Source organism: Vigna unguiculata, chromosome 2 (assembly GCF_037176805.1).
Source record: "Vigna unguiculata cultivar grain cowpea cultivar isolate G323 ecotype 2 chromosome 2, ASM3717680v1, whole genome shotgun sequence".
Lineage (NCBI taxonomy): Eukaryota > Viridiplantae > Streptophyta > Magnoliopsida > Fabales > Fabaceae > Vigna > Vigna unguiculata.
The window spans coordinates 37338609-37480169 of record NC_140793.1 but is presented as its reverse complement, the minus strand read 5'-3'; the positions used below and the strand labels follow the sequence as shown (position 1 = coordinate 37480169).

At 38.0% G+C, this 141561-nt stretch overlaps 10 protein-coding genes across 13 annotated transcripts in view; 8 read left to right on the top strand and 2 right to left on the bottom strand.

Annotated features, from left to right (window-relative positions):
• The first annotated feature begins 27963 nt into the window (after window positions 1-27963).
• LOC114173773 (chaperone protein dnaJ 10) lies at window positions 27964-38480 on the top strand. The gene is made up of 10 exons (XM_028058362.2): window positions 27964-28167; window positions 28602-28661; window positions 29166-29248; window positions 29408-29567; window positions 33447-33576; window positions 33871-34029; window positions 37248-37426; window positions 37516-37596; window positions 37683-37841; window positions 38003-38480. Exons 1-10 carry the CDS (start codon window positions 28081-28083, stop codon window positions 38111-38113), a joined length of 1209 nt encoding a protein of 402 aa, XP_027914163.1. The 5' UTR covers window positions 27964-28080; the 3' UTR covers window positions 38114-38480.
• Window positions 38481-44716: 6236 nt separating this feature from the next.
• LOC114173567 (Nucleotide-sugar transporter family protein) lies at window positions 44717-50566 on the top strand. The gene is made up of 5 exons (XM_085669180.1): window positions 44717-45201; window positions 45633-45817; window positions 47211-47411; window positions 49611-49772; window positions 49887-50566. Exons 1-5 carry the CDS (start codon window positions 45075-45077, stop codon window positions 50247-50249), a joined length of 1038 nt encoding a protein of 345 aa, XP_085525306.1. The 5' UTR covers window positions 44717-45074; the 3' UTR covers window positions 50250-50566.
• Window positions 50567-53616: 3050 nt separating this feature from the next.
• LOC114173518 (neurofilament light protein) lies at window positions 53617-57059 on the top strand. Its single transcript, XM_028057974.2, has 3 exons — window positions 53617-54872; window positions 55213-55899; window positions 56182-57059. The coding sequence occupies exons 1-3, from the start codon at window positions 53724-53726 to the stop codon at window positions 56764-56766; spliced, it is 2421 nt and encodes an 806-aa protein (XP_027913775.1). The 5' UTR covers window positions 53617-53723; the 3' UTR covers window positions 56767-57059.
• Window positions 57060-59611: 2552 nt separating this feature from the next.
• Window positions 59612-70281, bottom strand: LOC114173654 (histone deacetylase 19-like). The gene is made up of 8 exons (XM_028058159.2): window positions 70109-70281; window positions 68939-69474; window positions 62040-62480; window positions 61330-61560; window positions 60634-60704; window positions 60504-60558; window positions 60028-60099; window positions 59612-59947 (listed from the first exon to the last, which is right to left on the bottom strand). Exons 2-8 carry the CDS (start codon window positions 69464-69466, stop codon window positions 59855-59857), a joined length of 1491 nt encoding a protein of 496 aa, XP_027913960.1. The 5' UTR covers window positions 69467-69474; window positions 70109-70281; the 3' UTR covers window positions 59612-59854.
• A 7557-nt stretch (window positions 70282-77838) lies between these two features.
• LOC114173022 (Tetratricopeptide repeat (TPR)-like superfamily protein) lies at window positions 77839-93701 on the top strand. Of its 4 annotated transcripts, none has more exons than XM_028057214.2 (22): window positions 77839-77995; window positions 78086-78166; window positions 78248-78451; window positions 78576-78698; window positions 78959-79042; window positions 79162-79212; window positions 79296-79388; window positions 80086-80226; window positions 80334-80414; window positions 80579-80826; window positions 80896-81067; window positions 82556-82671; window positions 82795-82852; window positions 83106-83171; window positions 83270-83482; window positions 83564-83615; window positions 83979-84352; window positions 84447-84538; window positions 89328-89570; window positions 89853-90496; window positions 90916-91119; window positions 93168-93701. In XM_028057214.2, the coding sequence occupies exons 1-22, from the start codon at window positions 77966-77968 to the stop codon at window positions 93347-93349; spliced, it is 3552 nt and encodes a 1183-aa protein (XP_027913015.1). In that variant the 5' UTR covers window positions 77839-77965; the 3' UTR covers window positions 93350-93701. The 4 variants fall into 4 exon arrangements, with proteins under 4 accessions (XP_027913015.1, XP_027913014.1, XP_085525290.1 ...); XM_028057213.2 differs by having other exon boundaries at window positions 82792-82852; XM_085669164.1 differs by lacking the exon at window positions 79296-79388 and having other exon boundaries at window positions 82792-82852.
• A 5082-nt stretch (window positions 93702-98783) lies between these two features.
• On the top strand, window positions 98784-100969 carry LOC114174654 (pentatricopeptide repeat-containing protein At2g13600-like). The gene has a single exon (XM_028059482.2). The coding sequence runs from the start codon at window positions 99113-99115 to the stop codon at window positions 100862-100864; it is 1752 nt and encodes a 583-aa protein (XP_027915283.1). The 5' UTR covers window positions 98784-99112; the 3' UTR covers window positions 100865-100969.
• Window positions 100970-101543: 574 nt separating this feature from the next.
• Window positions 101544-117263, top strand: LOC114173433 (presequence protease 1, chloroplastic/mitochondrial-like). The gene is made up of 19 exons (XM_028057835.2): window positions 101544-101879; window positions 101958-102141; window positions 102247-102421; window positions 102530-102662; window positions 102776-102846; window positions 103189-103272; window positions 103523-103613; window positions 109496-110016; window positions 110256-110420; window positions 110519-110737; window positions 110823-110950; window positions 111993-112182; window positions 112280-112363; window positions 112448-112545; window positions 115197-115461; window positions 115606-115768; window positions 116008-116188; window positions 116411-116482; window positions 116928-117263. Exons 1-19 carry the CDS (start codon window positions 101618-101620, stop codon window positions 117067-117069), a joined length of 3228 nt encoding a protein of 1075 aa, XP_027913636.1. The 5' UTR covers window positions 101544-101617; the 3' UTR covers window positions 117070-117263.
• Window positions 117264-119588: 2325 nt separating this feature from the next.
• RAD54 (DNA repair/recombination protein) lies at window positions 119589-130136 on the bottom strand. The gene is made up of 21 exons (XM_028056439.2): window positions 129913-130136; window positions 129432-129845; window positions 129255-129341; window positions 128923-129163; window positions 128715-128840; window positions 128577-128633; window positions 128388-128474; window positions 128031-128126; window positions 127773-127823; window positions 127025-127099; window positions 126818-126904; window positions 126081-126172; window positions 125870-126002; window positions 122519-122638; window positions 122311-122424; window positions 122117-122200; window positions 121912-121989; window positions 121759-121817; window positions 120979-121150; window positions 120140-120238; window positions 119589-120019 (listed from the first exon to the last, which is right to left on the bottom strand). The coding sequence occupies exons 1-21, from the start codon at window positions 130017-130019 to the stop codon at window positions 119738-119740; spliced, it is 2661 nt and encodes an 886-aa protein (XP_027912240.1). The 5' UTR covers window positions 130020-130136; the 3' UTR covers window positions 119589-119737.
• A 6579-nt stretch (window positions 130137-136715) lies between these two features.
• LOC114168162 (wax ester synthase/diacylglycerol acyltransferase 11-like) lies at window positions 136716-140623 on the top strand. The gene is made up of 6 exons (XM_028052902.2): window positions 136716-137591; window positions 139411-139483; window positions 139603-139670; window positions 139771-139986; window positions 140095-140232; window positions 140339-140623. Exons 1-6 carry the CDS (start codon window positions 136866-136868, stop codon window positions 140486-140488), a joined length of 1371 nt encoding a protein of 456 aa, XP_027908703.1. The 5' UTR covers window positions 136716-136865; the 3' UTR covers window positions 140489-140623.
• Window positions 140624-141272: 649 nt separating this feature from the next.
• The window catches only part of LOC114168153 (scopoletin glucosyltransferase-like), a 1919-nt gene continuing 1630 nt past the window's right edge, over window positions 141273-141561 (top strand). Inside the window, exon 1 of the mRNA XM_028052891.2 lies at window positions 141273-141561. This exon is cut by the window's right edge and continues 1630 nt beyond it. Coding sequence (XP_027908692.1) covers window positions 141477-141561 — 85 coding nt within the window. The 5' untranslated portion in view covers window positions 141273-141476.

Below are 141561 nucleotides of genomic sequence, written 5' to 3'. Positions count from 1 at the left end.
TGTGCGTGCATGCGTGCGTGCATGCGTGCGAGTGTGCGTGTACGAGCATGCATGTTTCTGCGTGTGTGCGTGCGTATGTGAGTGCGTGTGTGCATTCATGCGTGCGTGTGTTCATATCTTCGTGTGTAGGTGCGTGCGTGTGTGTGTGCGTGGGTGCGTGTGTGTGTGCATGTGTGCATGTGTTCGTGTGTACGTGTGTGCGTGTGTGCGTGTGTGTGCGTGGGTCTGTGGGTATGTGCGTGCGTTCGTGTGTGATTGTGCGCGTGCGTGTGTGCGTGCATGCGTGTGTGGGTGTGTGTGAGTGTTAGTGTCTGTGTGTGTGCGTGCGTGTGTCCGTTTGTTTATGCATGTATGCGTGTGTGTGTGCATGCGTGTGTGTGTGTGCGTGTGTGCATGCGTGCATGTATGCGTGCGTGCGAGCGTGCGTGAATGCGTGGGTGCGTGGTTGCGTGCGTGCGTGCGTGTCTGTGTGTGCGTGTGTGTGTGTGAGTGCGTGCATGTGTGCGTGCGTGTGTGCGTGCGTGTGTGTGTGCGTGTGTGCGTGGGTGTGTGCGTGTTTGCATGTGTGCGTGCATGCGTGTTTGCGTATGTGTGTGCGTGCGTGCGGGTGTTCGTGGGTTCTTGTGTATGTGCGTACGTGTGCGTGTGTGTGTGTGTGTGCGTGGCTACGTGCGTGTGTGGGTGTGTCTGCGTGTGTGCGTGGGTGTGTGGGTGTGTGTGTGCATGTGCGCGTGTGTGCGTGTGTGCGTGCGTGCGTGTGTGCATGCGTACGTGTGTGCGTGGGTGCATGCGTGTGCGCATTCATCTGTGCGTGTGTGCGTCTGTGCTTGCGTGTGTGCGTGTTTGCATGAGTGTGTGTGTGTGTGTGTGTGTGTGTGTGCGTGTGTACGTGCGTGCGTGTGTGCGTATGTGCGTGTGTGCCTGCGTGTGTGTGCATGTGCGTGTGTGTGTGAGTGTGTATGTATTTGTATTTGTATGTGTGTGTGCGTGTGCGCGTGTGTGCGTGCGTGTGTGTGTGTGTGTGTGCGTGAGTGTGTGTGTGCGTGTGAGTGTGTGTGTGTGTGTCCGTGCGTTCGTGCGTGTGTGTGTGTGTGGTGTATGTGCGTGCGTGTGTTCGTGCGTGCGTGTGTGCATGCGTGTGTGCGTGCGAGAGTGCGTGGGTGGGTGCGTGTGCGCATGCGAGCGTACGTGTGTGTGTGCGTGTGCGTGTGTGCGTGTGTCCGTGTCTTCGTGTGTACGTGCGTGTGTTCGTGTGTGTGTGTCTGCGTGCATGTGTGCGTGTGTGCGTGTGTGTCTGCGTGCATGTGTGCGTGCGTGTGTGTGTGAGTGCGTGTGTGTGTGCCTGACTGTGTGCGTCTCAGCGTGTGTGTGTGTGTGAGTGCGTATATGCATGTGTGCGTGTGTGCGTGTCTGTGTGTGTGTGCGTGTGTGCGAGTGTGCGTGCATGCATGTGTGCGTGCGTCCTTGTGTGCGTGCGTGTGTGTGTGCGTGTGTGACTATGTGTGAGTGCCTGCGTGTGTTCATGAGTGCGTGCTTCCGTGTGCGTGTGTGTGTGTTTGTGCATGTGTGTGTGAGTGCGTGTATGTGTGCGTGTGTGTGTGCGTGTGTGCGTAAGTGCGTGCCTGGGTGTGCGCGTGCATGCGTGCGCGTGTGCGTGTGTGCTTGCGAGCGTGTGTGTCTTTCTGCGTGTGTGTGTGTGTGTGCATGAGTACGTGCGTTCGTGGGTACGTGTGTGCGTGATTACATGTGTTCGTGTGTGCGTATGTTTCTGCGTGTAGGCGTGTGTGCGTACGTGCGTGTGTGCGTGGGTGCGTGTGTGCGTATGTGTGTGCGTGCGTGTTGCGTGTCTACATGTGTTTGTGCTTACGTGCGTGTGTGCATACGTGCATGTGTGCATGCGTGTGTGGGTGCGTGGGTTTGTGTACGTGTGTGCGTGTGTGCGTGTGCTCGTGTGTGCGTGTGTGCGTGCGTGTGTACGTGTCTGCGTATATGCATGTGTGCGTGCATGCGTGTGTGTGTATGTGCGTGCGTGCGTGGGTGCGTGGATGTGTGTGTGCATGTGTGCGTGTGTGCGTGCGTGCGTGAGTACTTGCGAGCGTGTGTGCATGTGTGCGTGCGTGTGTGTGTGCAAGTGTGTGTGCGTGCGCGTGTGTGTGTGTGTGTGTGAGTGCTTGTGTGCGTGCGTGAGTGCGTGCGTGCGTGTGCGCGTGTATGTGTGGGTGTGCATGTGTGTGAGTGCATGCATACGTGCGTGCGTGAGTGCGTTTGTGTGTGCGTGTGTGCGTGCATGCGTGCGTGTGTGCGTGTGTGCGTGCGTGACTGTGTGCGTGTCAGCGTGTGTGTGTGAGTGCGTATGTGCATGTGTGCGTGTGTGTGTGCGTGCGTACGTGTGTGCGTGTGTGCGTGCGTGCGTGTGTGCGTGCGTGGGTGTGTGTGTGCATGTGTGCGTGTGTGGATGCGTGCGTGAGTACGTGCGAGCGTGTGTGCATGTGTGCGTGCGTGTGTGTGCATGTGTGTGTGTGTGAGTGCTTGTGTGCGTGTGCGCGTGTATGTGTGGGTGTGCGTGTGTGTGAGTGCGTGTGTGTGTGCGTGCATGCGTGCGTGTGTGCGTGCGTGACTGTGTGCGTGTCAGCGTGTGTGTGTGAGTGCGTATATGCATGTGTGCGTGTGCGTGTGTGTGTGCGTGCGTACGTGTGTGCGTGCGATCATGCGTGTGTGCGTGCGATCATGCGTGTGTTTGGTCGTGTCTGTGTGTGTGCGTGCGTGTGTGCATGTGTGCGTCTGTGTGTGAGTGTGTGAGTGTGTGTTTGCGAGCGTGCTGGTGTGTGCGTGTGTACATGTGTGCGTGCGTGCATGTGTGCGTGTGTGCGTCCTTGCGTGTGCGTGTGTGTGTGCGTCTGTGCGTCAGTTCGTGCGTGCGCGTGTGCGTCTGTGTGTGTGTGTGTGCGTGCGTGTGTGCGTGTGTGTGTACGTGCGTCCGTTCGTGTGTGCGTGTGTGCATGTGTACGTGTGTGCGTGCGGGCGTGCGTGTGTGCGTGTCTGCGTGCGTTTGTGTGCGTGTGTGTACATGTGTGCGTGTGTGCGTGTGTGGGTGTGTGCGTGAGTGCGTGTGTGCGCGTGCGTGTGTGGGTGTGTGCGTACGTGCGTGTGTGCACGTGTGCGTGTGTTTATGTGTGCGTTTGTGCGTGCGTGCGGAAGTGTATGCGTGCGAGAGTGCGTGTGTGCGTGCATGTGTGTGTGCGAGTGTGTGTATGTGGGTGTGTACGTGTGTACGTGTGTGCGTGCGTCCGTGTGTGCGTGCGTGCGTATGTGCGTGCGGGCGTGGGTGTGTGTGCATGTGTGCGTGTGCGTGCGTGCGTGGGTGAGTACGTGCGAGCGTGTGTGTGTGCGTGCGTGTGTGTGTGCATGTGTGTGTGCGTCTGTGTGTGCGTGTGTGTGTGAGTGCTTGTGTGCGTGCGTGAGTGCGTGCGTGCGTGTGCGCGTGAGTGTGTGTGGGTGTGTGTGTGTCTGTGAGTGCGTGCGTGCGTGTGTGCGTGCATGTGTGCGTGGGTGTGTGCGTGCATGCGTGTGTTTGTGTGTGTGCGTGTGTGACTCTGTGCGTGTTAGTGTGTGTGTGTGAGTGCGTGGGTGTGTGCGCGTGTGCGTGTGTGGGTGTGTGTATCTGTATGTGTGTGTGCGTGTGCACGTGTGTGCGTGCTTGCGTGCGTGTGTGTGTGCGTGCGTGGATGCGTGCGTGTGTGTGTGTGTGTGTTTTCGTGCGTGTGTGTGTGTGGTGTGCGTGCGTGCGTGTGTGCGTGCGAAAGTGCGTGGGTGCGTGCATGTGTGCATGCCAGCGTGCGTGTGTATGCGTGTGCGTGTGTGTGGGTGTGTGTCTGTATGTGTGTGTGTGTGTGCGCGTGTGTGCGTGCTAGCGTGCGTGGGTGCGTATGTGTGGGTGTGTGTGTGTGTCCGTGCGTGCGTGTGTGTGTGTGTGGTGTGTGTGCGTGCGTGCGTGTGTGCGTGTGTGCATGTGTGCGTGTGTGCGTGCGTGCGTGTGTGCGTGTGCGCGTGTGTGCGTGGGTTCGTGCATGCGTGTGAGCGAGTGTCCTTGCGTGTGTGCGTATGTGCGTGTGTTTATGCGTGTGTGCGTGGGTGCGTGCTGTGTGTGTGTCTGTGCGTGTGTGTGCATGCGTGTGTGCGTGTGTGAGTTTTAGTGATTGTGTGCGTGCGTGCGTGCGTGTGTGTGTGTGTGTGCATGCGTGTGTGCGTGCGTGCGTGCGTTCGTGTGTGTGTGTGTGCGTGTGTTTGCGTGCGTGTGTGCATGCGAGCGTGTGTGTGTGTGTGTGTTTGTACGTGCGTGCGGAAGTGTACACATGCTAGAGTGCGTGTGTGCGTGCATGTGTGCATGCGAGCGTGCGTGTTTGTGCGTGTGCGAGTATGTGTATGTGGGTGTGTGTCTGTCTGTTTGTGTGTGTGCGTGTGCGCATGCTCGTGTGCGTGGGTGCGTGCATGTGTGCCTGCATGTGTGTAAGCATGCGTGTGTTTATGCGTGTCTGCGTGTGTGCGAGCGTGTGTGCGTGTGTGCGCAGGTGTGTGAGTGTGTGATTTTGTGCGTGCGTGCGTGCGTGCGTGCGATATGTGTGTGTGTGCGTGTGTACCTGTGTGTGTGTGTGCGTGCGTGCGTGTGTGCGTGTGTGCGTGGGTGTTTGCGTGTAAGTGTGTGTGTGTGTGTGTGTCCGTGCGTTCGCGCGCGTGTATGTGTGTGGTGTGTGTGCGTGTGTGCGTGTGTGCAGGTGTGCGTCTGTGCGTGCGTGCGTGTGTGCGTGTGTGCGTGTGTGCGTGTTCGTGTGTGCGTGGGTTCGTGCGTGCGTGTGAGCGAGTGTCCATGCGTGTGTGTGTGGGTTCATGCGAGTGTACATGCGTGTGTGCGTATGTGCGTGTGTTTATGCGTGTGTGGGTGTGTGCGTGGGTGCGTGCTGTGTGCGTGCATGCGTGTGTGCGTGTGTGTGCATGCGTGTGTGCTTGTGTGAGTTTTAGTGACTGTGTGTGTGCGTGCGTGCGTGTGTGAGTTTGTACGTGTGTGCGTGTATGCATGCGTGTGTGCGTGCGTGCGTGCGTTCGTGTGTGTGTGCGTGTGTGCGTGCGTGCGTGTGTGCATGCGAGCGTGTGTGTATGTCTGCGTTTGTGCCTGCGTGCAGAAGTGTACACGTGCGACAGTGCGTATGTTCGTGCATGTATGCGAGCGAGCGTGCGTGTCTATGCGTGTGCGAGTGTGTGTATGTGGGTGTGTGTCTGTCTGTCTATGTGTGTGCGTGTGTGCGTGCGTGTGTGCCTGCATTTGTGTAAGCATGTGTGTGTGCGTGTGTGCGAGCGTGTGTGCGTGTGTGAGTGTGTGAGTGTGTGCGTGCGTGGTGCGAATGTGTGTGTGTGCGTGTGTACGTGTGTACCTCTATGTGTGTGTGCGTGCGTGTGTGTGTGTGTGCGTGCTTGTGTGCGTCGGTTCGTGCGTGCGTGTGTGCGTCTGTGCGTGTGTGTGCATACGTGTGTGCGTGTGTGTGTACGTGCGTCCGTGCGTGTGTACGTGTGTACGTGTGTGCGTTCGTGCGTGTGTGCGAGCGTGTGTGCGTGTGTGAGTGTATGTGTGTGCGTGTGTGCGTTCAAGAGTGCATATGTGCGTGAGAGCGTGCGTCTGTTTCTGCGTGTGTGCATATGTACGTGTGTGCGTGCATGTGTGTGTGTGTGTGCGTGTGTGCAAGCGTGCGTGTGTACGTGTGTGCGAGAGTGCGTGCGTGTGTGTGTGAGTGCATGCATGCGTGCATGTGTGCCCGTGTTTGTGTGCGTGGTGTGTGCGTGTGCCTGTATGTGTGTGTGTGCGTGTGTGTGTGAGTGCGTGTGAGTGTGTGTGTGTGTGTGTTCATGCGTTCGTGTGTGTGTGTGTGCGGTGTGTGCGAGCGTGCGTGTATACGTGTGTGCGTGCGTGCGTGCGTGGGTGTGTGAGTGCGAGTGCGTGCGTGTGTGCCTGTTTGTGTGCGTGGGTGTGCGCGTGCATGCGTGCGCATGTGCGTGTGTGCGTACGTGTGTGCGTGTGTGCGTATGTAAGTGTGTGTGTGCGTGTGTTCATGTCTTCGTGTGTAGGTGCGTGCTTGTGTGCATGCATGCGTGCGTGTGTTCGTGTCTTCGTGTGTACGTGCGTGCATGTGTGCGTGTGTGTGCGCGTGGGTGCGTAGGTATGTGCGTGCATGTGTGCGTCTGTATATGTGTGATTGCATGTGTGTGTGCGTGCGTGGGTGCGTGTGTGGGTGTGTACGCGTGTGCGTGGGTGCGTGTGTGCGTGCGTGCGTGTGTGCGTGCGTGCGTCGTGCAAGCGTTAGTGTGTGCGTGGTTGTGTGCGTGTAGGCGTGCGAGTGTGCGTGCGAGCGTGCGTGTGTGCGTGTGTGCGTGCCTGCTTGCGTGTGTGCGTATGTGTGTGCGTGTGTGTGTGTGTGTGCGTGGCTACGTGGGTGGGTAGGTGTGTGCATGCGTGTGTGCGTGTGTATGTGCGTGTGTGTGTGTGTGTGTGTGTGTGCGTGTGTGTGTGCGTGAGTGTGTGTGTGTGTGTGTGTGCGTGTGTGTGTGCGTGAGTGTGTGTGTGCGTATGTGAGTGCGTGTGTGCGTGTGTGCGTGCATGCGTGTGTGTGTTCACGTCTTCGTGTGTAGGTGCATGCGTGTGTGCGTGTGTGTGTGTGTGGGTGCGGGTGTGCGTGCATGCGTGCGTGAGTTCGTGTCTTCGTGTGTACGTGCGTGCATGTGTGCGTGTGGGTGTGTGTGTGTGGGTGCGAGGGTATGTGCGTGCGTGCGTGTGTGATTGTGTGTGTGCGTGTGTGCGTGCATGCGTGTGTGGGTGTGTGTGTACGTGTGTGCGAGCGTGCGTGTGTACGTGTGTGCGAGCGTGCGTGCCTGTGTGTGTGAGTGCGTGCGTGCATGCGTGTGTGCGTGTGTTTTTGTGCTTGGGTGTGTGCGTGCATGCGTGCGTGCATGCGTGCGAGTGTGCGTGTACGAGCGTGCGTGTTTCTGCGTGTGTGCGTGCGTATGTGAGTGCGTGTGTGCATTCATGCGTGCGTGTGTTCATATCTTCGTGTGTAGGTGCGTGCGTGTGTGTGTGCGTGGGTGCGTGTGTGTGTGCATGTGTGCATGTGTTCGTGTGTACGTGTGTGCGTGTGTGCGTGTGTGTGCGTGGGTCTGTGGGTATGTGCGTGCGTTCGTGTGTGATTGTGCGCGTGCGTGTGTGCGTGCATGCGTGTGTGGGTGTGTGTGAGTGTTAGTGTCTGTGTGTGTGCGTGCGTGTGTCCGTTTGTTTATGCATGTATGCGTGTGTGTGTGCATGCGTGTGTGTGTGTGCGTGTGTGCATGCGTGCATGTATGCGTGCGTGCGAGCGTGCGTGAATGCGTGGGTGCGTGGTTGCGTGCGTGCGAGCGTGTGTGAGTGCGTGCGTGCGTGTCTGTGTGTGCGTGTGTGTGTGTGAGTGCGTGCATGTGTGCGTGCGTGTGTGCGTGGGTGTGTGTGTGCGTGTGTGCGTGGGTGTGTGCGTGTTTGCATGTGTGCGTGCATGCGTGTTTGCGTATGTGTGTGCGTGCGTGCGGGTGTTCGTGGGTTCTTGTGTATGTGCGTACGTGTGCGTGTGTGTGTGTGTGCGTGGCTACGTGCGTGTGTGGGTGTGTCTGCGTGTGTGCGTGGGTGTGTGGGTGTGTGTGTGCATGTGCGCGTGTGTGCGTGTGTGCGTGCGTGCGTGTGTGCGTGGGTGCATGCGTGTGCGCATTCATCTGTGCGTGTGTGCGTCTGTGCTTGCGTGCGTGCGTGTTTGCATGAGTGTGTGTGTGTGTGTGCGTGTGTACGTGCGTGCGTGTGTGCGTATGTGCGTGTGTGTGCGTGCGTGCGTGTGTGTGCATGTGCGTGTGTGTGTGAGTGTGTATGTATTTGTATTTGTATGTGTGTGTGCGTGTGCGCGTGTGTGCGTGTGTGTGTGTGTGTGTGTGTGCGTGAGTGTGTGTGTGCGTGTGAGTGTGTGTGTGTGTCCGTGCGTTCGTGCGTGTGTGTGTGTGTGGTGTATGTGCGTGCGTGTGTTCGTGCGTGCGTGTGTGCATGCGTGTGTGCGTGCGAGAGTGCGTGGGTGGGTGCGTGTGCGCATGCGAGCGTACGTGTGTGTGTGCGTGTGCGTGTGTGCGTGTGTCCGTGTCTTCGTGTGTACGTGCGTGTGTTCGTGTGTGTGTGTGTGTCTGCGTGCATGTGTGCGTGTGTGCGTGTGTGTCTGCGTGCATGTGTGCGTGCGTGTGTGTGTGAGTGCGTGTGTGTGTGCCTGACTGTGTGCGTCTCAGCGTGTGTGTGTGTGAGTGCGTATATGCATGTGTGTGTGTGTGTGTGTGTGTGTGCGTGTGTGCGAGTGTGCGTGCATGCATGTGTGCGTGCGTCCTTGTGTGCGTGCGTGTGTGTGTGCGTGTGTGACTGTGTGTGAGTGCCTGCGTGTGTTCGTGAGTGCGTGCTTGCGTGTGCGTGTGTGTGTGTTTGTGCATGTGTGTGTGAGTGCGTGTATGTGTGCGTGTGTGTGTGCGTGTGTGCGTAAGTGCGTGCCTGGGTGTGTGCGTGCATGCGTGCGCGTGTGCGTGTGTGCTTGCGAGCGTGTGTGTCTTTCTGCGTGTGTGTGTGTGTGCATGAGTACGTGCGTTCGTGGGTGCGTGTGTGCGTGATTACATGTGTTCGTGTGTGCGTATGTTTCTGCGTGTAGGCGTGTGTGCGTACGTGCGTGTGTGCGTGGGTGCGTGTGTGCGTATGTGTGTGCGTGCGTGTTGCGTGTCTACATGTGTTTGTGCTTACGTGCGTGTGTGCATACGTGCATGTGTGCATGCGTGTGTGGGTGCGTGGGTTTGTGTACGTGTGTGCGTGTGCACGAGGGTGCGTGTGTGCGTGTGCTCGTGTGTGCGTGTGTGCGTGCGTGTGTACGTGTCTGCGTATATGCATGTGTGCGTGCATGCGTGTGTGTGTATGTGCGTGCGTGCGTGGGTGCGTGGATGTGTGTGTGCATGTGTGCGTGTGTGCGTGCGTGCGTGAGTACTTGCGAGCGTGTGTGCATGTGTGCGTGCGTGTGTGTGTGCAAGTGTGTGTGCGTGCGCGTGTGTGTGTGTGTGTGAGTGCTTGTGTGCGTGCGTGAGTGCGTGCGTTCGTGTGCGCGTGTATGTGTGGGTGTGCATGTGTGTGAGTGCATGCATGCGTGCGTGCGTGAGTGCGTTTGTGTGTGCGTGCATGCGTGCGTGTGTGTGTGTGCGTGCGTGACTGTGTGCGTGTCAGCGTGTGTGTGTGAGTGCGTATGTGCATGTGTGCGTGTGTGTGTGCGTGCGTACGTGTGTGCGTGTGTGCGTGCGTGCGTGTGTGCGTGCGTGGGTGTGTGTGTGCATGTGTGCGTGTGTGGATGCGTGCGTGAGTACGTGCGAGCGTGTGTGCATGTGTGCGTGCGTGTGTGTGCATGTGTGTGTGTGTGAGTGCTTGTGTGCGTGTGCGCGTGTATGTGTGGGTGTGCGTGTGTGTGAGTGCGTGTGTGTGTGCGTGCATGCGTGCGTGTGTGCGTGCGTGACTGTGTGCGTGTCAGCGTGTGTGTGTGTGAGTGTGTATATGCATGTGTGCGTGTGCGTGTGTGTGTGCGTGCGTACGTGTGTGCGTGCGATCATGCGTGTGTTTGGTCGTGTCTGTGTGTGTGCGTGCGTGTGTGCATGTGTGCGTCTGTGTGTGAGTGTGTGAGTGTGTGAGTGCGAGCGTGCTGGTGTGTGCGTGTGTACATGTGTGCGTGCGTGCATGTGTGCGTGTGTGCGTCCTTGCGTGTGCGTGTGTGTGTGCGTCTGTGCGTCAGTTCGTGCGTGCGCGTGTGCGTCTGTGTGTGTGTGTGTGCGTGCGTGTGTGCGTGTGTGTGTGTACGTGCGTCCGTTCGTGTGTGCGTGTGTGCATGTGTACGTGTGTGCGTGCGGGCGTGCGTGTGTGCGTGTCTGCGTGCGTTTGTGTGCGTGTGTGTACATGTGTGCGTGTGTGCGTGCGTGCGTGTGTGGGTGTGTGCGTGAGTGCGTGTGTGCGCGTGCGTGTGTGGGTGTGTGCGTACGTGCGTGTGTGCGCGTGTGCGTGTGTTTATGTGTGCGTTTGTGCGTGCGTGCGGAAGTGTATGCGTGCGAGAGTGCGTGTGTGCGTGCATGTGTGTGTGCGAGTGTGTGTATGTGGGTGTGTACGTGTGTACGTGTGTGCGTGCGTCCGTGTGTGCGTGCGTGCGTATGTGCGTGCGGGCGTGGGTGTGTGTGCATGTGTGCGTGTGCATGCGTGCGTGGGTGAGTACGTGCGAGCGTGTGTGTGTGCGTGCGTGTGTGTGTGCATGTGTGTGTGCGTCTGTGTGTGCGTGTGTGTGTGAGTGCTTGTGTGCGTGCGTGAGTGCGTGCGTGCGTGTGCGCGTGTGTGTGTGGGTGTGTGTGTGTCTGTGAGTGCGTGCGTGCGTGTGTGCGTGCATGTGTGCGTGGGTGTGTGCGTGCATGCGTGTGTTTGTGTGTGTGCGTGTGTGACTCTGTGCGTGTTAGTGTGTGTGTGTGTGTGTGTGAGTGCGTGGGTGTGTGCGCGTGTGCGTGTGTGGGTGTGTGTATCTGTATGTGTGTGTGCGTGTGCACGTGTGTGCGTGCTTGCGTGCGTGTGTGTGTGCGTGCGTGGATGCGTGCGTGTGTGTGTGTGTGTGTTTTCGTGCGTGTGTGTGTGTGGTGTGCGTGCGTGCGTGTGTGCGTGCGAAAGTGCGTGGGTGCGTGCATGTGTGCATGCCAGCGTGCGTGTGTATGCGTGTGCGTGTGTGTGGGTGTGTGTCTGTATGTGTGTGTGTGTGTGCGCGTGTGTGCGTGCTAGCGTGCGTGGGTGCGTATGTGTGGGTGTGTGTGTGTGTCCGTGCGTGCGTGTGTGTGTGTGTGGTGTGTGTGCGTGCGTGCGTGTGTGCGTGTGTGCATGTGTGCGTGTGTGCGTGCGTGCGTGTGTGCGTGTGCGCGTGTGTACGTGTGTGCGTGGGTTCGTGCATGCGTGTGAGCGAGTGTCCTTGCGTGTGTGCGTATGTGCGTGTGTTTATGCGTGTGTGCGTGGGTGCGTGCTGTGTGTGTGTCTGTGCGTGTGTGTGCATGCGTGTGTGCGTGTGTGAGTTTTAGTGATTGTGTGCGTGCGTGCGTGCGTGTGTGTGTGTGTGTGCATGCGTGTGTGCGTGCGTGCGTGCGTTCGTGTGTGTGTGTGTGCGTGTGTTTGCGTGCGTGTGTGCATGCGAGCGTGTGTGTGTGTGTGTGTTTGTACGTGCGTGCGGAAGTGTACACATGCTAGAGTGCGTGTGTGCGTGCATGTGTGCATGCGAGCGTGCGTGTTTGTGCGTGTGCGAGTATGTGTATGTGGGTGTGTGTCTGTCTGTTTGTGTGTGTGCGTGTGCGCATGCTCGTGTGCGTGGGTGCGTGCATGTGTGCCTGCATGTGTGTAAGCATGCGTGTGTTTATGCGTGTCTGCGTGTGTGCGAGCGTGTGTGCGTGTGTGCGCAGGTGTGTGAGTGTGTGATTTTGTGCGTGCGTGCGTGCGTGCGTGCGATATGTGTGTGTGTGCGTGTGTACCTGTGTGTGTGTGTGCGTGCGTGCGTGTGTGCGTGTGTGCGTGGGTGTTTGCGTGTAAGTGTGTGTGTGTGTGTGTGTCCGTGCGTTCGCGCGCGTGTATGTGTGTGGTGTGTGTGCGTGTGTGCGTGTGTGCAGGTGTGCGTCTGTGCGTGCGTGCGTGTGTGCGTGTGTGCGTGTGTGCGTGTTCGTGTGTGCGTGGGTTCGTGCGTGCGTGTGAGCGAGTGTCCATGCGTGTGTGTGTGGGTTCATGCGAGTGTACATGCGTGTGTGCGTATGTGCGTGTGTTTATGCGTGTGTGGGTGTGTGCGTGGGTGCGTGCTGTGTGCGTGCATGCGTGTGTGCGTGTGTGTGCATGCGTGTGTGCTTGTGTGAGTTTTAGTGACTGTGTGTGTGCGTGCGTGCGTGTGTGAGTTTGTACGTGTGTGCGTGTATGCATGCGTGTGTGCGTGCGTGCGTGCGTTCGTGTGTGTGTGCGTGTGTGCGTGCGTGCGTGTGTGCATGCGAGCGTGTGTGTATGTCTGCGTTTGTGCCTGCGTGCAGAAGTGTACACGTGCGACAGTGCGTATGTTCGTGCATGTATGCGAGCGAGCGTGCGTGTCTATGCGTGTGCGAGTGTGTGTATGTGGGTGTGTGTCTGTCTGTCTATGTGTGTGCGTGTGTGCGTGCGTGTGTGCCTGCATTTGTGTAAGCATGTGTGTGTGCGTGTGTGCGAGCGTGTGTGCGTGTGTGAGTGTGTGAGTGTGTGCGTGCGTGGTGCGAATGTGTGTGTGTGCGTGTGTACGTGTGTACCTCTATGTGTGTGTGCGTGCGTGTGTGTGTGTGTGCGTGCTTGTGTGCGTCGGTTCGTGCGTGCGTGTGTGCGTCTGTGCGTGTGTGTGCATACGTGTGTGCGTGTGTGTGTGTACGTGCGTCGGTGCGTGTGTACGTGTGTACGTGTGTGCGTTCGTGCGTGTGTGCGAGCGTGTGTGCGTGTGTGAGTGTATGTGTGTGCGTGTGTGCGTTCAAGAGTGCATATGTGCGTGAGAGCGTGCGTCTGTTTCTGCGTGTGTGCATATGTACGTGTGTGCGTGCATGTGTGTGTGTGTGTGCGTGTGTGCAAGCGTGCGTGTGTACGTGTGTGCGAGAGTGCGTGCGTGTGTGTGTGAGTGCATGCATGCGTGCATGTGTGCCCGTGTTTGTGTGCGTGGTGTGTGCGTGTGCCTGTATGTGTGTGTGTGCGTGTGTGTGTGAGTGCGTGTGAGTGTGTGTGTGTGTGTGTTCATGCGTTCGTGTGTGTGTGTGTGCGGTGTGTGCGAGCGTGCGTGTATACGTGTGTGCGTGCGTGCGTGCGTGGGTGTGTGAGTGCGAGTGCGTGCGTGTGTGCCTGTTTGTGTGCGTGGGTGTGCGCGTGCATGCGTGCGCATGTGCGTGTGTGCGTACGTGTGTGCGTGTGTGCGTATGTAAGTGTGTGTGTGCGTGTGTTCATGTCTTCGTGTGTAGGTGCGTGCTTGTGTGCATGCATGCGTGCGTGTGTTTGTGTCTTCGTGTGTACGTGCGTGCATGTGTGCGTGTGTGTGCGCGTGGGTGCGTAGGTATGTGCGTGCATGTGTGCGTCTGTATATGTGTGATTGCATGTGTGTGTGCGTGCGTGGGTGCGTGTGTGGGTGTGTACGCGTGTGCGTGGGTGCGTGTGTGCGTGCGTGCGTGTGTGCGTGCGTGCGTCGTGCAAGCGTTAGTGTGTGCGTGGTTGTGTGCGTGTAGGCGTGCGAGTGTGCGTGCGAGCGTGCGTGTGTGCGTGTGTGCGTGCCTGCTTGCGTGTGTGCGTATGTGTGTGCGTGTGTGTGTGTGTGCGTGGCTACGTGGGTGGGTAGGTGTGTGCATGCGTGTGTGCGTGTGTATGTGCGTGTGTGTGTGTGTGTGTGTGTGCGTGTGTGTGTGCGTGAGTGTGTGTGTGTGTGTGTGTGTGCGTGTGTGTGTGCGTGAGTGTGTGTGTGCGTATGTGAGTGCGTGTGTGCGTGTGTGCGTGCATGCGTGTGTGTGTTCACGTCTTCGTGTGTAGGTGCATGCGTGTGTGCGTGTGTGTGTGTGTGGGTGCGGGTGTGCGTGCATGCGTGCGTGAGTTCGTGTCTTCGTGTGTACGTGCGTGCATGTGTGCGTGTGGGTGTGTGTGTGTGGGTGCGAGGGTATGTGTGTGCGTGCGTGTGTGATTGTGTGTGTGCGTGTGTGCGTGCATGCGTGTGTGGGTGTGTGTGTACGTGTGTGCGAGCGTGCGTGTGTACGTGTGTGCGAGCGTGCGTGCCTGTGTGTGTGAGTGCGTGCGTGCATGCGTGTGTGCGTGTGTTTTTGTGCTTGGGTGTGTGCGTGCATGCGTGCGTGCATGCGTGCGAGTGTGCGTGTACGAGCGTGCGTGTTTCTGCGTGTGTGCGTGCGTATGTGAGTGCGTGTGTGCATTCATGCGTGCGTGTGTTCATATCTTCGTGTGTAGGTGCGTGCGTGTGTGTGTGCGTGGGTGCGTGTGTGTGTGCATGTGTGCATGTGTTCGTGTGTACGTGTGTGCGTGTGTGCGTGTGTGTGCGTGGGTCTGTGGGTATGTGCGTGCGTTCGTGTGTGATTGTGCGCGTGCGTGTGTGCGTGCATGCGTGTGTGGGTGTGTGTGAGTGTTAGTGTCTGTGTGTGTGCGTGCGTGTGTCCGTTTGTTTATGCATGTATGCGTGTGTGTGTGCATGCGTGTGTGTGTGTGCGTGTGTGCATGCGTGCATGTATGCGTGCGTGCGAGCGTGCGTGAATGCGTGGGTGCGTGGTTGCGTGCGTGCGAGCATGTGTGAGTGCGTGCGTGCGTGTCTGTGTGTGCGTGTGTGTGTGTGAGTGCGTGCATGTGTGCGTGCGTGTGTGCGTGGGTGTGTGTGTGCGTGTGTGCGTGGGTGTGTGCGTGTTTGCATGTGTGCGTGCATGCGTGTTTGCGTATGTGTGTGCGTGCGTGCGGGTGTTCGTGGGTTCTTGTGTATGTGGGTGCGTGTGCGCATGCGAGCGTACGTGTGTGTGTGCGTGTGCGTGTGTGCGTGTGTCCGTGTGTACGTGCGTGTGTTCGTGTGTGTGTGTGTGTCTGCGTGCATGTGTGCGTGTGTGCGTGTGTGTCTGCGTGCATGTGTGCGTGCGTGTGTGTGTGAGTGCGTGTGTGTGTGCCTGACTGTGTGCGTCTCAGCGTGTGTGTGTGTGAGTGCGTATATGCATGTGTGTGTGTGTGTGTGTGTGTGTGTGTGTGTGTGTGTGCGTGTGTGCGAGTGTGCGTGCATGCATGTGTGCGTGCGTCCTTGTGTGCGTGCGTGTGTGTGTGCGTGTGTGACTGTGTGTGAGTGCCTGCGTGTGTTCGTGAGTGCGTGCTTGCGTGTGCGTGTGTGTGTGTTTGTGCATGTGTGTGTGAGTGCGTGTATGTGTGCGTGTGTGTGTGCGTGTGTGCGTAAGTGCGTGCCTGGGTGTGTGCGTGCATGCGTGCGCGTGTGCGTGTGTGCTTGCGAGCGTGTGTGTCTTTCTGCGTGTGTGTGTGTGTGCATGAGTACGTGCGTTCGTGGGTGCGTGTGTGCGTGATTACATGTGTTCGTGTGTGCGTATGTTTCTGCGTGTAGGCGTGTGTGCGTACGTGCGTGTGTGCGTGGGTGCGTGTGTGCGTATGTGTGTGCGTGCGTGTTGCGTGTCTACATGTGTTTGTGCTTACGTGCGTGTGTGCATACGTGCATGTGTGCATGCGTGTGTGGGTGCGTGGGTTTGTGTACGTGTGTGCGTGTGCACGAGGGTGCGTGTGTGCGTGTGCTCGTGTGTGCGTGTGTGCGTGCGTGTGTACGTGTCTGCGTATATGCATGTGTGCGTGCATGCGTGTGTGTGTATGTGCGTGCGTGCGTGGGTGCGTGGATGTGTGTGTGCATGTGTGCGTGTGTGCGTGCGTGCGTGAGTACTTGCGAGCGTGTGTGCATGTGTGCGTGCGTGTGTGTGTGCAAGTGTGTGTGCGTGCGCGTGTGTGTGTGTGTGTGTGAGTGCTTGTGTGCGTGCGTGAGTGCGTGCGTGCGTGTGCGCGTGTATGTGTGGGTGTGCATGTGTGTGAGTGCATGCATGCGTGCGTGCGTGAGTGCATTTGTGTGTGCGTGTGTGCGTGCATGCGTGCGTGTGTGCGTGTGTGCGTGCGTGACTGTGTGCGTGTCAGCGTGTGTGTGTGAGTGCGTATGTGCATGTGTGCGTGTGTGTGTGCGTGCGTACGTGTGTGCGTGTGTGCGTGCGTGCGTGTGTGCGTGCGTGGGTGTGTGTGTGCATGTGTGCGTGTGTGGATGCGTGCGTGAGTACGTGCGAGCGTGTGTGCATGTGTGCGTGCGTGTGTGTGCATGTGTGTGTGTGTGTGAGTGCTTGTGTGCGTGTGCGCGTGTATGTGTGGGTGTGCGTGTGTGTGAGTGCGTGTGTGTGTGCGTGCATGCGTGCGTGTGTGCGTGCGTGACTGTGTGCGTGTCAGCGTGTGTGTGTGTGAGTGTGTATATGCATGTGTGCGTGTGCGTGTGTGTGTGCGTGCGTACGTGTGTGCGTGCGATCATGCGTGTGTTTGGTCGTGTCTGTGTGTGTGCGTGCGTGTGTGCATGTGTGCGTCTGTGTGTGAGTGTGTGAGTGTGTGTTTGCGAGCGTGCTGGTGTGTGCGTGTGTACATGTGTGCGTGCGTGCATGTGTGCGTGTGTGCGTCCTTGCGTGTGCGTGTGTGTGTGCGTCTGTGCGTCAGTTCGTGCGTGCGCGTGTGCGTCTGTGTGTGTGTGTGTGCGTGCGTGTGTGCGTGTGTGTGTGTACGTGCGTCCGTTCGTGTGTGCGTGTGTGCATGTGTACGTGTGTGCGTGCGGGCGTGCGTGTGTGCGTGTCTGCGTGCGTTTGTGTGCGTGTGTGTACATGTGTGCGTGTGTGCGTGCGTGCGTGTGTGGGTGTGTGCGTGAGTGCGTGTGTGCGCGTGCGTGTGTGGGTGTGTGCGTACGTGCGTGTGTGCGCGTGTGCGTGTGTTTATGTGTGCGTTTGTGCGTGCGTGCGGAAGTGTATGCGTGCGAGAGTGCGTGTGTGCGTGCATGTGTGTGTGCGAGTGTGTGTATGTGGGTGTGTACGTGTGTACGTGTGTGCGTGCGTCCGTGTGTGCGTGCGTGCGTATGTGCGTGCGGGCGTGGGTGTGTGTGCATGTGTGCGTGTGCGTGCGTGCGTGGGTGAGTACGTGCGAGCGTGTGTGTGTGCGTGCGTGTGTGTGTGCATGTGTGTGTGCGTCTGTGTGTGCGTGTGTGTGTGAGTGCTTGTGTGAGTGCTTGTGTGCGTGCGTGAGTGCGTGCGTGCGTGTGCGCGTGTGTGTGTGTGGGTGTGTGTGTGTCTGTGAGTGCGTGCGTGCGTGTGTGCGTGCATGTGTGCGTGGGTGTGTGCGTGCATGCGTGTGTTTGTGTGTGTGCGTGTGTGACTCTGTGCGTGTTAGTGTGTGTGTGTGTGTGTGAGTGCGTGGGTGTGTGCGCGTGTGCGTGTGTGGGTGTGTGTATCTGTATGTGTGTGTGCGTGTGCACGTGTGTGCGTGTGCACGTGTGTGCGTGCTTGCGTGGATGCGTGCGTGTGTGTGTGTGTGTGTTTTCGTGCGTGTGTGTGTGTGGTGTGCGTGCGTGCGTGTGTGCGTGCGAAAGTGCGTGGGTGCGTGCATGTGTGCATGCCAGCGTGCGTGTGTATGCGTGTGCGTGTGTGTGGGTGTGTGTCTGTATGTGTGTGTGTGTGCGCGTGTGTGCGTGCTAGCGTGCGTGGGTGCGTATGTGTGGGTGTGTGTGTGTGTCCGTGCGTGCGTGTGTGTGTGTGTGGTGTGTGTGCGTGCGTGCGTGTGTGCGTGTGTGCATGTGTGCGTGTGTGCGTGCGAGCGTGTGTGCGTGTGCGCGTGTGTACGTGTGTGCGTGGGTTCGTGCATGCGTGTGAGCGAGTGTCCTTGCGTGTGTGCGTATGTGCGTGTGTTTATGCGTGTGTGCGTGGGTGCGTGCTGTGTGTGTGTCTGTGCGTGTGTGTGCATGCGTGTGTGCGTGTGTGAGTTTTAGTGATTGTGTGCGTGCGTGCGTGCGTGTGTGTGTGTGTGTGCATGCGTGTGTGCGTGCGTGCGTGCGTTCGTGTGTGTGTGTGTGCGTGTGTTTGCGTGCGTGTGTGCATGCGAGCGTGTGTGTGTGTGTGTTTGTACGTGCGTGCGGAAGTGTACACATGCTAGAGTGCGTGTGTGCGTGCATGTGTGCATGCGAGCGTGCGTGTTTGTGCGTGTGCGAGTATGTGTATGTGGGTGTGTGTCTGTCTGTTTGTGTGTGTGCGTGTGCGCATGCTCGTGTGCGTGGGTGCGTGCATGTGTGCCTGCATGTGTGTAAGCATGCGTGTGTTTATGCGTGTCTGCGTGTGTGCGAGCGTGTGTGCGTGTGTGCGCAGGTGTGTGAGTGTGTGATTTTGTGCGTGCGTGCGTGCGATATGTGTGTGTGTGCGTGTGTACCTGTGTTTGTGTGTGCGTGCGTGCGTGTGTGCGTGTGTGCGTGGGTGTTTGCGTGTAAGTGTGTGTGTGTGTGTGTGTGTCCGTGCGTTCGCGCGCGTGTATGTGTGTGGTGTGTGTGCGTGCGTGCGTGTGTGCGTGTGTGCAGGTGTGCGTCTGTGCGTGCGTGCGTGTGTGCGTGTGTGCGTGTGTGCGTGTGCGTGTGTGCGTGGGTTCGTGCGTGCGTGTGAGCGAGTGTCCATGCGTGTGTGCGTGGGTTCATGCGAGTGTACATGCGTGTGTGCGTATGTGCGTGTGTTTATGCGTGTGTGGGTGTGTGCGTGGGTGCGTGCTGTGTGCGTGCATGCGTGTGTGCGTGTGTGGTTGTGTGAGTTTTAGTGACTGTGTGCGTGCGTGCGTGCGTGTGTGAGTTTGTACGTGTGTGCGTGTATGCATGCGTGTGTGCGTGCGTGCGTGCGTTCGTGTGTGTGTGCGTGTGTGCGTGCGTGCGTGTGTGCATGCGAGCGTGTGTGTATGTCTGCGTTTGTGCCTGCGTGCAGAAGTGTACACGTGCGACAGTGCGTATGTTCGTGCATGTATGCGAGCGAGCGTGCGTGTCTATGCGTGTGCGAGTGTGTGTATGTGGGTGTGTGTCTGTCTGTCTATGTGTGTGCGTGTGTGCGTGCGTGTGTGCCTGCATTTGTGTAAGCATGTGTGTGTGCGTGTGTGCGAGCGTGTGTGCGTGTGTGAGTGTGTGAGTGTGTGCGTGCGTGGTGCGAATGTGTGTGTGTGCGTGTGTACGTGTGTACCTCTATGTGTGTGTGCGTGCGTGTGTGTGTGTGCGTGCGTGCTTGTGTGCGTCGGTTCGTGCGTGCGTGTGTGCGTCTGTGCGTGTGTGTGCATACGTGTGTGCGTGTGTGTGTGTACGTGCGTCCGTGCGTGTGTACTTGTGTACGTGTGTGCGTTCGTGCGTGTGTGCGAGCGTGTGTGAGTGTATGTGTCTGTGTGTGTGCGTGTGTGGGTGTGTGTGAGTGTTAGTGTCTGTGTGTGTGCGTGCGTGTGTCCGTTTGTTTATACGTGTATGCGTGTGTGCGTGCGTGTGTGCGTGTGTGTGTTTAGGTGTGCGTGTGTGCAAGCGTGCGTCTGCGCGTGGGTGTGTGTGTGCGTGCGTGTGTACGTGTGTGCGTGTGTGTGTGCGTATGTGCGTGCGTGCGTCAGGCGTGCGTGTGTACGAGGGTGCGTGCGTGCGTATATGCGTAGGTGCGTGTGTGCGTGTATGCGTGCGTGTGTGTGCGCGTGTGCGTATGTGTGTGTTTGAGTGAGTGCGTGCGTGCGTATGAGCGTGTGTGCATGCGTGCGTGTGTGCGTGGGTGGGTGGGTGTGTTAGTGTGTGCGTGCATGTGTGCATGTGTGCGTGCATATGTGTGTGATTGAGTGCGTGCGTGCGTGTGCGCGTGTGTGCGTGCGTGCGTGAGTGTGTGCATGCGTGTGTGTGTGCGTGTGTGCATGCGTGCATGTATGCGTGCGTGCGAGCGTGCGTGAATGCGTGGGTGCGTGGTTGCGTGCGTGCGTGCGTGCGAGCGTGTGTGAGTGTGTGCGTGCGTGTCTGTGTGTGCGTGTGTGTGTGTGTGAGTGCGTGCATGTGTGCGTGCATGCGTGTGTGCGTGGGTGTGTGTGCGTGTGTGCGTGGGTGTGTGCGTGTTTGCATGTGTGCGTGCATGCGTGTTTGCGTATGTGTGTGCGTGCGTGCGGGTGTTCGTGGGTTCTTGTGTATGTGCGTACGTGTGCGTGTGTGGGTGTGTGTGTGCGTGGCTACGTGCGTGTGTGGGTGTGTCTGCGTGTGTGCGTGGGTGTGTGGGTGTGTGTGTGCATGTGCGCGTGTGTGCGTGTGTGTGTGCGTGCGTGTGTGCATGCGTACGTGTGTGCGTGGGTGCATGCGTGTGCGCATTCATCTGTGCGTGTGTGCGTCTATGCTTGCGTGCGTGCGTGTTTGCATGAGTGTGTGTGTGTGTGTGCGTGTGTACGTGCGTGCGTGTGTGCGTATGTGCGTGTGTGTGCGTGCGTGTGTGTGCATGTGCGTGTGTGTGTGTGGGTGTGTATGTATTTGTTTGTGTGTGTGCGTGTGCGCGTGTGTGCGTGCTTGCGTGCGTGTGTGTGTGTGTGTGTGCGTGCGTGTGTGTGTGCGTGTGAGTGTGTGTGTGTGTGTCCGTGCGTTCGTGCGTGTGTGTGTGTGGTGTATGTGCGTGCGTGCGTCTGTGCGTGTGTTCGTGCGTGCGTGTGTTCGTGCGTGCGTGTGTGCATCCGTGTGTGCGTGCGAGAGTGCGTGGGTGGGTGCGTGTGCGCATGCGAGCGTACGTGTGTGTGTGTGCGTGTGCGTGTGTGCGTGTGTTCGTGTCTTCGTGTGTACGTGCGTGTGTTCGTGTCTTCGTGTGTTCGTTCGTGCGTGCGTGCGTGTGTGCGTGGGTGAGTGCGTGCATGAGTGCGCGTGTGCGTGCGATCGTGCATGTGTTTCTGCGTGTGTGCATGTGTGCGTGCGTGTGTGCGTGTGTCTGCGTGGGTGTTTGCACGCGTGTGTGTGTGCGTGCGTGTGTGTGTGCGTGTGTGTGTGCGTGTCGGTGTTTGTGTGCGAGTACGTGCGTGCGTGTGTGCGCGGGTGTGTGTGCATGTTTGCGTGGAAGCGTGCGTGTGTGTCTGCGTGTGTGGGTGTGTGCGTGCGTGTGTGCGTGCACCCGTGAGTGTGTGGGTGTGTGTGTGCATGTGTGCGTTTGTACGTGCGTACGTGTGTGCTTGTATGCATGCGTGTGTGCGTGGGTGTGAGCGTGCGTGCGTGTGTGCGTGTGTGCCTGCGTACGTGCGTGTGTGCGTGTGTGTGTGTGTGAGTGCGTGCGTGTGCGTGGGCGCGTGTGTGTGTGCGTGTGTGCGTTCGAGAGTGCGTATGTGCGTACGAGCGTGCGTGTGTTTCTGCGTGTGTGCATGTGTACGTGTGTGCGTGCATGTGTGTGTGTGTGTGTGTGTGTGTGCGTGTGTGTGTGTGCGTGTGTGCGTGCGAGTGTGCATGTGTGCCTTCGAGCGTCCGTGAGTGCGTGTGTGCCTTCGTGCGTGCGTGTGTGCGTGTGAGTGCGTGCGTGCGTGTGTGCATGCGTGTGTGCGTGGGTGTGAGCGTGCGTGCGTGTGTGCGTGTGTGCCTGCGTACGTGTGTGTGTGCGTGTGTGTGTGTGTGTGAGTGCGTGCGTGCGTGGGTGTGTGCGTGGGCGCGTGTGTGTGTGCGTGCTAGGGTGCGTGTGTGTGCGAGCGTGCGTGTGTTTCTGTGTGTGTACATGTGTGCGTGTATGTGTGCGTGTGTGCGTGTGTGTCTGCATGGGTGTGTGGGTGCGTGCGTGTGTGCGTGTGTGCGTGCGAGCGTGCTTGTGTTTCTGCGTATGTGCGTGTGTGCGTGCGAGTGTGCGTGCGAGCATGCGTGTATGTGAGGGTGCTTGTTTTTCTGCGTGTGTGCATGTGTGCGTGTGTGTGTGTGTGCATGTGTGCGTGTGTGTGTGTGTGCACGTGTGTGCGTGCTTGCGTGGGTCTGTGCGTGCGTGCATGCGTGTGTGCGTTTGTGCGTTCGTGTGTGAGTGTGTGCGTGGGTGCGTGTGTGGGTGTGTACGCGTGTGCGTGGGTGCGTGCGTGCGTCGTGCATGCGTTAGTGTGTGCGTGGTTGTGTGCCTGTAGGCGTGCGAGTGTGCGTGTGTTTTTGTGTGTGTGCGTGCCTGCGTGTGTGTGTGCGTGTGTGTGTGCGTGTGTGTGTGTGTGCGTGGCTACGTGGGTGCGTAGGTGTGTGCATGCGTGTGTGCGTGCGTGTGTGCATGTGTATGTGCGTGCGTGTGTGTGTGCGTGTGTGTGCGTGAGTGTGCGTGTGTGTGTGTGTGTGTGTGTGCGTGAGTGTGTGTGCGTGCGTGCGTGCTTGTGTGTGTGCGTGCGTGTGTGCGTGCGCGTGTACGTGTGTACGTATATGCATGTGTGCGTGTGTGCGTGTGTTTGTACGTGTGTGTGCGTGTGCGTGCGTGTGTTTTTGCGTGTGTGCGTGCGTGAGTGCGTGTGTGCGTATGTGGGTGCGTGTGCGTTTACGTGTGGGCGTGTGGGCAAGCGTGCGTGTGTACGTGTATGCGAGCGTGCGTACGTGTGTGTGTGTGAGTGCGTGCATACGTGCGTGTGTGCACGTTTTTGTGTGCGTGGTGTTTGCGTGCATGCGTGTGCGTGTGCGTGTGCGTGTGTGTGTGCATGTGTGTGTGTGTGCGGGTGTGTGCTAGCGTGCGTGTGTACGTGTGTGCGAGCGTGCGTGCGTGTGTGTGTGAGTGCGTGCATGCGTGCGTGTGTGCACGTGTTTGTGTGCGTGGTGTGTGTGTGCATGCGTGTGCGTGTGCGTGTGTGTGCGTGTGTGTGTGAGTGCGTGTGAGTGTGTGTGTGTGTCCGTGCGTTCGTGTATGTGTGTGTGTGCGGTGTGTGTGCGAGCGTGCGTGTATACGTGTGTGCGTGCGTGCGTGGGTGTGTGAGTGCGAGTGCGTGCGTGTGTGCATGTTTGTGTGCATGGGTGTGCGCGTGCATGCGTGCGCGTGTGCGTGTGTGCGTACGTGCGTGCGTGTGAGCGTATGTAAGTGTGTGTGTGCGTGTGTTCATGTCTTCGTGTGTAGGTGCGTGCGTGCGTGTGTGTGCGTGGGTGCGTGTGTGCGTGCGTGTCTTCGTGTCTTCGTGTGTACGTGCGTGCGTGTGTGCGTGTGTGTGTGCGTGGGTGCGTGGGTATGTGCGTGCATGTGTGCGTGTGTATGTGTGTGATTGCGTGTGTGCGTGTGTGCGTGTGTGCGTGTGTGCGTGCGTGCGTGAGTGTGTGCGTGTGTGTGTGTGTGCGTGTGTGCATGCGTGCGTGTACGCGGGCGTGCGAGCGTGCGTGAATGCGTGGGTGCGTGCGTGCGTGCGTCCGAGCGTGCGTGAGTGCGTGCGTGCGTGCGTGCGTGTCTGTGTATGCGTGTTTGTGAGTGTGTGCGTGCGTCTGTGCGTGGGTGTGTGTGTGCGTGTGTGCGTGGGTGTGTTCGTGTTTGCATGTGTGCGTGCGTGCGTGTGTGCGTATGTGTGTGCGTGTGTGCGTGCGTGCGGGTGTTCGTGTGTTCTTGTGTACGTGTGTGCGTGTGTGCGTGTGTGTGTGTGGCTACGTGGGTGTGTGGGTGTGTGTGTGCGTGTGCGCGTGGGTGCGTGTGTGCATGTGTGCGTGTTTACGTGTGTGCGTGTGTGCGTGCGTGTGTGTGTACATGTGTGCGTATATGCATGTGTGCGTGCGTGTGTGCGTGCTTGCGTGGGTGCGTGGGTGTGTGTGTGCGTGTGTGCGTGAGTACGTGCGTGCGTTTGTGCATGTGTGTGTGCGTGCGTGAGTGCGTGCATGTATGTGCGCGTGTGTGTGTGTGTGTGTGTGCATGTGTGTGTGTGTGAGTGCGTGTGAGTGTGTGTGTGTGTGTCCGTGCGTTCGTGTGTGTGTGTGGTGTGTGTGCGAGCGTGCGTGTATGCGTGTGTGCGAGCGTGCGTGCGTGTGTGTGTGAGTGCGAGTGCGTGCGTGTGTGCGTGTTTGTGTGCGTGGGTGTGTGCGTGCATGCATGCGCGTGTGCTTGTGTGCGTACGAGCGTGCGTGTGCGCGTGTGTGCATATGTGCGTGTGTGCGTGCGTGCGTGTGTGAGTGCGTGTGTGTGTGCATGCGTGTGTGTGTTCATGTCTTCGTGTGTAGGTGCGTGCGTGTGTGCGTGTGTGTGTGTGTGCGTGGGTGCGGGTGTGCGTGTGTGTGTTCGTGTCTTCGTGTGTACGTGCGTGCATGTGTGCGTGTGTGTGTGTGTGGGTATGTGCGTGTGTGCGTGTGTGATTGTGTGCGTGTGTGTGTGAGTGCGTGCGTGCGTGCGTGTGTGCGTGTGTTTGTGTGCTTGGGTGTGTGCGTGCATGCGTGCGCGTGTGCGTGTGTGTGTACGAGCGTGCGTGTGTTTCTGCGTGTGTGTGTGTGCATGTGTGCGTATGTGCGTGTGTGCGTGCGTGCGTGCGTATGTGAGGGCGTGTGTGCATTCATGCGTGCGTGTGTTCATGTCTTCGTGTGTAGGTGCGTGCGTGTGTGTGTGCGTGGGTGCGTGGGTGCGTGTGTGTGTGCGTGGGTGCGTGGGTGCGTGGGTGCGTGGGTGCGTGTGTGTGTGCATGCGTGTGTGTGTGTACGTGCGTGCGTGCGTGTGTGCCTGTGTGTGTGTGTGGGTGCGTGGGTATGTGCGTGCGTTCGTGTGTGATTGTGCGCGTGCGTGTGTGGGTGTGTGTGAGTGTTAGTGTCTGTGTGTGTGCGTGCGTGTGTCCGTTTTTTATGTGTGTATGTGTGTGTGCGTGCGTGTGTGCGTGTGTGTGTGTTTAGGTGTGCGTGTGTGCAAGCGTGCGTCTGCGCGTGGCTGCGTGTGTGCGTGTGTACGTGTGTGCGTGCGTGTGTACGTGTGTGCATGTGTGCGTGTGTGCGTGCGTGCGTGTGTGCGTGCGTGTGTACGAGGGTGCGTGCGTGCGTATGTGCGTAGGTGCGTGTGTGCGTGTATGCGTGCGTGAGTGTGCGCGTGTGCGTATGTGTGTGTTTGAGTGAGTGCGTGCGTGCGTATGAGCGTGTGTGCATGCGTGCGTGGGTGGGTGTGTTAGTGTGTGCGTTCATGTGTGCATGTGTGCGTGCGTATGTGTGTGATTGAGTACGTGCGTGTGTGCGTGTGTGCGTGCGTGTGTGTGCGTGTGTGCATGCGTGCGTGTATGCGTGCGTGCGAGCGTGCGTGAATGTGTGCGTGCGTGGGTGCGTGCGAGCGTGTGTGAGTGCGTGCGTGCGTTGCCTTGAGGAAAAATATAGGCCAAACAAGATAGATAAATAACTCGACACCAATGAAAAAAATATGTGGAGAGTTGCATGTTACTTTTCGTACAATTTTTAAAAAATTAGTAATCAATTTTTTTTCCATCTAATAGGATGTACTTCTTATGTACCACCACTTTTGTTATAAGTTAGACAAATCAAACCTTGTTGCTTACACTGGTTTTTTCTTGTCATCCAATGAGATGTACTTCTTATGTACCATAAATTTTAATATATATGTACAAAAATACAACCTTTATTTCTTGCATAAGGTGGCTAACTTGAATAAAAAAATAGTCCAATAAATGCGGCTCAATAAAAAAATAAATGGGGAGCTTTGTATTACTTCTTGTACAATTTTTTAAAATTTACTAATCAATCTTTTTTTGTTACGTAACGGATGTACCTCCTCTTATGTACCATGAATTTTAATATATGTCAAAAAATTCAACCCTTATTTCTTGCACTAGGTGGCTAACATAAGGGAAAAAAAAAGGCCAAACAAGGTAGGCAAATAAGTGGACGTCAATAAAAAAAAAAACTGGGGAGTTGCGTCTTACTTTTCGTACAATTTTTTAAAATTTAGTAATCAATTTTTTTATTCATCCAATGTGATGTACTTCTTATGTTCCACTAATTTTTTTATAAGTTAGACAAATCAACCGTTGTTACTTGCATTAGGTGGCTGAATTGAAGAAAAAAATAGGTCAATAAATAGAGCACAATAAGTAAGTAAGGAGGTGTATATTATTTCTCGTACAATTTTTTTAAAATTTACTAATCAATCTTTTTTTGTTATCCAATGTAGCTCTTATGTATACGAATTTTAATATATGTCAAAAAATTCAACCTTTATTTCTTGAACTAGGGGCTGATTTGAAAAAAAAAGTGAATAAATGGGACTGAATAAGAAAATAAGTGGGGAGCTGTTTATTACTTCTTGTACAATTTTTTAAAATTTACTAATCAATCTTTTTTTTTTGTTATGCAATGGATATTTGTCTTATGTACCATCAATTTAGTTTAATTATAAGTTACAAAAAGTAACCCTTATTGCTTACACCAGACTGATTTGAAAAAGAAATATAGGTCAAACAAGATAGACAAATAACTCGACTTCAATGAAAAAAATACAAACAGGTGGCACAGTTTGTATTCCATTGTACTGTGGGGTGTATTACATGTACTGTACAATTCTCCGTTACTGATTTAAACGGCGTCACATAAAAAAACTAAATTAAACACAAATTGAAAAATAAGGACCATTTTAAACATTTAGTAAAAATGAGGATCATCCGCAACAAACACTACTAACATGAAGACAAAAAAGATATTTAAGTCTTTATTTTCTTATTTTCTGAATAGCTCTGCACACTTCTGCACTGCATGGGTGGGTAGCAGTTGTGATTAATTTGAATAATAAATTTAAAAGTATTACAAAAATTTATAATATTAATAAATTTTGTTTCAAACTCTAAATTTTGTTTCAAACTAAAATAGTTCAGTTTTAGTTTTTTTTTAAATAGTAAATTTGTAACACATGGATATAAGAAGATTTACTGGATAAAGATAACATAAATTGAAAATAATAACCAATATCAGTTTCTTTAATACTTTCCTTTATTTTTGTTTTAATTTTGAGAAATAGTTAAAATTAGGTTTAAATATATATTTGGTCCCTATTTTTGTTGATTTTATTCAATTTGGTCCATATTTTCGTTTTATGTTTAATTAGGTCCTCATTTTCGTCAAATTGTGATCAATTTGGTCCTTTTCATTAACGGTGTTTAAATAGTTAACGTTTTTGAACAGTACATGTCACGTGTCAGCTCTTGGTTTTTTTGATTTTTTTTTAATTTTTTTAATTTTTTTTTAATTTTTTAATTTTTTTTTAATTTTTTTTTTAATTTCAAAAAAAGTGTCCATGTGTCAAGTCACAATTGTGCCACGTGTCAATGCTAGTGTCACGTATGGTAATATTATTTTTTTTGTTCAATTTAGTTCCTATATTCGTTATTTTTGTTCAATTCAGTCCCTATATTCGTTATTTTTATTTAATTTAGTCCCAAATTTTGTTAAAATAGAACCATTTAATTTTTAAAATTGACATTATTATTACTTATTTTTTAAATTTAATTATAAATTATAATATTTAATTATTAATTGAATATAGTTCTTAGATTCAATTGTTAAATAAAATATAATTATTTAAATATTATTAAAATTTAAAAAATATATATTAACATTTGTAAAATTTATATTTAAATTTAAAATGCATTTTAGATATTAAAATATAAAATATTTTATATGTAAATGTTAATTTTACAAATATTAGTTTATTTTTTTAAAATATTTTTATATATCAATTTTAAAAATATTTTAGAATATAAATATTAGAAAAAAAATTAATAATTATATTTTTATAATATTTTAAATAATTATATTCTATTTAGAAATTAAATATAAGAATTTATTCTATTTATAATTAAATTTAATAATTTATAATTGAATTTAAAAAATAATAATTGTAAAGGTCAACTTTAGAAAAGATATTAATATAATTTGTATAAAAGATATTAAATTTAGTGTCAATTTGAAGAGGACAAAATTAATTTATTTTAATAAAAATTGGGACTAAATGGAACAAAAATAATGAATATAGAGACTAAATTGAACAAAAAAAATAATACTACTACAAACTGACACATGACACTTATATTGACACGTGGCACAACTGTGACTTGATACGTGGACCATTTTTTTTGAAATTAAAAAATTTAAAAATAAATTAAAAAATTAAAAAAAAATTAAAAAAACCAGAAACTAACACATGACATATACCGTTCAAAAACGTTAACTATTTAAACATCGTTAATAAAAAAGATCAAATTAACTATAATTTGACGAAAATAAAGACCTAATTCAACATAAAATAAAAATCGGAACCAAATTAAATAAAATCAACAAAAATAAAAACTAAATATATATTTAAGTCTTAAAATTAATCTAGGAAAGGCCATTTTGGTTTTGTCATGGAATAATATTTCATAGCTCATTTGTCCTCTTCTCGGCTCCCAGTTTAGGGAAAATCTAACAATTCCAGGGTTTTTCTCATTGGAAGATCAATCAACTGGGCTTCGAGATGGTGAAGGAGACCGAATACTATGACGTGCTGGGAGTCATCCCCACGGCATCCGAAGCCGAGATTAAGAAAGCCTATTACATGAAGGTAACCGTGTAATTCTGCTATCTTTGTTCTTATTTGGGTATTTCTTCTCTCTCGTGCCCATAACTATTTTGCTCTGAGCTACATAACTATTTTGCTTTGCAAGCTATCTTAAACCTCAACAGATCCGTGTAATCCCATTTTGCAGTTTAAATAGAAAGAAATTAGCAGATGCCTAGTCGTATGGCTGGATCTGTCCATTTTGTTGAATTCAAAATGAGATGTTAACTCGCGATGATGGTTTGCTCTATATAATGCTAGCTAAACCTATATACGATGAAGTTGAAATGCTTGTACATCCAATAGCAATCTAACTTTGGAAATCTGAATATAAATTCAGACTGTTTTAATGGTTGTCTTCTATTACCAAGATTTAAAACAAAACCAAGTGGTTTGATTATGTTATTTATACCTTCTCTTCAATACTTGATGTGCAGGCAAGGCAGGTGCATCCAGATAAAAATCCAAATAACCCTCTTGCTGCACAAAATTTTCAGGCAAGAATGTTGTATTTCAGTTTAGGGCTATTTAAATTTTAAGGGCACTGAATGTCATCCTACCTGGACTTGGACTGTCTAGTTAATTGATGAAAAGAACTTTCCTCTGTATAATTATTTTATGATCTAAATATAATTGTTGAATATTAAATCAACAACCACATTCTCGAGACAGTGTGTTAGACATCACATAACTTGCATTCTGCCATTCTATTACCAGTCAACCTACAAGTCATATCTTGGTTCACCTATTGGAATTTGTCTTGTTGAATATCATATGCACCACGAAATGCTTATAATTTTTATGGAGTTTTATATTATTCTGCTTTCTCTTATTGTCAATTTTCCCATTGCATGTGTCAAACTGTCTTCAACAAAACAAGTAATATCATGATGCAAATATCATTATTCTTAGTTCTACTGTTTTTTACTATATATCATGTAGAGCTATAATTTTAACCATGTTAAGTAGTTATCCCTATATGTTTGATACTCTGGTTTTAGGTTTTAGGTGAAGCTTACCAAGTTCTGAGTGACCCAGCTCAAAGGCAAGCTTATGATGCTCACGGAAAATCGGGAATTTCAACGTTAGTTCCCTTTTTAAAATTAAGATTTTACATAGTAGTTGAATATCAAGCATGATAGGATGTGGAAAGTTGTAATCTCTTATTGATTTTTAGAGCATTTTTTTTTTATATAAAATCAATCTCTTGTGCTGGTTTATGTCTTTTATTCATTATTTTCAGGGAAGCAATTATTGATCCTGCAGCGATCTTTGCAATGCTTTTTGGTAGTGAGCTTTTTGAGGAGTATATAGGCCAGTTAGCCATGGCATCAATGGCTTCAATGGACTTTTTTACTGAAGGAGAACAATTTGATACTAAAAAGTTGCAAGAGAAAATGAGGGTATAATAATATGGTCTTCTAACTGTATTCTCTTCTGACTACTTCTTTTACATATTTATAACATATATAAAAGCTGCATTTCCTTATGACACTTATATATCGATATGTATACATATAACCTCTCACTAGTTATTATAGGAGTCTTTATGTGACCATACCTCATAGGATTCTTAATGTGACCATACCTGTTTTAACTAGTTACCCACTCACTAATAGTCTAGTCTTACCTAATTGTTTTTTTTGTTTTTGTTTTTGACAATGGTTCTTATGAGGATAATTACCAACCAGTTGCTACTGATATGCAAACTTCACAAAGTAATCTCTCCCAATTTCTATGTCTAAGTTTTTGTATCACCAGCATTGCTAGGGAGATTAACTCTACTATTAAAAAAAAAGAATAGGAAGTACCAACTCTACTGTTAGATATTAGGACTTGTACCTAATAACACAAAATAATCTGGTAACTATTTTAACATTTCAAGTTAGAGCGTAGATATTAGCTAGTAACGATCTTCTACTTTTTTTTTAGTATTTGGTGAAGATGGGCACAAGTTGTTGTTTTGCATATATCCAGTAACAAAAAATCCCTGTTGAATTCTCGTGCAGAAAATGACAATCAGCCTTCATACGCTTCTTTGGTCAGAATTAGGATTAGAGGCACTATGAATAGCAGTTTGGTGTGTTGTACTGCCAACCATTACCATCCACTATTTGTACATAAATACCGCTACCATTTCTGTTGTGGTGCTTGCCATGGACATGGCATCGTAGTGGTTTATGGCACCCATGGTGAAAAAGTGTTTTTTTTTAAATGACTTTTTGGGCTGTAGTTTGGCCATTTTAAAACAACCCAAAAGCCAAAATACCCTCAACTCTTTGCTCTACCTTAAAACTGCCATCAATACTAAACTTGAGAGAACCATAGTGCAGCTTTCTCCTTCTCAAAGTTTATTTTGTTAACTGCACTGGCAACCAGAATCACACCGATGATTTGCCAGTTTCCAGAAGAATGCAGGCTACATGAACTGTTGCCACTTTTTCCAACGACCTTTTAACCTGATTATTTTTTCTTCCTGTTTGTTTGTTTTTATTCTTTAGTCCATTTCTTTTTTCTTTCCCTCTTTTCTTCTACTTTTTGTACATTCTTCATAGTGTGCTCTGTTTTTTATTCTTGCGGTACTCCCTTATCACAATTCATAACTGTACACCCACATAGACTTGCACCCCTGCAAAAATGACAATTTCTCATCTGATTCCAAAACTTAGGTCTAGCCTTGGTGTTATTAAAATGTGGCAAATTATACTTACATTTGGTTTTTCAACATGGTATATTACAAGGATGTAATAGTGGTTGTCTAGAAAGTATTCCTTGTTGAGAAGTAATAGCTTATTTCTGATTGTTTGTCCGAAGCCCTTTATTTTGTGGGCATCGTTTCTCCTTCACAACAGTGGGTTCTTGTGATGTTGGGTTCACGATTGATGTGGGGTTTGAAATCATTATAATGACAAAAGAAGGATGTCTAGTTATTGATGGTTTGATACAATTGAGCTTCCACTCGTTTGCAGAAGACAATTGGTGTGGATTTGATCAATTTGTGTAATTGATATAAGCCGTATTAGTTGACTTTTGAAATGGTGTACCAACAGAATAAAACACTATTGCCATGGTTGATTGAGGGTGGGATTACATTTGATTTTAGACCGGTTGAATTGCTTCTTGATTCAAAGTTTATACAAGTTGGCAAGAGCACAAAAAAGAGTTTGACGAGTCAACTCAAATTTTCTCCCTTAAAGCATAAACTCTTTGGAGTTCACTTGTGAGCTTGACAATACTATTTTAATTTGTGCATTGAACAAGATAGATGTTTATTTTTATTTAATATAAAAATGTATTTGAATATATACTTTATATTATAGATCTGCAGTGAACAGTGCAAATTGTTATGAGGTTATTCTTAATAATTCGTCAAATTCTTTTAATTGACGTAGAGATAGAAGACAGTGGTAGATTGAAAATTATAAGTGATTAAGAAAATCAAGCGCACAATGATTAAAGGCTGGTAGTTTATGATGAGAGAAATTTTGATTAGTTAAATTGACTAGTTGTGACGATAGTTTGTTAAATGCACATCTAAATGATAGAAAAAAAATGTTATAAATGTCTAATTTAGCGATCAGGAATGTGTTTAATTTCTACTTTCATTAACTGTTCTTAGTTTTTAAAATCGTTAATAAATCTCTTCAAAATCATGCAACCGATGCCTTACCACCCACACTCTTGCACTAGGACCAGAAATAAAGAAGAGAATGAGAGAAAATCTTCTAGCTGTTTATGGTTTCTGGTTTTTGAAACACTTGTTTTGGAAAGATTTTGCAGAAGTTACTAGATTTTGGAAACACTTGTTGAGTGGGTGAATTTATTTAGAAAACAATTTTTAAACCTAAAAGAAAGAAAGAAATCAAACATGGCTTAAGAATTTCGCTCTCCAAGGTTTATATTCTAATTTATAAGAGTGTATTGTTTAGTTTGTATTTAATATTCAAAATAGCAGCCTTCTCCCACAATACTATATTTTTTAGCAACAAACTAATGCAGGCACTGCTTGCATGTCACCATCAAGAAAGGCTAACAATGTCGTACTTATCAGCCAAACAGGTTTGAGTGGAATGCTAAATTATTAAGGGTGATGCTAATAGTTCTCTGTTTTATTGTCATTCTCCCCAAGGTTGAATCTATTGCATTGTATATGTGGATGACATTGTTATTATAATAAGCAATAAGTAGGGTATTGTACAACTAAAACAATATCTTCCTCAAAAGTTCCAAACAAAAGATCTTAGACGCTTGAGTTATTTCCTTGATATAAAAGTGGGCACAATCCAAGGATGTCTTGGTCATATACCAAAGAAAATATGCTCTCAACATTCCAGAAGAAACATGGATGATAAATGTTAAGCTTGTGAACATACCGATGGATTCAAGTGTCAAACTTATTCCCGAGCAAGGAGAACCATATCCTGATCATTGGAGATAAGAAGATTAGTTGGCAAACTAAATTACCTTGTCCTGGCCGCATTTGTAGTGAGCGTTGTTAGTCAATTTTCAAACTTCCCTTATCAAACCATTGGGATGTAGTTGTGCGGATCCTAAAGTATATTAAGAAGACTCCTGGAAAAGGCCTCATTTATGAGGATAAGTGAAATACTCAAATTGTTGGGTATCATGATGCTGACTGGGTAGGCTAACTAACCAAGCGATAGACACTCCATTTCATTGTAGGCAATTTAATATCATGGAAAAGTGGGAAACAAAATGTTGTTGCATGATCAATTGCAACAGCAAAATACAGGGCAATGACATTAGTCACTTATGAGCGCATATGGCTAAAGCAACTCCTTGAAGAGCTAAAATTTGTAGAATAAAATCCCAAATGCACCTTGTATGTGACAACCAGTCAACATCGCACATTTTTAATTCTATCTTGCATGAGAAGACCAGACATATTGAAGTGGATTATCATTTCATAATAGAAAAACTAGAGTATGGAGACATCACTAGATTTGTCAACTCTAGTTAGTAGTTGCCTAACATACTCACCATGTCTCTAAGATGACCATGGATTGATTATATTTGTAACAAGTTAAGCACATTCGACTTATGTGTTCCAGCTTGAGGGGAGTGTTTCGGATACCCATTTTCTACATCTCTTGCACTTAATTTAATTTTCTCTTTCAACAACTTTTTATGTGAGAAATAGCTATTCCATCTTTGTTTCATTTCCAAAAGTTTGACATGGTCATCTTGAAGGAATTAAATTATCCTGTTTTAGGTGCAATTTTTTTGTGATTGCTGTTTTGACAGATTTGTTCTTCCTATAGGTTGTTCAGAAGGAAAGAGAAGAAAAGCTTGCAGAGATATTGAAAAATAGACTCAACCAATATCTCCAAGGAAACAAAGAGGAGTTTCTTAATCATGCAGAAGCTGAAGTAGCCCGGCTATCCAATGCAGGTACCGTTACCAAATAATAATTTCAGACATGCAGACATGAGGATGAAAACATTGTATAGATGCAAAATTACATTATCAATTTCATGGTTACATCTCATTTTGGTGCTTTTTTGGTCACATCAATCTGTGGCTGTAAAAGTTATTGAAATAAATTGCTTTATTGTTTACCCATCATGATATGGTTAAAAGATTGACTTAACATCATTTTTCTAATCTCGAGTATTTGAATATCAAAATAACATTACCAGGACTGTCACGGTGCTTTTTCTGAATTATTCAGTTGTCATTATACAGCTTATGGGATTGATATGTTGAATACCATTGGCTACATATACGCAAGGCAGGCAGCAAAAGAGCTAGGGAAGAAAGCAATTTATTTGGGTGTGCCTTTTATTGCTGAATGGTTTAGAAACAAAGGGCATTCTATTAAATCTCAAGTTACAGCAGCAACAGGTGAACAACTTTTACTTGAAAGCCTCTCCAGGCTGTGTGATACAGTACAATTCATTTAAAAAATGAAAAACAGTATTCTGGATGTGCTTGTGTGAGTTTTATCTTTATTTTACTCCCTTATTTTGGATGTTGGGTGTTTCTTTGGGCTTGGTGAATTGAATTGACCACCCATAAAGGCTTTAGTAAAACGGTGAACCTATGCTTGTGGCAAAGTACAATTCATGTAAAAAATGAAAAACTGTATTATGATGTGCTTGTGTGAGTGTTATCAAACCAATAGATGATCTATTTATATTACTTTTCACAACCAACATGGACAAGTCTTCTCGGTTTGTTGGACTTCCACCTGATCTTGCTGCAAATCAAAATCAGATGTATCGTGACCTACTGCTCCAACCTGTGACAGTCCAAAAGCAGTTGTTTCATCTCTTAACTGTACATGCTTTTGAATCATCTTCCACTTCTAGTAGGGATTCTTGCCCTTGTCTCACAATTATACCATTGTGGAGGATGTGGTGGTCGTGGACGTGGTCTCTATTGCAACTTCTCTAAGAATAGGAGACATGTTTAAGCAAAGTATCAAATCAAAGCTAGGGAGCAATCCGGTTCAGTCAGTGTGGCACAAGTCACTGCTCAGTCTTAGATATTGCTATCTCTACCACTAAATATCATGAGCTTCTCTAGCTTTGCTCAACCAATGAGGTTGCCTCACTTGTTATTGGTATGGCACAGTCTATTAATTGCCACAACATTTTTGGGGGATGTCATGCCTACTACCTGCCAGTTGATTAATTGCATGCCCTACTTGTTTCTAAATAATCACATTTCTAATTCTATATTGGATATTAAATAGGACCTTCATCCTATTCCCTTATGAGTCTTTAAGAATACATGTTTTTTTCATGATTTCACTCAAGGTAGAAATAAACCATCTACAAAATCTTTGTAATATATTGTTCTTGGTTAATCTGGTATCCAGGAGAGCTACAAATGTTTCTCTCTGTAATGATATCTGCTCTATGACTTTCCTTGAAAATACTATTTTCTGTTCTTCTAGCATTGAAGATGTTCTTGAGGTTTGACCTGAACTTCCAACTCCACTTGTTGCTCCTGTTCAAACGTCTCTTGCTATTCCTCCACCTCCTACACTACTCACATGACAAACACATGCTCAATTGACACCACCCAACAGACTCTCCAACATCATTACTTGCTCCAAATGTCCTTCCACCATTGTTGCGTGCACCTGAACTTCCTTTAGTATGTCACAAAGGTATTTGGTCCACTTGTAATTGTAATCCCAAATACGCTCTAAATCTCATTTGTAACAACGTATCTCCATCCTATTACTCCTTTGTCCCATTTTGGATTATGTGCCTATTCCCAAGTCTAAGGGGATACCATGATTAACACCAATTGGCAACAAGTGATGCTAGTAGAAATTGTTTTGTTGGAAGCCAACATCACGTGGGAGCATGTCCCCAAGTCTGCTAATAAATTCACAATTGGGTGTCGAGTGTCTATACAGTCAAGATAGCACTAGATGCCACTTTTTTCGCTAATGGCCAAAATCACCTGTCTTTTTCTTACTATAGTTGTCATTTGTCATTGTCATCTTCATCACTCGGACATAAAAAGGGCATCCTTCCTGGTAAGTTACAGAAAAATGTGTATATTAATCAACTACCCAATTATATAATCTCATTTGACTCACATCTTATTTGTAGGCTTCGTTGCTCCCTATATGATTTAAAGTAATCTCTTGTGGCATGGTTTCATTGTTTAACCTCTGCCCTACTTGAATTTATGTCTGGTAGTGAAGCTGATCACTCAATCTTTCACCTCCATACTCCATCTAGACTCTACATCTATCTTGTTATATATTTTGGTAATATCATTATCACTGATGAATATTTTGATGGGATCCTTCGTCTAAGGTCTCATCTTCATGGTCAATTTGAATGTAAGGGGACTTTGTCCTTTCTTTGTAGAAATATGCCTTAGAAAGCATCGTTGTATCTACATGCTTGATTGTCACCTTAGTGACTCTTGTGGTCTAATGTGAAGTTTCTTTCAATGCAAAGGGAAAGACCCTGAAAGATATCATCTATTAAGAAGACTTGATCACTTCACTATCATGAGGCAGGCATCACATTTGCAGTTAGGGTGGTTAGTCAATTCTTCAAGGAACCATGTGATAGTCATTGAAAAGTTGCCACTCCGTCAATACCTCAAAAATGCACCAAGCCATGGATTAATACATGAGGACAAAGGCAATTGCAAATTTGACGCTGATTGGGTAGGATCACCATAAAATAGGAAGTCCGCTTCTAGATATTGTGTTCTCATTAGAGGAAACTTGATCCCCTTGAGGAGCAAGAAGCAAAAAACAGTTTCTAGTTCCAGTTGTAAAGCTGAGTACCGCACAATGCAATAGCTGCTTCTGAGATTACATCTTAGGCAACTCCTCTACCAATTAAAATTTGAAGGCACTCAAGAAACTTGTATGCAACAGTCAAGCTTCTATTCACATAGCATAAAATCCAGACTTTCTGTGAATGGACCTAACATAGACATTGTCTGTCATTTTGGTAGAAAGAATGTGCTTTCAAGAGAAATCATCACTATCTTTGTCAACTTGCAGACATGTTAACTAAATCCCTTAAGGGCTACGGTGTTGGTATTAAGTTTGACAAAAATGATATTTGCTCCAGCCTAATTGAGACTGTTAAAGATGTAAATTGGCTAGATTAAGTAGAGAGATATGGTATGATTTGATAAGGAAATATCTTACCAAATACTTCTCTTTATTAGGTATTGATTTTGTTGTTTATTATTATATCTTTTCTTCATTATAAATAAGAGTACTCGTGTGTACAAAACACATAAACAAGCAAGCCTGTCTATAGTATCTATGTTAGAAATTAGTAATCTCTTTCGTAACTCTTCCTTCTGATCCTGGTAGCTGGACGTTATATTCTTCCACTTCTTTTAACTAGAGATTCTTTTTTTTTTTTTTTCAATTGTACTGGTATATTTTCTCTTCCCCAATAAGCCCCATATCAAGTCTTTTATTTGGTCTGTGATAACTGAATGATTGGTATTTGTTTCTAACTAATCTATTTTGTTTTGGCTCTCGGGCTTGCAAACATGAATTGCTAATGTGAAAACATTGTGCCGGAGGTTAATCATTTTTTTTTTCTTTGTTGTGGTTGTAGGGGCAATTGCTTTAATCCAATTGCAGGAGGATATGAAAAAGCAACTTAGTTCAGAAGGGGACTATACTGAAGAAGAGCTTGAAGAATACATGCAATCTCACAAGAAAGTGATGATTGACTCTTTGTGGAAGCTTAATGTGGCGGACATTGAAGCCACTCTTTCCCGTGTTTGTCAAATGGTTGTCTTTTCTAGGCCAATGACACTTAATTGCATGAAGTAGATTTAAGGGCTGGCTATGTTTAATTTATCGTGTGTGCTTCGCTTTAGGTACTTCAAGACAACAGTGTCAAGAAAGAGGAACTCCGTGCACGAGCTAAAGGGTTGAAAACCCTTGGTAAAATCTTCCAGGTGGTATTTCTTTCCCTTCTTCATATAATTTTAGCAATATTGTATACTGATTATAAAATGATTTTGAATTCACGATTCCAATTTAGAGGGTTAAGTCAGCCAATGGAAACGAGAATGAATGTGTACCAAGTAAGGCAGTGCACAAGTTGAATGGAAGTGAAACTAGCAATGATGCTTGTTCTCCTTGTACATCACCCAAATCTTCAAATCCTGATTTTTCTAGTGATACTTCATTTGCATCCCAGGTGCAACTTTTCACGCTGGTCCTTTAATTTTTTCTTTTCATTTGGCTAGATTACTGTCATTGCATTTACTTCTATCCAATTTAGGCTAAATTTTTTCTATTTCATTTATTTGAATGTAAATATTTATAGTGACATGTTATATTTGTTTTGATTCAATGTAGAGCCCCTACGTGGAGGCCCCGCACTTCGCTGGCATGCAATTTGATTATAACTTTCCGAGGCCGACCGCCCCACCGGGTGCCCAGAGACCTACTCCAACCAGCAAGGATTGAATTTGATATGCCGTGTGCAGTTTTTTTTTGGAGGAGGAGAGGGGGTGGGGAGGGTATGTATGTCTCCTGTCGAATGTGCCTGTATCGGGGTGTGTTATTGTATGTATCACTCTTGTAGAATGTGCCTTTATGTGCTGGAGATCGTATCTTTTCGGCGGGGACCGCGCATTGTGCAGTGTGGTTTTGCATGTCTAATAATTCTATACATAGATGAGAGAAAGATAATTTAAAGTAGTGTTATCACTACCAACTGGCCGTGATTGGCTGCCATGTACTTTGAATAGTGTATTTTGTCGGGGTGCCAGCACTTAGGTTACATTAAGTTTCTTTTTTCATAAGAGGTAATGTTAGTCCATTTTAGAGGGGATTCCTGTGTAAAACTGAATTCATATATATATATATATATATATATATATATATATATATATATATATATATGTGTGTGTGTGTGTGTGTGTGTGTGTGTGTGTGTGTGTGTGTGTGTGTGTGTGTGTGTGTTTGGGTTGTAGTTTTACTCATACCGGCTCCTGTACCCCTCCAATGCTCTATTGCGAAGTATGATTTTTGTTTTGACTAATATTGTGTACGAGATCTTCGGTAGTAAACTTGCTTACAGATTTTTATTTTTTTTTCAAAAAAGTAGCTACTGAATCTGTATAGAGATGGCTGCGGTTGGGAGGGCATATAATCTCCCACCGCGGGGAAAGCTTATTGTTTGTTAGGGTAAATAATTTATAAACTAATGGCTTACGTTACCGGGAATATATTCTCTGTCGCTATATTTGAGGATGAAGCTTTAGAAAATTTACATGGTTAGAGCAAATTATAATGCATTAAATAATATTTAATATACTTCATAAGTTGACTATTTTTATAAGATAACGCAAATTATTTATCTCGTTTTAGTTATTAGGCTATTTTTGACTTCGAACAGCAGATTAACTTGTGGTAAAGAATATGTTTTTTTTTTCTTACTTTCTGTTCATAGAGAACAGAAAACAAGTTATTTGGAGTAATTTTCATGAAATCTTCCCTCAGACGGTTTCTTCCAACGTGTTACAAGCTAGAATATATAGATAACAAGCGCATGGGATCATGATTTGTAGAAAACATTATTCGAATACACCATCAGATTTGTGTAAATAGAGTTGTGTTTAGTAAAGATAATCCTGTCAGAATTAATTTCCTTACAATGTAAGTATGAGAAACTCCTATGCTCAAAATGGACAATCTAATATGAGAATAGATGACACAAAGGAGGCTGATTCTTGCTGCACCTCTGTTTTTTCTTCCTGCACTCGCATAAAATTTAAAATTCTCATTTTACCTTTCTCTCTTCAAAACTCTTTCTCCCCTAACTATTTCTCACTTGATCTCTCACATCAGTAGAGACTGTATGGAGACTTTGGCACTGAGAGAGAACTACAATCATGTGTCGCTAGTTCCTTTGGTCCGTTTCTCTACGTCCCTTGACACCGATTGAAAACCATTAAAAAAAATTATAATAGGAATGTAAAAATGGGGTGCATGTATTTTGGATTCACTATTTTGGAGAAGATTTATGTTTCAGAATCAAAGTTTTGGAAGCCATTTCAGAATTTAGAAGTGACTTTAAAATCTATTTCAGAAGTCATTTTTGATTTGAAAATGACTTCCGAAATATTCATTCTAATTTTCTTTTTTATATTTGGAAATAACTATTATAGAAGGTATTCTCAGATTTGAAAATCCATTTCAGACTCAAAAATACATCTGTAATACAAAAAAAAATTCTGGAATGGGTGAAAGTTATTTCTGGATTCGAAAATGACTTTCGAAATACATCATTACGGATTTTTCTTTTGCTTTCCGAAATGACTATTCTAAAATATATTTTCATATTCGAAAATATTTTTGAAACGCTCGATGCGAAATATATTTTTCATAGTTCTCAATTGATTGTCTCAATAGGTATTTTTCGGATTCAAAAATACCTTCTGGAACATCCAATCTAGAAAGCATAAAAAAAATTAAATATATTTTTGGTCCCTTAATTTGTTGTGAAAATTGAAATTAAATTATCCTCAAAACTTTGATCCAATTAGTCCTCCGACTTTAGAAATGTGTGAATTTAATCATTTTAACCAAATTTTGTTAAGTTTATTTGACGTTTTATGATAGTATTTGAGTTAACATTGAAACGAAAATTTGTCAAACGGTGTAAACAACTCAAATATGTTTGAAAAATTTGATTAAAATGACTAAATTCACGTATTTCTAAAGACGATAAACTAAATTGGTCCAAAATTTTGAAGAGGAACTCGTTCCAATTTTTATTAAAAGTTAAGGATCCAAAAAGCATATTTAACCTAAAAAAGATAAAATGTAAGGATTTTTATCATAATTTTAATAAGGGATATTTTTGGGGTTACAACTTTTGTGGGGTGCATGAAGAAAAAAAAAAGGATGCAGGAAGAAAGACCCCACCAAGGTGGCATTTTCTTCTATCTTTTCAAACAACTAATTTTGAATCATGCATTAGATTATGTTTAAAGTCATGATGTATTCATCTATTATTGTGCATGTTTAAAGTGTGAGTGCATTAATTTACATGAGTTTTTTAAGTATCGAAATTAAAGACTCTTAAGTGACAAAGGACCCTTTTGCTTTTGCTTGAATAATATACTTTTCTTGAATTTCACTCATTCCATTTATTAATTTTTCCATGGAGAGACAAAAGAGTTCATCAAGTATTTTGATTCCCTTTTTTTTGGTAGTTTAATCTCCATTTCAACATTGTTCATACAAATCTTCACATCTAAAGGAAATGTAAGAACTTAGAGATGTCAACGGGGTAGGTAGGGTACGGATAATAGCTCCCACGTATTGGATAAATATTTGTCTCGTACCCGTATCCATATCTGTCGGGTATCCGTTATGTGGATACCCGCCTATTTTTTTCATATCCGCGGGTATCCACGGGTACCCGCGGGTAATTACAAAATTATTTAAAAAAAATATTTAATCATAAATTCAAATAAAATAAAATAAAATACATCACTGTCATAAATTTTAAATAAAGTTCAAACAAACTTAAGTTCATACAAGTCTAAATAATTATAAAAAATAAATAGAAAATGACGTTCAATACAATGAAAATTCTTTAATTAGTGCTTTGATCAACAAGTCCACTTTCTCCGATTGATTCCTGACAAATAATCAACATTTGCAACATTTGCAACATTTGCAAGACACAAATAATAGTATAGAAAAAAGGAAAGAAACCATCCTTAGAGAGGGACGATCTTGTCTCTTCAACCATAACTTTGCAACCTTCCGAAACAACAATTTTGGGCTCATAAGAAGATTTGTGTGTGATGATAGAGTTACATAGAAATAGTTTCTAAATACAACATCCACACCCATTCCGCCACCAAGATTGAGCAACCAGGGTGACCTTACTCTATGAACCCTTACATTGTGTCTTTGTCACACATCAAATGATGTCACACAACATGCCCATGCCTTTCTTGTCCAAATTGTGCAAACGGTTCAATCCAACAAATTTGCAATTTCAAATAGAGCGACGTCATCATCCTTATCCATGCACACCGTTGGGCGCAACCACAACCTAGTCATAAGCCTATTTGCACTTTTTCTTCCACTCACGTGAAAGGCAATGGTTTCAAATCATTTGAGCTTTACTTACTAATGGTTATGGTGGTAACCGTCACAAACCTAAAGGGAGTAAGTAAGGTTGTTGCCATCGGTGCCCTCCTAACAACCATGCATTCACAAATGGATATGGAAAGAAGGAATCATGAAAGCGGAGCAGCTGGTGGCATTGTAGATGCACGTGGTTCCAATGTCAACATACCTTTTTTGAAACGTCATCATAATAGGTGGCGACTTTTGTAATAGAACCTCCACCAGCATCAGCATTAGTGGAATAACAGGGAAAAGGATGAACTCTAGTTCAAAATGGTTGATAGGTGGATCAATGAAATTCTTAAAATTTGTGTAAGCCATATAGCCGACTATGCATGAGCGAAGCCAAATAAGTTGAGCCGTAATGGATGAAATCTAACAAAAGTAACAGTTAGGAATGACAGAAGTTGCTCACCTAGCAAAGGTAGCAATAAGAAACGAGATCAAAAACAAAATTACCAAATCATGGGATCGTTAAAACAATGTCCAATCTCATAGGAGAGAAAGGCATCAATAGAAACATATTAAACATGTTCACCGACGATTATCCTAGAAACTCCTAGTGACCCTTGTAGCTTCTCAACCTCCACACCGAGAACGTAGAGGCTCAATGTCTTTAGCCCAGCCTGCCTTAGATGAAGGCAAATGGTAAATCTTATCCTCCAGAGAATGAAGGTCACAAATGTATCCGAAGAAAGTAATGTTAAGGACTTAAAAAATGGAAACGAGAAAGTAGGAAAAATAAGGAGGGTAAATAATCTTGAACAGCTTCATGTGGTACATAAACAACATTATCAACAATGTTTGTAAGACCCGAGACTGACAACCTATTCATACCCAAACCAAACCTAGTTCAAACTCCACATAACAACATTCTTAGCCAAAACTGAAGGGCTAGCAATGAAATCTCACTTTCTAGAAAGAGCCCAATAATTCAAATGTTGGGGAATGACCAAATTGCTCTAGCAACCATAAAAATTGGGAAGAATCTTGATATCTAAACCATGGTAGGAGTCTCAGAGGTTGAAGAGAGATCACATTTCACCTCACTGACATAAAATGATGGTTAAGTCCCATGCCCCTTCAAGAACGAAGATGTCAAACAAGTCTCTTTGGATCTTGCCACTTGAAAACAAACTCAAAAACACAAAGTTTTTACATTTTAGGATTGAATGTTTCAAGTTGGATATTGAATTTGAAGAAAAAGAAGAAATGGTTTTAAAATATTTACATTTTTTAAATAAAAATTACAATTATATTATTTGGATAATATGAAGATAATTTTTTAACTATAACATCTTCTTTTTGGCCTAAAATCCTAGCCTACTTTCACACACTACTATAGCAACATCTATTAACGATGGCTATTGAAAGTCTATGAAGACGACTTCCAAACCGTCATTGTTAACATCGTCGTTAAAAGTAACTCATAATAATGACGGTCTAAAAATAATGTCGTCAATATGACAGTATTCCACGACGTTTCAAAAGCTGCCGTTGAAATTGCTTTTTCTTCTAACTAGAATCAGATCTTCCTGCCAATAACGATGACGGTTTTTGTTTTACCCGCAGAAAAGACAAACACTAGGTCAAAATGTTTTGACTTTGGGTAAGGAACATCATGGACTTAAAGCCCATTATTATATAGTCACTAATACCCACCCATTAGGCCCCTTAGATTATCTTAGGTGATGTGAGACTTCTCAAGACGTGTTATTTTCATCAACCCAACAATTTGTTATCAAATTTGCCTACTCAAATTTTGATGAAAAGGCTAGAATTTGTCTTTATTGCTAATGTGGAGTATGGAAAATTGTCTCTATTTTCTTCAATTGAAAAATGATTGGTCATGATATGTAATCGACTGTTACAACATGATGTCAATACTATCTCTGGTCGAGAGAAAATAATTGGCGCAAAATACAACAATATTGTCCGAAGGTGGTTGATGTACATGATGACAGTAATGACTTTTTAGCTCAAGTGGTGGAGTTTATGGTCTAGTGTTTTATGGATTGTGGTTTTCTGTGGAACAGCGTGAGACAATGCTCGTTAATCATGGTAATATTTATGTTGTGAATGAATCTTCTCTTATTAGGAGTCTTGATGGTAATGTGCCAGTGCAATCTGACTTCTTGGTTGATATGTCTTCTTTGGAGGATATTACTCTCATTGTCAATAGTTTGCAGGATTTACAATAATTATATTCAATTCACAATAGTTCAGCGTCAGCGTCCAATTCTTTGACGTCAAAGGAGACTCGTTTTGCAAAGGAATTAGAAATAACTTCTAGATGGGTAACATGCTTAATGGGAGAGAATATTCTAATATTAAAGAGGATTATAAACATGTTCAAACTAAAAAAAATATGTTAGAAACATATTAGGATACATCCCATAAAGTTAATTTTAAATCTTCAAAAACAAAAACTTCTAACAATGGAAAAGAATTTGTTAGTGGTAATTTTTTTAATACGTTGAAGAATTTGTTTTCTTTTTTTAGTATATGTAGTTGAAAGAATTAAATGATTTTGATGGAAGAAATTATGAATAAATTATTTTTTTCTATGTGTAATTCTATCATGGGTATGGTCCTTCATTTATTTTTATATTTTTAATAAAAATTTTATTAACATTAACTTATTTAAAAATAAATAAATATAAAAATTTATTTTTATGAATATTTTAGTATTACATTTACATAACATAAGTATTTATGATTTTCATGTTGATTTTATTTTTAAGAATAAAATAATAATTCACATTATTAATTGATTGATATAAATCAAAAATCAATAAATTGTGATATGATGATTCCGTGCATGTGCTTACATGTGTTAAAAAATTAAAAAAATTGCGTTTAAAAAGGAAATTATTTACTTAATTTTCAAATTTAGTTAGGAGGTATTAGGAGACAATCATGTGAAAGAGAGGAGGCAGGAAGGAAGTGTTGAGGGAGGAGAGAGACATAAGCGCAGGCAGAGCTGCAATTGCCAGAGTGGAAGCGCCAAACGGTCCTCCCCGGCTTTCCTTTTTTTTATTATTCTGATATAGTTTCAGTTCAACCCAGTGGCGCACGATTAAAGCGAGGTTGAGATTGAGTTTAAAGTCGGAAAAGGGAACTTGTGTCACTGTATATTTACAGATCTTGTAATACTGTATTTCCTCAGATCTAGTGGCGGTTACCATTTCACCACTCAATACTCTTCTGTTTCTCATATATGCGTAGAGATTGTGTTGATTGAAATTGCTTTTGGTGCCCTCTGAAATAGAAGATGGAAAGCGAAAAGAAATCGCCGATATCCGATGTGGGAGCATGGGCCATGAACGTTATCAGCTCCGTTGGGATTATTATGGCTAACAAACAGCTTATGTCCAACAATGGCTATGCTTTCAGCTTTGGTCAGCCTCTCTCTTCTTTACTGTTATTTCTACATGTTTGGATCTGAGACTGAGACTAATAGATCTCTCACTTCTTCCATGTTATTTGTTATCTCTTTAGTTTTCTGTTTCCACTTCTACGATACGCTCATTTTTATGGTTCTCTATCTCCTCTGTTGGTCACGATCCAAATATCCATGATATTTTCTGATTTTTTTTCAATATTTCCTTTTTTAGAAAATCTAGTTGATACTTGATACCGACTGTTGTTTATTTTTTACTGGAGCTTATTACTGTTAGTTTCATTGTTAATATTAATATGGGAGATTTCTGACATGACTATTATATTTCATAAGTATTATGTGCAAACTTTTAATATTATTCATACCGAAGTTTCTGCTTGTGACTGGTTGAGATCCTGTCCTCTAATTTTGTTTCTTAATTTTCTTCAGCCAGTTCGTTAACTGGGTTCCATTTTGCCGTAACTGCTCTCGTCGGTCTCGTGTCAAATGCTACTGGTTACTCAGCGTCAAAGCATGTTCCCATGTGGGAGCTCATTTGGTTCTCACTGGTTGCTAATATGTCTATCACGGGGATGAACTTTAGCCTTATGCTCAACTCCGTTGGATTCTACCAAGTATGGTTTTATGACTATCTTTTCTGCGAATAGTGATATCATATGTTCATGGTTTGGATATTTAAACTTTAACTTTCTTTCTTGTCAACAATTTCACCCCATCGTCATTTAAAAACCCCATCATTCTTCCTTGTTAACATAAGTAATGCATGCATAAAACTCAGACCATCATCCATCACAGTCATTACCTTTTTTCCAAGCATGCACCAGGACAATTAATTATTTGAAGCCTTTCATTCTAGAAGGCGTGATGCCTAATAATCTGTGGTTCAGTCAGATGTTCGCAATGGTGAATTGAATATGTGTAATATATTGGGAAAGTAAGGAGCTTTTGATGAGTAAAATGGAAAACTAAATACAACTACATTGGGTTCATGAATCCATTCTTAAAACCCGACCTAAAGAATCTGAGTCTGTGAATTGAAGCATATAATTTCTAGTAGAGTTGGTATGTTTTGAATTTTTATTGCCTGCATGGTTAATTGAAAAGTTATAATGAGGAATTCCACCTTTACCTGATGGTCGTTGGTTTTACATATTCATGATTTAACTAACTGCAGCTGTGAATACTAATGTTAACCCTAGAAGTATTAGTATCTAACGAGATACTTACTGTTACGTTTAGTAATGAAAGTTTTGCAAGACAAAAGTTATGATGTTCTGAACATAAATTTAAGTCTTTGAGTGCTCTTTTAGATGTAGGCCTGCTATGTTTAGGCATTCCTGGGATCTGCAAAGAAGAGATGGGCAATTAACTATCAGGCCCCACTCCAATGCTTAAGTTAACATCGAGAATAATAAAGATAATGCTCAGAGTAGGAGTGGATAAATGATGCTTTCTCTGGAAGGACTTTCTTATTGGACTTCCAGCCTATAGTACAATACCTATGATATAAAGCTTATCTACGGTATTTGCTACAGTATGGTGTCAGGTTGATCATTTTAGTTAGATTATTTTAGGATGAGAGGGAAAGGGAGGCTAAGATATGCTACTTATTTTTATAAGCTATTTATTTAGATTTTTATTTTAAAACTCTACTCTCCACCTTTTTTTTATAAAAATAAACTCCTTAAAATTTAAGAGGTTTTCTCTTTATATTTGGTCCAACTTCTCTTTATAAGGGGAAGAAAAACGTAGAAAAAGTTTGGCCGGACACCTTAGATTGTACTCAACTGGTCATTTTAGAGAAGCAAGTTTGGGTTAGTATAATTACATCTCAATTCTTGTATATTAGGAGGTGTTGTGTCGCGTTGTTTTCAGACTCATATACCCATATTGTCATGACTCGCCTTTGATTTATCATGAATCATAGCCACCTTGTCATTCTCACGTTTTCACTGAATTTTCACCACTGCTTTTTAGTTAATTTTCTCGTGTTATGTGTGGTCACAGATATCAAAACTGAGCATGATTCCTGTGGTTTGCGTGATGGAATGGATACTTCACAATAAGCACTACTCAAGGGAAGTGAAAATGTCAGTGGTGGTTGTGGTTATTGGTGTTGGTGTTTGCACTGTAACTGATGTAAAAGTTAACTTGAAAGGCTTCATATGTGCCTGTTTAGCAGTTCTGTCAACATCTTTACAGCAAATTGTAAGTATTATTCAATGTTTCTTCTCTAATATGCTGGCAATACAAAATTGACTGCTACTCCTATTTTGATTTCCTTTTCACCTATCATTTTAGTTATTATGAACTGGTGCAATTTTAGGTGAGTTCTGGACAACTTCATTAGATTTAAGTGATATGTTTCTTAAGATGATTTTACTTGAAATGATAATAAAAATTTATTTGTGTTTAATTTCTTAATAAGAACAAAACATGGATAAGATTCTCTAGGAAGCTTATTGCTGAACCCGAATTTAATCCTAATGAATTATCTAAGTGCGGAGGTTTATTTCCAAGAGAGGAAAGGATAGAAACACAAGACATGAATGAATATCATGAATGGTGGAATTAAACAAGATAGAAGACAAGAACAATATCTAGAGACAATTAAAAGCACAAGATATGAAAAGACAAAGGTGGAGGAGACCTAAGAAATGAAAAGAAGAGCCCCACTTGAAGATGGAGATGTCTTCATCTTCATGATAAGCTCAAGGAAGAATAGTCACTTGCCTCCTAGGAACTCAAGATCCAAGTAGGTAATCACTCACACGAGAGTATTCTCACTGTGAAAATTGGTTCAATAAAATCTTGTTAAGAATCCTAATTGTCTGATCGCTCAAGATCGTCTGGCTGCACTAGACCGTTAGTTTCTTCTAAGACTAGTATCAACTGGAAAGACTGTCTAAGTGACGTTTCAAGCCCAATAGTAGGAAGTATTGTTCATGTACCTTTCTGCTACTTTAGGTATGTTTTATGAAAGTTAGTTACAATAATTATGTAGGAAGAATAGTCACTTGCCTCCTAGGAACTCAAGATCCAAGTAGGTAATCACTCACACAAGAGTATTCTCACTGTGAAAATTGGTTCAATAAAATCTTGTTAAGAATCCTAATTGTCTGATGATGGCTCAAGATCGTCTGGCTGCACTAGACCGTTAGTTTCTTCTAAGACTAGTATCAACTGGAAAGACTGTCTAAGTGACGTTTCAAGCCCAATAGTAGGAAGTATTGTTCATGTACCTTTCTGCTACTTTAGGTATGTTTTATGAAAGTTAGTTACAATAATTATGTCGTATAAATAAGAACCTCTATTGTTAATTGAGAGTTGCTATTGAACTGATAAGTGTGAATTGAGTGAGAGTTCACTAAGAAAGGAACTTTGAGTTGTAATCTCTGGTTACAGGGAATCTTGTTGTAGATGTAGATTGAAGTTTGTAAAATAGTTTAATTGAATCACGTTACTTCTGTGTGTGACTCTTTCTTGTTCTTCTATCCTTTACCTTTTACCTATTTTGTTTGTGGATTATCTGATATCAACGTGCTATTTGTGTGGTAGAAGCTTCTGCAGTGAATTTGATTTGAGTTATTCCACAACACTCACAATATCATATATTCCAAATTAAAGTTACATGTGTGAGTGATGGCTATTTATGGCCTTGAGTTCCGAATTTGCTATGCCTAATGGCACTCAAGTGTGTCTTCAATTACATGTAAGTGAGGGATCTAAGACCCACTCATGCCTAGATGAAAATTTCAAAACAAAAGGAGGGAAAATTTGAAATTAACAAAAAAAAAATGGAACAGGAATTTTCGTGTTGGCCGAATTAGGAGTCACACTTCTCTTGCTTACTCATGATTCTCATACTCCTTTGGTCATGTTTTCGTTAACTTATGTTGAGCTAGCTCTTGATGTTTCCTTCTTGCACTTCTTATTTTAATCTTGGTCATCCTTCTTTTATTTTCTTGGGCTTTGAGAAATGTTACTTTTAGTATTTATACCTCTATAATTGAGAAATAAAATCCTACATTTAACAAGTCCAAGAAACACACAAGGGAGAGACAGACAGAGGGGGGATATTTTTGTGAGCAAAAATAACTTGTCTAGTCATGTTTCTTGTGATTCTTCTAGGGACAATGTGTTCTTGCTCATTTTCTTCTTGTCTATTCATGAACTCGTCATTAAGTGTCATGACTAAGCACCGTTCTCCCTTCTAATGGCTTATCTCTCACCCGTAAATGGTCAAGTATTAGATCAGATTAGTGTTATAGTTAAATGATGAGTACAACAGAAGAGAACGCAGTTTGTGCTACTAAAGTCACTTGTGGTAGATGCTATTATTTATGCGTGATGTTTGTGGGATTTATTCATTTTATAACTGATTTTTTTTCACCTTTTCTGTAACAGTCAATAGGCTCTCTTCAAAAGAAATATTCAATTGGATCGTTTGAATTGCTAAGTAAAACTGCTCCCATTCAAGCGCTTTTTCTTCTTATTCTTGGTCCGTTTGTTGATTACTATCTTAGTGGCAAATTGATAACAAACTATAAGATGTCTTCTGGTGCCATTGTAAGTTCCTTTTCCCCTATTGACACCAATCTATCATATTATGTATGTATTTTATCTTCAAATATTCAAATACTGTTGGATTATTCTCTTAAATTTTTTCTTTAACTTCTGCAGTTATGCATTATTCTTTCATGCTCGCTAGCTGTATTTTGCAATGTGAGTCAGTACCTCTGCATCGGACGCTTTTCAGCCGTTTCCTTCCAGGTTTTAGGCCACATGAAAACAGTATGTGTTCTGACGTTGGGATGGCTGCTATTTGATTCGGAGCTAACTTTCAAGAATATCATGGGAATGATTATCGCAGTCCTTGGCATGGTAATTTACAGTTGGGCTGTAGAGGCTGAAAAGCAATCAAATCCAAAGACATTACCTCATCATGCGAAAAACAGCATGACAGAAGAAGAAATTAGACTATTGAAGGATGGATTAGAAAAGATTCCTCTGAAAGATGTTGAACTTGGTGAGGCTGAAGGATAGATTGACTCGGATTTGGTGGTGAATTGTTGATAAATGATGCAGGCATATGTGTTGTGTATTTCTTTAATCTGCTTTGTGCCTTTTGTCTAGTCCACTTAGTAGTAAAACCTCGTTTCTATTTGCTTACACTGGCACGGATCCAGTTCATCAGTAATGTTTCTTTATTAGTTTTATTTGTTACTTTCGTTATGTTGAGGTTATTTATTTGGTGTGCCAAGAAATTGCTAGATGAACAATATGATGGCACCATTAAGATGTATAATTTGTACGCTAATGAAAAGCGATATCAATCCCCTCTAGCACTTTTTTGTTTGTTATGAGCTCAATTCGTGTCATCTTTTATGCTCTGTTCATTTGTACTGTACAAAGAGAATAGAGACATAATTTAAGGGTGAAACATGCGTTTACTTTGTGGTGTGATACTTGAGAGAACGATAGGAATACTAAGATTATATGATTTTTTCATCTTTTTTTTCTTCGGGTTTGAGGGTGATCGATGGGAAAATACCCTTCATAATTATCATAATAAGTAAAATTGACTTTTAAAATTATGCTTTACAACAACAATTAATATTTCAAATTTCTAAGTTGTTTATAAAAAAATTTAATAGATAAGTGTATTATATTTTTATTATAATTTTATTAAAATAATTATTTTTTTCCAATTTATTCATTTAAGTATAATTTTCGATTACTTTCAATATTATAGACAATTTGACAATTTTGATTTTCTTTCTATTAAATTTTATTTTTAATATATAAATCATTCACATATTATTTATAGAGAATATAAAACAAGATATGATTTGAAGATGAAAAATGTGATTTTTTTATTTCCCCTCCACTCCTCCATTGTGTCCAATTGAAAGTAATTGATGGTAAAAGACCTTATACCATCAATTAAATGATGATGTGAAAATATAAGTTTTAAAATTATGTTTTTCAACAATAATTAATACCCTAAATTTTTAAATTATTTGTCAAAAAAAACATTTCAATTTGTAAATATATTGTATTTTATTATTTTTTATTAAAATAATTTTTTTCAATATATTCATTTAAATAATTTTCTTAAATAAATTTAACTTTTTAAATATAATTTTAGATTACTTTCAACATTAAAGACAGTTCGATAATCTTAATTTTTTTTAATTAAATTTTAATTTTAATTTATTGCATTAATTAAATCCTTTAGAAATTTTTTCAAACTTTCCTTTTAAATCTACTTACTCTCGTCTCCAATCTTTCAAAAGTAATAATACAAACCATTCCAATTATCTTTTTCTCTTCCAAATTAACTTTCACAACTAAAATACCCTTAATCTCTCCCATTTACTGGTGTGGTTGGAGATCCCTTGATCTGTGACAATGGAAAATAGAAAAATTAAGAGGTGTAACAAATTTTTCTACAACAGTAATAAAAAAAAGTAAGAAAATTTTACATAATCGATTATAACAATATGTAATTGGTTATTGTATGTTTTTACTTTTTTTTTTCTCATTTAAAATAGTACGTAATTTATTCTTTAATGGCTGACTATTCTCATCTCTTTTGTTTCAAATATTTTGTATGCTTAATTAAGTTTTAGATTATGATAAGTTTGGATATATATATATATATATAAAGTTTTTAATAAATTTTTATGTTGTATTAAATATTTTATGATTTTATAAGTTTATAAGTTTATGATTTTATGATTTATTAATATGATTTGATGATTCTATTTTTTTATAGTATTTTAATTTTATGATTTTATAATTTTATATCATTTGAAGTCTTTTATGATGACATTGTGCTGAACTTTCCATCTAAATTTTAGTTTGAATTAATCAATCCCTTCTACAACTAGTTCAGTGAAGGACCATCAGGCTCGACGAGAATGGTATGTAGTATTTGTGATTGAACTACAAATACAATCAATGAATCCTACTTTCGACTATTGCAAATGGTTCTCCTGTGGTGCACACCTTACCGGATAGGATTGTGTTCTTCCCACTACTGGAGCCATGTTGAAAATTCATGTGCTTTTGCTTTTGTAAAACCATTTTTAGGTTTCATTCTCGCCAATGTGTTGCACGTACAAAGTGCGAACCTCAGGTTCAATACTTTCTAACTCTTGGGTGCACCTACGAAATATTTCAGGTTCACTTCTTTCAAACTTTAAGGTGAGGAATGTGACCAGGGATGTTAACGGGACGGGTAGGGTACAGGTAGTAGCTCTCCCATATCTTATTTGCTGGATAAATATTCGTCCCGTACCCGTATTCATATCCGTCAGATATCCGTTATGTGGGTACCCGTCTATTTTTTTCATATTCGCGGGTATCCACGGGTATTTACAAAATTATTTGAAAAAGTAAATATTTAATAATAAATTCAAATAAAATAAAATAAAATACATCACTATCATAAATTTTAAATAAAGTTCAAACAAACTCAAGTCCATAAGTCTAAATAATTATAAAAATAAATATAAAATAATTTTTAATACAATGAAAATTCTTTAATTAGTTAATTAGTGTTTTGATCAACAAGCATATTTTCTCCAATTGATTCCTAAAAAAAAAATCAAATAATAAATTCCAACTGCCATGTATCAGGTATTCTTATTTTGATTCCATCATTTGACAATAAGGAGTGTCTTTGATGTATATGTCCAATTTCAAGGAAGGGAAAGACAAGAATGTCAAAGGGTGTATTTGGAGGAAGACAACGTACCAATACTTGAAACTAGAATAATGAAGACCAAAGAAGATAAGATGTGCAACTTAGAAAATATTAGATCAAAATGTTTTTTTACTAATATATATATATAAGGGTATTTTTGTGAATTAAAGTTTAACGGGTACGGGTATCCACGGATACGGATATTATGATACCCGTACCCGTCCCATTAACATGTGGATATCAAAAATACCCGTATTCGCGGGTACGGATATTTTTGACATCCACCTCGTATCTAACTCTTTTAAAAATTATTTTAGTGATTCTTTACTTTTGGAGAGGAGATAGAAAATTTTTAAGTCTAAAAATTATAAACATGTCAAGGATTTATTAATAATGTATTATAATAAAAAAAATTGTTGTAATTGAAATTGATGATAGAAAATTATAACAAATAATAATTTAATTAAAAAATCATAAAATTTTATATAAATTCAATTAAAAAATTTAAAATTTAGTACTAGTCAATATATAACAGTTAATTTAATGGAAATTGAAATGAAAAAGACTCACCTTTACTATGAAATTAAAATTTAATTAAGCTTAGCTTAAGATAAAAAAACACTTGGAAATTTTATTTATCCTTCATCTATTTTCTATTCATCCTATTTTTCCTAAAAAAAAAAGAACAGAAAGCCGATGATGTTTTTCACGCATACAGAATGGGGGTAGAGCTAAGAATATAAAGGGAGTTAATTTAGGAAGATTGTGCAATCCGAGGCGAGGAGATTGGGGAAGTAAGAAGTGGGATGATGGCTTCAGATGGGAAGAAAAGCGATGATATGGATTCGCTGTTTGAAGGAATGGTACTGTTTAACCCTGCTGCCGATATTGAAATTGGAGTTGAAGCAGAGGTCCGACAAGACAATTACAATGGTAGTGATGCGCTCACAACATCGCAGCCCCTTGACGAGAATCTCTTCTCCGACCTCACGCTTGTGGTGGATCCCCTCCAAAACTCACTAGCAGCTGAAGCCGACCACGATCTCCAATCTCAACAACAGCTATCTGTATCTGCTACCGCCCCAACTTCTTCTTCTTCCTCTACACAGGGTCAGGTCCAGGGTCAGCCCCCTCGAAGGAGAAAACGATCTGGCTTGAGGATAGGATATGGTAGAGATGCCCTTCATTTCAACGACATGCCTCACACTCTTTCTCCGCTCCCCCAACCAATTTCTGACAGTGATAGCCTGGGCGCTGGTCATACTGTTCGGCTCCCAGAGACCTTTCCCTCCATTGTCACTGCCACTGCTGATGCTGATGCTGATGCTGATGGTGTTACTCTTTCCCAACCGTCTACTGTATCTTCCTCCAAATCAGAGAATGAGAATCGGGAATATCAACATTCCTCAGCTTTTTCTGAGGAAGAACCATCTGCTGAATCTTCCTCCAAATCAGAGAATGAGAATCGGAAACAACACCTTGTTTCAGCTTTTTCTGAGGAAGAACCATCTGCTGAATCTTCCTCCAAATCGGGGAATGAGAATTTGAATCAACAACATGCATCAGCTTTTCCTGAGGCAGAGTTTGAGCAAATCAAGGTCACCATACGTGAGAAGCTTAACCTTGCCAGTCAACTGGTAAAAAATGCTTCTTCTGCTCGAAAGGATTCCATCAGAAATAGAAGAAAAATCGTTGAGAATGCCAATCTTGCTTCGCTCAAATACATGGAACTCGAAAAGCAATTGGAAGAAGCCTGTGAAGCTGAAGATTTCGAAAGGGCCGAAAAGGTTAGCGAAAAGCTTTCTGATGCCGAGAAGGAGAAACTGAGTTACATCAATTCTTTGAGAGAAGCCGATGCCGTTGTCGACGCTTTAGATTTAAAATTGCAGCATGCCCTTGAATCTCAGTTAGTTGCCGAGGAACAATGCGCTATCCTGCTCGACCATTATGCAAAGGTTAGTTAAACATACATCCTTTACTAGTTTACTCTTTTTAACACATACTGCAGTTGCATAACTGTCATTTCTTTCCTCACATCTTTTCTTCCCCTACATCGTTTATATAATAAGTTCAGGCGGAATGTTGACCAAGCGTAGGTGAAATGAAATTTGTCTAGTTTACAGTTTTTTGCATTTCCTTGTAACTTAATACAAATCCATCGATCAAATCAAATGTTACAAATTCTAAAGTTTCGTCCTCTGCTAACACGAGAAAATTGATTACTCATTCGTTGACATCCCCTTACAAATCGATTATGGTTAACATTTCTGATGTGACTGTATTCCTTTTTTCTAGAACGCTTTAAATAATGCAGATTCTACCCTGAAGAAAGCAACATCAGTTTTTTCAAAAGAAATGGACCAATGGCTTTCATCATCTGAAGCCTTGGAGGTGAAAAAGATGGAATTGGAGATTGAAGCACAATTTATGAATGAAGCTCGTTTAGAATTGAATAATTCCATTGAGCATTCAATCCAGGATGACAAAAGAGAAAAAGAGATCCTTTGTAAAAGAAAGGATGTGTTGATGGGTGAATTGGATCAACTTCTTGCTTTAGTTAAACAAAAAGAAAAGGAGATAGCAGACAATGACTCTACTTTAGAAGCTGTAGAAAATAAGATAAATAAAGTTCTCTCTGGATTTGAAGAGATGCAGTTAGGCATTAATGTCAATTATGACGAATTGCAGTCTGCCCTTGCGCATGTGAAATTAGAAACTGAAACTTTGACTCTAAAGAAGGGGGAGATTGATAACTTTTTCACACAGGAAAAAGAAATGGGAGCAAGACTTAGGAATTTTGCTAGGATTTCTTCAGAGGAAGCTGAAGGATACCGTGAAACAGTTAAACTGAGAAGAAGTTTGATGTCATCTATATTGAAGTCCAGGGGGGACAAACTGACACTTGCAGAGAACGAGGAAAAGCTTTCTAGAGATGTCAAATTGTTTCAAGAGGAGGTTTCTGCCGCTAGAGCTTCCTTGCAGGTTAATACTGATTTTTGTGTTTAAAATTTTGTGTGTATATATATGGCTGAGATGTGATGGATGATCATAGACTCCCAGTGTCTATGCCTGCCTCCTGTCCTGTGCACTACCTAATAACCTTAAATTTGAAGTTGCGCACAAGTCAAGTTGCTTGAATATATAATAAATAGTCCCACTCCATAAGTAATCAAATCCAAAAGCTACACAAGCAAGTCATTTATTTTCCAGCAAAAGAAAATTACTTTGGTAGTTTTTGTTCACAAATTTCATTACACTGTTTAGGAACTATCTTCAAGAAAGTCAAGCATCCAGCAAGAGATAGCATCCTTCAAGCAGAGGATTATTTTCATTGATAAAAGAGTCCCAGAACTAGAAGCAGAAAAGAAAGTTGCTACTGCTGCAAGAAATTTCAAGGAGGCGGCACGAATAGCTACCGAGGCAAAGTCACTAAATGTTGAAAAAGAGAGCATCCAGATAGACATGGACACATCTTCGTTAAATCTTGAGAAGCTTGAAGAAGAAATCAAAGACACCCTTAATAAATTACAGGAGACTGAGGGGGTGATTTTATTAAAGGAGAAAGAGTTGGCAATGGTCAGATACCAGAAGCTACTTTTGGCATCTGCTACTGCTAGAGCTGAAAAGGCTGGCGCACTAGAAATGGGTGACATGGAAGAAGCGAATCTCCTATCTACTGAAGCCGAGGCAGCAGACCGTGAAGCTGAAAAACTTCAATCGACGTACAAAATTGAGGAGAAAGACTTTGTTGATCTAGGAAAACATTTAATTTCGATGGATCTTGTATCATATCTGGATCAGAAGCAACTGGGAGAACTAGTTGTGTCACTTCATCTATGGACTGGATAATTGTTGAAAGAGGATTTGGTGATTGATAATCAGATATACGAAAGCTTAGTAACTGGAAGTACGTTCTGAGAATGTGATCGTCAGTGTTCCCTTTTTTTTTTATTCAATTGTTGAGGCGTTCTTGAGATTTGTGCATTTTTCTTTTCATTTTGTGGGGGCGGAGCAGGACAACAAAAGCGGTGTAAGCTGTGAGGATTGTATGATTCAAACGATAGCTCTTAGACATTTACAATAGCTAGAAAAAAAAAAAAAGCTATTAAGAGAACAATATGGCGACGCAATTCTATTTTGCACCCCTGGTTTGTTCCGCATCTTGTAAAAGGTGTTGAAAAAGTTGAAATTGTCTAGGTATAAAATTTTATGATTATGTACTTCTGGGACACGACTCAAGTGCATAATCTGAACAGATATAAAAATATATTATGAATTACATAATATCAAATATACTTTCAGGCTTGAAAATATATATGGATTGTGATCGCGTAATCTGATATTTCAGAGTACATAATTAGAATAATTTTCAAATTCAAAGAATATTTTGGATTTTTGTATTACACATTTTGAAATACATTTCTATATTACATACTCTAAAAACATATGAATAAAAACAAAATGAATTGAACAATTTAAAATATTTTTTGAATTGTGTAATATGAGACTTTTTGTATCCAGTAACATATTTCGTATTTTACAATCAATTTTCAAATTATGCAATCAAACGTGATTCCGGTCATAAACAATTGAGGCATTCCCCAAATGGGAGGAAGAAGGTAGAAAGTTGCTAAACGAAATTACTCCTTGACAATAGTTTTATAATTTTAATATAAAAATGTAATTGATAGTGCATAAACAAAAATATATATTATAAAATATAAAATTATTAAAGGATCCGTAATCAATCATCAAATAGTACTTTTTCCTTCATGTAGAATCACTAAATAATGAGAGAAAATTAAAGGACAAAAGCGAATTTAAATTTTCTATTGAATTTTACTTTGTTACTTTTGTCTTTGAAAAACACTGAAACTAATTTTGAAGTTTTACAATATATTTAAAAATAATAAATCACTAAAATAATATATTTTTAATGTTTAATCAAAGAATAATATCAAAAAATTTAATAGAAAATTTTAACTCAAGAAAAAGTAAAATTCACGCAACTTTAAACATCTATGTTTGTTTGTGGACATTTCTATTGTTCTAAATTTGATTTATAAATTTATATGATTATACATATGCTAATTTTATTTTTTAAAGCATCTACCTGTGGAATTTTCTATTTCTTATTTTGTTAATAATACAAACTCTACCTAAACGAGAGATAAAGGGCATCTCCTTTTGTAACAAAAGAAAAGGAAAATGGAAGAAAATTGATTGGGTAAAACAAGTGAACATGGTAGTTGAATTGCAAATAATTTTACATATCAAGAGCTTAAATTTTAATCATATAGTGAATAGATTCATAAACATAAAAAAATATAACATATACATAAATACTATACATATATATATATATATATATATAATTAATAACAAAACAATTTTATAATCAAATAAAATATTTATATCCATGTGTATTTATCACAATTTCAACAACACAACCTTTAAAAAACAATGTAATTGCTCCATAAAATTTATTTAACTATGATTATATGCTACGAAACAAATTTTGTACAACATCAACCATTCCTTTTTATTTACTCATTTCTTAAGTGTCATCCACCAACATGTCCATAACACAACCTCGAGTACAAAATAAAGCCTACAAAAAAGAAAAACTCTATAAGTTACACCACTACCACACAACCTTCAACGAAGTCGCACCACTACCGCACAACCTCCAACAACATTGCACCTCAGTTCAAATCTTTGAGCGAACTTTGAGAGGAGATGAGAGACACATAATGAGAATGAGAAAACAAGATGTCCTTACAGATGTCCTTACCTTATTAGAGAACAAGAGACAAAAGGCAAGGATGCGAGGAGACACGAGCTTGTATTGCACAAAAAAGGCAAAGGTAAAAACATTAGGGTTTTTAAAATAAGTTGAAAGACCCAACCCGATTCAGTGGTCACTAATGATCCATATGGAAGTTTGGCTCGGAATTTGCATATGTATGTGCGATTCCAACACAATTTAAGAACTAAAACAAGTTTTCATATTATTCGTATTGCGGAGGATCTGAATCACAATTCAAGAACTAAAACAAGTCTTCATACTATTACTATTGCAGAGGATCTCTATCGTACAATTCATATCTATGATACTTAATACCATGGAGAAACATAAAAAAAAAAAAAAAAAAAAAAGTGGGGTACTAGGTTAAAGATGTAGAATAAAAGGGGAAACAAAAAACTGAGCACACAATTTAAAACTGCAAGAATGAAAAACAAAGGGGTCACTGAAAAATGCAGTGGATCTCCGAAAAAACAGGAGAGCTTAGAGAAGAATGACGGGTCGAGGGGTTTTTTCTTTCTTTAAAAGGCCTGATACAGAATTAAGATTCACAAAGAACCCCCACTAATTAGCAGTTCTGAAACAAATTCGTCATATCTCTCAATTGATTTTGAAACAACATTACGTCGTGCCCGCTCCACCACTCTGGAATAGTGGCTGCAATGGCCGCACCACTGAACTGAGACGCGATGGTATCCTTGGACTATCTGGGGTTATTGACAAACGACAACCTAGATTTACGGTGAAGGAATGTGTTGGCTTCATCTCTTTCGCAAGAAACACAAGAATCTTTATATTTTATCTCATGGATCCAACCATGGGCTGCTGCTCCTCATACGATATATTTTGATAACAAGCCTACCATAGTAAAACATACAGAAAAAAAAATAAAAAAAAAATAAACTACTACCATATGTGGCAACAGAGCTTTATCATGCAGTAATATTAGACATCAAAAGCCAAGGCAAAGTTTGCACTATATCTCTTCAGTTTCCAGATAAAGAAAAAATTTAAAACACTACAGAGACATCACGTGAATGAACCAGACCACCGTAAGAGAAAACTATAATTTACTTTACAGGTCAACATACACTCTAGTCGGAGAAGGGTTGACCAATTCCTATTAGTGCTTCATCTTGACCTGTGATCAGAAAGCTCTTTTAAATTATCCTGCTCCTCTTTGATGCATGGTTCATCCACTGCCATTGAGTCCACCGCCGACACCTGAAAAGATGCAATTTTAAAACCCCCGGTGTGATCTTATAAATGAGAAATTTTAGTATACAAAGACCAAAACATTCAACCTTGGAGCATGCAATCTCCTTGAAAGGCGTGAGAAAATCTCTTCCACTGTCCAGATGTTTATGATAACTTTCCTGAAATTTAAAATATGCTCTTAATTGCCACACTTAAAAGTAATTAATTCATCTTAAAACTAAAACAAGAAAAATCACCGCACAAGCACGTCATTTTGCAATATGAATAAGGAGACACAAGTGTCATAACCTGAACCCAATCACTGGGAAAATAAATAAATGAAAGGAACCCAATTGAGAATGTAATAAAATATATTGCAATTTGCTAAAATGACACGTAACGTAAAAAATAAAATTATACTCAGAATTGGATTGAAATATAATTTTCATTAAACTCCCTATAATGTACTTGTTACTCATTCTGATGATTAGTTCATTTGATTTCAATAATATTGAAAAGATTATTCTGATGCTTAGTTCATTTTCCACTGTTACAAGGACAAAGAAAACAGGTCGGGACATACTGCATCTTTATGCTCAGCTTCAACACGTTCACTTTTCACCCTTCTGCGAGGTTTGCTGTAAAGAAAACAGATCATTTAAAGAGCCTCAAAAGAAACTATCAAGATGGGCAGCAGAAGCACAAGAAAATACCTGTCATCATCAACCTCCATATCAGAATCAGGATCCCATCTTTCATCTCTATCATCTTGATTCTCATCTCTCTGAATATGAATAGTAAGTAATTCTCAATATTTACTCAAGCACTTTGTCAATACAATGATGGTAAATGATAAACAAATCTCTGAAAGAAAAAAATATGACGGATCATTTGAGCATGTTCGTACATGTTAATGAACATGTTTTTTTTTTTTTAATTTTTGGATATATAATATACAATGCTCTAGACAAATTTCTGACTTTAACTTGAGACGTGATAACTGCTTTTCTGAAACATGTTTACAGAGTGGCCAAGTTTCTAACAAGTTTTGTAATGATGGTTTTTTTAAAATAAGCTGTGTCTAAAATAAATTAAAAAAAAAATCTGCAGATCTTTCCATTTCAAATGCAACCTTTGCAGTTTGGATATTGGAAAAAGTCAAGAGTAGTAACTCCACTAGGATGCAATAAATCTAAGCAATGAGAGAAATATCTATTTCCTGAACATAGTAGCAGAATTGGAACCATGATATGCTCCTACTCGATCATATTTACAGGCCAAAGATATTCAAAATACTGTTATACATATCTATGAGGGAACTAGGCAACTAGTTCAATAACGATTAAGAGATCATAAAATAAAGAGTTGGAAAAAAGTGTATTGTATTTCTCAATAGATACAAAATCAACCTCTTGTAGCTCTGCATCAGGTGGTCGCTCCTGGAATGGAACACTTGGTGCATGTTGAAGCCTAGACAAATTATCAAGAAGTTTTGCTCTTATTTCATCCAATAAATGTCGAGAGTTCTTGTTTTCCATGTTACTTGGAGCAACATGAAGAGTGTAATCAGGACCAAAATATTCATAATACTCGTGTTGAGGCATCTTATCATCTAGTTCAATCCCAAGAGCAACGCTAGTCTGATCAGCAACCAATAGAAATTTGTTAATCAGAGAACACTTTCTGCTTAAAAAATAGAATACTTTTACTTGGCACAAATATCAGGTGTACAGGCAAATACTGATTCCCATATACTTGATTTCAACAGGACTGCTAAAAGCCAAAAAAAATAGGCAGGCATATCTCAACTTTTAATCTGTTAGATGTTTTCCGTAACCTTTTTTAATAATGCTATACAACTAAATCTTAACCAGTGCTTTGAGTTGTGTGCACCAAAGAGCATTTTTCACACAAAAGAAAAGGTGTATCAGTCGAACTATTGTGATTTCTTCATTCAAATTTCTGTACCCGCATTCATGTCCATTGCAGAGGAGATCCAAAATCAAACTACTACTGAGAACTTAATTATCAGGCATCAACATTCATTCTTTTAAACGAGACAAAAACAATAAGATAATTCAACCAGAAAAAGTTCAAGAAAGATCACACAACACAATACCTCGTAACACCAACAACGTGCCACATTTCTTATTGTATAGCCACCTCCCCCGAGCAATAGAAGGGGAACATTAAAAGATCTCATATATCTGACACACTCAGCATGCCCTTTTATGGAAAGATTGAAACAACCTAATCTGTCTCCAGATAAAGAGTCAGCACCACATTGTAATACAACAGCACCAGGTCTAAAAATTTCCATAACCTTTCCCATTATTGGCTTAAACAAGGACTGATAGCTCTCATCATCGATTCCATCATCCAAGGGAACATTAAGTGAATAATATTTCCCTTTACCATATCCAGTATCACGAATATCACCTGTTCCAGGAAAGTAATCCCCAAACTTGTGAAATGAAACAGTCATGACCCTATCAGTGGTGTAAAAGGCCTCCTCTACACCATCACCATGATGGATATCAATGTCCACGTATAGAACACGCTGCACATGATAAAGAGAATGCAGATTACTATGATAGAGCACTTAGGAAAAAATATTTATTACAAAACGTTTAACATTGATAGGAATGCAGAAGGTAATGTCTCTGGTAACCCACATCTTAAATAAGTTCTAATGCAACCAGACATTTGAAGGCAATAAACAATGTCTGCTTCATTAACGTAAAAGAAAAAAGCAGATTAAATCCCATTCAAAAATAGAAGGGAAGCTCTAGCTCAAGCATTGTTCTCAAGGACGAGAACAAGAAAAGATTCACATCAAATGCTGACATAAAAGTAGGATAAGTTCTATGAAATACAACTCAGTTTGTTGAAATAAGTAATATGAAAAGAAAACACTCAACAATTGCCTACTTAATTTGAATTCATCTCTAGGTCTTTGAGAACACCAAAGCACAAGTGTGCAAGACACTCTACTTTTTTGAGTTAAAAATATCCAGCAATTACAATTCATGAAAAGAAAAAAGAGCTTATTAGATAATAATATGTATTAAGCATATTGAAGGAACCAATAAACCAAAAACCTTAAACCATTAGAAGAACCTTCACTACCGGATCTTTGGGAACCAGCCTTGTACAACACATTATTTTCTATGGAGAATAGAACTCGTTGCACATTGATATCCGGTTAGTGCATTAGTTAACCCAGAAGGTATAACCAAGAACTTAAAGTGGCATGGGTGAGCATTAAAAGCTCGTAGACCAATCTTGGAAAAGATAGCTGTACCTTGTAATTCATGCAATAACTCTCAATCATAGGAATTGGGTATTTGTCAGGGACTTGTTACTGTGGCTTTATTTAGGACTCTGTAATCGACCAAAGCCCCCTACTCCTTTACCTTTTCTTGATCAAAATAACTGGACTAGTAAAAGGATTACAACCAGGTTGAATGATCCCAGACTATTTCTTCAATCAATTTTTCAAATCTCATTTTTTTGTACGCAGTGTAACAATATGGTTCACATTAAACAAGTTAGCACCAGATTTGAGTGGAATACTACACCATTATGCATGAATGACATGTCATGTTGGAATTACTCAAATTAGTCAAAACTTTCCCCAAGGTAGTAGCCAACCAAGCCACTCCCAGAATCAAATTGACTCGTCCAAATTCAAAGACCCAAAAAAATTTAGACAACACACTCCTATACTAGGGTGGAGATCATTGTAGCATCCTTGTGTTTGCTTTTCAAATCCACCTCCCAATTTAACCAAATGCATGTTTGTTGTAGACACCTGCAAACCCAACTAATACACATGTTTTTGAAGCTCCAGGTACTTGCCGCCTCAAAGGAGGCAAGATCGTGCAATTCTTCTAAAAACGGATATAGTAGGCCATACAAATATCCCCCACTCCCATAAGACAGATTGAAAATTTGGTGATAGAAATGCTGGGAACCGGCATTATTCACCCAAGTGCAAGTCCTTATGCTAGTCTTATTATTTTAGTCAAGAAAAAAGATTGGGGGTGGCAATTTTGTGTTCATTATAGAGGCCTAAATAAAATTACAATACCTAATAAGTTTCCTATTGCAGTTATGGAATACCGTTTTTTCTAAGTTGGATCTTAAATTGGGCTATCATCAAATAAGAATGCAAGAAGATATTGAGAAAACAGTTTTTCAAACTCATGAAGGGCATTATGGATTCGTGGTTATGCCATCTGGATTGACAAATGCTTGTTCAGATTTCCAATCATTGATGAATGAGGTGTTAAAACCTTTTTTGAGAAAGTTTGTATTAGTATTTTTTTATGATATTCTCATTTTTAGTTCCAATCAAGAAGAACATATTCAACACCTACAGGCAGGTTGGAGGTACTGTTACAACATGAGTTGAGAGTGAATAAAAAGAAGTGTATTTTTGGGCAAACTAGTATGGAATATCTCAAACACATTATCTCTACTGATGACATGGCAGCTAACCCAAAGAAGCTAGAAGCAATGTGGTTATGGCCCACACCAAAATTTGTAAAAGGTTTGAGAGGATTATTTAGTCTTACTGGGTATTATAGATGCTTTGTGAAAGACTATGGTAAGCTAGCCAAACCCTTAAACTCTTTATTGAACAAAAATGACTTTCAGTGGGATGATGCAGCACAAACAGCATTTGAACAATTAAAATCTGTTGTCACAACCTTACCCACACTGGTTGTTCCAGATTTCACTAACAATTTGTGATAGAGATAGGCACTTCAGGTACGGGATTGTGGGCCATCTTATTTTAAAGGAGGAACATCCTTTAGCATTTTGGAGTCAAGGATTACCAACTAGAGCACAACAAAAAGCTTTTTGTAATCAAGAATTTTATGACTTATGTTGGAGGGCACTCAGGGTTTTTTCGAACATATAAATGAATAGTAGGATTTATTTATTGGGTGCGTATGAGGACGATATTAAAGAATATGTAGCTTCTTGTGATAGCAAATCAATCAGCAAAAATAAGCCAAGTATGTTGTCTCCAGCAGGATGTTACATTCTCTTCCAGTTCCACATAAAAGTAGGGCTGACATATCAATGGACTTTATAGGTGGCCTTCCTAAGGCTCAATGAAAATATTTTGTTCTAGTGTCTCTGTATCATCTAACTACACATGCTCATTTCTTTGCATTATCACACCCTTTTTCAGCAAAGACTATAGCATATTGTTTATCAAGGAGGTGATTCGGCTACATGGATTTCCCGTTACCATTTTTTCAAATCAAGACCAACTTTTCATGAGTAGGTTTCGGAACTAAATGTTTAGGTTAATAGGAACTCAACCTCGCATGTTGAAGGCTAATAGGTTAAAAGAGTAAGAGAATATGTTGAAGGCCCAAGATCAAATGAAAAGATATGCTAATCATTATCGTAGAGATGTTCAGCTAGAGGTGGGTGATTGGGTGTATCTCAAACTACAACCATATAAGATTAGATTGTTGGCTAAAAAGTTGAAGAAGAAGTTGAGTCCATGCTATTATGGTCCTTACAAAATTCTAGCCAAGGTAGGGGCAGTAGCTTACTGGCTGGAGCTTCCACCTCAATCTAAAATTCATCCAGTATTCCATGTGCACTCTTGAAAAAAGTTATACACCCTACACAGAAGTTTCAACCCCTGCCTGAACTATTAACTGAAGGTCATGAGTTGAATTTGATTCCAAAAGTTGTGTTAGATTGCAGAATAAATGATGTTGGTCAGCAAGAGATTTTGGTTATATGGAAGCAGTTACTAATTGGACAGCCTCTTATTGCAAAGGTTTATGGGAAAAGAAATAAGGGAAATGGGAATAAAGCTATTTGATGCAAGTACAAGTAGTTGGGAGTCAGTTACCATGTCAGTAGAGTTAGTTAATGAATAAGACAGGTTTGTATAAATACTTTTGGGGTTTAGAGAATAAGGGAAGGCAAAAGAAAATATATGTGGGAGGATACTAGACCCTCGAAGAGCCAGAGTTATTGTTTTCTAAAATACTTTCCATTGAAATAAATATACGGTGTTTTCTTTGTTATCTCTGCAAATTTCATCTTCCTTAAGTCTTCAAATACAGTTTCTGTAAAATTATCAAAAGAAACTTGATAGCAAGATCTAACACGCAATTGTAGGCCTTTATTGCACCCAACAATCACTTTTACTCACCCAAAGAGTCGCTCTTGGTGCCACAAGAACCAATTTAAAAGGGATAGCTATATGAGAGGAAAAAGATCATTATTGAAATTGTATGTAAGAATACGTGACCCATATATATGGAGAGAACTCTACCCCCTAGAGTAATGATTACAAAGATCTCTAGAATCTTCCAGTACCACACTTGTAATGATTACAATATCTTCTTGCAACTCAACACAATATTTTCTCCTAACTCAGAAGAACCCATAACAACAACTACAAAACAAGTTTTCATTAAAGAATTGATATTTGATGGCAACCAATAATTGAAAGAATAGGAAAAATAATTTCCTTAAAATCATGTAGCTCCCCACCCAGCTTGAGATCTTCCTCCAAGACTCCAACTTAAAGGCTAACTCAATGGCCATTGAAATGTCTATGACACAAGATCTTGAATGAAGACCTCCAAGAAAATAACCCAATGGTTGCTCCTTACACCCAGTAAATCCCCTCTTCTTAAGAATGTCAATTAAAGGCTTAGCAAGTTTGCCAAAAGTAGAGACAAATATTTGATAATAGCCAACAAAACTGAAAAAATCTCCTAGTTGTTTGATGTTCTATGGTTGTGGCAATCTGCCGGTGCTGAAAGCTTGTGAAGGCCAGTTACTTTCATGGTGCAAAAACTAGAATTTCCTGTCATAGCATTCACAGAAAATTGAAGAGTCTCAACTGCAATACCATCCACAGCTGACTCAGGTTTAGCTTTTCCAGCTTCTGCAGTAGGGTATTCCTCAGCCAACTGCAGCAATAAAACTTGAGATATCATATGCTTCAACTGATGGAATTATGGAAAACTGAGGTTTAGGAGGGGAATTAGTGAATTTAGCAGGAGGGACATGGTTTCTGACACCATGCTTATTGATAGAAGCTTTGGCAGCCTCATGCAACTTCACAAGGTGAGTTGCAGGAGCAATAGAGTTGGGGTTGAACTTCCTGATTGTCACTTTGGGTTTCATGTTCCAATCCAGCCAAGAATATGCTCAACATCCTGATTGTCACTTTGGGTTTCATGTTCCAATCCAGCCAAGAATATACTCAAGGCCTGTTCAGGAAGAAGGGCTACCTGAGTTCAGGCGACCTCGAAATCATCCACATATTAACGTGGCCTGCCTTTGCGTTTGACTTTAATTAGAGCAAGCAGGTCATTGTAAACTTTGTCGAATCATTGAGCTACATCAGCAATGTATTCAGAGCAGGGAGGGTGGATACCCAAATTGCTACACATATAGTTGAGAGATGCCACTGTAAGCAGCCCAATTGAGGTGGATAAAGGCTAAACGAACCTTGCAAGCTTACAATGTGCCATCCAGAGAAAAAAACTGAATGTACATACACAACCATTCTTCCATATCCTTACCATCAAACCAGAATTCCACCTTAGATATGCGAGTAGAGTAGGAGTTGTGGGCTTCATTTTGATTGCCAAAATGGTGACTGTTGGTAGAGAAATCATCATTGTGGTTCTAGGAAGATTGAGCCTGTAATAAGCTCTTGATTTGTTCCATTCCTGCATCTAGATGATTCAAACAGGTCATACTCACCAATTTTCACAATTAAATCATTAAATTCTTGTTTCTTCTAGAGCTCAACCATCGTAATTTGACTTCAGGTCATAACAGCCATTGCTGATGAATCCACCTGTCTCTAATACCAATTGGGACTATTTGAATATCCAGAGAGTAACCTGAGAATAATCCTAGCTCAGAACAGGGATACCAATGTCATAATGGATTTAGTTGCAAGGAGCATAGTAATTGATTGGAGAGAAGAGTCAGAAAAAATAAATTTATTAAAATGGTGATATCTCAATTTCATTGCCCACCTGGCTGTGATAATGCTCAAGTCGATTACAATTTCCTTATAGAAAAAAGAAACATATACTAAGTATTTCTATGGGTCAGAAGTATGTTGATACAATGAGATACTTTGAACCTAAAAAATTTCTCCACTCTTGCAATCCTCCCGATCAGCCTATCAGGTCAACCCTTTCAAAGACAACCTCTTTTACTCGAGGAGACTCTTTTCATTGACCTTGGAGAAATTTTTTCAACTACAATTCCACTTGGTTCTTTGGGCTTTATTGTGTGATTAATAAAATGCATATTGCATATTTCTGCATCATCTTCAACATGCGGAAGCTTTATGTACTAGCTTTAGTGTGATGTGAGTTTGTCTTCAGCAGATGCACATCCAAATACAGTTAATTTGATCTTCCACACCATCATCATTATCATTTGTCCACTCAATACTTTTTTTCCCATTAGCTATGCGAGGAACTTCTTGATTTCCTCCATACGAGCAGGTTGCAACAACAACTTTTGAGGAACTTTATCAAAGAGTCCACCCTGGCTTCCACAATTACTATTCTCACTGACCAGACTCAAAACAAGGCAAGTCAAACCAACTGATAGGCCCTCAAAGTGTAATGAAAAATTGAGAGATAAAGGAAAGAGATAGAAACCAAAGAAACAAACTACGGTATTTCTCTGCCAAGGGAATAGTTCCCTTTCCAACTATAGAATAGTTAATTACAAAAGATCCAAAAAGAAATCCTACTCATGAGTGTAATAGTATCTATATACTTCCCTCACTAACTACCACAAACCACTAGGCTATTGTAACCCATCCGCATAACCATTGTTCTCTAGAACGTACTCACTTCTTTATTCTAAAATACACTTCCAGTTTTGAAATCAATTGCAGTTGTTGGTCATATAAGGAATAAATTCAACCTGAATTAAAATGAGAACAGTCATAAATCAATGATATAACGTGGGAAATTAAATTTGGGAAACCTCATGTATTTTGAGAAGTTCCAAAATAGCCAGCACAATGTCATTAACATAGCAAAACCCAGAAGCCTCACACTTCTTTGCATGATGTAGACCACCAGCCCAATTTACTGCAATATCACATACTCCATGGTTCAATTTTAGAGCACCACCAACAGAACCTCCTGCATATGTCTGGCAGAAAGAGTAAAGACCATCAAATACAGGGCAGTCTTCACCAACATTAAACCTCTTCAATTGTCTCAATTGGTCTTGCTGTGTTTCAGGAGTGATGCCTCTCAAAAAGGCCACATAATCATCAGCATGGAACTTGCAGAGGTCCCTATCTTTGGCAGCAGTAGGCTTCAGAACCTGCATGTGTTGAAGCAATCCATAGTGGGCTAAAAGAGCATGCGTCATTCGAATTCTATGTGGTTTCATTGGGTGCCCCTGCCCATAATAATAGTTTCCAACCTCTGGATCATAGAAATATGAAACCTTTCTCTTCACACCATCTGGCCCTGATGGAAGGGAGTTCCCTCCACTTTCCATTAAACAATCTACACATTGCCACAAACAATGATAATCAAGAAACATAATAATGATGATAATAATAATAATAATAATAATAATAATAGGGGAAAAAAACAAATATTCAGTAATTATCATGCAAAAACACCGTGTATTTAACAAACTACATCATAAGGAAATGCACAAATCAAGCACGTAATAACCAAAGTGGGCAATAATTATTCTCTTGATTGCTGAACACCAGCAGAAAAAATACAAACTAACTAGCCTTTTAATTACAAATTGAGATTTCATCGAGAGCTCTCAGACCTCGAGCCTATGTAATGTAGTCAAGCAAAAGGTTTAAGGTGGGCAAAAAGGGCAGAGGTTGAAGTTTTCACTTTTCAGCCTCCGGATATCTAGGCGGAAAAAAGAAAATAAGATCTAGAAAGGGGTAAATGCTATTCAACAGAATTTCAACTGCAAAAGAGAGAAAGAAGACTGGAGGTAACACCTAATGTTTTAAATGCCTGGCTATTTTTGAATCAATACAATGACTTTATGACCATGCAAAAGTAATTTATCGGTCTCCATATCGCATATCGCTTCAGAAGAAAAACGAAGAGAAATGTAGATCGGTGGAAAATACAGGTCACCAAAAGACTCGAAAGAGAGAAATCTCACTTTAGTTCTAGCAGCGCTGACGAATGGATGAGTTCAGAAATTCAGATAGTTGAAGCAGCTCCAGGCTTTAGGCTTCAGGCTCCGTCTCTGAGATGGATATTCAATTTGCTGCTGTGAGAGTGCAGTGGACCGTAGAGGAGAGGATTTGAACTTGGTAATTTTGGAGAACCGAGTCTTCTACATTTATTTATGTTTTATTTTGAATAAATATTAAAAACTTAAAACCAACAATATTAACTAAATAATAAAATTTAATTTTTTTAAAGATAAATAATATTTGGGTTGGGAAACTGTGTACACTTGTTTAGTCAATTTCTTCGTTCATGTTTTCTTCTAGTACTTTCCTGGATTATTATGGTTTTAAAATTACTTATGCTCTAGAATTTTGGATTGGATCATTTGGAAAAATATTGACTTTTTAGTTTAGTGATTATATAATCAATATTTAAGGATTTATAAACATATTTTAAATTATATTCTTTTGAATGTATTTTCACTTAATATAATATATTATGAACGTAAAATTTAAAATGTTTTTAATTGTATAATTTTAAATATTTTTTTAATTTTGAATTATACAATCAAATATAAAAATTAAATTATGTAACTTTAAATGTTTTTAAATTATGCATAATTTAGATTTTTCCCACAAATAGGGAAGTATAATAAAAAAAATGGAGGCGTCAAAAGAAATTGTCATCGGTTTATCTTTATGGTCATTTTTGTCAGTTTGATGAGCTGGATAAAAAGTTAAGGCCTTTTACTTTCGTTAGTCTCTTTATTCCTCCAGATCTCTTTTTCCTTAATGCATATGCATAAAATTAAATATCTCCATAAAATTAATTATTTTATTATTTTATTTTATTTTATAAAATAATATTATTTAAATAAATAAATTCTATTTTCTATACTACGTTTTTTCTTTTATGATAATTTATTACTTAGTCACTTAATAAAATCAAGTTTAAAAAATATCTTTTCACTCTATTTTGTAAAATATTATTATTTAAAAATAGAAATAATAAATTTATCTTAAGAAAATTAATATCTACTAAAAATATACCAAAATAAAATATAAAGAAAACTACCTTTTTAATTTTTTTTACAAATATCTCGACTCTTACTTTTATTAGTCATATAAAAAATATATTAGTCATTATCTATAATTATATATTAAGAGAATTTTTTTTAGTTATTCATAATTCATCTTTATAATTTAATTATTTATTTATTATTTAAAAATTAAATATTATTTGTATATGTTTTTTATAAAACTATTATAAGAGTTATTTTTTCTTGTCATTCATCAATACTTTTTATTCTCTATTTATTCCATTTTATATATTAACTATTATTATAATATCAGTAATATAATATCAACAAAATATATATATATATATATATATATATATATATAATAAAAAGGATATTGTAAAAGTTATCTTTTTACCTATATTCCTGTTTATTTTATTAAGGTCTCAATCGGTTGATTTTTAGTCGATTAATATTTTAAGTTTTCCATTTATTTATTTTGTCACATTTTTTTATAGATGTTATTTACATTTTTATCCATGATTTATATTTAAATATGATTAAATATAATTTAAGCCTTGGATAAATTTAAGATCTTCCAATTGAGTATCGGAAGAATTGTTGTAATATATTTAATTTTTTGTTAAATATAATTAATTATTTAGAGAATTTTTGTCATTAATTATATATATATATATATATATATATATATATATATTAAATCATTTCAGAGGTTTCAATATTTATAATGAAATCTCAAATAAGTCCTTCAATTTTTATTTGATTCAATTGGGTCCCTAATTTTGAAAAATAGCAACAATTTGGCCATAATTGTTAAAGTTGCTTAAACGATGTTTTCAAATGATGAGGTGAACAAGTATAACGGATACCAGTCAATTGATTTTGAAGTTGTCTATAGCCTACGTGTCAATTAATAAATAAAGTGATTGAAGCCTTAAATCAATTCATCTTCTTCGATGAATCCTCCTTCTTCAGTTGGTGCATCTCTTTCTTCAGCCGCAAATGTCGCTTTGTCTTTCTTGTTCCTCTTGCACTTGTAATGGTTGGGGAAGAAGAACCCTAGTGTATCTTCTCGTGGTGCTAGAGGATCGAGGAGTTTGGGGTTACCATCGATTTGCTACTATGGAGAGAAATCAATTTTAAGAACTGTGAAAACAACAAAAAACAAGGGGAAAACAATTTTGGGGTTGTTCAAAGTACAAGGTAAGAGAGGTTGAAGGCAAGTTGTTTGTGGTTTTTAATGTAATAGGGGATGACTATTTTTTTTTAATTTTTGCGCAGAGTGGAAGTGAAGATGGTGTGCAATTACTTTAAATGGTGGAATGAAGATGCCATTGAAGAAAGTACTAATAGTGAAAAGTGCAAAGGAAGGGTTTATATTTTGGTGAAGAATGAAGAAAGTGATAGTGATAGGAAAATGATAAGTAATATGGAGAAATCAGTTAAAATATTTAAGAAACGGATGAAGGTGTTGATTGGGATGGTTATTTTTGTTTTTGTGGTTAACGTAATTGTGCTATCAATGTTGATAAGGAATTCATGATATATTGTTGCAGTGTCCTTTAGTGGTTACAATTCGTTGTTTAGGATGGTTATTTCTATGTATTGTATTTAACTATATCAATGAATTTGGAAATTTGAAAGAGTTCATTACAATTTCATCGGTACCATTTATTGTTTATTGATAACGTAAAGATGTATGTCATAGATTAATAGTCAATTGGCTTAGTTGATTATATGATTCCACACATGGTAATTATAAATATGATTCTGCGTACAATTATTCAAAAGAATTAGACCTCGTAATTCAAAATGAAAAGTAAATAATAGATTTCATATAAAGAGGTTATGAGTTCACGCAAAATACATCACAAAAGTGGTGGTCCAACCATTCAGTAGCAACATTAAAAGATGTCTTAATGCAAGGAAATAAATTTAAAAAGATTGTCAAGTGACCTTAAAGGTTCACAACTTTTACAAAACGAGATAACAAAATAGGAAACAACACATGCAGCTTCGAAATATGACATTCAGTGATCATGGTATTCAACCCCTCCTAACATTGAGTTTTGCTCTGGGTTTGATGCACCTCGTGATAGCTAAGTTGGAGTTGGTTGGTGGGATGGTTGAGGTGGAGGTGGTTGGTGGGATGGTTGAGTGGGAGGTGGTTGCTTAGATGGCTCACTTGGGGTTGGCTGTTGAGATGCTTTGGTTGGACTTGGCTGCAGGGATGCTTCAGTTGGACGTTGCTGTTGGGATTCCCTTAATTGAGTTATATGAATTTCAGTTGCTTGCGGACAAGCCTTTTGATTGTGTCCTATTTGCTTACAAATACGACATGTTTTAAACCACATTTTCTCAGTCGTGTTTCATCTCTTTTGATCTCCTATTGCTCTAATCTTCTTATTTTCTTTGGCCTGTCTGGTAATATTCTCTTTGAGGGGGCAACACATCAGGATATGGAGTTGTCTCCCATAAATTCTGACCATTGATAGGATATATTATGGAAGTGTAGATCTTTTCATAGGTGGACTTCCTAAACATAGCTGGGATGAAGTATTTTCCATTAAGGTTTAGAAACTTTATTGCAGACAAAAAATGGCAACAGGGAATACCACTTATACTTCATTTCCTCAATGTGCATGATTATACGTCTATATTGACAACAAACCTCTCCCATGATTGTGAGATGTGCCTAACTTCAAATAACTTATTTGCAGACCAACTGCAACGACACATAAAACAACAATAATCAAACAATATTCATATTTTCAAACAAAACAAAATGCAACACTTACCTAGGAATCCAATATTTTGTTATTTATGACTCCTTCTCAAATATGTTCATAATCCCGAGACAGATAGATCATGATATTGATTGTATATTCAATTTGTTCTTTGCCCACCTTCTCATCAAGTACACACAAATATCCTCCAACATGCTTATCACTAGCTTAGTCCTTGTATGTAACAATACAATATTGAAGGCCTCAAACATATTGTTTACTAAGGTATCAGATTGAGATTTTGTGGTAAATCTTGGTCTTGACCAATATCTACATCAACCATTAATATTTCAATTAGGATAGAATACAACCACTTTAGTGGGAAAAAAAATGACTAAGCATTAAAAACAATGAAACTTAAATTCAATTACCTGGGGGGAATTGCAATCAAATGCTTAAATGCATCCTCATTGACCTTTTTTATATTTCTCATCTCCCTTTCCCATGCTTGTGTGTGTGTGGCTATAGCTGTTACCCACATTAGACACCTTAGAGTTTTTGCTGGAAATTGCTTTCTAAAATTGGCATACAAGTGCCTTACACAAAAAACATTGATCAACTCCAAGCATAAGTTCTTATATGGCTGGTAGTAGGTCATGCCAATATAAAAAATAAAGCAATACGTTAAAATATTTGATCTAATATAAATGTAGGAACAGAAAGCTGAATAGAAATTTACCTTTTGTTGATCATATATAAATGTCTATGATGCACACACTGCAGCTCCACTAAGGTCCTCAATAAGTAACTCCAAAAACCAAGTCTAGGAATCCATGTTCTCAACCTCCACAACAGCATATGCAATAAGCAAAATTTGGTCATTAACATCTCGACCAATAGTTGTTAACAACTCTCCCCAATATTTTTCTTTAAAGAAAGCCCCATCCAATCCAATTATTGGTATACATGAAATAAATTTGTCTTTGCATGCTTTCAAACATGTATAAAACCTCTTGAATATTGGCTGCCCTTGATTCTCCTCAACATTAACTTTGACTGTTGATCCTGGATTTCTTGCTATAAGTCCATGTGCGTAATCATATATCCTTTTGTATTTTTCTTTAAAAGACCCTTCAACATTTGTGCTGCAATTGCTTTGGCCCTATAACCCATACACCTAGAGATACCAACATTCCATTTTCTACTAATTTTTTCACGGATTTCAATTCCCTTTACTTTTGGGTTTTCCCTAACTATTTTTTTTTTCCATTTTTTTACTCAACCACTTTGAACTAAGTACACGTAGGTTGAATTCCCTACTACATGTGTGCTTATCTATAATCTTCCACAACTGCCAAGTTTTAATTGCTTTCATGTAACCATAATATGCAGTCCATGGGCATTTTCCTTTTTCACCTATACATTTTAATCTCACTCGTCTTTAGTCATTCTTTACGAACTTTATATTTCTCCCATTTTCCAAAGCATAGCTTTTTGATGGCTTCTAAAAGCTCCTCTTTTTTAGTGAAATAGGTCCCCAATTCCCATTTATAATCAACCATTGTCTTAGGCATTGTAAAAGTAGCAAAATTCGTGTACCCCTCTTCATAACTATCTACAACATCACTCATATATTGATCAGATAGCCATTCATTATCCAAAAACCCCCTGACATCATCCTCCACGTCAGTATCTTCTGGCCCACAAGCAGTAGATTGTCCACGTGAAACAAATTCAACCTAAACTTCTACATTACCAGACCATTCCTTATTACCTATTTCATCATCTATATCACAATCAATACTTACATCTAGTAGGTTGTCAGTACTTTCATCCATGCTACCATCAGGTCCAGACTTAGTCCAATTGTGAACATCACCATCTTCTTCGATCTTAGTCTACCCCACACCTTGATATTGAACTCCCTCCTCCCTTAATTTAGCTTCAACTTCAGCTTCACAGTGAACTCCATCCTCCCTTAATTCAGCCTCAGCTTCATATTCACACTGAACTCCACCCTCCCTTATCTCAACCTCACCTTCAGCTTGACACTACAAACCATCACTTAAAACAACACCAATATTAGACTGACTTCCCTCTTCCCTTATTTATGCATCACCTTCACCTTCACATTCAATACCATCTCCTAAAACAACAACTTCACCTTCACATTCAATACCATCTACTACAACAGGAACACTCTCATACTGGCATCCCTCTTCCCTTAATTCAGCCTCAGCTCCAGCTTCACCCTGAACATCTTATCCTAAAACACTTGCACCACCCTCCTTCTATGTGGCAGGTTCATCCGAAAAATATTCCAGCATTTCAATCACCTGGGATTCAGACAATGTGTGTTCAACAAATAAATGAACATGACCATTTAGTTTTACGACATTAACCATATGCATCACACCATTGTCATCACAGAGAAGCTGCAGTCTATCATCTAATATTGGAACAACTTCAACAAAGAACCATAATTTATTCTCTCCAACATACTCGAGCCCTTTTATCACACTTAAAACAACATAGTAGCTCCATATGTTTGGGTTGAAGGATAAAGTAGTACTTTCCCCATATTCGTACCACAACTTCCCATCACTTAATAATTTACCTCCATGGTGAAAAACCACCTCAAATTCCTCATCCATCACACAAACACATATACAAATAGATACATAAACCTATATATTAATCAAATACCTACAAAAAAAATAAAAAACATATATTAAATACAAACCACACTGAAACAGACACTCCAACAACACTTTAAACACATGGACCACAACACAAAAGCATTTACACATGGTGGGCCAACAGAACCATATTTAAACACCTTCAACCTATAATCAATATTGTAGGTCCCCTAAAACACACATGCCCCTAACCAATATTTTGGTTCCCCAAAACACAAACACCACAACATGCATCAAACAATTTATTCAGAAATTAACATGCTATAGAGAGAAACTCACCTTCTCCGCCCTTCTATTTAAACGAACACGCGATTCAGATGAAGGAACACCTCGATTGCACTTGGATTCCAACAGCTTCTCCCCCTTGTCTTCTCTTCGCAGAAAACCCTAAGTCGTTTACGTTTCCCCCAAATCAAATTTTTGCCCCTTTCTTATTCTGCCAATTCCTTAATTAACTTATTCAACAAATATAATATTTAACACATCATTATTTCTGATCAAGCCATGTGAGTAAAAAATAACATATCAACATGCCTAGTCAATGTTCACTTAACACTCACTAACGTCGTTAACGATTATGGTCAAATTTTTGCTATTTTTCAAAATTAAAGACTCGATTGACTCAAATAAAAATTGGGAGACCTACTTAATATTTCGCTACAATTGATTATTCATAATTTACCTTTTATAATATAACTATTTATTTATTATATAATGATTATCTATTATTTGTATACTTTTTTATAAAACTATTATAAGTGTTATTTTTTCTTTTCATTCGTAAATAATAATTTTTCTCTATTTATTTCAATTTGTATATCAACTATTATTATAATATCAGGAATATATATATATATATATATATATATATATATATAAAAAAGTTATCTTTTTACCCATATTGTTGTTTATTTTATTAGGTTATCAATGGGTTGTTTTTTAGTCAATTAATATTTTAAATTTTTTCATATTTTTTATTTTGTCACATGTCTTTAAAGATGTTATTTACATTTTTATCTATAATTTATATTTATATATAATTAAATATATTTTAAGCCTTGGAAAAATTTAAGAACTTCCAATCATCGGAAGAATTGTTGTAATATATTGAATATATCCTCATAAATAATTTTTGTTAAATATAACTAATTATTTGGAGATATATCGTTATAATTTATATATATATATATATATATATATATATATATATATATATTAATGAAACGAAATCAGAAGAGAAGAGGGAAAAATATTTAAGCCAAAATTATTTAATAGGTAGTGCGAAGTGGAAACGGTGCTCTTCAGTATTGCTTACATCTGGGGCGAAGTCGAGCACCAGCAGTGTGGCAAGAACGGTACCAAGACAGGACTTGGGTCCCATGGATTCCGAAACACCCACACCACCCAAGGTGTGTTCTTAGCTTTTCTATTTCATCAATCTTCGTCATATCATCGGTTTCGGTCACATACTCTCAGTTTCTTTTTTTTTTTCCCCTCAGACTCAGGAGGAAGAAGGGGTGGAACATCTATTTCAGCGCTTGCAGGAGTCCTCGGATGACGCCTCCATACACTTTGATATTGTAATGCATTCCTCTTGCCCTTTTGTTTATTCCCTCTGCCGCACTTTCAAGTTATTTTTGTTGTTATAAACTATGATTCAGGGTGTGTTCTTGTGGGAAAAAGGAGAAGAAGGGAAGGAAAAAGCGGCTGAACATTTTATCCAATCGGCCAAATTAAACCCTAAGAATGGAATATCTTTCAAATATCTAGGTCATTATTACGCCAACGTTTCCCTTGATACCCAGAGAGCTATTAAGTGTTACCAACGAGCAGTTGTTCTCAATCCCGATGATTCTGAGTCTGGGGTAAGTTTCGTAGTTTCTAGTCTGCTCCATTTGAAAGGTTCAATAATCAACATTGTAGAAAAATGAAGTGATGATTTTCCTTTCGTTCACTTAACTCTGATTTTCATTTTTTTTTTCACATCAGGAAGTTCTGTGCAATTTACTTGACCAAGGTGGAAATGATAGTTTAGAGGTGGTCGTATGCCGGGAAGCTTCTGAAATGTCACCGAGAGCTTTCTGGGCTTTTCGAAGATTGGGTTTCTTGCAGGTTTTTCTTTCTTTCGATTTCTTCTACTTTTCAAGAATTTATTAAGGCAGCTTTCGCCTTTTCTGTATACCACACTATTCTGTATTCTGTAGACTCGCCTAACAACTGCATTCTACATATTTTTCCTACAAAGCCAGATCAAACAATTTAATTTGCAAAATAAAATTCTTTTGACATCTGTCTATATCCTCAACAAACCTCTCTTTAATTAACTCAGGCTGAGACTGACCATTTATTAATTTTTATTCAATAATTTACAGGTTCACAAAAAGAAATGGTGTGAAGCTGTACAGAGTCTTCAACATGCCCTCAGAGGCTATCCTACATGTGCTAATTTGTGGGAGGTAATTTTCAGCAGTCTTTTCTTTCATTAAATTTGCCGTTCCCTATATTTTTCTTATAAATATTTGTAAATTTTATTAGGCTTTGGGCCTTTTTTGATAAGTATTTAAAAGTTTTTTAGGCCCTGGGTCTTGCTTATCAGCGGCTAGGCAGGTTTACTGCAGCTATAAAGGTACCACTTTGCTTGGATTTCTTTTAAATCATCTGGAAGATTGATCCCCCAATTGCTGTTTTTGTTTATGGGCTATCCATCAGTCTTATGGCCGTGCGATTGAGTTGGATGATACCATGGTTTTTGCTTTGGTTGAAAGTGGAAATATCTTTATGACTCTTGGTTCATTTAGCAAGGTACGCTAAGCTAATCACTAATCACTAGTCATTATCCTGTTGCCTTTCCCGATCAGACTTTGTTGTTTTCAGTGGTTGAAAGTGGAAATATCTTTATCACATTTGGTTCATAGCTTGTTCCTCCTTTTCATTCTGTTATTAAGCGCTATGATTCAACATAACATCAAAGGAGAGTTAGACTGGAAAATGTAGGCTATTTGTTTTCATTATAGAGAATTCTCATACAAATAGTGAAATACAATCTGGTTTCATCCTTGAGAAATAGTTACGTATTTTTTCCTTGCACTTTTCTGTTAAAGTCATTTATAACTGTCATTTGTTAGACATCTATAACTGACCTCTTGGTTGATATTCTGCAATATATATAGGCATTGTAACAGAAGTTCCTCATTTGTGAAAATTTTTCCTTTGATACAAGCTAATGGATGGATTCTAGGGCCTTTAGTTAGCATTATCTGGTTGGACTTTGAATTTAGTATATTTATTTTTTTTCTGGTGGTTATGGCTGGACTTATGTGTAGTTCTTTTATAATTTATCAATTATAGCACCTAGGAAATGCAGAAGATAGTCTCTAACCCATACTTGACAAATATTAAAGTGTACTGTATCTAACAAATGTGTGATGAAGTTGTTCTATTAGTGTTCAGCTGTTACTATTTATTGATGATATGTTAAACTGAGTCTTTCTACGTGAAGGGAGTTGAACAATTTCGACAAGCTTTGGAGATTTCACCACAGTGCGTGCCTGCACAATATGGACTTGCTTTGGGGCTGCTTGGTTTGGCAAAAGACTGCATCAATCTAGGAGCATATAGATGGGGGGCTTCACTGTTAGAGGTTTCTCTCTTCAATTTTTTGTTTTTGATATTTGTTGTGTTGTTTCTTATTAAGTTAGACAGTTCCATTTTTACAACATTTAGGAAACATCGTTGAACTGACTGCAGGAAGCATCTGAGGTTGCAAGGGCAAGTGCTTATTTTTTCAGAAACTTCTCATGTATTTGGAAACTACTTGCTGATATTCAGGTATTATTTACTTTTTCAGTCCTGAAAAGCTTTTATTGATTTTTTTTTTCTATAGGTAGTTTTTGTTGAAGTGGTGCAGTAAATACTTGACAATATGTATGGTGACATGGATTTTTCTTCACTTGATGTATTATTCAATTTTATCTTATTTTGGACTGTTGCAGCTTGCATATGCTAGATGCTATCCCTGGATTGATGATGTTCTAGAATTGGAATCTAATAAGGAAGCTTTCAGTGTTTCTATAAATTCTTGGAGGAGGACCTGTTTTTTTGCTGCAAGAGATGCCAAATTTTCATACCAACGAGCCTTGCATTTGTCTCCATGGCAAGCAAACATTTATGCTGACATTGCTGTAACTTCCGATCTTATAAATTCACTAGACAAATGTTACAAGCAAGACATAAATGCACGGTACGTTCTATGCAATCAAATGACCTTGACTATAGTGCTCCCCTCCCCTTAACTTAGTTGTCAAAGCAGGCAGATTGCAAAGAGGATGTCAATGGGAGCATTGCTACTTGAAGGTGACAATTATGAGTTCTGGCTGGCGTTGGGATGTTTGTCTGATCATAACGCGCTAAATCAGCATGCCTTGATCAGAGCATTGCAATTGAATGTATCTCTAGCTGTTGCTTGGGGATACCTTGGGAAGGTATTGTTAGATGTCATCAACAAACATTAACAACCTGACTTGATAATTTCCATTGTCCTTAGTTGTTGGTCCTACAATATAATTACTTTTCTTAGTTGGTATGACAGAAAAGAGAAGGATACTTAATAATTATAATTGATTTCCAGTACTGATAGGAAACAATTGGGATTAGTTGTTGTCAGAATGGCAAAACAAAAGTTTTAGAAAATGAAAATAAATTTAGAACACTTTTGATGAACAAAAATTCTTGCTAATGCCATCCCTTTTCCTATCAATGTCTTATGACCCCCCTCCTCTTTTCCTGCCTTCTTTCATGTTCAACCTCATCCCTTTTTTTCTTTCTGCACTATTTGCCACATATGTAGGTGATTACAAAATAGATTTACTTTGCACTCAATGCTTCTTACTTGAGGGATTGATTCCTTGCTACCGCACCCATTTCTCTCCTAGGTGTAATATGACCTAGTGTCACAATGCTCTAACTCCTCTCTGCCCACCAAAAAAATGAAATTATACACATGAAAATGTGAGTGGCTCCACTCTTTGCTAAATCTTATGTGTGAGTGGCTCCACTCTTTGCTAAATCTTATGTGTGAGTGGCATACCTGGCAATGAAACAAAGCATTGTTGTTTGTGCAGTGTTACTTTAGTCTGTCCTCATTGTATCATGGCAAATTGAATCTCTGTCAATGGTTGTAGTTGATGAATATCAAGCTTCCGTTCCATAAGGATGACGTGATTGCCTATTAGTCTAAGATATAAGACCTGGCTTAGCTTTATTCTCGTGACATCCAAAACAGTGTCCCAAGCACCTGAACTCTAAAGTCTAAAGGGCTTGGGTGGCCTCACCTGATGTCCCTGCTGTTGATTCAATGATAAGTGCTATAAATGTTCCAGTCTTCTTTTAGAGTCAACTCCTTCCTTTTGTTTGTTATTATGGTCAAAAGCTCATTTTGTGTTTGTTGTAATTATAGAAATAAGACTAAAAACTTTTATAATCAGGAATATCTTTCTTATATCTATTATTAGGAACATTTTTTACATATTCCCGTATCATATCTTTATTACTAGGGTATACAAAATCTCTTTTATTTATTGTATTGATTTCATTTTCTGAATATGAATAAAACACTTACAACCATTTCAGCTCAACGACTTTCTATTTTGTAGAGTTTAACACTGTGTACTCGCTCTCAGTTCACCTTGGTGATTAAATAGAGTCAGTTTTCCCCAACCCAATATTGAGCTTCTAATACGTATTGTTTCCACCAAAACTGTCAAATGCATAACATCATGAATTTCTTTTCTTGTTTTTGCCGTAATTACATTCTTTAAGTTGAAACCTATATCTTTTTTAGTGAAGGATGAATAACATCATGGAAATCTTTGTACCTTTCGTACATATTGTGATGCACAACATCATATGATAGACATTGAGACTGTTCTTGGTGCAATTTTCTTAGCTTGTGTTCGTCTTAATGTGTTCAGCTATATCGTAAAGCTGATGAAAAGCAATTGGCAAGACAAATGTTTGATCGTGCTAGAAGTATTGATCCTGGCCTTGCATTGCCATGGGCAAGCATGTCAGTCGAGTCTTGTATGAGGTATATTTCCTATTTCATATATTTTTTTGTATCATCATGTAGTAATAGCATGTTAAATTTAGTTTAAACTATATGTAAATTAGTTTACCGATTTTCTAACCATATGTCGTCTTTGTACAGTAGGGAGCTTGAATCAGATGAGGCATTTGAGAGTTGTTCACGGGCTGTGCAGATAATGCCTGTAATTTACTAATTCCTATTAGTTAACATGAAATGTATTGATATTCATACATACATCCATACACCAACATATAGTCCTGTTATTAGGATTTGGTGTATATTTGTCATTGATGTTGTAGTTGAATGTGAGAATGTTTGTGGTACATATCTAGGATGGAAAAGAAGAAATTATCAGATACATTATTTTAGCCCTAATTTTTTCTCTGGTATGTGTTGGATTGTTGCAATAATTTTTTTTTTCAATTACTATGCAGTTAGCTGAATTCCAACTTGGGCTCACTAAGCTTGCTTTGTTGAGTGGACATCTCTCATCTTCACAGGTTAGATTATATTGAAGATTGGTGACTTTCTGTGGTGGTGCTTCTTTTGAAGACACTGCCTACATTGAAATTCATGTCAATGCTGTTACTCATCACAGGTTTTTGGAGCCATTCAGCAGGCTGTGCAGCATTCTCCTCACTATCCTGAATCCCATAATTTGTATGGGCTGGTTTGTGAGGCTCGAAATGATTATAAGTCTGCTGCTACATTTTATAGGTTAGCACGACATGCATTTAACATTGGCTCATGGAATATTCAAAACACACATATGAGGGACATATCAATCAATTTGGCCAGATCGCTTTCTAAGGTGAACTATACTAAAGATCTCTCAATCTTGTGTCTCTGAAAACCCTAAGTGATATTCACTAATGTTTTCTATTTGATACAGGCAGGGAATGCGGCTGATGCTTTGCAGGAATGTGAAAATTTGAATAAAGAAGGTTTAGATCTAGATTTTGCAATTTACCTGTTAGGGTTCTTCAATTTAATTGTTTTATATATCATACAACTATTGGGTTTGAATGTTAACTAACTCTTGCCAAAATTAATTTCATTCATGATATCTTTGCTAACTTTTTTCTCTTCATAATTAATAAGAATGATTTACGAAGTGAATCAAAGCTGTGTTAGATTGAACTGTGCCAAATGTAAATAATGTGATTTGGGGATGTTTTGTGTAGGTTTTAGTCTATATTTATTTATTTACCTTTTTTTCTTTGTGAAGGATGTTTTGAGAGAGAGTGGCGTGAAAATTTATTTGAATTTTCATTTTTTTTTGACACCATTGTATGATATATTTTTAGGGGCACTTGATGAAGAAGGTTTACAAGTATATGCTTTCTCTTTGTGGCAACTTGGTAAAAATGATTTGGCTCTCACGGTAGCCAGAAGCCTTGCTGTAACTCTGTCTTCTATGCAAAGGACTTCTGTGGCAACATCCATTTGTTTCATTTGTAGATTAGTATATTACATTTGTGGACTGGATGCCGTTATCACTAGCATTGTGAAAATGCCAAAGGATCTATTGCAAAGTTCAAAAGTTAGTTTTGTCATGTCAGCTATCCATGCTCTTGATGGACAAAATCGTCTTGAATTTGTTGTCACTGGTAGCCGATATTTCCTCAAATATTATGAAGAAATTGCTGGGATGCACCTTTTAATAGCACTAAGTAAACTGGTATCTTTTTGCCTCTTAATTTTGATTCTTCCTGTTTCCTTACTCAACCATCAAGAAGATAACATGGAAAAATGTCATTGTATGGTTTGGACAGGTGAAAAATGAGTCTGATAGCCTTGACATTCGGAGTGGAGTTGCTCATCTGAAAAAAGCTATGCACATGTTCCCTAACTACAGTTTGATAAGGTAGATTTTTGTAACGAAGACTAGTATTCAAATAGAATTTTTATTTCAGTTTCACTGAATTTTAGTATGGTTCGTGATAGTAGGTTAGAGTTAGAAAAGAAGGTTAAGATTAATGAACTGAAAATATACTGATAGGATGTAAGTAGTAAAATCCCATAACATACCAAATTTGGCCAAGTAATAGCCCTATCCCACTAGTAATAATGCTAGAATCGTCATACACCATCCTTTTTATAATTAGGTACTTGTAAGTTCCATTTTTTATTATGTTCTGGATATAGCAACTGATATAAGCAACCTAGGAGTTGACTAAGCTACTGGCACATGTGGAGAACAAAATTATATACTATTATTCCCCCTTCAGGCTCTAAGTGCTTCGAAACTGAGAAACTAGGCACTGGGTTTATCTCTTAGGTCATAGAATAATGTATGGAAAATGGCTTAGTGGGTATATATGATTGATGATCTTGAGATGGAACATGAAATACCCCCAGTAACTTATCCAGAACCTTCTCCCGTAACAAATGTATAGGTCCATGTGTTTGGTCCTGGAATGTGGAATAAGATTGTGACTCAAAGCCATGAAGCTGAGGTTGTCATAACAAATCATAGGAGTTCAAACATGCACTCTAAGGTAGTGTTTGGACCAACTATTTTTTGGCTTGTTTTCTCCTTAAAAGGAAAAGACGGGCCAAACATTCCGTTGAGAAGAGAGAAACTAAGAAGGAATATGATGAACTGTGTTTAGCCAACAACGAAGCTATTCAATTCACGAGACAAAACATACTTATGTAGCATTTTTGACATTCAAGAGGCCAATGTTGAAGAGCAACCATGGCTATGAATAAGCTAATAAAGGCCATCTTTGCGATTTAAGAAAAAATTTCATCGTAGTCCTAACCCAAAAATTTGTGTATAACTGAACAAAACTCAGCCACATAAGCTTTTTCAAACAAAACTAAGTTAGCCCCTTACTGATGCAGCATAGAGGTCAATCTAGGTCAGTCCAAGGAATGCTGGTGCAATGAGTTCATTGATTGTATTAAAATGAAGATTTTAGGGATTTTCAAATTCAAATGCAGTGACAAATAAAAACTAAAAGCTGGAAAAATTTAAAATGCAAGGACCATAATGAAATGAAAGCTGTAAAGTTATAATCAAAAGTTCAACTAAAATGGGAATGTTAACAGAGATTGTGACATTGAAATGGAAGTTGCAAAGGGAACTAGAATGGAGCAGTTAGGAATTAAAGACAAGTAAAATGCAGTAAACTTAGTGTATTAATGATTGCAACAACAAAACAGAATTTGACTAAAAAGAGAAATGTGCAACGAGCAAAATATGGAAGATGAACATTACTAAAACCAGAAGATTAAAATGCAGAACTGGAATGTAAATTGCCGTGCAGATTAAATCAAATAAAGTGGGAACTTTTTGATTGAGTCCCTAATGTTAGATTTTTCTAATTAGGTGATATGGCAGTTAACTAGGTGATGTGACTGTTTCCTTATCTTTTCACCTTGTTTAGTTATTGCTACGTGTAACTTTATAATTTGGTTTATAATTTTATAACTTTCTAACTTTATAGTTTTATCATTTTATAATTCTATAATTTTATAACCCAGGATCAATAATTCCTTAACCTCCCAATGCCCGACCACCTTTCTATTGCTAGAGAACCGCTAAAGATGTTTCCAGAAAGGTGAGGGGTCTTCAATGATGTCGTCAAGGGGGTCAACTGCAAGAGAAACCGTACGTGCACAATGCAATTCTCTTTTATATTCAAAACCTCCAAAACACTGTCGCATTCCCCACCTTCCAGTGCCAAAAATTCTATGAGGGAATTGAACATGAGCTTCAAGCTTCGCAACAAATTGTAGAACATGAAGGTGGGGACCGAATTGGAAAGTTGGTTCAACAAGCGAAAGCACCTGAAACTTCGACATGGTTCCTATAGCAAGAGAAAGATGTTCGACAACAATGCTATCCTCTATGGTGAGGTGCACTAGAGAAGAACAACAAATGATATTGCAAATTTTGCAACATTCTCATGCAGCCAAGTGTATCTCCAGTGAATCTGTTGTAGGATCCATTGTTGTAGAGGTCTAGGAAACATAGGAGGAGTTGGCACTAGCAGAGAGTCATCTGGTGGACAATGGGGAACTTGTCGACGATACACTTGAAGAGTCTGTGGAGGTGTGGGATCTAGAGGTACACTAGACACAACAAGAGGATTATATATAACTGGGATAATGACTTCGTCACATGGAAGCACATCAATAGAAAGATTGAACTTAAAGTAAAAAGAAAACTTGGTGAAGGTGACATCTTTTGAAATTAAATAATGGTTAAGAGAAGGAGAGAAACAATTGTGAACAAAGTATGTGGAACAAGTTGTTGCATCTTGGCAAGGCTAGGATATCCCAACTTAGCAAGGATGAGAGAGGGAGAATCCAATATCGATCCAACATGTGTAGATGTCTGCATATAATAAATATAGACCATGAGACTCATATTTGGTGTCAATCATCCGACCGAAACTCCAGTCTTGTAAACAAACAAAATATTTGGTAAAAGAGATAATACAATCAAGAGAGTGGGTGAGCCGAGTTAGGGATAATAAGTTAAATGGAGACCCTAGAACATTAATAATATTATTGATAGATAGAGAAGGAAGAAGACAAATAGTACCAACACTGTGTGAGGAGGCCCTAGAGCCATTGACCATGGTAACAAAACGTAAATAACTTGAAGTGGACAGAAAAGAAGAGAAAAAAAAATTATTGTCAGTAATGTGATCTTTGGCACCGGAGTCTAGAGCCCAGTGTCAAGATAGTTGGAGTGAGTGAGACTAGCAAATGATGTACCAATGTGTGCAATAGAAGCATGAAACTAGAGTTCTGACGATCCTTATATCATTGGAGAAATTCCTTGAAGATATCAAGTTGTCCTTCAGATGAAGTGAGACCCAAGTCAGATGGTTGCAAGGGAGCAAATTGAGGAGGATGACCATGTAAGGCATTACATCAGTCAATTCTATGATTGAGCTTGTGACAATGTTCACACTTGTGATTCCCTTTGTCTAGCTTGCAAAGGTGATTGCAATCATCACACTAAGATAGCAATGTGAAAGAGTCATTAAAGGTGATTGAAGAAAGTATTTTAGAGGTTGATTTACTGACACACGCAATAGGGTGGATAGGTGGAAATAAAGGTAGGCACAACTAGGGACCCCAAGATCTTATCACGGACACGTGAATAATCATCAGGAGGTTCATGTAAAGCCAACTATATGAAGAACTTTGATTGTTACTCTTGTTTTTGAGAAGGAATGGAGGCTATAATTTATTGAAGTCATCAAGAAGAGTATGAATTTTACCCAAATATTCAATCACTATACCAAGGTGTATTAGACATTGTTAATAGAGGAAAGAGAGAGAATGAATTATTAACTGAACTATGTTATTATCATCACTCACTTTGAACCACGTATAGATTGTCTATTTATAGGAGTAGTTTTCTGTTAAGTATATAACGGAAGTTACATAAAAAAGAAAGAGTTGTACAATAATAAGAAATCTACATTTGTACAATGCAAAGGTAACCTGTACAAGTTAACATTAGGTAACTATAGTAGTATACTAACAAGGTGTTTGTGAGCAACAATGTTTAGGATATTTTGACAAACAACATAAAGACGTTGATTATCATTGATGTACAATTATTTGGCCTGGTTCCCAAACTTCTGAACATGTCTCATAAGCATGAAATAGTTGTTTCAGTGATGAATGACTAGTAAACTTGAGTACAATGCATAATTAAGCATCAATTTTCAACCAACATGAAAGCTCATTTTCACCAATGGTGGCTGCACTCTAATTAAAATGAACAACATAACCCTAACTCTTAAGTCAAAGTCTAATGTCTAATGCCTAAATATCATAATTAATTCTATATAATTTTTCAACCGATAGATGCACTTGACATAATTATTATAGATGGATGGTAGACATAGAGATAGTAGCAGCAAAAGAGGCCATAGATAATTGTAGAGAGAGAAAATAGTTACCAAGAAAGAAAGAACCAACCCTAAAAAGGTTGAGAAAATTCCAATGAACTCCGATCAAAATGGTACAAAACCAGAAAGAGGATTTAGAGAGAAGTTTGATCCAGGTGGTCACCATTGTAGAGGTGGCAGGATTCGTTGGCGTGCTTAATGGAAAGTGGTGGCAGTGGCGATGAGAGTTGGGTTGGTGCTTGCTGGTGCATTGAAGCTCTGATCACCAACTGGTGTCGCTGGACCAAACGACAGCAGTGGCAGGATCACATTGGGTGGTGGCAGCATAGTGGCTTGAAAAAAACAAAAAAACTACGAGCAATGCTAGAAATTGAAAGGAACAATTTTTGGAAAAAAAATTAGCATTGGTGAATGGTGGGTTCACTGGAGAGCCTAAAAATAAACCTAACTCTAGATATATAAAAGAGGGACATACATAAGCTGAATCCCTAATATGTGTAGAGCAAATAGGATTATGCATTTATAAATAAGAAAATACAAAAGAGATGGGCCTAGGCCCATTACATCTAACAACTTGTAAATTAGCTACAGAAAGAAATATATCAAGTTACTCTTTCATACTTTTAAAATCCAATAAACATACCCTTCTCGGTATTTGGAAATGAGTTGTCATTCCTTTTTCTTTGCCCTAATTTTTCAATAATGTCAGTCCCGTCTTGCTAGCTTTGCTGTTGCTGACATCCTTTCTATTGTACATTTTTCTGGGAGCAGGAACCTTCTTGGCTACCTCTTGGTAACCAGTAAAGAGTTAAACAATTATCATGTGGCAACGAGATGCTGTAAACTGGACCATCTTGATCTTTCTGATAAAAAAGGTTTCAAATCAGCTGCTGATATCCATGGTGCAGGAGCTGTTGCTTGCTATACCACTTGCAACAGCAGTCCAAAGTCCACTTTTCCAACTTGTGCAAAACAGTGTTCTAATCATCCTGGAGCTATCAGATACCTGCAGAAGTACTTCTTTTATTTTCTTTTATGCCCCATAATTGCCCTGGAAAATTTGATTTTTTAATATTCCTTTTTAAATTCTCATATATGTTTATGCTATAACTTTTTGTTTAGCTTTATGTGTGTAAAATATGTATTTCTTGTGGTCAAATTGAGTACAAGAATTATAGTTTTTTGTTCTTGGGTGTAAATCTGAGAGAATGTAAACAATCTGGTGGCTCTATTTAAGGTATCCTGCACATTATCCTTGGCCATGACTAATCATGTTACAGTATCTCAAAATTGCAGGTGCTTTCATCAGAAACCATGGAATCATGATGCCCGCTACTTGCTTGTTCTTAACTATCTTCAGAGGGCACGTGAACAGAGATTTCCTCAGCATCTTTGTGGCATACTAAATCGTTTAACTCATGCAGCTCTTTCAAATGAATTGTATAGTGGGACAGGATTGTTGTTCCAATATAGATACTTTCAACTTCTACTTTGTGCTTCTGAGGTCAGTTTACAATGTGGGAATCATATGACCTGTATCACCCACGCAAAAACAGCTTCCGAACTTGTGCTTCCTGATGATTATTTATTCTTTGCACATCTACTATTATGCCGTGTGTATGCCATGAAAGGTGATCTTCCAAGTTTTCAAAAGGAATATATGTTGTGTTTGGAGCTCAAGACAGATTATCACATCGGTTGGATCTGTCTCAAACTTATGGAATGTCGATATGAGCTGCAAATATATTCAAATGACACAGACTTGAACTTTGAAGAATGTGTGAAGAGAAGTGGAAAGTTGTGTGATATGTGGATGGCAGCATATAACCTAGTGAGAAGCATGATTTCCTTCCAGAAGAGGGATTTATTCTCAGCAGAGGAGTTCATGAAACAGGCTTGTTCATTAGCGGGTTTCGAGAGTTGCCTCTTTCTATGTCATGGTAAATATTTGTTTTGGGCAAGGAGCTTCATTTAACTAACTTTATATACACACACGCACACAAAAAGGCTGAGATTCAATCCCATACATTTAGATATTAGAATCAATCTACTTATAGTAATTATGGAAGGATGGCAGAATTTTCTGAATTACATATATGGATAATTTTCCTAATTATATCAAAAATCTCAATAACATTTAACACAATATCTCAACAACATCAATTTGAATAAGTAATATCTCCTATTATTATTAAAATTACTACGACTACGACTACTATTATTATATATGCCTTTATAGATACTGCTAGTTGAAGCTAGTTGTCTCTTCTTGATCCTTTTTACCCTCGTCTCTTCCTGGAATGCATCAAGATGGATCTTTAGTTCATGTCCATCCACTCATATTGTTCTTTTTATGCAGGTGTCATCTGTATGGAACTTGTCCGGCAGTGCAATGGCTCTCAATTCCTATCAGAGGCTGTAAAGAGTCTTAGCCGAGTTCATGAACTTTCACTTACTCCCTTACCTTTTGTTTCAGTACTAGTCGCACAAGCAGAAGGAAGCCTTGGTTCTAAAGAGAGGTGGAATGGAAACCTTCACCTTGAATGGTATAATTGGCCATCAGGTATGATTTCTGCTGTGTGTCTGTGTGCCCACATCCTTTATAACTAGGGGTGCTCGGGGAAGGAATAACTAGAGATGTAAATGTTGTTAAGTTTCTATTGAAGTATTCCACATATACAATCTTTTCTTAAATAAAATGACAGTCACTCTCAATGTGTTTGTTCCTTTTATGAAAGACAAGATTATAGATAATATGGAGAGCAACTTGATTGCAACATATAAGTGTCATTTGAGTGACATCTTTGAACTGCAATTCTTAAGTAATTGTTTAAACCATAGCTCTATATTATGCTTTTGCACTAGATCATGGCACAACACTATGTTTCTTGCTTTTCCAAGAAGTCAAGTTACCTCTAATGGAAACAAAATATTCGAACGTAGATCTTTTATCAGAAGGAGATCCTGCCCAATTAACATCTAAATAGCAGACAACATCTTCTATCAAAATGGAGGATTGAGATAATGAAGAATAATGAAGAAAATATGGGCTAAGCTCCTATACACATAATATTGTAACTAACTTAAAATATTCCAACTAACAATATCTAACAATTATCAATATCATTCAATCTTCCTATTTTCAATGAAAAGCATCCTCAGCATCCGCAACAATTTTCATCATTAGAAGCATACAGTTCAAAATCTTTCAATTCCCAACTAGATGATACTTCAATGTAAAGCTTCTTCACTTGCAATCTTTAAACAATTGTTACATTTGACTTTTCTACAATTGCCCTAAATATTTCTCCCATTTTTCCACCCACTATCTGATCTATTGTGTTGAGAAATTTTACTATATTGCAATGCCATCAGTTGAATTCGATCCAGTCCCCCTTCCAGACATACATTATTGTGAAACAACAGAAGAATTAGTGAGTTCAAATTTCAATTTCAACAAATAGAAAACAAGATTAGTATCATCAAATTGAGGGTAGTGAAAAATCAGAACAGATATGAACGGAAGCATGTAAATTTGACTAGAAAGCTGGAAAATTCTAAGTTGTAAAAATATAGGACAGTAAATGACGATCAAACATGTTAGAATAAATAGAATTTATTTTGAAGGTGCTGTCTGCTTTCTGCTGCACTTAGTTTCTAGATATATTTTTTCAGTTTCTCTTCTCTTCCCTCTCATACATTGTATCTGGTGTATCTAAATTACCATAAATGTGAGATCCTAAGAGAGGGAAATTTAACTCTTTAAAAATTCATTTTAATTCCTTTGTATTATCTTCAACTAAGCATAAGTGAGAGGTGGCCAACTCAAAAGAATGGAGTTGTCAACAATGATCGAATTGTGCGCAGAGCAGAGAGGAGAAACTGTGTCCAGTGAACTTAAAAGTGAGTTTTCAACATGAGAGTAACTTGAACTGCAAACATAAATAGAAGAAAAACTGAGAACACTGCCATCACGAGGAACACCAACTGTTGTGAAGAGAGGTGGTGATAAGAAATCACAATGTTGCGGGGAAAATTAGCGAAGGGAAGAATTACTATGCTCACTAGTAGCCGTTGGAGCCTGATGCCAAATGTAGGAGATGTTTGATCCCCATTTTTTCTTTTGTTTTTACAACCAAAAACGACAAGGTCGGCCTCGATTTAATTACAGAAGTTGCAGCTGAACTTGCCCACTCAGACCTGAACTCCCTAGTTAGTTAGTCAACACAATTCTGAAAGTGTTACACGAATTCAAGACTGTCAGCGTGTCGATTCAAACCAAGGTTCTAAGATGCAAAATAGTACGAGTTTAAATTACGATTTTAATGACCATGATTATCATTGCATTGTGTATAGAGAAAATTTTGGGTGATTATTTTTCTAAACTTGTCCGATTGAATCAAACCATTATCTGATAAGGCAAGGTGGAGTTAGATTGCTTTTATATTCAACAGTTGTCCCCTAGCGGATTAGTAGATTCAAATACTGTATTTACAATTGGAGTTTGTTCATATTCATTGGTTGCTGTATTTAAGATTGGTGTTTGTTGGTATCCATTGATTGCTATACTTTTTGTGTATGTACTGTCTAGTTTCTGTTACTTTTTCGCAGAAATGAGGCCTGCTGAACTCTACTTTCAAATGCATTTGCTTGCAAGGGAGTTGAAAGTCGGGCCAAATTTTACATCTAGCATGGAGTCCAGTCAGAGTCCTCTGAGATGGGTTATTCGAGCAATTCACACGAACCCTTCTTGTATGCGATATTGGAGGGTTTTACAGAAGCTTATGGAATAGGCCTGCAATATGAAGCGACAGATTCAAGGACTACGGTGTCGAATCGAATTTTGGCAGTGTTCAATTACTATTGAATTTGGCGGTGTCCAAGAGGAGTACTTAAGCAAGTCGTTTTTTCTAATATTGTAAGTGGAAATATGAAATACTTAGTTCATAGACAAAAGTTGTAAGTGAAAATATGGGATACTTGGTTCATAAATGGAACCGTTTGGTACTAGAAAGAATAGGAATGAGTAAAAAGCGTGATTTATGTATTTCGGAAGGGAGAAAATCAACGGGTGAGGAGGATGCTAATGTAGTAATAAACTTGATTATACTAAAACAATAACAATGCACGTAGATTACTTGTCAACGACTGGTGAAAGTTGAAACTATTAGTGACAGGGTACTTCGTATTTTATTTATTTCCTAGATTTTTAAAGAAATATTTTAAATAAATTTAAGTTTGAATTCATAAATGCTTTATTTTTATTGAAACATTTTTTATTAGTAATTAATCTATTGAATTTAATTGTTTTATCTTCATTTGGCTTTAAAAGTTATTTCCTAAAGTAGTTTTATGCAACTGGGCGATCAAATTTTGTTTCAAAATCCAGAATTTTGAAATTTGTTTTTAACAAGTATTTTAAAAAGGTTTAAATATACATTTGGTTTCTATTTTTGTTGTGTTCAATTGTATCTTTATTTTTGTCAAATTTTTAGTTTTTTTACTAATAGTATTTAAATAGTTAAAGTTTTTGAACCTTACATGTCATGTGTTAGTTTCTGAATTTTTTAAATTTTTAAAAATTTTTGTAAGTTTTTTAATTTTAAAAAAATTGTTCATGTGTTATAATTGTGTCATGTATTAATGTTAGTATCATGTGTCAGTTTATGGTTGTGTTTTTTCTTTTTTCAATTTAGACCATGTATTCTTTATTTTTGTTCAATTTAATTCATATATTCGTTATTTTTGTTCAATTTAATTCATATATTTGTTATTTTTGTTCATTTTCGTTCCAGTTTTAGTTAAAATAAATCAATTTTGTCTCTTTCAAATTGACACCAAATTTAATATCTTTTATAAAAATTATACTAATATTTTTTTAATTACTTTTTAACATTAATTATATATTGAATGAAATTCTTATATTTAATTGTTAAATAAAATAAAATTATTTAAAATATTATTATAATATAATTATTAAATGTTTTGTTCTAATATTTATATTTTAAAATTGATATTTAAAAATATTTCAAATTATAAATATTTTAGAAAAATAAACTAATATTTATAAAATGAACATATAAATATAAAATATTTTAGATTTTAATATCTAAAATGCAATAAAAATATTAAATATTTTATATTTAAATGTTAATTTTACAAATGGAAACGGATATATATCACCAATATTAATATGTGGTATAATTGTGATTTAATATGAACAATTTTTTAAAATTAAATTTTTTAAAAGAAATTATGAGTTGATATGTAACTTGTACGATTCAAAAACATAACAAAAACAAAAAATTTAATTAAACAAAACAAAAATTAAATTAAACAAGCATAACTAGAAATCAAATATATATTTAAACCGACAAATTAAGAACTGCACCTTCCGGTCTATCCGAAAAAACTCAAATACCCTCATCTTTGCATCACACCATCACTTTTGTTTGTTGTCGTCGCTGTTACTGTTCTTGTACCACTGTTGCAGATCACCGTTGTTGCAGAGAAAAAAGATGAGAGGGAGAACGTGACACTTGAAGAAGAGAGAATGTTAAAAATAATATGAAAAATATATTTTAATTCATTTTTTTTACCCATTTTTAACTCTGACAAATTATTTTTTGGGCACATTTTATGCAGAGTATTTCCAAAAACTCGTTTCAGAAAGTATTATATGTGTTTCAGAAGGTTTGTTCCGAAAAATATTATTTCAAAATGTATTTTATTTTATGCCTTTTGGATATTTTATTTTAGAAATCTTGTTCCGATTTTTTTTTCCCACTCCCGTAAAGCTTGTTTTGAAAAGTGTTCAAAATATGTAATTTCATATACACTTCTATGTTGTGTTTGGATTCACTAAAATACTCTTCACGCAGATGATGCGAAACATATCTGGATAAGTTGATCTACAGCAAAGTATGAGTGCTGATTTATGGTGACCTTCCAATTTTAGTACTCCATACCGAAGAGATATGTAAGAAAAGATGTCATCTTAAATTTATGTGATTTTCAATGTCATTTAACCTATCACAGTTAACTTTTACTTATTTGTTTTCACTGTGCATAAAAACATGTAACTGTGCCGGTATGAATAATAATAATAATAATAATAATAATAATAATAATAATAATAATAATAATAATAATAATAATAATAATAATAATAATATTACAACTAATAACAACTTTCTTTAATAAATTGTAATAATAATATAATAATAATAAAAAAAATAATATAATTAGAAATAAAATAAAATTTTCTAATTTAAAATAACAATTTCAATTTATTTTAACATTATTTCTCTTATCAAAAATTAAATTTACATTACATTTATTGTGAAAGATAAAATTATAATCATACAATTTCATCTATTAAAAAAATTAAATAATTATTATCAATCATATTATACACAAATTTTCAGAAACTTTCCACTCACATCCACTTAAGTCATAATATATTATCACGATATATTTTTCTTAATCCAAACAATTTCATCTTCACTTACAAATCAACTCAAATCAATGCAAAATCATTATCCCAAATCTACACTTCAATCCAAACAAAGCATTACATATAGTAAAATGACCATTTTCAAAATTTGAATCGGTGTGCGAAGGAAGTCTGGAGCTGTAGGATGTAAAGGTTGAGAAATATGTTCCTAGCAAACCAAGAGTTGATGAGTTTATTCTTTGTGCACCTTCATAATTTTATCTTATGTTATGTTTGAATTTGCATGAGTATTCTTCGTGCAGATGAAACGTGAGTTGCAGACGTGTTTGCTTTCACTGATTTGCACTGATTTGAGAGGACGGATTTGCACATGAGTTACATATTTTAGCACTCTCCAAAATAAGAGAAAGGCAAAGAAAGACAACTCATCACGTTAAAATTACTTTATTGTCCCTGTGTTTAAGAATTTAATTTACTTATATTTCTTACTTTCTTTTATATATATATATATATATATATATATATATTATATTAATTATACATATATATATATATATTTAATTATTATTTTTTTAAATATTAATAATAATTATTATTATTATCATAAATATTATAATAATTAGTATTATATATAATAATAATAATATTATTATTCAAATTAATATGTTTTGCAAATTAATTAATTATATAAAATAAAATAAATTTAAATAAATGTGGAGATATAAATTAAATAGTTTATATTATAAATTATTTTAAATTATCATCGAGAATAATAATAATTTATTTTAAGTTATTAATGATAATATCAATAAATCATATTTTTATAATTTTAAATAACATTTTTAATTTTATTTTAATATCATTTCTTCTATTTACATTGAAGGGTAAAATGGTAATCATATAATTTACTTTATTAAAAATTATAATTTATTAAATTTTATCAATCATATCATACACAAATTTTTATAAACTTTTCACTCATATCTACTCAAGTCATACCATTTTTCCTTAATCCAAACAATCCCAACTTTTCTTACGAATCAACCTAAATTAACAATTAACGTAAATCTACTCCCCCAAATCCACACCCCAATCCAAACACAACATTAATGTGTGAGATTCTATAAATTATATCAATTAGAAAAATATAAGATTAAATATTTTAAGTAAAAGATAAAATGATTTATTAGATATAATTTAAAAGATTTATTTTATTTTAAAAATATTATGATAATAAATAAAATGATTTATTAGTTATTTAATTCAGAAGATTTATTTTAAAAATATAATGATATATAATTAAAATAGTATTTTAATAAAATATTTTAAATATAATATATAATTAAAAATATTATAAGTGTAATGGGTAACGTCTCTCAATTTCTAGTAAGTTTGTTTGCCACAGTTTCAACCTGAGTTATTTACTCAACTACTTCTTCTATCTCCTTCATCTTCATGCACCTTAGCTCTCTCCTGAGTGTTTGAAGCCACATTTGTTTCACTCGGTAATCCCCATTATATGCCTTCTCCAATATATCTTACACACTTCTTTTGAAGATTTGACATTTGTAATCTTCTCAAAGTCGGACTTGTCCAAAACTTATGTACAAAGTTGTCATGTCATTCACATGTGTTTCTTTCAACACTAAGACTGACCATCTAACTCTTTTTGGTTGTATTTTATATAATTTTATTATATAAAATTAATATTCCCTATTTTGTTATTATTATGGATTAACATTAATCAATAAATTAAATAATTTGTTAATATTAATTATATTGCACATGGTTATTATTTTTATAGGTAATATATAATTTTGAGTTTTTGATGAACTATCCGTGGTGAGTTGGATTATTTAGTAAACTGTATGAGATGGAGGTCTCTCGTGTCTACTGGTAGGTTATAAAATTGATACCACATTAGTCAGCTTTTTGAGTAACAACTTAAAAAAAAAAATCTTGCTATACGTTTTAGAATACCTATAAGAAAGAGAGAACAATAACATCTCATACTATGTGCTTCCATGGATCCTTCATTCATTCTGGGTACATAATCCTTTAAACTTTTACATGAATATATTATATTATTGTGTCTTATATTTTTATTTCTATCATTTTTTTTTCTTTCAAACACTAAAATAGTCATTCGAACTCTATTTTTTTTCATTCAGACACTCAAACTAACTGGCTCTTGATACTACTTTTATAGGCAACAACTCTCTTATTAAAAACTTATTAACCGCTTGTTGTTGTTTCAATACAATGAATAATATAATCTATAGATTCACATTTCCTCACAATTATATTCAAAGAATACCAAAACAACTATAAACGACTAATAGGTTATCTATGTAGACTTCAACTACTAGTACATTTACTATCATAATAATTAATTAACTATACCGATTAATTACGCATGACTACTAATATATTTAAATTTATTAAAAATCGAACACTTTTGCACCTTATTCATAATAGGTAGGCATGATATCTGTATTACTTGTTAAAAGACTTTAAATATAAGTGATCCATGGATCAATATTATTTGTTTGGATTCTGTTTTTTTTTTTTGTCATAAATAGTGGGAACATTTTTCGGGTTTCTAAATTTTTGCATTGTAAAGCAATATATCAGTTTGTTAATTATGTTTCCTTTTAACTTAAATTTTTTTATTTTTAAACGATTTTTTATAATGGAAGTTACCCGAAAAATTTGGTAAGCACAATGAGTTGATTTAAGATTTTACAGCCGAAGTCTACAAAATATGAATAATTTATTTTTGGGGTTAAATTATTGATTAGTCTCTCCAAATAGTTTGCGTTTTTTTCTTACTGTAAGTCCATAAGGGGGCGTATGCCTGTTGAAAATGTAGAGGTGGTACTGGTAAAACTTGAAAGAGAAGGTGGGAAAGGAGAAGAGGTTGTGGTTCAATTTCTTTTTTAAAGATGTAATGTTGGTTTGAAAGATTTGAAAAGAAGGGTAAATGTTGGTTTGAAAGATTTGAAAGGAAGGGTAGGAAAAACTGACATTTGGGAATAAAAAAAACTGAAGAGGTGGTGAAAGAATCTACCTTCGCATTACCTGAAATCAAACGAAATACATGATTCGGTCCTCCGATTCCTTGAAAGCAAAAAAAGGGTTCCATTTGCAGTTGCAGGCATGTTTTGTATCAACGGCGACCACAGGGGAGGTATACTCTAATCTGTTGCGAAGATATGCGCAGGACTCAGACTTGCTCCGTGGAAGAGCAATTCACGCAAAATCAATCACAGGGTCTATTCCTTCAACCCGTTTTCTTCAAAACCATTTGCTTAACATGTACGTCAAAATCGGAGACCTTTCTTCGGGCCTTAAAATGTTTGACGAAATGCCCAGCAGGAATGTGGTGTCTTGGTCCGCTGTCATGTCGGGTTGCGTCCAAAATGGCTGCGCTCGGGAGGCTCTTTCTTTGTTTAGCCGTATGCACCAGGAGGGAGTTACGAAACCGAATGAATTCACATTTGTTAGTGCTCTACACGCGTGCTCTTTAACTGAAGCTGAGAATTATGGGACTCTGCCTCACCAGATTTATTCGTTAGTTGTGCGGTCAGGATTTATGTCTAATATCTTCTTACTCAATGCCTTTTTGGCATCCCTAATCAGACATGGTAAGTTGTCGGAAGCCATTATGGTTTTTAAGACAAGCCCAGACAAGGATACCGTGTCTTGGAATACCATGATAGGGGGTTACTTGCAGTTTTCTTGTGGCCAGATTCCGGAATTTTGGTGTTCTATGAATCGTGAGGGTATTAGACCTGATAACTTTACATTTGCCACCGCCCTCACTGGGTTGGCTGCTCTGTCTTATCTTCAAATGGGAACGCAAGTTCATGCACACCTTGTCAAAAGTGGTTATGGGGATGACCTTTGTGTGGGCAACTCACTGGCTGATATGTATATAAAAAATCATAAGTTGGTCGAGGCTTTCAGAGCTTTTCATGAGACTCCTAACAAAGATGTGTGCTCTTGGTCCCAGATTGCCGCTGGATGTTTACATTCCGGGGAACCGAGAAAAGCACTTGCACTCGTTGCTGACATGAAGAGAATGGGTGTAAAGCCAAACAAATTTACCCTGACAACTGCCCTGAATGCTTGTGCGAGTTTGGCTTCACTAGAGGAAGGGAAACAGATTCATGGCTTGAGGATCAAACTTGAAGGTGACATAGACATCGATGTCTGTGTTGATAATGCTACTCTCGATATGTATGCAAAATGTGGATGCATGGATAGTGCATGGGATGTTTTTCGATCAATGAACTCCCGTTCTGTCATCTCATGGACAACAATGATAATGGCGTGTGCACAGAATGGCCAATCCAGAGAAGCTATTCAAATTTTTGAGGAAATGAGGGAGACAAGTGTACTGCCAAATCACATCACCTTCGTGTGTGTTCTTTATGCATGTAGTCAAGGTGGGTTTGTTGATGATGGGTGGAAGTACTTTTCCTCCATGACTCCAGACTATGGAATCTTTCCTGGAGAAGATCACTACGCCTGTATGGTGAATATTCTTGGCAAGGCTGGTCTTATTAAAGAAGCTAAGGAGTTAATCCTAAGAATGCCAGTTCAGCCGAGTGCGATAGTTTGGCAGACATTGCTCAGTGCTTGTCAGCTTCACGGGGATGTGCCAACTGGGAAACTTGCAGCAGAACGTGCCCTACGACGAGACCGAAAAGACCCATCAACCTATTTGTTGTTGTCTAACATGTTTGCTGAATATAGCAATTGGGATGGCGTGTTGATTCTGAGAGAACTGATGGAGATGAAGGATGTAAAGAAAGTTCCAGGATCCAGTTGGATTGAAATCACATAAGAAAAATCTTCATTTCACATCACTCTTTTTTAATTTTCAATTTGTTATTATGTGCCACATCTTTTGTAATGAATTTGTGTACTGATATATCGTACCATTTACTAACCCTCTTAAGTAAATACAAGAACTAAATAACAAAGAATGCACATCGAACTCAAAGGTAATAACGACTAAATACAAAATTTAACAAGATTTGCACAAAACTTATAAAAAATATTGATTAAAAAATGTATTAATAATAAATTTTACTCATATTACTGCATCTAAATGATTTCATTTTCGTTCTTTTACTTTTCCTTTTTCAATGCAATAAAATATAAGAATAAAACTAAAATTTGTAGTTGTTTCTTAAGAGACATTTTCTTAGTTTGAGACAAAAATATAGTCATTGAGAGTGTGATATATGTGGTATACAGGAGGAAGTGTGGATACTCTTTGTTCCCCATGTCGATTCGTTTTGTTTTTAAAGAGACGTGTTAAAAAATAAAACTTTTCTTGTGATTTTTTTTTCCAACAGATAATTTGGAAATCACACGTTTTATTTTATAATTATTTTAAAAGTAAAGTAACACTACAATACCAAAAGGGATTTATTTAAATATATAATTATTTATTTTATAAGAAAAGATAATTGTTTTGGAAGTTTGAAGAAGCAAAGATTATAGAAGATGATATATTAGACGGAAGAAGGGTAGGGGTTGGGGATTGTGTTGTTTGATACGTGGAAGAAAAGAAAAGAGAAGCTAAGCAGTGATGGAAAGGGCGGCACTGGTTCGCTGTCTGCCGTGCTCTTCGGTTTTGTGCAGAACGTACTTACACTCTCATTCTCACGCCTGTCGCCGTTTCTCCATTCCCTCTTTCCCAACCTTTTCGAGGCCTTCTTCATTTCTCCGCCGCCGCCCCTCCAGATTGCTTCCGTCTTCTTCCTCGCCCCCTCACTTCCGAACCTCCTCCAACCGCTTCTCTTCCTTCTCCCCTCGAGCTGTTCTTTCTCCGTCTCCTTCTCCTTCTCCAGGTATCCGTCTATCTCTATCTTTCCATCCATTTCATCATTTGGATTTTCTGTCTCATAAATTCCATCGCGTCTGTGTAGCCTTTCCTCAGGTTAACGATGAAGTTGCCCTTGAATTGGGCTTTCAGAAAGTCTCCGAGGAATTCATTCCTGAATGCAAATCTAAAGCGGTGCTTTTCAGGCATATCAAGACTGGGGCTCAAGTCATGTCTGTTTCCAATGACGATGAGAATAAAGTGTTTGGGATTGTTTTCCGCACTCCTCCGTAACTCCTAACTCCGCTTTACCATTATCTTTCAGTAGCTTCAAATATTTCTTTACCATTTCAATCTACTCATTCTTCTTCTCTTTACATGCTTCTTTTCCCCAGCAAAGACTCCACTGGTATCCCTCACATCTTGGAGCATAGCGTCTTATGCGGCTCGCGGAAATACCCTTTGAAAGAACCATTTGTTGAATTATTGAAAGGAAGCTTGAACACTTTCCTTAATGCATTCACGTATCCCGATAGGACATGTTACCCAGTTGCTTCCACAAATTCAAAGGTCACTTAAATTAACTTCTTTCGCCTCATTCTTCGATCCAATGATTGTTTGGCTTCACACTACGTACAGCTCATCTATAACTGTGAAATCTTCCATCTTCCTAAACAGGATTTCTATAACTTGGTTGACGTCTACCTCGATGCCGTATTCTTTCCGAGATGTGTCGAGGACTTTCAGATTTTTCAACAGGAGGGCTGGCACTTTGAGCTCAACGATCCTTCCGAAGATATCACTTATAAAGGTTTCGTGAAACATTATTAATCTCTTTATCCTTCTGCGCACCATTTGTCCTACCTCTACTTTTGGACTCTTATGCATTTCAATAGTTTCTAAAGATGTCCTATTTGTTTTCAGGTGTTGTGTTTAATGAGATGAAGGGTGTATACTCTCAACCAGATAATATACTTGGGCGTGCTTCTCAGCAGGCTAGTTTTTTAATGGCCCGCCCTTTCCTTATCCTCTTATATTCTGTATTTTGAACTGAACTTTCCTCTTTTCCTATACTTTTTTTCTTTCCACATTTTCGAATGAAACAATTGAGCACTTGTAATAGTCTTTAGATGAATATCCCTTTGTTGTCAGCATCGGGTTTTAAATTATGTTGATATTCATCGTTGCAATTTGTAAGCTGCTTTCTCTGGACATGAAAGCATACCACATTTTCTAAATTTATTGAATTTTCTAGTTTCAATTTTATGTTACAAGTATCAATTATGAGGAATTTTGTGAAATTTCTTGATAATTTTGTTGATTTCATTATATATCAGGCTCTTTTCCCAGACACTACCTATGGTGTTGACAGTGGAGGTGATCCTAGAGTTATTCCCAAGTTAACATTTGAAGAATTTAAGGTTTGTCTTGAGAATCCTGTTAAATACTTGTTGCACTAATATGTACAAGTTTTTTGTTGGCTTTTAGTTGTTTGTAGCCACCAACAGTGTTTGATTTATGCAGCTTGATGGGAAAAGTATACATTTTCATTTGCATTCTCACATTGGTGACCGGTTTACTTCCATACAGTCTACTGTGGATCTTATTAGCTGCTGCGAATATTTGATTTTCTTAATTTGAGACCCCTTTCATTTTGAACTTAACTGGCAGGAATTTCACCGCAAGTATTATCATCCTAGTAATTCACGCATATGGTTTTATGGAAATGATGATCCAAATGAGCGGCTCCGAATCCTAAGTGGTAATAAGATTTAATTTAACTTGCTCCTTAAATATACTTACTGAAAATTGAGAAGAGTTGCATTGTTGTAATGCTCTGGCAAATCCAAGTACTGACTCCTGATTAGAATAAATGAAGTATGTGGTCTAACTCTTAGTCCAAACTCCAAATACATTTACTCCTTGCTATGACAATGCAAGGATATTTTTGGATGACCTTGATTGAACTCTTTTAGCAAAGCAAATCAGATTAAACATATTGTTATCTCTTCTAAAATTACATTACAAAAGCAGAAGCCATAAAGTATAATCCGACTTACAGTAGTACAATAAAACTTTCCTTGAGTTGGTAGGTACTTTGCGATAGCAAATTACCCGTGTCTTTCTCTATTTTAACCATTCCACTTTTATCTTGTAAAACATGTCATCAATTTCTTTACCACTTTATAATATTATCGCAGATATTAATTCTAAAAGGAAACCTGTTGTATGACATATTTTTCCATTCACAATGCATATACTTTATTTTATTCCAATGTCAACAAAAACCATTTGTTTCCAAAATTTGTCCCTGAAGTTCAAGTTTAGAGTAAATTGCTTCTCCTAATACTTCAATCAAAAACTATAACACCTGACAAAGAATAGAATTGGGGATCATCTTGTATGTCCGTGATAAGCACCTCCTATACTAGATTAAACCAGAAAGGTTTAAGGTTGGGCCTTGATGCTATTCTATCTCAATAGGAATGTTCTTGTAAAATAAGATGAAATAGGGTTTTAGGATTAATCTCCCTTGTGTAAACCCTACACAAAGGACAGTTTATTTATATTGATAATGGGCCAAATCCCAGAAATACATAATGGGCTGAGCCCAACTATTAAACACAATATTATATCATCTAACACTCCCCCTCAAGCTGGTGCATACAAATCGTATGTACCAAGCTTGTTACAAAGATAATCAATTCTAGGTCCTCGAAGAGACTTAGTGAAAATATCTGCTAATTGATCACTTGAATTGACAAACTCGGTCTTGATGTCCCCGGATAGGATTTTTTCTCGAATGAAGTGACAGTCAATTTCAATGTGTTTGGTCCTCTCATGAAAGACAGGATTAGAGCTAATATGAAGAGCAGCCTGATTGTCACATATGAGTGTCATTTGAGTGACATCTCCAAATTGCAATTCTTGAAGCAATTGCTTAAGCCAAACAAGTTCACATGTGGCTAAAGCCATAGCTCTATATTCTGCTTCTGCACTAGATCTTGCCACAACACTTTGTTTCTTGCTCTTCCAAGAGATCAAATTACCACCAATTGAGACACAATATCCGGAAGTAGATCTTCTGTCGGAAGGAGATCCTGCCCAGTCAGCATCTGAATAACATACAACTTTTGTATCAGAGTTGGAATCATATAGTAAACCTTTTCCAGGAGAGCTTTTGATATACTTTAATATGCGAATAACTGCATTCCAATGTTCTTCACATGGGGAATTAAGGAATTGACTCACCACGCTAACAGCAAAGGAAATATCAGGACGAGTAACAGTAAGATAATTCAACTTTCCAACTAACCGTCTGTACTGTTCAGGATCTGAGAAAGGCTCCCCCTGTTTAGGTAGAAGTTTAATATTAGGATCCATGGGTGTTTCTACTGCTTTAGAATTCATTAATCCAGTTTCCTCCAGAATATCCAATGCATATTTCCTCTGAGATATGACAATACCACTATTGGATTGTGCTACTTCAATACCCAAGAAATACCTGAGTTTTCCAAGATCTTTGGTCTGAAAATGACGACAAAGATGTTGCTTTAAGAGGGAGATGCCAAGGTTGTCGCTTCCTGTGAGAACAATGTCATCAACATACACTATTAAGTAGATACATCCAGCACTGGAGTGACGATAAAAAACTGAATGATCCACTTCACTGCGAGACATGCCAAATTGTTGAACAACACTACTGAATTTTCCAAACCAGGCCCGAGGAGACTGCTTTAGGCCATATAAAGATTTGTGAAGACGACAAACCAATCCAGAAGACTCCCCCTGAGCAACAAAACCCGGAGGTTGCTCCATATAAATTTCTTCATTCAAATCGCCATTGAGGAATGCATTTTTGACATCAAATTGGTGAAGAGGCCATTGGCGAAGAGCAGCCATGGCAATGAATAAGCGAACAGATGCCATCTTGGCCACTGGAGAAAAAGTATCACCATAATCCAAACCAAAGATCTGTGTGTAACCTTTGGCAACAAGGCGAGCTTTGAGACGGTCAACAGTGCCATCAGGGCCAACTTTGATAGCATAGACCCACCTGCAACCAACAACAGATTTCCCGGATGGTAATTGAACAAGATCCCATGTTCCACTATGCCTGAGAGCACTCAATTCATCAAGCATGGCCTGACGCCAACCAGGGTGGGCTAATGCATCACCTAAAGATTTTGGAATTGACAAAGAGGAAATAGACGAAAGGCATGTATAGAAAGATGGAGAGATTCTATGATAACTCAAAGCAGCATAATGAGGAGAATGATTACGGGTAGAACGCATACCTTTACGAAGGGCAATGGGAAGATCAGACTCAGTTGTTGGAACCGGAGGAGACAAATAACTCGGCACTTGATGTGAGTCATGAGTTGGTGGTTGGCAACGATGTCTTCTGCTATAAACCTGAAGAGGTGGTCTATCCGCAATAGGTACACTCGGAGGTGGCTGAGGAGAATCCGAGGTGGCACTGGAAGTGGGCACACTAGGAGGATCACACACAACAGGGATATCTATAGTAGTAGATGGTGGCTCACAACGAGAAGAGGGGTGTGTGAAGTAAAAAGAAGACTCGTCAAAGGTGACATCAGCGGAGATAAAATGACGATTGAGGGAAGGAGAGAAACACTTATACCCTTTTTGTGAGCGGGGGAATCCTAAGAAGACACATTTGTGGGCTCTCGGAGACAACTTATCCAAGCCAGGACTAAAATCATGAACAAAACATGTGGACCCAAAGACTTTAAGAGGTAAAGGGTGAAGAGGGTCGTGAGGAAATAAAATAGAATGAGGAACTTGGTTATGCAAGACTGAAGAAGGCATGCGATTAATAAGATAACAAGCAGTAAGAACCGCATCACCCCAAAAATGTGAAGGAACTGCACCATGAATTAAAAGAGTGCGAGTTGTTTCAATAAGGTGCCTATTCTTGCGCTCAGCCACTCCATTTTGTTGGGGTGTATAAGCGCATGATGTTTGATGAAGAATGCCCTGAGAAGCCATAAAATGTTTGAAGGATTGAGAGAGATATTCACGACCATTATCACTCCGCAAATTTCGAATAGAAACCCCAAACTGTGTTTTAATTTCATGAAAGAATGATTGAAAAATAGAGAACAACTCAGAACGATTTTTCATTAAATATAACCAAGTACATCTTGAATAATCATCAATAAAAGTAACAAAATATTGAAAACCTAAAGTAGACTTAACACGACTAGGTCCCCAAATGTCCGAATGAACTAATGCAAAAGGGGACAAAGCTCGTTGTGAGACACTACAAGGAAACGAACTACGACTATGCTTTCCTAATTGACAAGACTCACACGACAAACTAGATAACTTGGACAAGCTGGGGACAAGTTGTTGCAGTTTGGCAAGGCTGGGATGACCAAATTGTGCATGAAGAAGGGATGGTGATTCCATAGCCGCGCCAACATGTGAAGGAGGACGAAGATGATACAGACCATGAGACTCACATCCGGTGCCAATCATGTGTCTCGAACTCCGGTCCTGTAAACAAACAGAATCTTTGGTAAAGGAAATAATACAATCAAGAGAACGAGTTAGTCGACTGACAGATAATAAATTGAATGGAGACCCAGGAACATAAAGAACATGATCAATGGATATGGATGGAAAAATATTAACAGTACCAACACCATGAGATGAGACTCTAGACCCATCAGCCATTGTAACTGAGGGTAAATGATCCGGACAAGACAAAGAAGAAAACAAAGATTTGTTACCAGTAATATGGTCTGTGGCGCCTGAGTCAAGAACCCAAGGACCAAGAGAATCAGAGTGAGTCAGGCCAACGAATGATGTACCTGTGCGTGCAACAGAGGCAGATGTAGTGGAACTAGAACTTTGACGTTCCTCATACCATTTGAGAAAGTCGTTGAAAATGGCAGGGTGCCCTGCGGTATCAGATGAAGCAGGATCCACAGTCGCTGATCGGGGAGGAGGATCAGAGTGAACTACTGCAGCAGACCGAGGAGGACGTCCATGTAGAGCATAACATTTGTCAATCTTGTGGCCTAATTTGCCACAATGGTCACACTTGGGTCGTCCCTTTCCCGGCTTGCGAGAACGATTGCGATCATCCCGCTGAGAGACCAAGACTGAGGAATCATCAGCACAAGTAGATGTATCAATGATTTGTTTTCTTGGCACACGTAAAAGGGCAGAACTAGTAGCAGTGAAGTTGGGCACAACAGGAGACCCCAAAATCTGGTCGCGAACATGGGAATATTCATCAGAAAGACCATGTAATGCCAATAACATAAAGAACTTTGACCGTTGCTCAAGTTCTTCAGCTGGAGTGGAGGCCGGAGGCAATAACTCATTAAACTCATGCAGAAGGGCATGAATTTTGCCCAAATATTCAGCCATGGGTCCAGGACTCTGCGGAGCAACAACTTTGAAAAGATCCTGACAAACACCATAAAGACGTTGAGTGTCATTGGTGTATAACAACTTGGCCTGTGCCCAAACGTCTGAACATGTTTCATATGAACGAAACATTTGTTTCAGCGAAGAGTTAATGGTGGACTTAATGACGATGCATAATTGGGCATCAATTTTCGTCCAGCGGGAAACTTCATCTGCAGCAACTGTAGTTACACTCTGGGTGAGATGATCTTCATATCCTTGACTCTTGAGCCAAAGTTTGATATCGGATGCCCATGTCGCGTAATTTGTGCCATCCAACTTGTCAATGGATAAATGCACATTGACGTAGTTGGTATAAACAGAGGGTTCAGACAGCGGAGTGCTTGAAGATGACACACTCGAATTGGCAGCGGAAGAAGCCATAGAGGGAGAAACCCTAAAAATTCAAGGTGCTCCGATTGAAACAACAACCACAGATTCAGAAAGAGCTCAAGAAGGCGATTCAGGCGAAGTTGATCGGCGCAGAAAACGACCGGCGACGCGCCGTCACGCGCGGCGGAGAGGTGGCGGCTGCCGGAGCTTGCGGCGGCGCGTGGAGGCGCGTGAGAGCTCCGATGGCGGCGATCTCTGCGGCGTTGGAGTCGCCTGGCCGAGACGAACAAAACCGTCTGGTCGTCGGTCGAAACTGCAGCTCCGGCGACGGCGGCGGCGGCGGCGGCGACGGTGACGACGACAGAAGCGGCGGCAATGAGCGGCGGCGGGACGGTGGCTGTAGTAAACTAACCTAAGCTCTAGATACCATGTAAAATAAGATGAAATAGGGTTTTAGGATTAATCTCCCTTGTGTAAACCCTACACAAAGGACAGTTTATTTATATTGATAATGGGCCAAATTCCAGAAATACATAATGGGCTGAGCCCAACTATTAAACACAATATTATATCATCTAACAGTTCTCATACTAGTTGTTACCTCATTGTGCATGAGTTTGTATTGATTTCCCCTTGGAAGATTCTATTATTTTCTCTCCAAGAGCTTCCAGAATAATTACAGACATATCTTTCTTTGGATTATAGGTTTTACTTTTTATATTTCTCTATTTTTAACACTGCGTTCTATACACTGTTATTTTGCTGGTAACTAAAATGTTTCCTTGTTTTTCTGTTTATGATCTAATTATACTGGGTTCTGATTCATAGCAATAAGTCACTTACTTCTTCCTATTCTCTGTTGCCCAGAATATTTAGACTTATTTGACTCTAGTTTGGCCTCTGAAGAATCAAGGGTTGAACCGCAGACACTATTTTCAAAGCCAGTCCGGATTGTTGAGACATATCCTGCTGGTGAAGAGGGTGATTTAAAGAAGAAGCACATGGTCTGTCTTAACTGGTTGCTCTCTGATAAGCCCTTGGACCTGGAAACTGAGCTGACAATAGGATTTCTGAATCACCTTCTGTTGGGCACTCCTGCTTCACCACTGAGGAAAATTTTGCTAGAAAGTGGACTGGGCGATGCCATTGTTGGTGGTGGGGTTGAAGATGAACTACTCCAGCCTCAATTTAGCATTGGAATGAAGGGTGTTTCTGAAGATGATATTCATAGAGTAGAAGAACTGGTCACAAGTACACTTAAAAAATTGGCAGAGGAAGGTTTTGATACAGATGCAATTGAGGCTTCTATGAATACAATTGAATTTTCTTTGAGAGAGAACAACACTGGGTCATTTCCTCGTGGATTGTCTCTTATGCTCCAGTCCATGGTAAGATATGCTAAATCTTTTTGTGGTTGAAAATGCACATCCTTCTTCCATTAAGATTTGTAATTGTTCTTGTTGAGAATCAGAATAATAGATTTTGTTTATTTTAGAGGAAACAATGTCCTCGAATCGTGCAGAATAAATGTAATGAGTCTGCAGAATTAGTTGTGTATTCATATACATGGTATTCTATCCAATGTATTTGAGTTCTTTGTTGTAACTGTTTTGATTTTAATTTGTAGGGTAAATGGATTTATGATATGAATCCCTTTGAGCCATTGAAGTATGAGAAGCCTCTTCAAGGTCTAAAATCTAGAATATCAAAAGAGGGCTCTAAGTCTGTTTTTTCTCCTCTAATAGAGAAATTCATCTTGAACAATCCACACAAAGTTACCGTGGAAATGCAGGTTCGTTATTACATAGGCTTAAAAACATGTGTTAGTGTGAAAGCCATCTTTCATCCAATATACGTTGGTCTTTATTGATGGCAGTCATTCCTTTTCAGCCCGATCCTGAAAAAGCTGCTCGTGAGGAAGCCACTGAGAAACAGATATTGCAGAAAGTTAAAACTAGTATGACAGCAGAAGATCTGGCAGAGTTAACCCGTGCTACACGTGAGCTTCAACTTAAACAGGAAACCCCTGACCCACCGGAAGCTTTGAAAACTGTTCCTAGCCTTTCTCTACAAGATATTCCTAAAGAACCTATTCGTATTCCCACTGAGGTTTATCACTACTTCCCTTCAATGAGATATATATGTTTGCTTTATGATCTGTAGAGATTCACAAGAACCTGCTTGCTTAATGTAGGTTGGGGATATCAATGGTGTAAAAGTTTTGCAACATGATCTTTTCACCAATGATGTTCTTTACACTGAAATAGTATTCAACATGAATTCATTGAAGCAAGAGCTTCTTCCATTAGTGCCACTGTTTTGGTAATTATACAGCCTCTGCAAGTTGTTTTACATTTTATTTCCATTCATCTATAGCTCCTAATATTTATTTGCGAAGTTAATTTATTTCTTGGAAACCATATTCAATTGGTTGACTAGTTATATTATCATTAAGCTTCATCAGTCTGGAGCTTAGTTATCAAAATCCATGTATGGACACTGGTTTGTGCATGAACAGTATTCCTGCTAAATTCTGCTATATCTTCTTTGGATTTTATTTTCTCTTATATAATATTTTTAACTTTATAACTTTTATTGTTATTATTATTATTATTATTATAATTATTGGAGTATCATAACAGTAAATTGACCAATATCATTTTATTATATTACTAAAATATTTAAAAAGAAAAATAGTAATGGTATTTTTATGCCACAGCATAGTAAAATTTATATAGTACTTTTTTTTTATCTAGATAAATTTCAGTAATTATTTTTATGTAACAAATGTTATATAATGGTTTTATTGTTTGATTATTGTCACCCTAAAATAATAATGTTACTAACTTATTGTTTTGCATTAAATCTTCCTGGGCTGCTCAGTGAGAGTCTGATAATTGGTCTGTAGTCCATGACTTTTCTTGATTATTATTTAGTGCTTGTTCGGAAAAAAAAAGTTGCCCTTGAGGTGAATTGACGTATCCCCAGTGTCAGCCTGTGTTACTATTATGTTCAGTGCTTTGAGAAAGTGGGAATATCCATTTGAAGCCCCTCAAACGACAATTCAAACTTAGTTCCTAACTTTGCAAAAATGTCATTCCTTTAGGCTTTGAAGCCAGTAAAAAATGAGGCAGAAAAGGACTAGAATGACTTCTTACAATGTCTTGGACTAATTGAAAGTTTAGATAGTTAAGAGACTAAAGTGTTTGACTTACATCGAAATAGCTAATTTGTCTCCCCTTTTGATGTTTGATTCTTCAATTCCTCTTCATAATTATGTGTATATCAAAATCAACAGCATCTACTTTGACAGATAAATAATATAAAGCTCTATTGTCAGTAACTCTCATGTTATTTTTGACAGCCAATCATTGTTGGAGATGGGAACAAAGGACCTAACTTTTGTCCAATTAAACCAATTAATTGGGAGAAAAACGGGAGGAATATCAGTTTATCCACTCACATCATCGGTGCGGGGCAAGGAAGATCCATGTAGTCACATGGTTGTTCGAGGCAAAGCCATGGCTGGATGTGTTGAAGACCTTTATGACTTGGTACTTTTATTTATATAAAAGTTTCAAATTTCAACAAACTATATTAGCCTAGAATTTTTAATTGTGGTCATGTAAATCCTAAATGCTTCTGCTCTAGGTTAATTCTGTTCTTCAAGATGTCCAATTTACAGACCAACAGCGTTTCAAACAATTTGTTTCCCAGAGTAAAGCAAGAATGGAGGTAATTAGTGAAATGTTTCATGTAAAGGGAGCACAAAAATCATAAAAAGTGACTTATCTATATTTTGCTTTCGTCTATTGTCAGAATCGGTTAAGAGGAAGTGGTCACGGAATTGCAGCTGCAAGGATGGATGCAAAACTAAATGCAGCAGGTTGGATGTCAGAAAAGATGGGAGGTCTAAGGTTGGCAAATCTATATACTCTTGTGACCTTCTGCAAGGGTGCATTTATAAATAATTCTCTGTTATTATATCCATTATTGTCATATTAAATGCTACAAGTAATATTATTTTATTTATTGGATTTAAATACTAATTGTAGTTTAGGAGAATACAACACAATTATGATCTCATTGATTAATTGAAGTGATGAAGGATGATAGAATGGGCAGAGTTGGTTGGAAACTATCTTGCCAATTTGATTACAGATCAAACTTAATCAAACTTGTGGGTAAGGGAAAAGTAAAACCAAAGATAAGGTTGAGATATGGTCTCATTCTATTCTGTGATTCTAGAAATTATTTTAATTTTGAAAAATAAAAATTCTCATAATATTTAACTTTATGTTCAAATTTCACATGATAGTCAATTCCGTTGGTTTGAGTAAAACCCTTGACAACCAACCAAGCTTTATATATCCTTCAATGGATCCATCTATCATTTTGCCTTATACCTAATTGTGAATCCCCATTTTCATCTCAATATTGCCTTTTCTCTAGGCAAATCAGCCGTTTCCAAGTCTTATTTTTTTTTTTGGAGTTTTTGTATCCTAAGACAGCTGGCCAGTCATGAACCTTTAAGGCATCCTGTATATCCGTTCAGAATTTCTTTTGTCAGTTTTTTTCATTCAATAGGCATTCTTCTGTGTGAGAAACCATTTCTTTCGTGGGTTTTTTATCTTTTCAATTTTTGGTGGCAAGAACTTCAATCAATGGTGTATCTAGATGATGGGTGTCATCTTTAGCTTCCAAGAAGTGGAGGAAGGTGCTATGGAGGCATAGAGGGCAGTATACAGGGAATCTAAGAAGAAAGACTTCAGAGCTCTTTTACTGATCCATCAATGTGTGTGTTCTACCAATTTTGAGAAGATATCCCAGGATATTTTGAATTAGTTATATGGAGGTTTGGTGGATAAAGTAAAAAAAAGTGAAGCTTAAATCCCTTTGTTAACCAACAAACAAGCAATGAGAAAGAAACAAACACAGAAGCACCCACACAATGTAGAGCCGAAACAAGTCTAGTATATAAACAAGAAAATACAATGAGTTTTAGTGCTCGTTTATTGTATAGAAGGCACCCATATGTAGGTGACAACAAAAGGGTAGAAAGTAAGTTAGAACTGAAAACAAAAATCTAACAAACATAACAAAGTTAGACTATTGCTTACCATTGGATTGTCTACCTAGCTGAACAATCTACACTTCCAGATGGTCTATCACATACTGAAAGTTCTGGGTATCACCTAACAAAATCTGCATTGACTTGGAGTCTCTATCATTAGCATTTCTCCCAGCAATCAACATTCAACAAGTCCAAACGGTTGATGAACAAGTTGTCCTTTGAGTCCACCTTCTTTAATCCTCTTCTCAATGCAAATAAAGTGATATCTATTGTCAATATGTTTGGTTCGCTCGTGGTGAAGATGATTGTTGGCCAAACAAATTGCATTGAAAACTATCACAGAAGATGACAGCCTTCTGCTGCTAAAATCTAAGGTTATTCCTCATGAGTCAACTAATTTACCATTGATTTCAATCTGTGACTCATACTTGGACCACGATGCGTTCGGTACACATAGTGCTGTTTACATGGTCTGACAGCCTTTAGGGAATACAGTATTAAGACACAGAAAAATGAAAAAGTCAGAGAGCCACTAAAATCTCGATAGTGTGCCTCTAAGTAGGACAATCCATATACTGATTAACCTATGAACCCATGCAAATACATATACATAAATAAACTAAACCTCAACATTTAAGTGTAGCACCACACATCACCACATCAGGCTGTTGACATAAAGATATATAAAGAATTCATCTAGGAATGAGATTATTCATACAAAGACTTGAGATTTCTTGATCACTCTCCTCATATGTTCTCATATTTATATCAATAGAATTTTGATACAATGAGTATAGGGAAGAGCCAAGATCAAGCTAGATTCCGAGGTAAAAAGATAGATACGGCTTGTATAGCAGTTTTTCAATACAACTACTTCCTATATTCAATACCTATTGTAATACAGAATCATCATAACCTGTCAACATTGTAAAGATGGTGACTTGGGTATTTTCTGCCCTTGATTGTCTGTATTAGATAATCTAAAATGCTCATCATATGGAGCTTCTAGTAGGTTTCCTTTGTGTGCTAAGGCTTCCTGCATTGTGCCTGCCAAGGGTTTTCTTCAATCATGGGCTTATCTTCATGTTCCAGCTTGAAGCTGCTTTGGGGTTTGGAACTCTATTAGTTTCCCCAGACCTATATTGTCTGGCCATTGTTGTTTTCGCCATGGTGGGTGGATTCCCGGATCAGAGTGTTGTGCTCTATACCATGTAGTTTAGGAGAAGGATAGGTAGAATTCAAAGTAGTAGATAAGGGGAAGATAAAAATATATAAGACTGAGATTTAGATGGATCTTATCTTATCTGTCCCTAGTTTCTAAAAGAATTATTTAAAATTTTTGAAAGAGAAAGTCCTTAGAACTTTGACATTACTATTATATGTTAAAGGTTTGAAATTTCATGATTGTCTCTTTTACTCTACTTTTTATTATTGAAACAATACTGAGTATAATTCCTGTTGTATACCTATATATTTATTGATTATTCTTTCCAGTTACCTTGAATTCCTCCAAACCCTTGAAAAGAGAGTTGATCAAGACTGGGTTGATATCTCATCTTCTCTTGAGGAAATTCGAAAATCTATATTTACCAAACAAGGCTGCTTGGTAAATGTCACTGCTGATAGGAAAAACCTTGCAAACGCAGAGAAAGTTGTGAGCAAATTTGTTGATCTTCTTCCCACTAGCTCTCCCATTGCAACAACTCCTCGTAATTTTAGACTTCCATTGACAAATGAAGCTATTGTGATTCCTACTCAGGTAATATAATATAATGTTGTTATCGCTATTCATATGTTTATTTCTGTCACGCAGAGTGTAATTGATCCAGAAGTTTCTTTTTTTCATTTTTCCCTGTTATCTTTATTTTGTTTTTATCAACATATCACGGTGATTCTTCTATAGGTTAATTATGTGGGAAAAGCAGCCAACATTTATGATGTTGGTTATCAGCTTAATGGGAGTGCATACGTTATTTCCAAATATATTAGCAATACATGGTTGTGGGATCGGGTACGTGTCAGTGGTGGAGCTTACGGAGGCTTCTGTGATTTTGATACTCACTCAGGCAAGTTGAACTATATTTAACATTAGCAATAATTATTGAAAGAATTTAATTTTTATATAGTCTGTGCAACTTTTATACTAGCAGCCAACAGGAAGCAATTTTAGGTATGAGTCAACTAATTTACCTTTTGTTTCAATCTGCCATTATATAAATGTAAAAAATATTTACGCTGTCTCTGTAGTCTAATTAAATTCCTTTTAAAAAAACATCCCTGCAATCTTACCTTTTTCTGCTTCTAGGAGTGTTCTCCTTCTTATCGTATCGTGATCCCAATTTGCTGAAGACACTTGATGTATATGATGGAACTGGTGACTTCTTAAGAAAACTACAAATAGATGACGACACTTTGACAAAAGCCATAATTGGAACCATTGGGGATGTAGATGCTTATCAACTTCCGGATGCCAAAGGTTACAGTAGGTATGTTTATGAGATAGTTGATGCTTTCGAAGCCTGTTTTCTATGTTTATCGGTTCTTTTGCCACTCAATGACCAAACAACAGAGACTGGACCAGACACAAATACACTCCAAGCAAAGATTACTTGCTGAATTATTAGTAGTTGCGTCTAAAATGTGCAATTGTTGTTTTCTTCTCTCTTATTGTAGTTACAAACTGTGCTTGCTTTTCATTTAATTTGCAGTATGTTGCGGTACTTGCTGGGTATCACAGAGGAAGAAAGACAAATAAGACGTGAAGAAATATTATCTACTAGGTGAATATGTTATCTTTACTCTTTACGAATACGTGATCATTTGATCTGTGGCTAATGCTGAAGCAGAATAATGTATCTGATCTCAATATATCTCACTGTGTGGTGGGGAGCAACAATCCCAACACGTTTTTCTGAAGTTGGAATCAATGAAAATTTTAACACAGCTGATTTTCTGTGTCGTTGCTGCCCCCACAGACTAGTCTCCGTAAATGCGTTGCTTTATTTAAGACATTTCTTAAATATTTTGCAAGGTTATGCCTCATTGTTGGCCTTGAATTCGGTTATTCACTTGTAAAAGTACTAATGAATTAAAAAATATGGAACTTTTTGCATATAAATTCCATGTATACCTGGCCAACTTGGTGCTACGACTTATGTACTGAACTTAATTCTGACCTTTGAAACCATTTGTTGTTCTTATTATACTGTTTTTTATTTCTGCCAGTTTGAAGGACTTCAAAAATTTTACGGATGCAATGGAAGCAGTTAAGAACAAAGGGGTTGTGGTTGCAGTGGCATCTCCCGAGGATGTAGAAGCTGCTAAAAAGAATCGTCCCAACTTTTTTCAAGTGAAGAAAGCCCTTTAGTTTCAGGATTGATTCTGTACTGATTAGAAATTGTATTTTTTTCATGATTTTCTCTAATTTAGAATATAACATTATAGCTCGTCCATGATCATTGATCAAGAAATTCTCTTCCCCACCGGATAAAATAGGACTCCTTAATTCATTATTTTACACCTACGATTATACAACTTCTCAAAAGCCCTTCTTAGTGCACACGTTTCCGTTCTTGCTGTTGTTTTTGATAGGTTTCTTGGCCTTTAGTCTCCTAACAGTTTTTCTACCAACTTTTTAGTAAATTTAATGTTTTAATCAAGAGAAATACTAGCCGAGTGAACCTTACTGAAAAGTACAATTATTTTCTTGTTTTAGGTCTTATTTGATGACTTTTTCTCTTTCTCTCGTAATTTTTAATGAACTTTAGTTGGTATAAAATGGGTTAGAAATGGTTAACAGGATGTGATGTTAATTGTCGAGAAGGGAAACCAATATGATGAGTTTCATGTGGTGCTTTTCTTTGATTCATCTCCGATGAATATCCAATTAATGCTTCTCTCCTGTTTTCTACTCAATTTTTAATTGCTGGCCGAGGTTTCTGTAGATAATGGGATTCAATTCCGGAAAGAAACTGATTCATCGGTTTTATATTTGTGTCATGAGATGATAGATATATTTTAATGGAAATGTTGGTAATTGAATACTAAATATTTAGAATACATTAAATATTCTTAAGCTAGTATCTCATTTTTTTTATACATTGGCTAGTAAGATCTTTCAATTTTCACAAATTGAAATATATGGATGGACTTTTTCAATGTCACGACATAGAGTATTCAGGAGCTTGTTTTTCAATTTTTCAGAACTTTTACGAGAATTGTGTTATTGTGTTGCACGAAATCAAATGTGGACAACATGATAAATTAAACAGTGCCTTACACCAATTAACATATTTGTTCACTTCTCCTGTAAATTGATTCGAACATTTAGGAAATGTTTGACATATTCTCAGAAATGTTACATAATTCTTTTGAGCCAATTTCAATTTACGTGTTCACTTCTCTTGTAATCGAATTCAACATATTTTGTATCTTTTTTATTTTTCTCTTTTGAAAGTCAAGACTTAAAATTAAGAAATTTAATTAATATCTTTGTTTATGTTAGTTACTTTTAACTATAATCTTTACTATTAGTTCTCTCATTAATGTGTAAAGTATTTGAGTTATGTGGATATTGAGACATAATCTCATTAACTAAAGTCATCTAACCGAAATAATTTATCAAATGGAAGTGTATAAAACAATAGTATAAAAAAACTACCTTTCGGGAGCCTTTTCCTGCACTCCATAGTTTCTTCGGGCATCTCCATAATTTAAAAAATTTAATTTTTATTTTATTTTAAATTCCAAAATACACAATCTAAAGATAATTTAGATAATACTATTCAAAATGCAAAAAATGGTATAATTTAAATTGTATTTTTTATTTTACATTCAAAATTATACAATTCAGAATATAATATTTTATTTTTTAAATTGTATAATACAAAATACAAAAATAAAATAAAAGCATTCCGTTGTAATACAAATTAAAGAATCGTAGTATCCGAAATGAATGAATGTGTTTGTTATAGCAACGCATCCCTTCTTCCATGTACGTATTTATGTAACTCTAACTTGCAAGTGTAAATTCAAGCTTAATTGCTTATGACACTAATCATAACTACAACATTGTTTTTCTCCTGAATTCTGCAGTAAGGATGTAATCGTAGCTCCGATGGATAAATGTAATGGCTGCAGACTTTCTAATGTGTCTTCAATTGGTGTCTTTTTAAGTGCCATTTCTATTGTCTCCTAGATTTTGGTTCGTCTCTTTTGTCATATATCACAGTCGCATGCCCTTGAGCAAAAGAGAGAAGTTGAAGAGGAGAGGGGATGCGCATGGATGGAGGAGGAAGAAGATGATGGGAATAAGATAAGGGCAAAATGATTTTTTACTTTTCCTATGCAGGTACAGGGAGAAACTATGGAGGTGCAGGAAGAAGCACCCCTACTTTTTTTATATCCGGTCACATTTTCTGAGAAACAATTCTAATTAATAAGAGATTAGTCTAGACGAAAAAAGTAAGTATGAATAAAGAAAATGATTATTAACATCAATAATTATTAGCTTTCTTTTTTTTAATTACGCTAATTCATTCAGTTTCACGCTAAAAATAATCAAATCTAATCAAAGTTTTTACAGTTGTTTGTCAATTCGATCCATAAGTTGAGAAATCTAACTTAGAGTATAAGATTACATTAGATTTTATAATAATAAGAAATTCTATATACTTTACAAAAAGAAAACATTTACATAAGATGCTTGCGTAACTATTTTCCGCAACAGAGGCCAAGTCTATTCTTCCCTTTGTAAAGTTAGGATTTTGTAAAAACGGTATTTAATAAGTAGATTTGAATTTTTTTTAAAGATACAATGGTTAATCGGTGATGAATTATAAGAATTAATAAAAAGAAGAAAAAAGTTAGTATTAAAAATGTACAAAATAAAATGAACTCTTCTCACTTTCTTTATACATGAAATTAGTTTTGACAACAAATTATTGAACTAAAACAAATGTTCGCTGGTTTGTTTGTTTTTTTTGTTTTGTCTGTAAGCTTCTATGAACAGAGACGGGTGAAAAATAGGAAATATATTACTCAAAATTATGATGCCTGATATTAGCAGGATGTGATCTTTTGTGTGGTAATAATTTACTAACAAGAGAGTAATTTGAGATGTTTTTGCTAATCCCCACAGAATTTGACATACCAGCAACACCAGAAGCAGACTGCAGCGGTAATCTGTTCTGCAAAGAAAAAGGAGTGGGCAATGATTTGAGTAATTCCTTATTTGGTTCCTTTTTCTGTAGCTTGGGACTCATAGACTCGATGGGTACCAGTAGTCCGTTAACTTGGTTTGTGAAGACAAAAGTCACCTGAAAATATAGAGCAGTGAATGCAACCTATTTTGTTACTCTCAAGAGTTGCGTTGTGATTCCTATTTAGGTATTTACATGTTTTCTAGGGCATGAAAAGGGAACAAAAATAGGACACACCTCATCACCGGCCGAAGCCTGAAGGATGGCATCTGGTACAGAATTTGGTAAAAAATGATGGCCCCAACTTCCTAAATCTTCTTCCAATGGGCTCCCTACCTGAAAAAAAAAAAGAAAGAAGAAATGTGAATACTCAAAACTTACGTTTTTTGAATTCCTTTGAATCAGGAGGTAAGGCAGACGCAGTTAAATAGCTTTTTAGTGGAAGATGAAGCAGGTCATGCAGGAGAACGCCTAATACTCGTGACCCTTTCAGCCTTTATATTGGTCGAACCCAATTACAAGAGCAAGAGCAAACGAAAGCCGAAGAAGCATTTAATATACAAGAGTTAGTGGCAAAGGAGCATTAACTAGTTCAACTCAGAATCAAGGAATGCATCACACTAAGAATAATTGATTCCAATCAAATTGTGTGAATGGTAATAAAGGCAATCTCAGTTCAAAATTTGTAATTGACGCTATGAAGAATTGCCACTATTTACGTCATAACAAGTGCAGGTAGACACATGAATAGTTGAGGTTCGGCACAGAACAGATGAGTTACTGAACCAATCATAAACTTTTGAATATACATTTCATGTTTTTTTATTGTTTAATTTTGAAAAACATTTGAAATTGTATTTCTTTACTTTCATGTTATTTCCGAAAGAAAACCTTCAGATTATTTCTCTCTCTTGGTAGCTCTTCATTGAATTTTACTAACATTTCAAGGACACCTTTCCTAGTGGTTTTCACCCCGGACTTAAATCTTGTGGTGTCCATCCTACCCAAAAGAGGAGCACGCAACATTTTAAACTATAGCGTACATAAACTTTATATCCAAATGTACACAAAGCAACCTGCATTTCTGATCTTTTTAAATTCTGTAAGCAGCCAGCAATTTCTGCAAATCCACCTATATCGGAGGTTTCTTCTCCAGATTCATTATCTGCTGTTGATTGGGCATCAGTGCTTTGAGGACCACCATGTGTTTCACATCGACTGCATTGCATCTTTTCATGAATCTCTGACCTAAGGAAACATAATAAAGTAGACATTAGACTGATAATTAAGTAAAGATCACAGATCCATGCTATGATAGACAATACATAAGATGAGGCGTGTCAATTTTTTGACCCTATTACTAACACCATCAATATCAACCATGATTCAATTGCACAATGACAAACTTATTTTATGATTATTTTGTGTGTTTTCAAGATGAATTATGACCAACAAGATTTATTTATTAATTCGCATGGGAAAGGGAAACAGAAGAATAACAGAGTCAAATTGATAATCGCAAAGAAATAGTGCAATATGTTCATATTCAAATGTTTCAGTGGCTGTGCAGAAACTAGTCGTTGTTGTTCCTTTCTTGCATCTATCTTTAGTTCACCAGTTTCAAGGATTTAAAAAATCTTGAGATTTTGAGAATCCTATTGCAATTAGAATGAATCATTTGATCTTTGGCTACTTTCAACACATGGAGAATCTTGATAATTTCCCCACAAAACTGAGATTTATCAATTATCTAGTTTTCTCTTTCGCCTTTTCCATTAAATTCCAGATACCAAATGCATATTAATCTTTTGCCCATATGTATCAGTAAATATAGATCAAAGAGAGGAGTTCATTACTTAATGTTTTCATGAAAAGTAAACAAATCACGAAGATCCTCTGTTGAAAGAAAGTTACCCTGAAAATAAACAGCACGACAGAAATGAATAAGATTTTAAGAAATGGAATAAGCAACATCAACTAGAACATATGCAAGAAGCAGCAGTTTAAACCTGTGACACAAAACTATCAGTTTGCTCCTGCTGAATGACCTTTTGCAGCCCTTCTTTTGACATCTGACGCTGGTAAACCTACACATTAATTAGCAGAACCGTAAATGAAAATGTAAACAAAAATGACTCAATGAAGTGACTGAAGCTAAATGAATAAAAAATGTAACGTGCATTGTCTTTACTCAATTATCACAACAATATATACCTTTTCTTCTATAGTTCCAGCACTCAAAAATCTATAAATATAAACTCTTTTCTTCTGTCCATCCCTCCATACTCTTGCTGCAGCCTGTTTATTGGCAAGGAAGAACACAAACAAAATAATATGAACAAGAGAGTGAGAGAGAGAGAGAACATGCATATAACGATTGTCACAACTAAACCAAGGGTATTTATTACTTGTTTATCATTTGCTGGGTTCCAATCAGGATCGAACAAGACAAGTCGATTTCCACCGATCAAATTGAGTCCACAACCACCAGCCTTGCTGCTTAAGAGAAAAACAAATTCGTCCTGCAACATGTCAATTATTTTTATGTAAGGACAATCATAATTAAAGCATAATGAGTTCCAAGTGCGGAAAAACATAAAATGGTAAGCAGTTTACCTTTGATAGATCATTAAAGCAGTTGACCAACTTCTGCCTTTTACTAATTGACGTGGAGCCATCAAGCCTCAAATGAGGGTACCTTCGTTCGCGACACAATTGACCAAAAAGATCGAGAGTCTATAACATGGAAGATAGTTTAGCATAAAAAAACAATGGAATGAGGAATTTGATTTTCAAGAAAGGAAGAAGACATTATATTTAATAAAAAATTCGGTGAGGGATGCTTCTCCCTAGTGATGTAAAAGAACATTTGTATTCAAGATTAGGGAATGTGCAAGTTTCAATAAGATGTTTATTTGAGATATCATTTTGTTGTGGTGTGTAGGAACATGTAGACTTGTGTAGAGTACCCTGTGACTATCAAAAAGATAAAAGTTTAACAAATAGAATTCTTAGGCATTATCACGCTGGAAGATTTTAATTATTCCCAAATTAGTTTTTAATCTCGTTAAAGAGGGACATGAATAATGTGGACAAAATTTCAGATTTGTCTTTCATTAAATAAACGCAATTAAAATGAGAGAATTCATTAATAAAGGTTACAAAATATCTAAACCATAAAGATGTGACATAGCTTGGTCCTCAAATACCTTAATAAATGGTAGAGAAAACTAAGTTCATATTTTTTCAGTTAGTTTAGGAAATGATGACCTATCATGTTTTCCTATTTAGCATGATTTACATTCTAATACTAGAAGTTGTTTAGGACTAGGAGCCATTATCTTCAACTTGACTAAACTTGGGTGACCCAAACGGCCATGCAACATGTATAAGTGAGCTTGTTTTCAATAAAGACACCGTGATTTATGTCTTTCGTCAATCACACATGTATTACTAAAAATAAAGAATTGAGATTTAAAGAAAGAGATAATAGAACTTGACCAATTCCTTGAGATGCATCTTTGATCCTTACAATAACAAAGTGAAGAATTTTGGAGAATAAATAAATAATATTTATTACTAAAAATGTTATCAGAGACACTGAGTCAAGTATATATCTAACGGACCTTCACCTTCCACAGATTGAGAAATACAAGGTGTAGAAACATTTGGTACCAATGAAAATTGAACTTGATTGTCGAATTATTCAAATTTAAGCCTCAAATATTCTGGATACCTCTTATCAAACTTGGAATCTCCTTTTTCAGATTTAGACCGTGGGTTGCTTGTTTGGAAAACCATGCAAGGAGTAGAAACTTTCCTGCATATGACCCATTCTTTTGTAGTATGTGCATGAGGAGATACCATTTGCTTAATTTTCAATAACTTCAATTGAACTTTAATCTTTTACCAATATAGACACTCAAAGAAGTCTAGTGACTAAGTTGTCCATTGACTAGAATTTGATAATGTACATGATCAACATGAGTGTAGACTTCTCAGACCAAGGACCTTGTTTAACTTATCAAGATTTTTATTGATATCATACCGTGAGTCGATCACAAAATATTTTTAGTCCGTTTACTGAAGGCCGAGATTATATCATGATCAGTCTTTCAAAAGAAGCTACTCTTTGAGTCGCATCAAAGAGACGTTGAAATGTCAATAGAAAAAATACCATGGGCCTTCTTCTAAAAAGAAGAGCACGTCTTCAACGGCCTATGTATCTCTAAGACATCCTATTCAACTGATTGCCATAAAACAACACATAATTGGAAGTCTAGCTTTTGTCACTGAGATTTATTTACAGTGGGCATAGCACTGCATTCCTTCTCCAAATGGTCATGGTATCCTAGACAAAGGAACCCGAACTCCATATAGGTGTACCAAGACAATTAATCCTTCTAGTTGAATTTTACAATGGTAATAGTAGCAATAGAGAAGGAAGGAACAACCAACAGAAGCCATTCCAAGGACACAAGGAGATAAACATATCTGAGGAGAGAAGGAAAACCCAAAACCGTGAGGAGAGACTTGACCAATATCCAAGGATGTTGAAATAGGGAACCAAGGGCAGAAATGTGCCCAAAAAACACAGACAAACAAACGACTGTGGTCCAGCATGATTCTGAGCATAGAAGGGCAACGTCTAGGACACATGCCTGGTGCAGTGCTGGCAGAGATCAGCTAGTACCAGGGGTTGAGTCAGGCTCCTCAAGGAGCACCTAACCCTGACTTTGCTGGACGACTGCAGTGCAGCGAACAGCGTCCGAGACAACGTACAGTGGTGATCTGACAACGGGTGAGCATAGAGTGGGATTGTACCCACTCTAATACCAACTTGAATTTAGAAGTGATAAAATCAGTGGCTTACTATTCTCAGCTAGTTTTTTAGACATAAGAAACATGAGAAGTGTCGAATACAAGCAATAGCTGTAGCCTATAACACTCGATCCTTAAGCTACGGAAATATACCCAAAAAGCAGCTTTATGAAATTTGTACAATAATAATCACAATTTTAACTGATTCAAATACCATGGAGAAGCAATTTATATTGTAAAATACTTTTATAACTGTAAAATCAAGTCTGTAACAGTCTCATGTTGCTCATGAAATTTGTGAAATGTTGTGGATGAAGATCGTACTAGACCTCGAGAGAGTAAGAGAAACCTTTGAGGATACATTGTGATAAAAAATTTGCCATCAACATTGCACACAATACAGTACAACATGACAGAATTACTCATGTATAAATAGACTGACACTTCATCATAGAAAATTTAGGAGTAGTATAATAATTACCATGCAGATCCCTTTGATCAAGGTGCAGATGTGTTTATCATAGGGATGTCTACAGATTGACTTTGCAATCGTACTTGCAAGTAAAGAACAATACATATTCATTCACCAGCTCAAGGAGACGCATGGATGTATGTGATAAGATTACCTAATATATGTAATTAAGTAGGATTGTGATTGTAATTACTTCAATTAGGAGATTGATTGTGTATAGTTTGAATTTGTGACTTGTTTTTTCCTTATTTCCTTAATTTGGGAGCCTCACTATCTGTGATTTGTTTCCTTATTTGAATAATTAGGGTAGCATGATTTGGATGTATATATTTGTATCAATTTTCTACATTTCAATCAACAGAGTCTTTACTTTATCTCTAATTTCAAGGGTGTGATACTTCTGTTTTATTATATAAAATCTTCAGGGATAGCTCGAGAAGGGACTCGAGTGCTATATGACTACCACACAATAATATAAATTCAGTTCATCTACGTACGATGATTGATAGTAATTAATGAAAACATAAACCTTTTGAGATTCATTTTTGAAAGAAATATTATATACAGGATGCTTTCGTCCATCAAGTATGGATCTTATTCTAAATAGTCACCTATATCAGATAAAACGGTTATTAGAAAAGAGAACCTATAACTTCACATTTGTTACCATATACCTGAGTGTAGTTTGAGACAAGGACAATGCGGTCATTAGTTCTGTGACGTAAATGAGCAAGTAATCTTGCCAAGACATGCATTTTCCCGGATAGTTCAACCCATGCTCCATGCCCTCCAGTCCACGAGCCAGACCTACAATGTATACCCACACAGGATGAGTAAATTAAAATGTCAAGTGATTAGCTGAAACTTTAAACTAAAAATATCTACCTTCCAGATAACATTTCAGGCGGGAAGAATCGGATACACTCCTCAAAACCCGAAGTTCCTGGGCTCCCACTTTTTATGGTATCATAGATAAGCTACAAGGAATTTAATTTTGTGAGAATGAAAATATGGATTTCCCTCAGAATTTTTAGTAGAGGGTCTAGGGTTATGAGGAGGAATTGGATGAAAATATAAGATCAAAAATAGACAACTTGCCCATACAAATGGCACCAAAATTTACTTTCACGTACAAGGAAAAAATTGTCCAAGAAATAGTTACTGTTCTAATTACAGTGCCAACAAAAAAGCCCAAAAACAATAAAAGAACATCTCAAACAGATACTCAAATTATGCCAGCTAAAAATGAAGAACAAAGAACAAAATCAAAGCTAGACATTAATGAACCATCTTGTGTATTCAACGATAAGGGTTATTACATACACTGTAATATGTTTCTATTTTGTTGCATTCATGTGCATATTTGGTATGAACAACCCTTACAAAGGGCTACAAACAGTACAAATTAGTTAGGTGCACAAAACAAAAATCTAACTAAATTAACGATTACTGGTTCATTGAGAACTAGATGCAGACTTATCAGATGACATTTCCTAGAAAAAGTTCAATGCATCAAGATCTACCATTACAAGGCGAGTTTTATCCAAAAGAATATTCAAACCGGGCCAATTAAACAAGTTCAACACACCCTCCTCCAGAGAAGAAAAAGATCCAAATCATACCTTTGGATGATTGCACAATTTTTTGAGAGCTGTTATGTAGGCCAAAATCTTTGATTGCTTCAGTTCTTCAGTAATTGCCCTCTTCACCTGTGAAGACATGGAAACTTATCCTTTCAGTTTTGATAATCTTTTTTCTATCCATGTCCAACAGTGTAAAGCACCTTGTGAAAAATATATATTTGCTCAATCAAAAGTGGACGACATTACATTTTTCGATTGTATAAAATGTTTATATAGGTCTGACTGTAGTGGAGTCAATTTGCAGCAAACAACTTCAACTATCTGCACCACAAGAAATAGATTGTGGATTAAGATTAAGAGTACAGCTAACCACCAATTACCTACACAGTTGCTTTTCATGTGCTTTAAAGGCCCTAATCAATATATGCAAAAAATAAAAAGTAAGTTGAAATACATCAACAATAAAAGATTTATTGGTATGTAAAAGTACTTTATTTAATCTGGCCAGTGGCTGAGGGTATCAACAAACTTCTACAGTTTGTGTTATTTTCAAATTATTGAAGATTTCGTTAAATGAGAAGCTTCCTTTGGATAGGATTCAAGGATTAGCTTCTACTTGGTATAAAGCACATAGTCTTTTTGAAGGTTTTCTCTTACAGATACAATGAAGGATCAGGTAGCTTTGATTTATTCATTTTAATTAGGTCTCTATCTACTGTTTTTTTCTTTTCTAAAAGGGATCTCTTATCCTCCTAAGCCTTTGCACTTTTCTCTTTGTCTTAATGAATTTCTTCTTTTATCATATAAAAAGAAAATGCATATTTTTCTGATTATTCAATGGAAGTTAAGAGAAGTAATGTTAGAAGAATGCTCCAATTAAAAATACAGGGGTGAAATACTATACACATATAGTTATTGTTTAAAGCAAAAGAATGTGATTGAACAGAGCAACAATTCGGTAAGTTTGGCAGAAAGATAAAGAAAAGTACAATACCTTAGGTGGCAAGTGATTTGATAACAATGCATTAGTCCTTCTTAATATGAACTGCAAAATTATATAGTCCAGTCAATCTTCAGGAATATAATATTTCCTTATCAGAACACAATAAATAAGTTGCACTTCATTACCATTCAGCTATCTGCTGTATAATAGACTATTTTAGTTATCAAGCAGGATTGCAACTTCATTTGCGGTAGGTAAATAATACAGCTCTCAAAAAGTACAGAGTAAAATCGGAATTGCGCACATTACCCTATTAACATTGACACTTAATTCAGCAGAGCGTTCAGCACCTATCTTCTTCTCTTCAACAGTGGCAGCAGGTTCTCTTCCACAGATAATTGGTGCCTTCAAAATTCATGTAAACCATAGCAAAAAACTAAAAATTACAATAAGAGAAGGGGTAGAACCCATTGTCCTATTCCAGCATCACATCTGGCGAAAGCATTCTGAAGTTGGTTTATCTTGTTATCTTAAATATTCCTTACATGCTATATATTAACAAACTGGATAATTCCTCTTTCCTAATTATTGTATATTCTGAGTTTTTGACATAGGACAAGCTATAGATTTTGCAACAATGCACATCGAGAATATAAAAAGAATCACCTCATAGTAACGACGAAAATGTGCAATACTGCCCAATATTCCAGGATTTGTGAAGTTAACCATTGCAAAGAATTCTTCTAAATCATTCTGCAATGACGGATGTCCATAAAAATTAACAAGAATAAAAACATAAGAGGATTTTGGATTGTAATTGACAACAGAAATGGATAATCATGCATAGATCCTCACTTGTAAGGGAGTTCCTGACAATAAAATTCTTCGTTTGCAGGGAAGAGCTGCCAATGCCTAATACAGGAAGTTTAGTGAGAAACTAAGAAACATGCCAGTAAAGGAGGGAGAGAAAATAAGTCCTACAAATTACAATACCCGGTTTGTTATTGTTTGATCATTTTTCAATCTGTGAGCCTCATCACATATGAGAAGGTCACATGAGTCACTAGAGCTAAACTTTGAACAATGCATTCGGAATGTCTCATATGAAACAATGAGCACCTACACATTGGGGAATACTAACTAAGTACACATGTAGTCAAGATATTTAAGCACAGAAGAATGGTTAGAAATTTTATTTAACCTGTAAATTTCTTTCGGGACTTGTAAAACAGTCAATCGCAGAGATGACATCTTCTCTTGCACTCTCACATAGAGCAACAAGACGAACCCTTTCACCAACCCACTTTTTTATTTCAGCTTCCCAATTACTGACGAGGCTGGTAGGAGTCACTATGATGGATTTTCGAACCAATGGCTTGCCATCAAACCCTTGACAAAGTAGAGTATATAGTAAGGTGATGGACTGCAATGTCTTCCCCAGACTGTGCAACAAAGGGAGCCCTATGATCAAAAAAGGTGGGGAGGAAGAAAAGGGTACTATAAAAATGACAAGATTTCGGATAAAGAAGTTACCCCATATCATCTGCCAAAATGCATCCATGTATATTTGGTGTGGTACACAGACCAGAGACACAATCAAACATGAACTGAACCCCTTCTCTGCGTCAAGAGAGAAAAAGAAAAGTTTATATGGTCGATTTAATACTGAATTGAGTTAAAGTATGAGCAATGGGATGCAAGGAAGGTGACCTCTGATGTGGACGAAGGTAACGAACAAGCAAAGGGTCAACTGTAATGGTGGTAAAATTAGTATTAGAGGGGTCAATGTGGGAGTCTTGAGAGTGCCATAGTACTAAAGGATCGATCCCCGGGGGCAGAGATGGTTTGGGCTCCTCAGAAACAGGAACATGAACATCAAGAAGGGACTCAGTTACTGGTGCGTTGAATTGGAAGTCGGAGAAAGCAGGTCTAGGAATAGGAGAGGAAGAACCCCAGGGAACAAACCTTTTGCGAGCGGAAAGCCTGCGAGTGAGGTCTTGATTGTAAGTGGAAGCATGGGATTTGGAAGATGGAGGTTTAAAGGGTTTTCTACAAACGGCAGCCCCTTGCGATACTGAAAGAAGCCGCGGTAGCAGCGACTGTCTCTTCACGACAAGGTTGCCCCTGCAATCAAATTCAATTCAACAATTCAATCTTTATTTAATAATAATTAATGAAATAGCTTGCTTACCTGACTAGCGCATCCACGTTCTGCGATTTCCGTTCTTCGATATCTTCGTCTCCCGAATCAGATGAACAAGAATCAGACGAACACCAAACCATTTCATCTTCCTCCATTCCCAATCACCCCTTCCCGCCAAACCTAATCATTTAAATTTATACCTTTTCTTTTATCACAAAATTCATTTCTTTCACCCTCGCTGCTACCATACATACAATTTAACTCACTACTCTTTTTTTTTCATTTCACACAAAAGTCTACTTTATTCCTCTTATATAACCATCATATTAAAATGTCATTTGAGTTATTTATTCAAAAATATGATATCAAATAGATATGACAAATAAACCCGTCCTCGTGCGTATTGTTCGAATCCGTCTCTGTTTTGACGGGGAAACCCCGCATTGACTGGTATGGGTATGGGGAATCCTCGACTTTTTCAATTGGGTATGGGGATGTGATGTACATATCCCGCCATATTACCCGTCCCCGTTTAAATTATTAAAATATTCCTAATTAATTAAATAACCACATATATATATATATATATATATATATATTTTATTTATTTTAATTATTTGGTTTGTCATGAAACTAATTTTGCATTTCAATTATATTTTTCATCTTATCATAATCTTTATGTAATTATGTTCAAAAATATGTATGTTAATTAAAAAATTTTATGTCTCACATTTGAATATTTCTATTATTTTTTAATATTTTTATTTAATGTATATTTTTCCTTCATATGAAAATATTTAATACTCTCAATTTAAGTATTTAATAGCACAAACATTTCGTTTACTAGGTAATATAAAAAAATCATTTACTTATTATTCTTATTATTAGTTTTTGTTTCATTTGAATAACTTTTTTATTTCACTAAAACATTTGTTGTTATTTCTCAACTACTGAATATATATGTTGATATTTGAAAAGTTTTCTTAGATCTCTAAGATATTTTTCAACTTATCATACCCTTAATTATACATTTGTTTTCGCGATAACTTTTAATAGTCTCTCAAATTATTTTTAAACATTTGTTAATTTTTTAATATTTTTATTTCTTGTTTATTTTCATTATGTATAATACTATTTCGATATATTTTATTTAATTATTTTTATTTTTTAACTCATTATCAATCATACTGTAATTTTTTCACTATAATTATATAAATAACTTTTATTTACTACAATATAAAAATTTAATGTAATTGTCATTAATATTTTTTTATCACCATCCAACATAATTGAAGTTCAAAAGATACAAAATTTATGTTAAAATTTTATTATTATGATTATTATTTGTTCTTTGTATCATTTTGATTAAGTAATGTATTATAACTTTTATTAGTGTACAAAAAAGAGATTCATTAGAATTTAAAATATTGAAGTAAACAAACATTTAAAATATATTTTAATTTGAATATTTGTTTCCTTTTATATTTTTTTAAAAGTATTTTTAAATTTCATCAACTAGGTTTCATTAATGTTTGCAAATTTAATAAATGTGTTGGTTCTCATGAAATTTTATTTGGTATTATAATCTAAAATGTAAATAATTATAATTTATTTTAAACTTTTATTATGATTATTATTTGTTCTTTGTATCATTTTGATCAAATCATGTATTATAACTTTTATTAGTATATAAAAAAGATATTCATTAGAATTTAAAAGATTAAAGTAAACAAACATTTAAAATATATTTTAATTTGAATATTTGTTTTTCGCTAATACTTTTTAAAAAATAATTTTAAATATTATCAACTAGGTTTCATTATTGTTTGTAAATTTAATAAATGTGTTGGTTCTCATGAAACTTTTTTTAGTATTGTAATCTAAAATGTAAACAACTATAATTTATTTTAAACTTTTATTATGATTATTATTTGTTCTTTGTATCATTTTTTATCAAATGATGTATTATAACTTTTATTAGTGTATAAACAAAATATTTATTAGAATTTAAAAGATTGAAGTAGACAAACATTTAAAATATCAATTATGTTCTTTGTATCATTTTGATCAAATGATGTATTATAACTTTTATTAGTGTATAAAAAAAAGATTTATTAGAATTTAAAAGATTGAAGTAAACAAACATTTAAAATATATTTTAATTTGAATATTTGTTTTTCTTTTATATTTTTTAAAAAATATTTTTAAATTTTATCAATTATGTTTAATTAATATTTGCAAATTTAATAATTGTTTTAGTTCTCATGAAATTTTATTTGGTATTATTATATAAAATGTAAACAATTATAATTTATTTATTTTAAAGTATTTGATATTATGATTCCTTTATCATAAAAATTTTATTATTTTATAAAAATTAATTAAAATTAATATTGAAGTAGTAAGAAAATGGGTATGAGTATGGGTACGAGATTATATCCATTACCCGGTGGAGGTGGGGATGGGGATGAGTCAAAAATTTAATACCCGTTAGGTTTGGATATGGGGATGGGGATGAATTTTTTTTACGAGAATGGATATGAGATAGCGAAACTCGTGTCCGCCCGCCCCGTTGCCATCCCTAATATCAATAGATATATAACTGTATATAAATATTATTTTCTTTCACGTTTCATAATTGTTTTATCTTTACAGAATAACTAGCATAAGGCGCTATCACGCCTGTGTGTATATATTTTTTAAATATGCGTAATATTATATTAGTAGGTGATAATATTGTAATATTAGTAAGTTGTTATATAAACTAAAATTATATTTATTAAAAATAAAATAAAATATATTAGAACAGATGAAAGAATAATTATTAATAAATAAAGAATAATAGAAGAAGAAGCAAAAATAGCCGAATTTATAAAAAGATTGTAAAAGTAACGGTCAATTTTTAAAAAATTTAAAAATTATTATATTTAAAGGATAAAATTGGTATTTTGAAATATGGACACAAAAAGGGAATCCCCTTTATATATTACTAGCGAAAACACATGCGCTTCCGCGTTTGTGTGTTCGCTTTTTTTATGTAGCTATATGTATAATATTAAGAATAATAAATGACAATTTATGATGGGTATACTACATAGATTGGTTGAATAAGAAAACAGTAAATTACTAATTCGTAAGATTGCATATGAACTAATATTTAATATATTTGATCAAGATTTGGGTTAATGAGCTATATGTGATGGAGTCAATGGTAGTTGTCTATAAATATACAAACTATTTTAGTAGGTGTCTATAAATATACATTCATTACAAAACTGAAATATATATTTACTACATACATGATGTAGAAAAAAATTAGTAAATGAAAGTATCATACATTTACATCCTTAACCATTTCTTTAATTGGGATGTCAAATAAAGATTGATATCTAGGACCCGTATACAGCTGTTACTTAAGATGCAGTTGGAAGATTATACTATGGTTGATTCGCAGGACGCTCTTTAATGAATAAAGAACATATATGAATATTTGGTTATTAAGTAAGTTGTCATCATTCCCACTGCGATAGAGGAATTTTCCCAAACTTGCCCAGAATATCTTGGTTGATTACTTTTCCACCATAATGAATTGAAAAAGGATAGGAAAAAAAATTGAAACAATAAAAAAACATGAAAAGTGAATAATCATAAATTGGATAATTGGACATTCAATAAAGATTTAATAAAGATAATCATAAATGAAAAGGAACAATGGAAAATACCTTTTTTGTTTTGTCCAATAAAGATAAATAGCATCAACAAAGTGAGTGTGAAAGCAAAGCCAATAAGCAAGGTAAGACAACTTCATGAAACTAACAGTAATGAAATGATGTTGTTGCAGAGAGAAACAAACGGTAGAATAACAGTTACATGTTAAATTATTTTAAAAAGACGAAAGAATAAACATTAATAAATAAAGATTATAAATTATTTATTAAATATTTAAAAATTAACTGTTATTTTTATATATTTTTATAAAATTATTTATTTTCTCTCATATTTTTCCTGTTCATCAACATTTATTTTTTCACTTTTTTTATTTATTTAACTTTGTTTTTAATGAATATAAATTTATTTTATATATTAATTTTAATTATATTTTTTAATATAATATCATGTGTATTTAAAAAATACATTAAAAAAATAATTAAATCAAAAATAATTTATATATAAACTAATAAAAATATTATATATATTTTTTAATGATCATAAAATAATAAATTTATTAGTATTGTCATTCTTATAAATATAAATAATTTTTTTAATTTTACAGTAATTACTTTTTACTTATTATGATCAAGTTAATAAAATAGTCAAATAAAAAATTAAATTAAATAAATCGTTACTTAAAAGATTAATAAATAATTATTTCAATTTAAAAAAAATATTTAAAATGTAAAATTGGAAAATAAATATAGACACAATTTTTTTTTATATGTAGATATAAATATTTAAAAAAATTCAAAAACATCAAATGTGTAAAATATATTATTTTAAAAAATTGAAATTATATAAATATAAAAATTTTGGGAGGGTCATGATGACCCTGCTGTCAATATAACAAGATCCACTAATGATAAGAAAGAAGTCATGAGTAAGGATTTTCTAGCTCTTAAACAAAATCAAACTTGGTCCGTGGTGAATCTTCTCTAAGAAAAGTACTCAATTTGATGCAAAAAGATTTACAAAATCAAGCATAATTTTGATGGTACAATTGAAAGATTTAAAACACAATTGATTTTGTAAAGGCCACCCAAAAAGAGGGTTTAAATTAGTTTTAAACCTTTTCGTTGGTGACAAAACTTAATATTGTTGGGTTTATTGTATGAGTTGCAATAATAAAACATTGTTTTAATAACATCTTTATGTTAATAATGTTTTTCTTCATGATGATTTAAGATTAAGAAAGACAATGCGGTCCAGTTCGGCCTGTTTAGATTCTGTCTGCATAAGATCCGTACATCGTGGGTTGACTTGTCATGTCCCATACAATTTATATCGACTGCAATTACTGGTTTGCTTCGCACTTGGCCCGTGAGCCCGCGGATTGGTCTGCTGTTTATTTATTTATTTATTTATTTTTATGATAAAATTTTAATGTTTAAAATTTGGAAAACTTTAAGAAGTTCACAAAAAGTAAACATTTTGGGGAGTTAGATGATAAATTGATAATTCAACATTCTCATCATATTCATATTTATATTATGACGTACACATTGTATTCTTTCTTTAAATTTTAGCACACTAATAAATACATAATACTTGTCTTTTTCGGTTATACAAGAATTTAAAACGTTAATACAAGGTCCATAAAGAAAAGTAATTAATATACACAACTATAAGCTTTTTTATGTGGGTTTGCGGACTCTCCGCATGGACTACGGGCTTATGTGGATCTGCAGACTCACTACCTTGACTTGTCCCGCGTTTTATGTAATCTTTTATATTAATTTATATATATAATTATTTGCTGATAAAAAAGAAACAAATTGTAGACCTACTCATGAAGCATTCTCATCCTCAAATATTCAAAGTAAAAATTTATAGGATAAATCACAAAATCCCAACAAAACTTAAGTTAATATCAATTATAGATTTCCAAACCGCCAATCACATAACTTGAATAATATGCATGACATACTTGTAAATCATATTTTAAAAAAAATGTGAGTCTAAATTTTAATATCAAATAAAAATGATAAAATTAAATAACATATAGGAGTAAAAGACCCACAAAATTTCTTACTTTAAATTTGTAGATTAAAAAATAATAAGAATCCTTATATGATATTCATGTTTTATATTTCTGCTGAATATCCTAAAAAATCCTAAAAGTAACCCATCAAGAATAATAAGATTTCATATAAATTTTCAAGGTTGAAAATTACACTACTTGATAAAATTAGATATCATATAGTTGATCACTGTATATGAACTTAGGTATAATTGACTTCGATATTTACGCAAAACATAATTATTTTTCAAAGTTTAAGACAGTGTTTTACTATATTGTCTATCTAACCAAAGTTTAGTATGCTTTCCATTTTAGTATTTTGAAAAGCTATTTTTTATATTTATATCTAAACTATTATTATTACTTTATAAATATATTTAAAAAATAGTATATATTTTAATTACAGGGTATTTTCTATTTAAAATTAAAAATATAACAATGTATTTTTAATTATTCAATTCAATTAAACTTGTTATATATAATTAAATTGCTAAATAAAATAATAAACCCAATTTAACCAGTCACTTATGTTTCTAATAAATATAAACAATTAACACCCTGTTCCTTATACTTACATACGTATCAAATCAAACCGAATATATAAGTTATTTAAATAATGTTTTGTATTTAAGTATTGCAAATAATGAAAATATTTAGAAAACAATTTTTGAATTTCGTTGATAAATATTAGAAATGGTCAAAATCTATATATTATTATTTTAATAACTAAAAATATACATTGGTTTAAAAGACATGGCTATTGAATTAGGCCCAATAGGAGCGGTGACATAATTAGGTAGCAGCAGCCGCCTCCGTATTAAATTACACCGCTTCTTCGATACGTAACTCTCTCTCTCCACTTACTTATTTCCAACTGTGACCAACAATCATTTTAAAATTAACACTATTGTTTAAGGACAATTGTTTTTTATTCTCATTAGAAACTTTCCTTATCATAATCCCTCACCACATAAATACGTCTTTTAATTTATTTTTAATAGAATAAAATATTGTTAGAAACTAATAATTAATAAAAGATAAATGATGGTCATTTTAAAAAATTTTAAAACTTACTACTACTAAAGATCTTTAAAAATGTGTTTCTAGATTTGGTGAGGGGAAGCACGTGGATGATTTGCACGAGAATGGAAAGAAAGAATAGTTAGCGATATGAATGTGAAAAATGGAAGGAAGAAAAATGAATAGAGCAGTGATAGTGATGACAGTAGAATAAAGAGAGAGAGAGAGAGAGAGGGTGTGAACGAGGATGGGTGAGAGTGGGGACGAGGCTCTAACCCCGGCGGGGAGGCTGTTCCTGCAGGAAGAAACGAAGCAAGTAATCCACTGCGTGATAGGGCTGAAGAACCCAATCGACGTGGAGTTAGTGAAATCGGAAGTGCGGAAGTCAACCATGCTGCAACACCCACGCTTCAGCAGCCTGATGGTGAGAGACGAAAGAGGAGTGGAGCACTGGCGGGCCACCGAAGTGGAGATTGATCGGCACTTCCGCGTAATCGAGGAGGCGCTGGGCGAGGAAGGGGATGAACGGGCCATCAACGGTTACCTTGCTGAACTATCCATAGACTGCGATGGGCTTAGCATGGATAAGCCCCTCTGGGAAATCCATCTGCTCATGGCCCACAACTGCCTTATTTTCCGAATCCATCACGCCCTTGGTGATGGCATTTCCTTGATGTCCATGTTCCTCGCCAGCTGCAGGAAACTCAACGATCCCCAAGCTCTCCCTGCCATCGCTTCTTCTCCGTCTACCCGTTCAAATACGTCTAACCCTCCCTTCAATTTCTATAATCTCCTCGTCAGTCTCTGGTTTTCTTTCCTATTTGTCCTCGACTTTATCCTCAGATGTTTCTGGGTCCGTGACCCCAAATCCTCCATCACCGGTGGCGCCGGCGTTGAGCTCTGGCCCCGCAAAATTGCTACTGCCACTTTCTCTCTTCAAGACATGAAGACCGTCAAGACTGCCGTTAATGCGGTAAATTTTCATCTCCCCTATCCCTCTCTTTTTTCTTCTTTTATTTTTATTACTATATACTAAATCAAATTATTATTCCTCACCCTCCTCATTTTAGGCATCCAAAATTGACAACTCGTACTTTTCTATAACTGGAATTTCTTCACGAAAACAATATTAAAACATCATGCAATTTTATATTATTGACCAATCTCACATTTTTACCGACCGTTCCATACCATAATATATAATGATTGGCTTAACGACTAAGTGGTGAAAAAGTTGTTGGATTTTTTATTACATGTTTAATGATCCCACGTTTCCACAACCACCTTTTCTTGACAAAAAACAAATATTAAAAAAAACTCGAGGTCAGTTTATCAGTTTTCAGGTTAGAGGGAACATATGTAAAGTTTAGAAACGTCAATTATTAATATTTCTTCCTGATATGGTCAAACCCCAAATCCTCGCTAATGTTAGGCGGCTAGTGTAGTTTCTTTCATATGATATACTATCCTGAGAATGTCTTCCATAAAAAAGATGTGGTGGAAATGAACTTATAAGTTATTCATGAGTGTTATATTTTTATGGCGATATGTTGGATCCATATCTATCCTTAAGATAAGTCTTTTTCCTCCATAAGTCTTATCTCTCAAGAACTGGAAATATTCTAATGATAGGTTGGATTTCAATTTACTTAGAATAAGACTTATCACATAAGACTAGTTAAGAATATAATAACACTAATATTAACAAATAAATGAGAGAATATTTGTAGTATTATTACAATTAAATGGAAATAAATACGTAGTTTAGAATAAACTACAAATCTGCCGATTAATAAAACAAATCTTAATATGAGTAAGTAGGATTAAATAATCATCAAATAGTAGAATAAACGATAGATACAAAATAGAAAATTAGGGACATGAATCTTAATTTTAGCATGAAAATTATAAGCACAATAGAGTATTTTTGGTTATAAAAAGAGTAGGTAATGACCTAGAAAAGATAACAAGCACTGAGTAACATAGGTAATTAGTTGTAGAAGGTGATTAAGGAAAGAGATACATAAGATGTTAAGGAGCTTAGTTTTTGAAGGATTTTCACATCAGTTTTTTCTAGAGCAAGTGTTGAGCCGCCCGGTGATTTGAAGATTTATAAATGTATCTTAGTTTGAATAACCTTAAATTTATGCAACAAAATTGCTAGTACAGAATGTAAATAGAGGAAATTTCTAAGACTAGAACCTCCGATTAACATGAACGTAGGAGATTCCAATTGACATCTTTTAGATCCAAACCGAATGGATAGTTAATTTTTGCAGATATACTAGTATCTATGAATACTCTTCGTTCTTGTGAACTGTAAGGAAAATGGATACAAAAGCCAAGGAGGTTGACTCGCGTGTGGGGTCAGAGGGAATATTCACGGATGGACACGTGGTGAGAAGCACAGAAAGCATGATGAGAGGCAAAGGTGCACGATCCGAGAGAGTACACACAAGGTTGAAGGATTTTGAGTGGGGTATTCGTTAGTATAATATAAAGGCAATAACCGTTTAGTGAGAGGGGGAATTTTTTGTCTGTTGCGATTTCTTCTCTCTTTGATTCCTTTCTCTTTGTTACTTGTGCCTCTGTTTTGGAAACCTGTTTATTCTTGTGTTGCATAGCTAGGTTTATGCAGTTTCATACTATTCTTCATTCCATGGAATAGAAAATCATTTTCCCTGCTCCGTGAATTGTTTACTTTAAGTGCTTTCATTACATGAACATACAGATATACTACTAGCTATGAATACTTTTCGTTCTTGTGATTGTAAATTTTTGCTATTGTGCAGACCATAAATGACGTTCTATTTGCAGTTATATCGTGTGGGATATCTAGATACTTGGACTCCCGAGCACATAACGGTAAAATTCTGTTGTATTCTCTATTGAACAAAGCTTATATTTATAATTATGTACAAAAGGCGTGCGTGCACTCAAACACACACATGATCGTAATTGATTGAATAATATTTTTCTGTAAGGGCTGCGAGACGGTGTTCAGCTAACAGGATTAGCTATGGTGAATTTAAGAAAGCAGCCAGGGTTGCAGGTCTAGTCTTGCCTTGCCCAAATTTACTTTCCTTGTACGCCTGTTTTCGATCTTCAACTTTACTGAGGTAGGATAAAAATGAACTATTATTATTGATCAGGAATTGTCCAATTTGATGAAAAGCAATTCAGGAGCGAGGTGGGGTAACAAATTTGGTATGATTCTGCTGCCAATATATTACCACAAAAGCAATTCTACAGATCCTTTAGAATATTTGAAGAGAGCTAAGGCAACGATTGACAGAAAGAAACGATCTCTGGAAGCCAGTTTCTCATACAAAATTGGGGATTTTGTAATGTCCACCCTTGGTCCAAAGGTGCACTTCCTTTTTCCTCGTTTTCAGATTATTTAAGTGGTAAGGTAGAAAATTTCAACTATCGTTGGTCTTCCGCAAACACAATGCTGTTTTATCTCTATGTTGCAGTTTGCTGGCCTTCTAAATTACCGGATACTCTGTCACACCACCTTTACAATCTCAAACGTGGTAGGTCCACAAGAGGAGATTATGATTGGAGGCAATCCTATAACGTTCTTAAGGGCAAACAGTTCTGCCTTGCCACATGTATGACCCCTAATCTCTATTTTTCCTCACAGACTTGAGTACTTCAAACTCCGGAGCATACTTGTAGGTAATATTACGATCATTGTTGGTGGTGCTTGTAATGCAGGCGCTGATTTTGAATATGGTGAGCTATGCTGGAAGGGCAGACATGCAAGTGCAGGTGGCCAAAGACATCATTCCTGATCCCGAGTTTCTTGTCAAGTTCTTTGAAGATGCATTGCATGAAATGAAGGAGCAGGTTACGGCCAAAATCTGACTTTGTGGAGAAATTTGATTTTGATAAATGTGATAACATTACTGTATGTGAATATTGAGATGCTTACTATCACAGGCAAGTAATTTACATTATCACAACATTTACTTAAATGTTATATAGGACTTATTTGTGATACATTCGTCTCTCTCTTAAGTTCCACACCGGTGGCATATGTATATTTGGGTTAAAATCTGTTTACATTTGATGGTGTTAAAATTAATTAAATTACATCCGTAATAATATCTTATGAAATATAACTTTAATCAATCCAATTAATGGCATTTTCCCACGAATATTAATCATTAGTAAAGTTGGTAGACTCAGTGCTATCCCTATATGCGTCTGCGTCTATCATATATATATATGATATATTAGCAGCACTTAATACGTAAAAAGTTTAAAGGATCGGTAGACAGTCTTGGAAATGTCGAAAAGACAAGTGCCAATATGATATGACAGAGTCTCTATCATCTCAGCACTTAGCGCTGATTAATACAAGATTAAGAAAAATTCTTTATACAAATTCTCTGTTTAAGCGTTTGTTATCCATCCAACCTTTTGGACGGAAATGACGACGAAATGTTGGTCCAAATACAAGATTGAAACCGCTTGTTTGAATATTAGTTTGAAAGGGCATGGTATGACGCAAGGGATTACGAAGTCTGCAAACACCCTGACGCAAGGGATTACGAAGTCTGCAAACACCCTGACGCAAGGGACTACGTATTCTGCTTTGTATTTAAAATTTTAAACAGACGAGCAGTGCTCTCGACCATTGAGATCAAGTGCTGCTGTTCAGTATTTTATTATATGACCAATTATGCACGGTGATCCGTCTGTTGTAGTTTTACAACATGTTATTGGCGAAAAAAGGAAACAGTCTCCGCTGGAAAACAACTCGAGAGACGGACTAACTTTATATTGAAAGCTAGAAGGATTTGGTTGAGGGGCAAATAAAATCCAGTGTGTTAGTGTGAGCGAGGGGAAAATGGATGCGAAAGGGAAACTAAACGTAATGTTTCTTCCTTTCCCTGGTCAAGGACATTTGATACCGATGGGTGATATGGCAAGAG

What these genes read in the sequence shown, in the direction of transcription:
- LOC114173773 (XM_028058362.2), top strand. Translation starts at nt 28,081, where the DNA reads ATGGTGAAGGAGACCGAATACTATGACGTGCTGGGAGTCATCCCCACG. An exon ending in TTGCTGCACAAAATTTTCAG is followed by an intron (nt 28,662 to 29,165) that starts GCAAGAATGTTG and finishes CTCTGGTTTTAG; the next exon opens with GTTTTAGGTGAAGCTTACCA. An exon ending in TCAAGTTACAGCAGCAACAG is followed by an intron (nt 34,030 to 37,247) that starts GTGAACAACTTT and finishes TTGTGGTTGTAG; the next exon opens with GGGCAATTGCTTTAATCCAA.
- LOC114173567 (XM_085669180.1), top strand. Translation starts at nt 45,075, where the DNA reads ATGGAAAGCGAAAAGAAATCGCCGATATCCGATGTGGGAGCATGGGCC. An exon ending in ACTCCGTTGGATTCTACCAA is followed by an intron (nt 45,818 to 47,210) that starts GTATGGTTTTAT and finishes GTGTGGTCACAG; the next exon opens with ATATCAAAACTGAGCATGAT. An exon ending in CAACATCTTTACAGCAAATT is followed by an intron (nt 47,412 to 49,610) that starts GTAAGTATTATT and finishes TTTCTGTAACAG; the next exon opens with TCAATAGGCTCTCTTCAAAA.
- LOC114173518 (XM_028057974.2), top strand. Translation starts at nt 53,724, where the DNA reads ATGATGGCTTCAGATGGGAAGAAAAGCGATGATATGGATTCGCTGTTT. An exon ending in TGCTCGACCATTATGCAAAG is followed by an intron (nt 54,873 to 55,212) that starts GTTAGTTAAACA and finishes CCTTTTTTCTAG; the next exon opens with AACGCTTTAAATAATGCAGA. An exon ending in CCGCTAGAGCTTCCTTGCAG is followed by an intron (nt 55,900 to 56,181) that starts GTTAATACTGAT and finishes TACACTGTTTAG; the next exon opens with GAACTATCTTCAAGAAAGTC.
- LOC114173654 (XM_028058159.2), bottom strand. Translation starts at nt 69,466, where the DNA reads ATGGAAAGTGGAGGGAACTCCCTTCCATCAGGGCCAGATGGTGTGAAG. An exon ending in CACGTTGTTGGTGTTACGAG is followed by an intron (nt 61,561 to 62,039) that starts GTATTGTGTTGT and finishes GTTGCTGATCAG; the next exon opens with ACTAGCGTTGCTCTTGGGAT. An exon ending in ATGGAGGTTGATGATGACAG is followed by an intron (nt 60,559 to 60,633) that starts GTATTTTCTTGT and finishes TTTTCTTTACAG; the next exon opens with CAAACCTCGCAGAAGGGTGA.
- LOC114173022 (XM_028057213.2), top strand. Translation starts at nt 77,966, where the DNA reads ATGGATTCCGAAACACCCACACCACCCAAG. An exon ending in GGTTTACTGCAGCTATAAAG is followed by an intron (nt 79,213 to 79,295) that starts GTACCACTTTGC and finishes GCTATCCATCAG; the next exon opens with TCTTATGGCCGTGCGATTGA. An exon ending in TGAAAATTTGAATAAAGAAG is followed by an intron (nt 83,616 to 83,978) that starts GTTTAGATCTAG and finishes ATATATTTTTAG; the next exon opens with GGGCACTTGATGAAGAAGGT.
- LOC114174654 (XM_028059482.2), top strand. Translation starts at nt 99,113, where the DNA reads ATGATTCGGTCCTCCGATTCCTTGAAAGCAAAAAAAGGGTTCCATTTG.
- LOC114173433 (XM_028057835.2), top strand. Translation starts at nt 101,618, where the DNA reads ATGGAAAGGGCGGCACTGGTTCGCTGTCTGCCGTGCTCTTCGGTTTTG. An exon ending in TTGGGCGTGCTTCTCAGCAG is followed by an intron (nt 102,847 to 103,188) that starts GCTAGTTTTTTA and finishes ATTATATATCAG; the next exon opens with GCTCTTTTCCCAGACACTAC. An exon ending in TGATTTTGATACTCACTCAG is followed by an intron (nt 115,769 to 116,007) that starts GCAAGTTGAACT and finishes TTCTGCTTCTAG; the next exon opens with GAGTGTTCTCCTTCTTATCG.
- RAD54 (XM_028056439.2), bottom strand. Translation starts at nt 130,019, where the DNA reads ATGGAGGAAGATGAAATGGTTTGGTGTTCGTCTGATTCTTGTTCATCT. An exon ending in ATTTTCGTCGTTACTATGAG is followed by an intron (nt 128,127 to 128,387) that starts GTGATTCTTTTT and finishes TGAATTTTGAAG; the next exon opens with GCACCAATTATCTGTGGAAG. An exon ending in TTGTCTCAAACTACACTCAG is followed by an intron (nt 122,639 to 125,869) that starts GTATATGGTAAC and finishes TCCATGTTATAG; the next exon opens with ACTCTCGATCTTTTTGGTCA.
- LOC114168162 (XM_028052902.2), top strand. Translation starts at nt 136,866, where the DNA reads ATGGGTGAGAGTGGGGACGAGGCTCTAACCCCGGCGGGGAGGCTGTTC. An exon ending in TGTCCACCCTTGGTCCAAAG is followed by an intron (nt 139,987 to 140,094) that starts GTGCACTTCCTT and finishes TCTATGTTGCAG; the next exon opens with TTTGCTGGCCTTCTAAATTA. An exon ending in ACAGTTCTGCCTTGCCACAT is followed by an intron (nt 140,233 to 140,338) that starts GTATGACCCCTA and finishes CTTGTAATGCAG; the next exon opens with GCGCTGATTTTGAATATGGT.